Genomic DNA, 143,768 nt, shown 5'->3' on the forward strand with positions numbered 1-143,768 from the left:
TTTTGGGTGAAAACCCTACCCAACAGGGAAATGTCTAGTCAGTTAGTCCACTAATGGAAAAGATGTTTGGAAGGGTTTCATTTAACAAGTTGTATTGTTGTAATATGTTTGTTTAGCATCCAACTTGGAAGCTGGGTGTCATACATAGGGATCAAAGTTGTACACTGTGGCTACCTTTCAGCCAAATCCATTTTTGTATGATTTAAACAAAGACTGAACTGAAAAGGTGTTGATAGTGAGTGTCTTTCCTCTTTACACAGAGCCAGGGTAGCTGTTTCCCAATCTTTCATATTTACTGTACAAATATAAGAGAGCATCAGTGTTTCTATCTAATTCTCTGCCAGTTACATCTCCAATAATCCAAACATGACTAGTTGTGAATGTTGAAAATCTGGCATCATAGACCAACACGGAGTAAGATTTAGCCATGGGAGAATAATGATTGAATCAAATATTTTAGTGCTATGTAAACGTAAAATCTCTCCTCCTACCACCCTTCTTATCTTCACAGTGCACTTCTCTGTGGTAACACACGTATCAAAGGGGTAACCTGAACCCCCCTCTTCACTCCGATCACAGTGTACACCTTGTTTCCCTCCTCTGGCTGCCACAAGAGCAGCTCTGCTGGCCCTCAGGATCTGGAGAGACAAACTGCTGCTGCCAGATGCCTCGGTGCTTCCGAGTTCTCCTCTTTAAAACCTTTCTTTCAGTCTCTAAAAGCCAGTCTGCACAGAACGACTGAGGGGGGAAAGCTGAGGGGAAAGCTGAGGGGAAATTGAACCTCTGACCGCAACTGTCACCTGTCCAGCAGCAAACACTGAACCCAGTCATCGCTCAATCTCACCTTCACCAAGAGATGCCACATGGCACAGCTTCAGCTCTGCAGTGATCCATGTGTGTGCAGCCCACAGTGACCAACAGATTTCCTGGTGCATCTGTGGGTGAGTCTTCTGGTTAAATTGGATTCTGATTATTGTGGGAAGCATCATATACAGCAACCTCACAATATGCCAATGGTAAAGTGCTACTATTTGTTGGTTCAAATGGGAAAGAATGGCATTATTGTTCATGTAATTGCAATAAATGATGACACCCACCATTAGGAATGGCATCCACTTAAAATGAAAGTGAGAATATTAGAAGATTAGACTGTCTGGCAGCAACTGAGCAGTGTTTGTCGTGCCACCAATGTTGAGGACAGCTGCTACTGAGATTACACTGTGACTAAGCCAGCAGGTCAGAGAACAAAGAGGAACTTGCATAGACTTACAGTTAGTGTCACAGTTGTTGTCTGGCAAAAATGCATCCTTGTGTATTTTTACATATGAGGTTTGCGCAGCTAAACATAAAGCAGTGGTATGTATTGTACAGTGTACAAGTCTCAGGTGTTACAGGAAGACATTAAGAGTAGCTTAACTCTCGCCTGTGTGCTTTGGCACGTGTGTGTGTGTGAGGCTTGGCGACCACAGTGCAGCTACAGTAGGCCACTGTATCATTAGGCTTATGATGATTACTCCTTCTCTCTCCTTCTACCTCCTCCTCTCTCCCTCTGTCGAGTAATCCCTGGGATGTAAGGTTAAAAGCTCACAATTTTCCAAATGGAAAATCACAGACACAGATACTATTATGGAGGTGTGTGTTAAAGGCTACGCGCTGTCTGAGGGCAACAAAGCCTCTCTTCACAGAGGACATTCACCAGGTCAAGAGACCAATACAGGATCTGCTTAGAGAAAGTCCACACACTTTCTCTCTCCCTGTCACTAAATGAGAGACACAGAGACTGCTTGTATGAAGGCTCCGCACCGTAAATGGCTTGCCTGTCACTTTTTAAGTCAGTCTGGTATGGATTTTGGTTAAGTATGCTCTACTATGAACTTCCTTGCATATCTGGCACAAAGTGCTTCTGGTGTTTTTCTGTATATGTCTAAAATAGCTACTGGCTAGTAAAAGGTATAGTATCTATAAAAATGTTTTACCTGCTGTATTTTCATAAACAGAACAGGTCATTTAAGGGAGCATCCAGCTCGCCTACAGGTGAAGGTGGCACACATCCAGGACCAAAACCCCATAAACCACTTTTGCCTGTCCATGTTCACACCAACATGTTCACACATCCGTCTCGAAGGGTTTACATTTCATTTCACAGAAGTGAGGGAATGTATTGTCATCACCAGAGGACGACTTTTTATGTTACCCTGCAGGCTTGACGATGCAGCATGTGCATGGTCGATAGGGGATTTGGGGAAAGATATAATATTAAACATGGGAAGTGAGACCTGGGCAGTACTCCACAGATTCATACTACAGCTCTGAGATTTGAGAAATTCTCATAAAGCAAATGTTTCTGAAATCCCACAGTGAAGCCCACAGTTCCATGCAGCGACTTTACCACAGGTACAAAGACTAGACTGTTTTACGTCTCCCTCTTGCACCAAAACAGTCACAAGGCAAGCCCGCAGACGCAGAGATTGATGTTTAAAGTTGAATTACATAGAAACAAGAGCATTGTGCTACAGACATTTAGCTTCATTGCTGAGCTTTATGAAAGTGCACACTGAAAAAGAGCGCTTTATATTCTTGGTCCAATTTGCAACTATTATATCCAGGAGAAAGGATCTGCACTATTGTGTGAAATACCTGTTGGATAATAATAAACACTGTAGTGAAATAATAGATGAATGGTTCACTATGCATTTAAAAGCAAGTGAACGCAGGCTCTGTGTCGAGCAATGTGGACTGATTTTGTGGCTCAGGATCTTTGGCTCTTAACCACATGCAAACATTTATGTGGGCACTGGGTCTAGTTTGCAATGTCTCCTCCAGAGACTGTTTGTTTAAGCAGGTAACTTATGTAAGTAGATCTCATTTAGAGTTCAATGTTAGCCTTTGCTGAAGGATTCTTCATGCCAGTTTTGACATGAGGGAATATTTTGCCAAAATATGGACGCGGAAATGTAAAAATCTGCAAATAAAACCCAGCATCCCATTGGGATATGGACAGATGCAGATGCTTTTCCTTCAGAGATTTCCAAGGATCTTTAATCCATCATCAGCATATTTAGTAAAATGCCGGACCCTTACTGTCCTCAAGGTTTTCTGGGAGTTGAAGAGATTAGTGACCAGCTCTTCTGAGGAGCTACAGCTGCAGACAAACTGACAACCTATCACCCTGCACAGTGTGTCACCTCAGTCCTGATGTGTTGTAACACATGAGTGCCTCTGTCCATGGTGGAAGGGAGCAAACAAGCTTGAAGCTGTCGGTAAGGATTACAATTACATCAAACAACCATTTCAAATTTTCTTAAGAAAGCATGACCCTGTTAACGGCATCGATGTTCTCAGCTGTTCTGACACGCCATCACAGTCCGTGAACTGACCCGTGTGACAGGAGGTTAGTGGGCAGCACCATTATCCTCCCCCCTTAGCAACAACTTGTTATCTTTGAAGATGCCATACTTGCTACACCTGATGACCCATGACACATGCCTGTCTGGGCCTAATTAGGAAATTAATTAGAATAACTTTGCAATTGACCTGCTGACCTGGTTATCAGCTACTGCACATCAGTTCCTAATGTTTAGATGCACTACACCTCGAAGGTGCTTTTATCACGCTACAGGAAAGTCAATTAATTTCTGTTTTACTTTTTAACATTTAGGCTCACTGAGGACTGGAGGAAGGGAGTGAAAAGATGCCTCTTATGCAATTGTGTTATTATTCAAACTCATAATTACAGGCAAAGAAATAGTTCATCAAACTGTTGACAGACACCATGCAGAGATTTCAGAAAGAAGAAAGAAAGCTATTCCATTAAAACGTTCAGTATACCATACCCACATGTTTTACAAATATAAAAGCAAAAGTAAATCAGATCCTACAAACCACGAGGCCTTGTCCTGCATCATGGAAAATCCAATACATTTTGCTTTGTGTATATTGATCTTACAAAGCTCTACTGAGCCCTGTGAAGAAATTAGGTCAGGGCAGTGACAGAAATAGATACCAGAAGAAAACAGAGCAGTGCAAAACACTGTAAGAAATATGACAATAAACAGCTCAGAACAGTATCTAGTTTACAAACCTCAATTTGTGATGTGACATGATATGAAACATGGTCTTTTAAGCTACTTTCTCTAGTTTTTTTACAAATGTGAAGGTTCAACTTTTTGCTGCCTTGTCTAACTTGAAAGGAAGCGTTTTGCCGACCGCCTGAACAGCATACCAGACTGCCCGTATAGTGTCTCACTTTAAGGTTCGATGGCCAGATGTAGCACACCTGGCAAGATCGGGGGCTTCCACTTAAAATACGAGCCACATAGTTTTGTACATTATCAGCATCTGTCTCTGATAGAAAACGTGAGCCAGCAGATCAAACGGAGATTGTTCAGATCTCCCCTGTCTCAGCTGAAATCTGTCTAAACGTTACTCAATTGCCTGCTTTGAAATCCAGTTGAAATGTACCTGTCTCATTAATCATTAAAGTAACATTACAGTCTAGAAATCAGTGATGTCATAAATCTGAATGATGAAAGGCGAGTGGGGAAGGATGCAGTCACTCTCTGATGATATCAGCGCATTGTGCTCTATGAATGTCAGTTATTAATCTGAGCACAGTTTCCCCCTCCGTCAGCATGATGCATGTGAAAGAGTGCAGCAGTGCGTTTTGTTAGCAAACAGTTGCTTATTTATCTGCCCAGCATTCACTGAGTAACATGATCTATTTGGAGCGGCTCCATCAGCCCGGCTGCAGATTCTCTGTGCATGCACCACTACAAGCAGCTCCGTTCACAGTGTCTCATTGTTTCAACATTTCGAATATCTTCATAATCACGGAAAACGCCACATTTGACGCGTGTTCCCTCTTTCGTGCTTTTTAATGCAGTGGTTTTACAAGTGGCTTTCAGGCTTAGGCTGCCGTGCAATATGATGCCAGTTATGAGCAGCAGTACTCGGCACTTTGCAGAGGTTAATTCACACTTTACTTTAATTATACAGTAATTTACACAGGATGCAGGATGCATAGTGCACATTAAACTTTATAACCCATGTTGCTGGGCTACCCTATGATATAATAATCACTGCAGTCATTTACTAGCTTAGCTTTTCTTCCTGTTACATATGAGGTACTTTCTCAAATGGCATTGCTTTAAAAAGTAATTTTCCTGTGACTCAGCCTGATATACTTATCAGTGACATCTTCATGTGCGAGTTCAGTTCTGCTTGCCATATAAAGTGCGTCAAAGGTTGATTTTTAAAGGCGAATCGCAGTTAATGTTGATGTGACCGATTTCCAAAACAGCCTCTTCAGAACGACCCCATCCGTCCTGTTCCTCCTACTTCTTCACTTAAAATCACTGTATATAGAAATATAAATATGATTGAATGAAAAGTGATGGATTGTGACCCTGAGGGAATGTTTTTAATCACTTCAAGTGACCCCACAAATCCACGAAGTGACACAGTGCTCCACAGAGATCTACAAAATATCCCTGAATGTGTGATGTGTGATGTGTGAGCTGTGAGACGCTGTAGGACACAGAGAGATGAAAGAACTCCAGGCCTGTTCCTGGGCGTGTGGCCAAGACAGCCTGCTTCGCTACATCCTGATGAAACTAAAACGCTCCATAGTCTCATCCCACCAGGACGTCTTTGCTGGATTTTGAAGTTTGAATCGTGATAACAGGTAGACATGACTTCTGCCAGTTATCACAACTAAACCGACTTCTATCACGAGGGAACAAGACATGTTTTTTTTTGCTTTGTTGAGGTTTCTTCTAATGCACTGAAGTCATATCACACATCACATTTCACATCTATAAATAAGCTCTCTTTGCATTTTTTATTCAAATCGGAAGGAGGCATGCAGAATGCATGACAATATGTTCAGATATGCAAATGTATGATTCTGAAAACTGCTTCAGTTCTCTTGGGTTTAATGCCAAAGCAGCAGTGTGCGCTCTGCTTGCCTCTCTCAATACCTGCCAATTCAAATCACATTCAGAAGACCTACATTTAATTGCTTTGATCTTCATACACACCTCTTTTAAAGTCTGTTTGGATAAGACCAGCTTTGTGTGTTTTGTGATCCTGTTTTTAAAGACTCCTACAGCTACTAACATGAAGTTTACTTGGACTTACAGTCATTGTATCAACTTACTTGACTTGTTGTGAATGGCAGGCTTTATCTGAGAACTGTTGAGACATGACATTTTCCCCCAGAGGATAAATTGTGCCTTTTCCTTGTCATCATGAAGTTCATACGTTTGGCTTTGAGCAAACTGTCATAAACAAATAATGGATGGATTGCAATGAAATTTAGTTCAAGTAGGAGATCATCTCTCGTTTCATTTAGAGCTGTCAGTTTGTCTAATACAGTGATGAGTAAATGCTTACAATGACAACATTTCCATTGGAAGAGACTGAAAAAGGAAAAGTTTAGAAAGAAAGAAAGAGGAGTCTAGTGATTAGAGTCTAGATTAGACCCCATCGAGTCTGTTTCATTTATACTGTATGGGGGTCAGATTATGAGAACGAGTATGGATGGAGGAGGAATCTGATGAGTGTGATGTTGTTTCTTGAAGATGAAAATGGAGCAGGATGAACGTGGTAAAGAGCTTCAAAATCAGTGGAGTGAGGGAGGGTTGCATTGATCCAGCACTATAATCACAGATTTACAATTTGACTGCTATGAGATGATTGGATCAGAGTCACTGTGGTTTAAACTGAGTAGTTAATAAAAGTGAAATACCCTCAGTCAGCTGAATTTGGAAGTGGTGAGGGAGAGAGAGAGGAAGATTGTACATAGAAGAACATCTTCCTCAGTGAACTGTACATTGTTTAGTGCTGACTGGTGAATATAAGCATGCTAACAAGCTAAACTTATAAAGTGTTATGTTTAATCCTTGACTCTGAGGGCTAGGGTTCACACTGTGAGATGGGAATGGGATGGTTGTCTAACTTATGCACAGTGAACCTGACCGGGGTCAGGGGTGGAGCATAACCACCACTCCTGTCCTCACATGAATGACCCCAGGGAAAGGCAACAAAGAGATAAAAAGAGGAGAACAAGGGGAGTGGGATGAGCGGAATGACAGACAGACGGAACATTATTACTGTGAAAATGATCAGTCCTCTCTGCACTTTCACTACTCATCAAGTGTTTAGGCTGCAGATGAGCTGAAGGAATGCACCGCAGGGCAGCCTGCAACTCACTCTGACAGGGCACCGGCCCTCACAGCATCACCTCCCCACCCCTCCCTGCGTCAAAGCCTGCCTCGACATGTCCGCCTCAGTCCAAATTCAATGTGAGAGCGTCATATGGGGCGGATACATGTCCACTCAGGGGAATAATATTTACTGTTGTCCTACATTCAATACATGCAATCTTCATAACCTTTTACACAAAACCTCATGTTTCATCTAAAGGACCAAATGTATGTGAGAGGGAAAACAGACATTTCTAGAGATGTGTTGAAGAGCTGCAAACAGATATGAAGACTAACACATCTGCAAAGTGTCTAAATGAAGTCAAAGACAGGGATTTGGATCCTGGTCACCTCAGAGAGGGTTACAGAGATTAATGACTTTGCAGGTCATGTGCAGACATGAGTTTTTCCTTCCCTCCGTCCACTTCTGTCTTTTAGAGCTTTGTGGCTGCAGGCTGCAGTTGGGAAAAAAATACATTTGCTTAAACTTGACTCATTTCAAGTCATGCAGGTGTAAGATAAAGCTGATATTTTTAATCATTTATTCAAGATACCCCATGGGCTATGAGTTACACATACACTAAGACATTCGAGATGGTTTTCTGCACCTTGGAAAAAAGGTGCTTCGCTCTGAAATTAGATACTGAGGTTGTAGGACCAGCTATTATTAACCTTGCCACAGACCAAACCTGTCTGCTACATTGAAGGTTTAACAAGCTCGCAGTCAGTCACAGGCCACTGTAAAAGCTTTCCACACATACAAATAGGCAGAAACAAAGTATCTCTAAGTAAACAGCAACTGATGTCAACAAAAATGAGTCTGCCAACCCAGATAAAACCACAAAGTGTTGGTTTTTGAAAATCTTTATGCCAAGATAATACAATGGACCTTCCCATCTGCAGCTTGCCAAGAAAGCTCATGAGCACATTTTCCAAAGCATCCAACTATTCTTTGAAACGTTTAAACTTGGCATGAGCCCAGCTGCTTTCTGCATAAGCCTATCTTACATATATACTGTATGTACAAATGTATATACTAACACCCCATTTTTTACAGGCTGACACACCCACTGATACACACACACCATAAATAAGCAGCGAGCAAGAAAAATAAATGACTCATAAAAGACGGACTTTGCCATTGGATACACGATTAGACCTGGCTTCTAGCTGTTCAAGAGAGAAAGATAAAACTCCCATGGTAAATGATGTTATGTTTTGGGTGTGCTAGGCTGTGGAACAGTAGAAGCCAGTGCTGGGAAGTGGACAGAGTTGAGCCCTGAAGGCTTTTCACTGTGCAAGCTCTGAACCACTAAAGGTGATAAAAGGGCCAAATATGGAAGGAAATCACCTTCCACAATCAGTCTTTTCCGAGAAATACTGTCCATCATGGGGCTGCACAGTCAGTGCATTAGCTTTCTTTTTCATAGCAAATAGCATCTGGTTTATAACTAATATCTCCACGTATTCAAAGATTCATCTCATAAAGTGACACAAGCACGCTCACCATAACAAAAGTCTCCCATTCACGTACTGTTTTCATAACGTGCCTCTTGAAGAAACACCCACTGTTTGCTCAGGTCCTCACTGTGTTGACTATTATTCACTACAGGGTGGGCTATTTCAGTGGCGGTGTCAAATGATCACCTATTCTGTTTTCCCTCGAGTGGACGTCGTGGTCAAAGCATCAATGAGCCACTGTGGAGGTGCAGGCGTCTGACACGCAACCAAAAAGGGAAACTGTCAATCATCTGCAAGGGTTAAACCACCTCAGTAATGCTCTGTCTTCTGTCGTTTAGAAAAGTGTAAACCACATCATGTACATATAATAATTGCTATCACACTGTAATTACAGCATATTTTAGCAGTAATTACTTGTAAGAACGCTGATATGAGGTGATTAGCTAATTTTACCGCCTCTGGGCAATTATTTTGTACTTAGACAAACAAGGTGAAAGGTGGGAAAATAACATGACTCCGCAGTCATCAAGAGCATTTGTTTACTGTGCCGAACGCACTCAGTGAAGGGTAAACAGAGGAAAAGTGATGACTTAACCCGGAGCCCTAACACTCTTCATTCCTGTCTGGCATCATGAAAGAAGCTCTTCAGTCATGACAAGTTGAAAACACACTCCATCCAACATCTCTCCCCTCAGGGAAAAAGAATAGTTCTAGGTGTGGTTGCAGCTCGGAGACTGTGTGTTTTGCATGTTGAACTGCATGTTCATTTCTTCTCATGATAACTTCCAGCAGTCAGTAAGTAAAACTCAGATACCATACTTAAATAATAATAAAAGTTGCATTTGTAGAGTCTGTAAATATTAACCACAGTGGCTGACCACAGGAAAGGCCTTTGGCAGAGAGGTCAGACTGAAGTGAATATTTTAGTGCACAGGATTAAAGATCCATTACTGACCACAAACATTTCAGCCATACCAGCTGTAGTCTGACAGCTGGTGACCCTCTCCGTGCTCAGTCCCCAGCCTTGTTATTAGAGGGTGGCTGGTTATGGGGTCTCATCCACAGAGTGCCATAACGTAACATCACTCATCAAAATCGTGACCTTGTGAGCAGCTACAGGCGTAAATATCATGACACACCTGAGACCGCCAACTTGAATGTCATCTGTCATTCAACCTGACAATTAACATGGCAGAACATGGCCTTTATTTTTGTTAATAGCGACTTACAGCATTCCACACATCTGTGGTTGCAGGCGAAAACATAAAAGATGCGAAGAGGAAAGAAAATGTAATGGAGTAGAGCAAAACAGAACTGTAGCACCATCTACCTACAAGAGTTAAGCTTTGTGAAGGCTTAAGATTCCTCAAGTCAGATGGGAAAACAAATCAGAACTTCCATGGATGTATTTTGGATTTCTTTTTTATTAAAATTTTCTCATTGGAAAATATATGGGAATGTACTTTCTTGACCGTTATAACAGATACATTAAAACCTTCACCTTTTTTAGGGAATAGCAATTAAGCATCTATTAAGTTACACTGAAAAACGTAATCTCTTTGTGTGGAAGTGTATCAACCTAGATTTTTGTTTCTTTTTGGGGATCAAAAAGGAGAAGAAAGAAAAACAAATTCTATTAAGTTTTTTATTGATGCATGAGGAAACTGGGAAGTCGTTACAGTCTTACGCAGTGAAATCCTTTCCAACTACAGGGTATGACTCTTCTGGGGGGAAAAGTGTTGGTCAGCACAATGATTCTTCCTATTTTCATAGACAATATCTGTATCTACAATCTCTAAGTGCAAATGGAAAAAACTCCTATAATACAATAACATAGCATTCAATGTATATCTTTTCTGTTAATCGTTCAAGTGTACAGAGAGCACTTTGTGATCAATACCATCAACATCAGTACATCATGGATCTAATGAATGTGTAAAATCACCTAAATGAGACTATATCAGCATTTAGAGAAACCTGCTGCACTCGTAATTTAGCAGGACATTCTTCAGAATAAATAAAGCAAATTTCAAGTAGCAAGACAGTGTTTTTTTTTTTTTTTGGAGTGTAACAACACAAGAAAGAAACTAATAAGAATCTTATTAGCAAAGTATTTCCATAAAACAGGAAATTTACCCATAATGCATCCAAATGTCATAATATTTATACAATATACCTATAAGGTTTTACCAACAGGTTATGTTCATTAATGTTAATGATGTCTTGTACCTGTGGTGAACAACAGATGAATCAGCTGGTATTTTATTTTCAGTTCAGGTTTTCTTTTTTTTTTTTACAACTGAACATGAAACTCTAAATTCAAAAAGCTGTCGTGTCACCAAAATCTTTGTTCCATTTGGTATATATGTTAAGAGTGGCCGGGCTAACGCTGGGCTTAATGCGCTTCAGGGAATCCTCAAAGTCTTTCATCTTGATGTTCCGCATCTGTGAATGCAACCAATAGTACAACTGTACACATAAATACTTTCATGTGATGGTAAATGGGTATAAAATAAACTTCTGTAGTGCTGCGAGTGCTTTACAAGTATCTCACCTCATTAACAGCCATACTGCGCACTTGGTCTGGCCCCAGCTCTGTAGAGAGAGATTTCATATTAACATCAAGCAGATCAAATCCTATTATTTATTATTTATTTTTTATTATAAAGATACAGTAGCAACACAAAGTATGTGAACCTTTTGAAATTTTGTGGTTTTCTGCATTCATTAAGTCATAAATATGAACTGATCTTCATGTAAGTCAAGAGTATTAACAAATGTAATGTGCCTAAATGTGCTGGCCAGGCCCTGATGCAACAAAGCAGGCCCAAATCATGATGTTTCCTCCACCACACGTTTTAATTATATGATAAGTAGTAACTTTTTAGCACTAGTTCATTCCAAATAGTTTGATATAGTTTCATCAGTCCACAAAACATTTTTGCCAATATTGCTGTGGAGTGTCAATCTGCTCTTTGGCAAATGTCACGTGTGCAGAAATATTCTTTTTACCAAGCAGCAGCTTCCTTCGTGGTGTCCTGCTGGTTCTATGTTGTTAGCCAGATGTTAGCCAGTTTCAATGATGCCTTCAAATCTTTGGCTGTCACTTGAGGTTGTTTCTTTACCTCATTAATGAGTGTTTGTTGTGATCTTGGGGTCATTTTGCCTGGCTGCTCACTTCTTGGTAGAGTATCCATAGTCCCAAAGTGTCTCTATTTGTAGATTGTTTGTCTATCTGTAGACTGGTGAATTTCTAAAGTCTTTGACATCACCTTGTAACCCTTTACAGCTTTATGTAAATCAACAATTCTTGATTAGCTGGATCCACTCACACTGTGAGATTTTTAATACATGAAAGATCAGAATTATTTTGTGTTATTACTTTAGGGACATTATATTTGTTAATATTCTTGACTTAGGTGAGGGTCAGATCACATTTTATGACAAATGAATGCCACTGTATATGATCGATAATATGCTTGAGGAACATACCTCTGATTGGGCCAAGTGCAGCATCTTTGGCTAATGATGTTAGATCGCTTCCTGAGTATCCCTCAGTCATTCTGTCAGGTTAAATGACAAAGAATAAGTACAAGTTAACATGAAAACATTACTGCAGCGCCTGTGCTGTATCTAAATATGAAACTTACTTTGAAAGATAGGTGAGCTCATTTGTGCTCAGTGGGTTCCCATGCTTTCCAAGAAGATTCTTCAGCAGTGTCAATCGCGTCTATAAGAACAGGAGTTACTTAATATAGCAACTAAAACCGAAGAAAATTCATTAGCATTTCACAGCTAACTATAACACTCAGGGAGTGTATGAAGTGTAACAAGTGTTCTACATTAAATACCTCTCTATCTGGCAGTGTCACATAAACCCTCTTTGCAAAACGTCTAAAAGATGAACAGGAGAACACGTTGGCAACTTTGATACATAACCAAAAAAAAGAATAACAACTGTGTTATTATTATTGTGCATGTAAGACTTTATAACATACCTCAGTACTGCTTCATCAAGCTCCTGAGGTCTGTTGGTTGCTCCCATTACAAGTACCCTGTCATCCCCTCCTGACTGTACCTGAAACCAAGAAATGACGAGGAATAATCAAGGTTATAAAGGCAAATTATTATCACGGACGTTCAGTGGCAGTTATCTGTATATCCAATGAGACATAGCAAAAAAACAACAGATAATGTGGTCAACAGTGGTTCAGCCAACAGTTAGTTACGTACGCATTTGTACAGTTTTCATCATTTTGACTCCGTACGCCACCACAGTGGATTTAAAAGGAAATTATCACTGAATTAAACTTAAAACATGATGATTCCCAGGCAAGTTGTGAAGATGTAATTACAACGTTTCACAGGCTCTTACCCCATCAAACTCAACGAGGAATTCTGTTTTTAAACGACGAGAGGCATCATGTTCCCCCTCCCTCCTTTCACAAAGCAAGCTGTCCACTTCATCTGAGTGTTAAATAAAAAAGACAATTATTGGTTTAGTTGAAATGTGGTGAATAAAAGCTGGTGCTCTACGCAAATCTATTTGATAAATACTAAGAGTAGTACAAACCGATAAAGATAACAGAAGGTTGTAATTCTCTGGCAACTGCAAAAAGTGCTCTTACAAGCTTCTCGCCTTCTCCTACCTGTGATGGAGATGACAGGAAAGGTGAAACAAAACTAAATGACAGAGCAGCGTTGATATCTACTCCAGAAAAACTAATGAGCACTTACATATTTAGAGGTCAAACTGGCAGCGCTGATGTTGAAGAAAGTGGCATTTGACTCAGCTGCGACCGCTTTGGCCTTGTAAGAGGAAGTAAAACTGTGATTCAAGTGATAATATCAGGACAATATCACCAGCTTTAGTCTGATGTGAATGAACCAGTCTGTTGTGTCAGAATGGCCACTTAACTTACCAACATGGTTTTCCCATTTCCAGGAGGGCCAAATAAAAGCAAACCACGTGCTGGAGCTCTTAGGCCTGTGAAGAGCTACATGACAAAATGAGAACATGGATTAAGGTACATGTAAATAGGCAAAACTGTAAATATTGTAAGCACAGAAAAAAATATTCGTATATAGCTACCTCTGGTCTTAAGGCAGGAAGAATCACAATCTCTTGGAGTGCTTGCTTTGCCAGATTCTGTCCTGCGACGTCTTCAAACGATACAGAGGCTCCACTGCGAGCAGACAGAGCCACAGAGCAAGCTAATTTTAATGCAGCACACTTTCACGTTTGCATGTAAATGACAGCCGTGTTGCTACAACAGGCACAACAGGATGCCTCCAAGTACCTGTCAACAATTTCATTCAGAATCAAGCTGGCCAGTTTGCTGTCCACGTTCTTAAAGTTTTTCATATCCCGCTTTGGCGGCTGTTTCCCAGCTGAAGGTTTTCCGTTTTGGGCTTTTCCAACCCGAGGGGTCACCTTAGCAGGAACACAAGCATCCACCAAGCATTAGACACCAAATCAGGTGTAATTTAATACATTAGAATGGACAAATACACACAGGTAAAAACAAACCTTTGGATCTGTGGATCTAGGTGTGGGTCTGACAGTAGTGGATGGCCTGATGTTTGTGGCCACACTGCGCCCTGCAGATTGGCTTTTAGGAGCAGGCTTTGACTGTGGTGGATCATGATTTGAGGACTTCTGGGGATCAGTCCTCCTTTTAGATGCCAGTGTTGTCTCTGTGAACAACAGTATTGATCTCTTAGCATCCCATGTTCAACTTTTATACCAATACTACTTTGATAAATGGAGTGCACGGATTCTACGTGTGACGACTCAGATGTCACTCACCTAACAGGGCAAGCCTTTCTCTTGCCATGGTGAGGTTGTTGACCATTTTACCCTGAAGCCTCCTGGCTCGCTCATGTTGATCTCCTGCAAGCAAAACATGGGAGTGTTAGGCTAAAGTATGCCCATGCAGCACCCCGGGGACATGTGGATGTGTGTTTGACATGACCTTTTCCTGTGATCTCTACAGCAATCCCTCTCTCAAGTTCAGCGATGCCTCTCTTGTACCACTGCACAGCCTCCTCCTTTTCTCCTGCCGTCACAGAGGCTGTTTGTTACAAGCTGTCACACAACACAACACAACACATAATATCTCTGTCACACAATAAACAAACCTGTGTCGTCTTCGTCGATCCTTAAAGCCTTCGATATATACTCAAACGCCTGCTTGTGGTAGTTTTTAATAACTTCACCGCTGTCTTTGCTTTTACTTGCGTTTATTTTGGCCGACATTACTCTCACGTTTACGTTACTGTCCTCAGTTGTAACTCAGAGTTGGTCACAGTTCAAAGAGGATACGGCGAAATGTAGCTTTTAAATCGCATTTAGAATCGGCTCCATCCGCAGTGTGAGGTTTATATCATATCTTTTTTTTTTTACATAAGTCACAAAAATATCTGTATCTCATCGATACCCAAACATATTCACAGCTAACGTTAGCTTCCACTCCAGTGTATCCGCTTGCTAGCAGCCCCGAGCAGTCCCCGCCTTCCCGTCATGTGCCTGTGACAAAAACAAAGACGCAACTTCCGGTTAGTTTTTCAGAATAAACGCCAGTGTGACCCATGTAAAATTATGTTTACACTTCAAATGTGCAAAGTATGTTTGACTGTGTATAAAATGTATGACTCTCATCTCTGTTGTCCAGTGAACTACATAGAATTATATAGTATATATTTTGCTTTAAAAGCCACCATTGCAAGTTTACTGGGGGGATAAATGTTAGCGTGGTAATGAAATGCGTGACCCAACGAGTATTTTTATGTGGAACTGAATGCCTTTATTTTGAAGGCACGAAGCTTCCTAACAGGAAGTGTTATTATTAGTTTATTACTTATTATTAGATGAAGTTCTCTAACGAGCCAGTGTAGCTTAACCTGAATTTAAATACAATGCAGGTATATGCAGTATAAAAACGTTTTACTAAAAAACGTAATGCTCAAATAAGATTTTCACGCAAAAAGGTATTACTCTGACCATAACAACTTTGTAATGCTTGGTCTGTGGCACATTGGAATTAATAAAAAACTACATAGGACACAATACGAATTCCTTAATTATTTAAAACAAACATATTTACACTGATCAATAAACAGTTACAAGATGGTTGGACATGGAAGCTGGGTATTTGTGTTAAATGGCTTTTTGACCTGTCATAAATCTGCTGGGTTATACAGGTGACACCCTTCTCTAACCATAACCTACCACACAATTAAAAAATAAATAAATCCTTGAATCATATCCTGACCCAAATTACAACAACAGCATTTTCCTTTTTATGTATCTTGTAGCTCTGTATTGTCCCCAAATGTCTACATAGACCTACTTTTTTACATTTATTTAAATACAAGGCTTTGTATTGTTTTTTATTTAAATACTAGGCTTTGTATTTATATTTATTTAATACAAGCCTTTCGTTTTCTTTCATTGAAATTTGTGAATAAATTAATTAATCTGTACCCGCTCACCTGACGGGGCAGAGCAATTGCACAATCAAACAACACCTTCGTAACGGCTACGCCCCCTAAACTTTTGGACCAATCACGCAATGCTGGCTAATCAAGCAGCCAATCAGAGGGCTTTGACGTCACTGCGATAACATTTCAGAGACCTGGGGTTACCTGGGTTGACAGACAGCCAGTAATCCGCAGTTCCCGACTGTGACAGCTCTTAATTTTGTTATTGCTCTCATTGTAGCTCGATATTGGAAAATATTTTGTATTCCGCGTCTTTCCAAAACTGTGACAAAGGGACTTTAGCTATTCTGTCCGGCTAACTTATTAACCGGTAACAACACAACGGCCAGCTGACGGCGCCCAGAGCTTGCTAGCCCGCTAGCCCAGCTGTCTTTCCAGTCCAGCTACCCTTTGTCTTTACAAGCAAGTTAGCTAACGTTAGCAGGCGTTGTTTCTTCAAAACACCGGCTTCTGCTGTTTTTTTTCGCCTGACAAGAGTTAAGAAAACCAAGATAGGCGGCTTGGGAAGCAAGATGTCGAACCGAGTGGTGTGCAGAGAAGCAAGTCACGCCGGGAGCTGGTACTCTGCTTCGGGTAACTGTCACCAGAGCACCGTCCGCGTTAGCACACTGTGTGCTAGCTCGCTGTTTTTTTTTTTTCCCACTACAGTGTGTTTGATAAGTTTTATTGTGTTTTAATTTGTGCAGCCGACAAAATCTTGAGGTCAAAACTGTTGAATTGATGTACTGACACAGCAGACATAAACAGCTGACGTTAGTTGTAACGGTAATTCATCTGATGAAAACTAACGTTAGCTAATAGTTAGCAGCCAGTGACTGCCTCATCTCCGTTGTCCCGTTTAGTCCATGGTTGGTTTGAGCTTATTCAGCACTTCCCCTCTCTAATGGTCGATTGAATGTTTTTTTCAAAACAAGACATCTGCTGCTTAGCGTTTCTTGACAAGCGATCACAGGTATCAAGTCAGCAGCGGCTAACTCGGCTAATATTGCTGAACTTCCCCGGCCTACCTGCCATCCGACTAGATCAGACATTTGCCGAAACAGCCTGCCAGCAAGTATTTTTACGTAAATAGTTAAGATTGTTGTACTGTAGGTGTCTTGTTGGTCTATCACCCCGTGTCGCATAAACAACGCTCCAAATACCACACCATGAAACAAAGGACTGGGTAGGGCAGGGCAGAAAACTGAAGCTTCATGTTGCACCCCTTCCCCATTTAGCTAGTCACTTGTTTTATCAAATGAAATCCTGCAAGCTTGTCTGTTTATTCTCTTTAAGCTCCATTTATTACACTGATTGTAATAACCGGCTCAGACCACAGGCATAAAACATATGCTGCCTACATGTCTTGCATATAAACATCATGTCTGTCAGATACATCTGAGCTAGCGTTAATCCACACAGGTACGATGTATGTGCTAAATTCAACTCAATTAATAATGAGCTTACCCCTTATTGTTTTTCCTGCAGACCTAATTAAATGAATCACTTGGCTACGTTTGGTTGATATTGACATAACGTTAGCAGTGTTGTACACTGGTAAAGGGGGGAACTAGTAGTTTGGACAGTAATACAAACACTGTCTTCCAGTGTAGTTAAATGCAGTAAACACGTTTAAACCTTTACTGAACACCTATGTTCATGTCTAGATTAAAAGTGAAAATGTCTCAGTTAAAGGATCCAGCAGCCAAATAATTAGAAAGAATTGTTGAAGTGACATCAGAGATGGTTTTTCTCTATTTCTCACATGACATAACATAATACTTGCTTGACCTCTTATTTAATGTTTAGCCTTACAGCAAAAAGCATGCAGCATGGTTTGGTGGGTTCTCTTAAATCCAACAATCTCGTGGTTTATTAATTTTATTCTACCTATTCAGGATCCCAGCTGAATGCACAACTAGAGGGCTGGCTGTCCCAAGCACAGTCCACAATCAGACCTGCTAGAGCCATCATAGCACCGTAAGCACACACTGACAAGTAGAAGAAAGACATCTGAACATGTCAAAAAAAGTAGTATCTGCCATGCCGTCTCATTCTAATTTGACATGTTTTTGTTTGCAGGCATGCTGGATATACCTACTGTGGTGCTTGTGCAGCACATGCCTACAAGCAGGTTGATCCCTCTATTACGTACGTCGTTCAGTTTTCTGTATCTCTTCCTTATATATAATGCTTTATATGAGTGTTTCTTATCTTACATTACCCCCTACAACAGATGATAGTTTAGGTAGTGGTATACACTGCTAGTGGCGCGCTTTTTGTGAACAGCGTGAGTGCGATAATGTCCTGTTGTCCTTCAGTCGTAGGGTGTTCATCCTGGGTCCTTCACACCATGTGCCCCTCTCCCGCTGTGCCCTGTCACCTGCAGACATCTATAGAACACCTCTGTATGACCTGAGAATCGACCAGAAGGGTATTCACCGTTTTCACTCATGACATTGTGATTTCTACTTTTTGTGTGTGTATGTGTGTTTGTGGCTAAAACTCAAATATGAACACAAGCTAACGGGTTAATTATATAGCAACTGCAGTTAAGGTTTGTTGAGTGCAGGAAAGTAAAGAATGCATGCATGCATAAACCCCAGTTGTGCTAAACATGCATGGGAGCTATGTTTGACCCTTTGTGTATTGTGGAGGTTCTGGCCTGAACAGAGATCTAACATGGACATCTCAACCCCTAACGAGAGTGATACACTTTTAATCATCCTGCAGTTACCAGACAGTTCAGTGATTTCTTACCGTAAAAGCTTTCTTGATGATGAGAATTTGCTCCTCAAGGCACTTGATCGAAATACGTAATAAAAATTATGACTAATCAGGACGCACGGTCATGATGGCATGCACAAATTAAAGTGAAATTCCCCTCTGTTTTACAGTTTATGCTGACCTCTGGAAAACTGGGTTGTTTGAGCGAATGACTCTGCAGACAGACGAGGATGAGCACAGCATTGAAATGCACTTGCCTTATACTGCTAAAGCCATGGAGAGGTAATGCACATAGGAGCAGCATTGACTGAACTAAAGAATTAACACTGCATTTTCAATGGGAATGGTCTCACAGGCTGAGAGAACTGTTGATTACTATTCAGAAAACAAGAGCAGTAGCTTTAAGTTTTGGTTCCTTTTTATTCTCTATGTACATAAACCAGAATCACATCAGTGCATACTGTGGTGTTGAGCGACAAGAAAACATTAATAATGTACATGCTGTGTTTATTTTATTAAGGTCCAACCCACTGGTGTCAGCTTATTGCGCATTAGGCTGGAGGATCACTTTCCACTATTTTTATATTATGTATTAATGCAGACTTTAATTTCAAACTGTGCACAGTGGACACAGTTTTGATAGCAAGGTGCAGTTATTGTACCCATGTTGTTAATTGAATACGAATTTAATCTGACGTTGCAGCCACAAAGACGAGTTTAGCATCGTTCCTGTGCTCGTGGGTGCGCTGAGTGAATCTAAGGAACAGGAATATGGGAAGCTGCTCAGCAAGTATCTGGCAGACCCTTCCAACCTCTTCATTATCTCATCTGACTTCTGCCACTGGGGTAGGTGCTGGCAGTTGAACATGATGAAAGTAACACATTCTCTGAGATCATCCTGTCATTAAAAGTAGAACTTTGTGATCTCGGAGGATTTCAGCCCTAAATGTCAGAAATGTGACGTGACTCTGCCTAGTTTTGTACTAATTGACCCATTTTTCCTTTAAAGGTCAGCGTTTCCGCTACACATACTACGATGAATCTCAAGGGGAGATCTACAGGTCTATTGAACATCTTGATAAAATGGTAACTACTAAAATGTACATGTGAAATCACACATGGAATAAAACTTGCAAAGTGAAGTTTGTGATCATCATACATATCATTATTATACATACATACATACATACATTACTTGCTTAACATTTTTATTCTCCTTGTAAAGGGGATGAGCATTATAGAGCAGCTGGATCCCATGTCTTTCACCAACTACTTGAAAAAGTACCGCAACACCATTTGTGGGCGTCACCCTATTGGAGTGCTGCTAAATGTAAGTACCACAGAAGAAACACATCACCAGGTGTATGAGCATCTAACGTTGTAGTAGTAGTATTGTAGAGCTGGACAGTCCTACAAACATACTATTTAATCCATTCCCTCTGCCTGCTGGTTTTGGTTTTGTAAAGGATTAAGACCCCACTCCAAACGTATTATTATATCACTGTTGCTGTAGTTGCTAAGCTATGATTGGACAATCACTTTTTGGGAGAGGGCTTTAAGCAAACAAAAATGAGACGCTTCCGTTATTGCTTGCATGTTTAAAGCTCTTGGTGAGCCACATGTGTCAATCGGTCACTAAGTGGATGTTACTGTTTTGCAGGCTGTGGCTGAGCTGAGGAAGTCTGGTTTAGAAATGAACTTCACCTTTCTGAACTACGCCCAGTCAAGTGAGTGCAGGAACTGGCAGGACAGCTCTGTGAGCTACGCTGCTGGGGCACTCGTCGTTCATTGAGGTCGACCTTCGCAGGGGCCACTGCAGTGCTGCTGTCCTGCCCTTATTATCTATCGCCATAACCTGACCCAGATACCCTCTCTCTCTCTCTCTCTCACCCCACCTCCAGTTCCACCCAATATGTGCAGGAAGGACCTAGACAGTCAAAGCCAATACAGTCTTCTTTCTCTGTCTCTCCCTCAGATCTCTTCCACCTTTGTCCATCCTCCTCTCAGTTTGAAGTGTGTCAGAGCTTTTGGTTGAAACATTTTGCTTGAAGTGTAGTTTTAAGAACACGTAAGAACAAATAGTTTGAAGAGACAGGAAGAGCGTGTGTTAATTTGGCTTGGAGTTACCATCAGGGGGAAAGGAATCTTATTTCGGGTTTTGCAAGGACTGTAGTTGTCCTCTCAGTCTCTTTTTGTTCTACGATGGATTTGAGTTGTGAAAATACAATCTTTACATTTGGAGACTTGACGATCTGTGCTCATGTAATTTGCCTCAGAAAAGGAATGAAAATAAAACTGCAGATCCTCATGAAGACAATTGAAATGTTGCCAGATTAAAATGAAATGAGTGTTTTGACTGACTGCTTTAAGCTATGTACGACTTTAAATTGTAAAAACGGTGTCATAGGGAATTACTACCATTGCTAGCCATCACTTGTATTTGCTAACAAGGGCTGCACCCAACAAAGTTCACTAACCCCCTGTACAAAACCAAAAACAGGATTTCTCTTATACTAGTTTATTAAATACGATCTTTATTGATATTTTTTACTTACTTGTTATCTTTTCCCTTAGTTTTATTAGACACGATTGTATTTACTCATGTAGTGTGTGGATTTAAATAACAGCAGTGTTGTCTGTTAAGTTCTTAAGCCAACAACATGGTTTACCTGTTAAATGGTGTGTGTAACACTGCTCCCAGATTGCAGCATTGTAGATATTTTCTGCCAGGCCAGTTGTGCATGCTACAGAAAAGTAATTGAAGCTGGATGTTGTGTAAATGACTTTAACACCGACACTTCTAGTCTTTGTTTGCAGCACCACCTTGAATATCTGTAGGTATTCAGTTGTCAGTATAGGAGGGTTGAGCAAGAATGATTCTGGTCATTCACTGAGTTTTGTAGCAAAGCTTTTTTTTTTTTTTTTTTTTTTTTTTTTGTTAGGAACTGTGTCTAGACTTGTTCACTAGCCGGTGATTTACAGCTTCATATGTTGCAGTTTGAGAATGCCAAACGATATTGGAAAGATTTAATACTTAAGTTTAAGTATTGAGTTTTGTTTTCCAGTTTTGTTGCTTCTCAGTGTTTGAGAAATCGCTTCCAAATTATTCCTGAGGCAGTAGGAGCATCAATTAGGCAGAGTTTGTTCAAGCAAGTGATAGATTGGGCTGAGCTTCAAGAACAGGACTAAATCATAATGCTTACCCAGTGACAGATGTTCCCTGCTGTGTTTTGGATTTGAACAGATATTGGAATCGTAGTCCTGCTGCCCGAAATACTTCTCCTCGCATAATTTTTTTTACATATTAACAAATTGCAAAATGTGATGATTCATAGCGGCAACGTAGGTTTTCAGTGATATGATACAGGCAGCGCACAGTGTCTGCCGTCCCGTTGTTTGAGGTTCGAACATCACACTGACTGACTTTTGCTGCTAAAGTCAAGAATTCCCATTCAACACAATCCTCTAACATCATCCCCCCCCCCTCCACCCCCCCTCTTAAGCTAAAATATCCTGTTGAACCACCATGTGGGCACAGACTGAAAGACGAATCCCCAGACTCACTTGACCTCTGACTTTAATTTAAGGGAAACTAGTAAAGCATGACACACTGTGCTATTGTGCCTTTTATCACTGTTGCACATATACATATAAAGCGTATTCTCACTTTTAGTCTTATTTTAGAATGTATACCTTAAGGTCCCCCCCCACATGTACTCCCACTTGCCTAATGCCCAACAAGTCTCCAGCTCACCCAGCACTCCAGGGGTGTGTGACCTGTCCCTCTCATGTGTTGGTCTAAAATGGCACCAACTGTTATCTCCTTTCTCCAGCAGGAAGTGGTGTTCTGTTTTCTCCACCTCACCTCATTCCTGTCCAGAGAGACAAAGGCTGAACCTCAACACTGTTCATTTTATGTTTATGGATCTTTGTTTACCTTTTAGAAATGGTTTTTGTATTATTAATATTTTTGTTCTTGCTTAGAGAATGGGAACTTACACGTCACAAACCTAAAATATACTACTTAACTACTCCCTAAATGGAGTTTTTTTGATCTCAGGTTCCACTGACAAAGCATCCCAAAAGGCTCCTCAGATAAAGCCGAGGATTCATGTTACAAAACAAGTAAAATATACTGAAAAGCATGTCTGCTCTGGTGTCTTGTTCTTCAAGTATTTGCAGTCACACCAAATATTGACACTCGTATGGATCAGTGAAAACTTGCACAATGCAACAACTGCAGTGTGGATTGTTTGTTTGGTTGTACGTTTTGAAATTTTCAACACTACTTGCCAACTGGGAAACATATTCACAGTGAAGTGCCACATACTGTATACTATACACAGGGCCGGTGTGTAAATAAGCACATTTACCCAAGTACTACACCGAGTTCGGTTTTGGGTATTAGCATTTTACTTTACAGTCAACTACATTTATGTGACAGCGTTAGTTACTAGTTACTTGCAGATGCCCATGAAAAAAATCAGTATCTGTAATACAGAAACATAAATGATGATGTAATATTAAGGATTATTAGCTCCACCTCTACCAGATTGGGCTATTTTTTGTTAAGGTAAGGGATCTTTTGACTTTTTTTTTTTTTTTTTTACTTGACATATTTTTAAACTTTGAAAGTTAAATATTAGTTTAGAGCACAAATGTTAAATGAGTTCTTCTAAAAAAAACAAAAACAAAAAAGGATAGCATTTCTGTGAATTCTCTGTTTATACCTGTAGACAACCTAGTTCGAGTAAATGATGTGGATTTCCAGTGGTGACATTTAGAAGTGTCACCAGCAGAGGGAGCCAGGTGTTTGGAGGAATGGAGTAAAGTGAACACACAGTTTAACTTCATCTCAGTAACTAACTGTCCAGACACCATTATATATGCAATACTTTTATACTTCGTTGCCAGCAGTAGTTACAGCTAAATGTCTAATGCAACAGTGATGCAATAAATACTGAACAAAGCTTTTTGTTGGAACTGTTTCAGACAGGTGTTAATTTAACAATTTGGTCATTTTAAAAGCTTTTGTTTGTGCCGTTGTTGCAAAAATACCACTACAACTTTATTCCCAGCACTTCCAACCATACATCACTTGGTTTTTTTTTTTTTATTCTGGCCACTGACAACAAATTACAAGCAGGATAATTGACTTAATTATTAAAATATGCGGACCCAAAGTGACACTTGATTAATGACGCTGGGAAAATTCCTGAGGCTATACAGTAATATCACTAATGCGGCTGCCTTCCAAAAGTTTCCAGAGTAGCTGCACCAGTTGGAGGCGAGAGGATTTATAGTGTGAGCTTAAGCTGTGCATTTGATTACTTACGACTTGTTCAGTTTATCATATTGTGGGTAATCAGGTTTGACAACATGCTGAATCTCCCTGTGATAATTATCAGATTACTGTAGATATTTAGTTGCTGAGTGATGTTTTCACTCAGTTACTAGGGGGCGTTACTGTGAGTCTAGGTGCCTTCTACCCCCTTTTTGGTAAAGGGCAGCATTAAGGAAGCTTCATTTAACGTTACTAGGTCACCCTCCACTTTGCCAGTTTACTCATGCCTTCAGTAAACACTGAACACAGCCACATCATTCAGATTGGTGCAGATGTTGCTGTGTGTGACTGTAAACAGGATGGGCAAGCAGATGAAGTTCTCAGCAAGGGATTTCAGTTGACTTCAGACCAAAATATTTGGAGCAGCTGACTTCATGGTGACTTTATTCCATGTAATTCTGTTCACTTTTACTGCAGCTTTGGGAGATCTTGCAATTTAACACCAGCGCTTGCTCATGTCACCTCTGTCGCCATTTGTACCCACACTGAGAAAACCGGAGAGCACTCGAGTTCTAGCAGCCTCTCTTTGCATTGGGAGGAGTCAGGGACACTGCTCACATCATTGTAACTCTAATCAGATGCTTGAGATTGGTAGAGGAACAATCATTGCAACACTTACAACCCTGAAGTGGAGACCTGCAAGATGCACTGCTACGAGGACTTGGTTAACTTTCTCAGCTGTGGGATCATCCTAATGGGATTCTGGCACTTGGTCCACCACAAGAAAACACAAGCCTCCTATGGGCGCCACATGGGAGTCTGTCGTCCGGGCAAGACGATTCCAGCCAAATTGGCCTGGTTCCTCCAGGAGATGCCAGCCTTCTTGATCCCCCTATTTTTAATGCTCACCTCGGACAAACCCTTCAGTATGGGGAAGAACCTGCTACTTGGAACCTTTTGCATACACTATTTTCACAGGTAAAAGCCGAAACAGAACAGATCATTGCTGTGTATCTCACATTTACTTTGCCTGTTTGTCTACAGGTTATTGAATATGCTCCATAAATATAATATATATATTCATGCTTGTTTCATGCTAAATATTTAATACAAAATTCATCAACCTTGAAAGAAAAGAACAGACTGAATACTTATTGTAGGAAAAAATCCTATTTTTCTTGTACAGTAATAGCTGCAGCCTGTCATTTTGTATTTTTTTACAGAAAAAAAGCCAAACACATTTTCAGATGGAGACACCTGCTGTTATAATCTGAACTCGAAAATACTGTTAGGAATGCATTGCTAACCTCCCATGAACACTGGGGCTTAATGGCACCTTTTGATGGCTGCACTTAAATGCTAAATCCTTTTTAAACACCCACCAACCCACCTGTTTGAAAACCGTTTCCCGTGCACGTACTGCACCAGCAGAGATAAACAGCACCATTATCCTTTTCCCACCTGCTGTATCGACTGTTTCTTCACCAACCACAGGACATTTATCTATTCCTTGCTGACCAGAGGAACACCTTTCCCATTGTGTGTGATGATGGCAGGAGGTTTCACCTGCTCTCTAAATGGTTTCCTGCAGGGACACTACCTGCTGCACTGTGCCCACTTTGATGATGAGTGGTCAGCTGACTATCGGTACAGAGCTGGTAGGAACTATATCTGTATTCGTGTGTTTGAATATGAAAGAGCTGACGGCTTTGATATACAAGTTAGACTTTCTTCTAGGTTTACTGCTGTTTTATGTTGGTATGGTCGTCAATATACACAGTGACTACATCCTACGCAACCTGAGGAAACCAGGGGAAGCGATTTACATGATACCTACAGGTAGGAAACAATTGAATCACACTTGAGTAACCTCTTCACTCTGTGCTCATTCACGTGATCCTCTTAATCTCCTGCAGGAGGTCTGTTTAAATATGTATCTGGTGCCAACTACTTAGGAGAGATTGTGGAGTGGTTTGGCTATGCTCTGGCTACCTGGTCCCTTCCAGCGCTGGCCTTCGCCGTGTTCAGTTTGTGTTTCATTGGACCAAGAGCGTACTACCACCACAGGTGTCTGAGACGTTCATGAAAAGCTAAGCAGTCTTGACACACGTGGCACTTGTCACGTGGCATTTCTGAGTGGTAGTTATTATATTCTGCTTTTCTCTTACAGGTTTTACCAGGAGAAATTCAAAGACTATCCAAAGCTGAGAAAGGCTTTGATTCCTTTCATCTTCTAAAAGAAAATGCACTCGTAAAAGCATTAATTGAACGAGCAGCAGAGGACAAGCGCAGGAATCTGCCCTATTGTTGCATTTTTAAGATGACATGTCAGGCACAGTATTGTCAGTAGCCAGTATTGTACAAAATCACTGAAGCAAATTAAATGTTGAGATGAACCTCCGAGGAAGAAACCTACAAAAACACCTGATGGAAGAACTTGGACAATGAGGAAAACAATTTGCAACATCTAGAAAAGTGCATGTTTATACTACCACTACTACTACTAATAGTGAAGATTTGATTCATTCTAACAAACTATAAACTTTTGATTCATTTGATGTGCATTCTCTCTTAGACAATTAAAAGGTCTGTTTAAATTGTGATGTGATGTAAAACGTGTTTAAAGCAGCAGTAGTTCAAGTAGCAGGTGAACTAGAAAATATGTTTTTACCACTGTAAAATCGTAAAGTTATGTTTTTTTTATTTTCACAAACACATTCACTTCCACACTAGAAAAAAAACCCATACATATTCATTGCTAATTTACATCTTGAATTATATATCTCACATCTAATGCAAGATTAGCAGTCTCTACAGCAACTTGCAGTGCATTGAGTTTAACCGGGAAGGAGTCCAGCACACATGGCTGGAGAGTAGTGTCTCTAGACAAGGGTGCAGGTGAGATGTCTGCATGTTGAGTGTTTAGGTGAGTCCACTTCTTGCCTGGGCTACTTTGCACTACTCCACAGCCACAGACGCCCAAGCTGTCCTCTATAGGTTCTTTCATGACATCTGCAGCCAGAGTCCAATGATGTGCATGAGTCAGATCGATTAAAGAACTCTCACCACCGTGCTGCAGCGTTGTGGCCACAGACTCCAGAGAGCGGCAGAATCCCTCCATGCCAAGAAGGAAGTCTGTCTGTGAGCACCCCAGTACCGATGCTGCATGTGTTACTTCATTCATGCTCTAAGATGAAAATATGAAATCAATGAGTTCTCTCTAAAAAGAAAATAAAAAAAGTCATTATCAAACGGGACTGGTTAATGACTAAATATTGATGCTCACCTTATGTCTGATGTAAGCAGCTAAGTGGGTCTCAGTACAGCCACCTCCAAGTAAGGCGGACGGTTCCCTAAGAGTGAGCCTTAACACGTGTTCCGTCTTCTGGCACACCACCTGTAACACATTCACTCATCTGTCACATTTGCCTCCCATGTAAATGTGTATGTGGTTTAAAATACCTGGTAACAGCTGATGGATGTCAATCCTGCTGGCTCTCACCTTCAGCTCATTTAACATCGTCTCATTCCTGTGGCAGAGGACCATCGTGCAGATCGCCGACTCCCCAGCAGGGATTAAATGCAACATCGTCTTAGATCCAAACTGCATAATACTGAGATCACCCACCTTCCCATAGGCCTTTGCTGGGATTGCAGTATGTAATGTGGCCACAGGCTGAGCACCTATTAGTTAGTAAACAGGTGTGAAAGAGTAATATAATTAAAAAGAGATTAATAAAAATGCAAGGTATATTCAGCCTGGACAGTAGACTACATTTAAGATGACCCTAATAAACTTTACAGTATTTAAATATAAGGTTTGTGGGATTCACTGGTTCTTGTCTATACAATATGAATTTGGCCAACAGGCTCACACCTATGGACGTACCTGTCAGCTGAACCATTGGCTCCATCAGAGTGATTCCCAGTCTCTCAATGACAATGACACCATGATTCCTCAGGTACTGGTGCAGGAGTGGGTGTATGACCTTCTGGCATACAAAGAGCTTCACCTCATCTTTCACCACCTGTTTGCCAAGCTCCAGCAGTTCATCCAGAATCTGTGAATCTGTGTCTGCACCTGGGTGCACCTCAATTGTCCCATTTCCTAGGTCAGGAAGGTCCCCAGCAAGAGATGCACTGAACAACACGATGCTCAATGGAGTCGAATGCAGTTTATCTGTCTTGCTGATGCACGAGACATCAGTAGTGTCGACCAGTAAACCTGGAAACACTGCAGAGTGTAGCACAGAATGACCCTCAACAGAGACAATCACTGTTCTGCCAAGAGTGACTATACCTGGGTTGCCACAGGGGATAGCCAGCAAAAAAGCTTGTACAGCCAGCTTGCTGATGTGAAGTGTCTCCGGGTCTGTCAGCACACACGCTGGTTTGCTGGAGATTATGCTTCGAGCTAATATGATCAGGTTCTGGGTGCTGCAGAAGTCGAGGTTCACTTTACAGCCACAGTCTTCTCGTTGCAGATAAGTGATGCACAGACCCAGCAAGCGCTTGTTCACCTTGACAGCAACGCTCGCTCCGAGAGCAGACCGCTTAGTTTGCTCAATGAGAGCCAAACACAGAATCGCAGCAAACAAGCCACCGTCACTGAAACGACAAACGTGGTTGAGGATGGAGGTTTTGATCATATTTATAAAAGGCTGTGAGGAGGAAATGGTTGAAAGGAGGACTGAGGATGTGGACGTGGTTACCACGTGTCCTCCAATGTTGTTATGAATTTGTTTTAATCTACCCGTCGGACCGAAACACGATCCCAGAAGCTCTTTGAGCAAACGAAGCTTGGCGCAGACATCGGGGTTGTCCAGTGGTAGATCCGTGCATACAGATGGAGATTTCCTCACCAGCCGAGACATCACTTAAGTTTAACAATTTCTGGCAAAGCGAGAGGTGTCTGGCTGGAGCAGATTTAGTTTATGACCATTGTTGACAACCTAACATTACTGAAGTCATTTGGCATCACGCTAGACACAACTATGTTACAAACTGAAAAACACTACACACTACCTTTGCTGCTTCCTTGTTAAGCATATTAGCTTCCTTCGACTAGAATATGGAGCCTTTTAGCATTGCCTGACCAATATTAAACTGATGTGTAGATATTTACAAATACACTTTCTAAAACTTTCCCAAAACAAATAAAATTATGTTAGATTTAATGTTATCGTATACATTATGTGATAGAAAATCATATTTAGATAAAGTCTGACAACGTAAAGATTCATGATTAATAGAGGCTTTTTCAATGATCATCCCGTTTCCATAGTAACGGTCAGAGCGGCTGGGTCCTAATGGGGGCCTATTTGACCAAGAGTCGCATTCTCCTGCTAGTCTTCGAAATTGTTGCTGTCAAAACAGTAATAATCCACCTTAAATTTGGAAAAATCGATGTAAAATCAACTTGACAACACAGATGAGCAGTCGTTTTGAAACTTTATTGAGTGCAGATTTTTCTGCCAACATCCAACTACAGAAATTTCCGATTTTCTGTTGTAGGACTACAAACTGTGGAGCATGAAAGTGACGTAATCTCCCGCGGCCCCATCCTCTGGTGAAAACATTCAAACTGTTGGCGGTATGAAATCTGTTGTTAAACATAATTTACTTGTACAATGTTGCATCGAAAACATTATTGTTTCGCGCTTTTGTGGCGTCGTTAACGTGTCATTTGCTAACTTAAGAGCCGACTGTTTCTGAGCGGTAATCAAGCCTCTTTAGAGACGGAACTGTTTGGACAAATTGAATTGACAACGTTAACCTGACGTAACTCGATGCCCCAACAACTAGCTTAGCTAGCTAGTGGTGTTAATGTTAGCGTTAGCTAATGTTAACCTTAATGACTCCTATTACAGTATGAGGCTGTAGCAGAAAGTATTTGAATATTTTTACATTTTAAATATAAATGTTAAGTAAGAGTAATAGTAGTAAGAGGAAAAAGTTGTAGTAAGACAGAGAACACTGTGTACCTATTAACAAACATACAAATAGGACTAATGAACTGCATTTCCCTAAGGGGATCAATAAATGTAATTCTCATTACAATCAAACTGGTAGTTTAACTATATGTTGCAGTATTCTCTCCTCTTATCGCTCTCCTAAATAAATAATACCTTCTATATTAACACTGGAGTCAGGGGAATACTGTCATGTCTCTGTATAGCACATCAGTTTGGCCATAGTCAGAAAGGGAGGATGCAGCTTAAAACTTCTAACCTTTTCTCTGCTCATCGCTCTTCTCCGTTATTTATTAAATCCTGGACGCTTTCTGTCTTCCCTGCAGCCCCCTGCTTTCTTCTTTTCTTTATGGATGTTTAATGTCCCGGACAAAGTTAAATTCAATTTAAACCTCAGTACGATCAGCTGGTACCGGGTGTAAACAAAGGAGCTGGCTCCATGGTGATGGAGCTTCTACATACAGACTGAGCATCTATGATAAATCAGCACATGTTGTATTTATTTTTTTAATAATGTGTGAGACTAAGCCTGCCAGTATTGTACTGTACGTGCCTACAGTAATGTGTGATTGTTGCAAAGTGTAGTATTAACTACTAATGTCTGACTTTATATTTGTTTCAGGTGAAACTGACAGACTGCTGTGTTCACTGCAATGGCTCCTCTCAAATTTGTCATTAAGTTAAGTGAAAACAGAATATATTGTATACACACCTTACTGTGTAGTGTAATAAATGAATATACTTTGTATTAGTATTGTGTTATATCAAGTGGCAGTATGTATATGCAATACTATAGCATCACCTTTTTGATTAACTGAGTTGAATTAGAATGAGAATGAACATACACAGGGGAAAACTGTGTATAAAAGCAAATACATTTACAGAAACATATAACACTGTGTGCTGTTTTTTTAATTAGCCAATTAGATTAATTAAATTTAAATTTTTATTTATTTTAATAACCTAAGATTTGTATTTTGTGTAAATGTTTTTAATTAGTTCTGTTAAGTTCTGTATTACTTAGAATTTGACATTTTTGAATTATCTTTCCAATCTCTTCATCAAAAGCAATCTCAATTTCATGGGGTTCCAATGTTAAATGGGAACCTTGTAAAACATAGTGCAAAATTATAGTTTAAACCAATTTATTGCAATTTTGGCACAAACATTTTTAAGAGTTCTTGCCAAACTGGGGAGAAGTAGTAAAAGATTACTATCTGAACACGTGATGGTGATATTCATCAGTATCTTGTGAACATGTACAAATGTTGTATGTTGGAAAGCATCTTGTTTCTAAGCTAATGAGCTTTGGGGACCACAAAGCCTCATAACTACTAAAACAAAATGTTTACCCACATAAAATCTCACAACTGGCTAACGAATAGCATGAATCTGCATTTAATTAAAGCCTGTCAGCTTTTATTGCCCATTTCCATAATAACTATGTTTGTGTTACTGCCAAACAGTAGAACTGCTACAGACCCTCCTTCCAGCAAGTGTCTATAATATGTTGCAATATGCTCTACACATATGTAAAAGCTGTGGCCCATGTTTATTGTGTTGACTTTCTCAGTAGAAAATTCTTTGGCCACTAGAGGGAAGTGCAGATACATTTTTCAGCTGTCTCACTAAGACCCAGGCTCATGAATTTTGTTGTTATTCAATTCTGGTCACCTTTTGCAAATCTCAACTGACTAAATTCTTGGAAGCCCTTTGTTAATGGACACTGATACAGAGCAGAGGAAACTGAATCTATTAAAAAGCCAAGCTGTTCATCCTCAGACTGATGCTTTGTTAGGTATAATGCACATCAGATGTTTTTGTTAAGTGCAGGAAAAGCTGCTCATCTCTCTTTTGTTGATGTTTCATTTATTGGGAGTTTTGGACGAGGGCTGCTGACATTTGCGCTGATCTCTCACATCCTCCATAATGCCATGTCTGCCTAGTTGAGCAGATATTGCGTTCACTCCCTTTATTTGTTTCATATGCATGCCTACGTACCGGCTACCCCACCACCACCTCCTCAGTTGGTTGTGGGAGAGTAAAACCCTGGAGGTTCACGGAAGGTTCCTCCCCACTGGGCATATAATGATACTGTTGTGTTACTCTGCCTGAGAAAATGCACACAGCCTCTACCCTGCTTAACCAACTAACCACAAACAAGTATGTTAGAACAGATCAGTACAAACAATAGCATTCAAGGCGCTACCCGCTGACTCCTCTTTTGCAAAACAAACACCACTCCCAAGGTTTTTTTAATTAACAAATTAATGTCTCACAATATTCTGCACAGCGACGTTTTTTCCACCTAGCAGACTCTTCTTGCTGGCTTGTATAAGGAGCAAGGATTATTAAAGAAGCTATGAGCTATGTTGTTGGATTCATAGTTTGTAGGCTTTTCGTCAGTGTGTTTTACGATCCTCTCTGCTAAGATGTTTTCAAAGCAGCTTCCTCCCTAGGTCTGTGGAACTGCAGGAGGTGCTGGTATGCTGCTTCTTAAATAGGCTTAGGCTATATAGTGACCTGCCACTTCTCAAACCCCCTAAAATGGGGCTGCAGGCTAAATCACTGACCCACTGAAGCACTTGTTGTCTGCCAGGACATTAATGCTGCAGAATCCAGCAATCTGCCTTCTATTAGCAACATGCACTGCTGCCTTCTCACCATTTACTGTAGTTTGTTGAGAAAGAAACCAAAGCGTTTTTTAAAACGTTTGAGGTATCACAGAGCAGTTTATTGTCAGAGGTGTATGTGCTGCTTAGTGTTGTCAGTTTGTAGATGAGCTCATATCAGACCACACATAATGTCTGTATACAAAATCATTGCAGTTTGATTAGAAACATTTTGACACTTCCCAACTTGGGTAATCTTTCACAGAAGAAGGGGACAAGGATAAAAGAAAGCCCCCTTTCATCTTGTCACCACCCTATGTTGCTGTTCAGAATTCACATTTCCTAATGAGGCCAAACATTTCTCAGCCTGCTATTTCAGTCTATCTACCAATTTCTCAAGGATGTGACTGCCTGAGTTTTGTTTGCTGAGTGTTACCTGGAGATATTCCTGTCTGTTCTTGCTGCTGAAATTCCTCTTGTGGGTTGTGTCTCTTTTTTTTTTTATCATCAAATAAAGAGGACTCAGGTGTGCTAACATTTGTCTGAATGAAGGGAGCTTTGCTCACAAAACACTTCCGAACACTATCTGTAAATAACATTCACCTCAGCAATAATCAAGTCTCAAGCTTCACTGCTCAGTATCTGGCAGTTTGAAAAATTGGAAAAGAGAGTTGTCTTTTTTTTTTTTTTTTTAAAGGGGAAACCCAGGTGACTCACTGCACCGAGAGAGCTGGGAATGAGACAAATAAAGCAAGGTTGTCACACCCACACATCTAAAGAGCTCCCCTGGGTTTTTTTTGCAGACTTGCAAAAAGAAAAAGGAAGAAAGAGAGAGAGAGAGAAAGTCAGAAAAAGAGTGAGACAAAGGGGGAAAGGGAGAAGTTTTATTGAGTGAGACCGCATCTGCTGCCCCTTCTCTCCCAATGTAAACATCTGCGGCTGGTTAATGTTAGCCTCTGAGCTAAGTGCAGTCCGAGAAGGTCTGGTTCTTATACGGTGCGATAGCAGTGGCAAAGGGCAGCGAGGTGGGGAGGCGGGTGCATCTGCTCATAGAGTTTGGGCCCTGTGCCCAACTTGGAGCAGCACAGGCGGGAGGATGGAGAGCTGGGTCTGGGAGAAAGATAAGGGAAGGTAGAGAGTGTTTTGGGAGCTGAGAATGATAAAGACCAGGACTATGAAAGCCAGAAAGGGGTAAGGAGTCACCAGTGAGTTTGAGTCAGAATTAGTTTATTTACAGACAGGCCTTATGAAGTATATATGAAGGAATTTTCTTTTTAAGATGTGTTGTGGATTGTGGGATACTTCTGTCTCAAATGTTCCTGATGTTTTTGTCTCAGTTGACCCCTTTTTTTCCTGCAGGTCATGTTTATTGGGGGAATTAGGATAGAGAAGATGAGCTTAGCCTGCAGGAAGACTCAGACCTATTCATTCACTGTGTGACAGCACACAAAAGATGGCACAATAAAGGATTTGGTATTAAGTAGCGCTCCTTGCCGCCTCTCATTCAGCCTTCAGCCTCTGTTCATATCTCCAAAAAGCCTGTGGAAGACAGAGAACAAAGCGGTGCTGGCCCACTTTAGTATCGATGAAAAGAGTAACTTCCTCTGGAACTTGGCTCTTCAAACCTTTAATTCAAACAACAGCAACAGTTCAGCGCATTGCCTTATATGTGTCAAACCAAAATACACAAAAGAGGATAGCTTGTGAATTTGACAAATGATTATGTCCGCTTAATAAAAGGCTAGTATTTGCTTCAAGTATTCTTATTTTGCGATGTTTGCTGTCGCGCTTTAGGTACGTTCAGGTTGCAGTGTCCAAGAAAGACATGGGTCTTGTGGTATTACTGGTTGTACAACATATTAGGCTGCCAGCAGAGATCTGACTAAAGTGTGCCCATAACTATGCATCACCCTTAAAGCCTTAAGGGTGATGCATAGAGGTCATAGTTCATGGCAGAGTTCAGCTTAGAGATCCACTTATCACTCTTTGTGTTGGGAGTTGACCAATTCAGACCACATGATGTGATTTTAGTCAGAACCTTTATGTAAAATTAGATTCTCTTGGTTTTTTTTGTCTTTGTCTGACACACTCGGCACAAATGTTTTTTAGAAAAGACATTTTAGCTGCACCTTCAGCAAACCGGCAATTTTGTTGGCCAAATTAATAGTTTCTTTTCATTAGTGTGATTGCATTAGTTTGCATTCCTGCCAAAATCCCCCAATTTCTGAGAATCTCAGCTAATCACATGCTGTTATTGTGTAAGAGGGAGACCAGTGTTTATCATTATTGTCCACTTTCCAGTTGAGTCTTGTCTGCTGGCCTAATGTGATAAAAAGGAGTTGGTCTAAGGCTAGTCTAGTTGATCTGGCTTCCAGCCCAAAAAACAGACTCAATCAGGAGCTCATAAACTTCTTTGGGGGATTCACCCTGCTGGGCCTCGCCATAAGGACCCTATAATGTTCCCTTCGTTTGAAGATACTAGTTGCTTTTTAGAGCTAACATTAGCTGTGTAATGTATGGTACCCTAAAAGATTGATCTTGTGAGGATTTACCCTCATGCAGTGAGCACAATTTGACAGTCACTTCTCTTTGTAAAACAGTTAAGTTCCACATCACCATTAACTATGATCTCAAAGATCACCATGGAAGTGAATCAACATTTCTGTGATACACTGTCAAAACAAAAAGATCATAATAAGTTTGGCATTTATGACAGGGCCATTATACCTGATGAACTGGTTACACTTACAGACTGGCAGCGTTCCTATACTAATCTATGAAGCATTCATAGGTCTCAAAAGTCATAACTCGACATCTGGATATCAAAACATATTCAGTGTGTGTCAAATCTTACCCCACATAAAACCACTGTGGGATCCATCCACAAGTCTGTCCCTGTTTTGATTGACAAGGTCTTGACCCTCTGTTGCTAGGCCTTCCCACACACTGGTAATTGTTGGAGGCAGTCAGCTGAGGCCTCCAGTCATCCGTGGACTAACCTGAGACAAAGAGCAGGAGATGGGTAGAATACAGATCTGTAGGGACGACCTGACACTGACAGGCAGCATGCACACATTTTATATACAAGGAGCTGGCACATAAAGGCGGCCCTTTGTTCTACTCCGTGGCATTCCAGTCTTTGTCGTCTTTGTGCAACAAATTTTGCAACAATTTAGTTTATAATACTCAGTCTGTGAAGTGTGATTATGTTTTGTACAGATAATATTTACTGTTTAGCAATTTTCTATTTTTGTGGTTGCCTTGATGTTTGGACTTCTGTACACTGTCTTGTTCTCACATATTTCAAGATATGCTGCGATGAGTCAGAGGATCAGAGATTAATGCACTGTTTTTATAAGACTTATGACTTAAGAATAACATTACTTTCCCATTAGTTTTGGTGACACTGATGCATAGACATGGTTTAGTACAAGTTGGCACACATTAGGATTTTAAGACTTGAAAATACATTACAATACAATGCATTCATCCATTAGTCGTATGGGGGCGCCCTCTCCTCTTGCTGACCTGCAAGAAGCAGTAACAGAGCAGCTTCACTTCAATTGTTTTTTGCAGAGAGGCAGTGAGAAAGGAAAATGCTCTCATGGGGAAAAAATAATGCAAAATATTTGGCAGCTTGATTTGCTCAGATCCAGTATGTTGCCTTTTAATGCCACATGAAAGATCCTCAGCCCAACTTGAGTTTTATAACAGTGAATAAAACTTCCTCAATCTCAAGGAGGAGGCAACTGGAGAGGTTTGGGAAGTTTAGATTTGTGTCCAGAATTAGGACCTAAGTAGCAGGGGGCTTCCCCTACACACCCTGTTAATTCATTCTCTTGCGTCATTCTGAGAACAAGGCCGTAGCAACATCCCTCAAGCCTGGGCCGTAGAATTTAGTCTTTCTGTCTGCAACACTTCAGCCCATGGGATGAGTCTGGCTCAAAAGAAAGCTTTTAGTGTGCATATGTATTCCATGTTACTAAATGAATAACCTCCTCTATTTGTACTCACTCTTTTCCACCCTCTGAGCCTGTCTGGTTTTGTCTTTAAATGACTGTTTTGCTACCCAATTCTGTTCAGTGCTTCGTGCTGCATTATCACTCGGGGTTTAAAGGCAGAACTCGCTGCTCCTCTGTGTCATGTTGTGGGTGGTCTCACTCCATCCATTACTTCCTTGTCCAGCAATAGGCGAAGTTCACACGAGACCCACATTCATTTGCTCTCTGCAGCGGGAAGTTTTTGCACTCATGTGTAAACCATAATCAGGCTAGCCTGAGAAAGATGTAACAGCATCTTAACCTGCCGCGGCATTTCTGGCCTCCCTGTCCCTTGTTGCTTATTGTCATTGGCACTATGACATAGTGCTTTAGGAATCCACTCTGCATCCCCCTACTCAACTTTCTGCAGCACTCTAAAAGTTGTAGTGCAGAAGAGTGCTTTCGGTGGATCTGCAGTGTTTAATTATCACTCTGATACAAAGTAGGATAATCATGTATGTATTACATCTTTTGACTTTTTTTTGTGCAGCCTATTGTGACCTAAGGCAGTGGCTGTGTTGCAAATCTCACAGAACATGAAAAATGTTTCTTTTAGAAAGTTTAAATATGAGGAGACAGGCCCATACTTGGTTGTAAAGAGATTGGTAGTAAGATGGCTAGACGGAGAAACAGGAGGGAGGGAGCTGCTGTGAGAGGCCTCGGGTGATGTTTGAGGACATAGAGGGTCATTGTGGTTTGTCTCGCTGTCAATCACCCACACTCTGATTTCCTTTGTTGTGTGTGAGCTCAATGCCCCTCAGCAACCTGTGGCTGTTCCTCTTTGTATTACAGTGTGGGAACTTTGCTGTGCTGGTGGATCTCCACATTCTGCCTCTGGGCGGCCAAGAGGACACCAGCTGGTTTACTACGGACAACATTGAGGTACAGACACAGGGTGAAGGATGTGTGTGAGTGAAACTAAACTAAAGTATGACTTGGGCTCTGCTGGGGTCTTTTTAAAAGACGGTAACACTGTGGAATCTAAGATGAATTGAGCCCAGTTTATAATTGGGGTTATCACTGTTACACAATACTGTTCCCATCTCTCCACCTAGATACCTGTGGAGTTGCTTTTTCAGATTGTCTTGTTCACCTGTACTCATCACTAATCACTTTTGTTTCTTCAGCAGTTCGGCAACATGTTGCTAGACTGACATATCTGCACACTGTTTGTAGGATGTTACGGCCCTTGTTCGAGATGCTGTGGACCAGAGAGTTAAGCAGTACACAGAGTCTCTCCACAATAGAAAACACCCCAAACAGAAGAAGGAGCTTGCACCTGCCGCAGCCTTTCTTGTGAAAGGTAATGCCATCTTATGATATGGCTTTAAGATTCATTATTCTATACAAGATTGACTCCTTTGTGTTTTTACTTGGAGCATTAATTAAAATTGTTGGTGGTTAAGAGTGCACATTAAAGCATATTGTTATTATTCTTCATTAAATTCACCATTTCTCGTTCCTCTGGAATGCAGTCATCTTTGTCTTGCCTTTCGTCTTAGGTGTGTCTGTCATCAACTCCTAAATAGGTCAAATGGTTTATCTTAGCTATGAACTCAAAATTATTATTTACAGCGGCAAGAAAAAGTATGTTAACTGCATTAATTTGTCATAAAATGTTATCTGACCTTTATTTAATTCAAGAGTATTAACAAATATAATATGCCTCAAATAACACCAAAAAAATTATGCAGAAAACCCCTCAATTTCAGGTTAACATACTTTTTCTTGCCACTGTATTTACTTGGAGATCAACAGAGATATGCTTGTACACAGGGAGGTGGGCCAATGAGCTCTGTGAGCAGCATAGCAATAGAGCAAAACAGTCTTAAAAATATTTCATAGCTATTTTTTTGAGCAGAGTGTGGGTGTAAAGACAACAGAACTAGTTGGGACATGGTGCCTCCTTACATTCAGGGTGTGACCTGTGGAGGAAGGAGTTGACATAGGTTTTTATGTCGTGTTGTACTGTTTAACTTGGCATGTGATGGATATTTTTCTTTACATGCGATATGTTAAGTCTATTAAAATGGCTAATATTTGTTACCCTTGTGTTTAATGTAATTATGGCACGTCAGTGTTTACCTGTAGTTAACCGGATGACACTAAATACAGTTGCCCTGACAAATACACAAACATATTCACAAGAAGGAAAAATCAATTAATTTCGTGCCAATGTGAATAAACCAGTTCAGCTCATCCCTATTTTTTATGTGAGTACATTCCCCCAGCCACCCACACGCATGCCTTTGAAGCACTGGAAGCCAGGCTTCAGAGAAACCCCCCAGCTGTGTGTTGTGAGGCAGATAGGTTTGTCACAGGTAGCAGTTAAGGGCAGTTAAACTGGCCTCACTCAGCAGGGCAGACTTGACTGTGAGAGTGGGATTACAGGGCAGTCAGCCCCATAAAGTTTTTCTTGTGGCTAAGTTCTGCCTCTCACGCTACTCCCCTCCAGTTTAGTCTTCACCTCCTATGTGTACATTTGTTTTCATATGCAGAAACATGCGTATATGTCACCCAACTATTTTGATAAACATATGGTCATTATAAGCAGACATACTGGTTGCTCATACGCATCATTACTAGTGAGAATCAAAAGGAGTGTGGTGGGAGAGATATATCCTCCCTCTGGGCTAGGTGTGAACAGGGTGATAGTGTAAGGTTACTGAAAAGCCTGAAAAATCGGACTCATATTCTCCATGACAAACTGAAGAGAGACAGACATCTCTAATGATGGATATCACAGACTAAGGCTCCATACACACATTTCTGTGCACTCATTCACTCCTTTGTGTGAACAAGGGGACTATCAGTATTTCAGCAGTGAAATATGCATGTAAAAATGATTAAGCTCCTTGCAGCACTGCCAGAATGCATGTAACCAGTGGAACATGACACCATACCATATCAGAGAATTTTTCCCCTCTCAGAACATGAAAAGGCACAGTGCCTCAAACAGGCCTACACACTTCATGTGCTCTAGTCCTATTAAAGGCCCTAAGTGAGTGTAATGGCATTCTTGGTCTTTTGATTGTCCCATGTGAGGGAGGTGGCAGAGCAGTAAAGGTGGAGACTGTGACTGAGAGAAGTGAGCAGGCAGGCAGGAGCCATAAAAAGCTTAGGGAAACCTCGGGGTGGGTATTAAGTATTGGGGTCACCTATTCTGCAAGCAGGTCAAACACTAACCTGCTAATCCTCAAAAGCAGCCCATGGCAGTAGAGCCGAAGGGGGTTTTCTGTGTGTATCTGTTTCATCAGAAGACGTGTTTGCATTTGTGTGTGTTGCAGTGGGCAGCTTCATGTAAAGGCAGGAGTTATCTTGGACATCCTGGAGTGATATACAGTGTTGGAACATGTGCACATGGGTGTTGTTGCATATAGGGAAAGGTGTTGGGTGGGGCAGAACTGATGTCTGGGCCAAGAATAGGCAAATGGGTAAGGGGTCCGATGGTATGGGAGGGGGATTGTGGGTCTTGTATGAGGTGGTGTTGGAGCTGGTGCCAGTGTGAAATCACCAGGGCTTCCGCCAACAGACAACAGTATGAACAGTGTAACAGCCTCAGCTGTTGGCACTTCAAATGAGCCATCAACAGCTTTTAACATTCCAAGACCCTTCACTGGGAGTGTTTGTATCTGAGTTATCTCTGTGGGTTATTGTATTTATGTGCATATGCTGTGTTGGGTGCATGTGTGTGTATAGCACCCACTGAACATGTCAGAGAGGGGCTTATCCCATGTCTTCTGCCAATATAAATCTAAGCCATTTCTTCAAATCTCAGCTGTAGAGGCTGTCAACTGTCACCCTCCCCCCATTCTTTTTACCCAGCCTGCTTAAGACTTCATGATTAGCTCATAGTGATGTGATTTATTTATGTTTTTCAAGAGATGAACAGAGGGAACTTTTCCCACCAAACATTTTGGCTCTGGACAAGCAGAATGGACATGCTAGACGTTAGAAGCCCAGGGAAGGGGAGCTTGGGAGAGGCCTCTTGCATTCTCCCTGGTAGACCGTGTTGAACACACCCACATTTCTCTGTGTAATTACAGATTGAAAATGAGTGGATAATAGGTTCTCTGTGCTGTGAGGAATACATTTTTGTCATTTGATATGATATTTGAGAGTGTCAGTTATCCTCATGAAGATGCCACTGCTCTACAGAAAACCTGTTCATGTCATGTTCATGACTCTTTTGGACAACACATCATGCTGTTCAAGCTATCCAAGACGTAATTTGTCAGATATGATTTATATACTTTTCATTTCCTTATTATATTTTGCTGGGTGTGTGCTATCTTGATTTTCTTGTGTTCTTGGTATTGTTTTAACACAACACAGTATTGACATTGTAGTCCATAATGGTGTGTGTGTTTGTGTGTTTAAGTCTCAGTTTAACCTGAGGAGTCATATTTTACCCAGATTGACTAACTTGCCATTTCATGCGACTAAAGCACAATACCAGATGTTATACATTGACTATTAGTACTGATACAGTCACATTGATCTCCCAATATAGTTCAGTCTGTTGTTTGAGCATCTTCCTACCATTCAGCAGACTGAAAGGAGCCCAGCAAAGTGGTACCTTAAGTCTGTTTCAGCCCATGGCAGAGTTGGTTCCTTCTTCCTTTGCCTTCACAGGTGCCAGGGCTTAGGGGGAGGGAACACCTGCCAGCCTGTTTTTCCATGGCTACGGCAGGCTGGAGAGGCATTTTCCCAGGCTCCCCAGATGAATGGTCACTAATAGCCGTGGGAGAGGGCTTTGCAAGTGCTGCACAGTGTACCACTGACTCTTCTTGGCAGCCCTATGAAGAGGGCTTAAGGCAGCCTGGCCACAGCCATTGTGAGAAAAGTGTTGCTGGATAACTTTACTGTTGGAGAATGTGTTTACGAATGACCGTCTCCTTGCCAGTGAAGAATGTGGAGGATGTGTAGAGACTAAAAGGGAGATGGTTCATTTTGATCTTCGATAGGTTTAGCTTTGGTTGGCTTCTTCGTCTCTTTGAAGGCCTGCAGCCCACAGCTAAAACTGTTTTATCAAATTTGGAAATACCACTCAGTCAAACTGTGAGACTTCCTATATACAAAATGCATGAACATAATTCATTACATGTGTGTTGGGGGTGCAAATGAGGCAGATTCAGTGCACTGCAACGTTTCAGCCTCCCGCTGTGACAGTTCTCTAGAGACAGCAGTATTTTTGTAGTGACACGCTTTGCTAACCAACCTTGTTTCTTCTCAGTGCTACCACAGCTATTACTATTTATATAGTGGCTGTTATGTGGGGACTGGTCTGTAAATAGAGAGACATGCCTGTGGCAGAGTTACCTGCCCTGCTCTATGTTACTGGGCGTGAGGCAGGCTGGGATTAAGGCAGGGGGGAAACGGAGACCTGTGACAGGAACAAAGGAATTCCAAGGCCCTCGCTGGAAATGGATCCTGATCAGAGTAGCTGCTCCAGCCAGCCTGCCCCTCTTCCCGACTCGACCTCCCTCTCCTGGCCCCCGCTGGGCAACCCCCTTGCCCCTGGTGCTTTGTGGTGTTACTGTGGCTCTTTAAATCCTTCTTGTAAGCCCAGGCCTTACTCAGCAGCAACACAGGACAGTCTGACTCCACTCTTAACCCTATACATTTTTCTACATTTAAATCTCCTCTCCTCTCCTCTCCTCTCCTCTCCTCTCCTCTCCTCTCCTCTCCTCTCCTCTCCTCTCCTCTCCTCTCCTCTCCTCTCCTCTCCTCTCCTCTCCTCTCCTCTCCTCTCCTCTCCTCTCCTCTCCTCTGTGCCCTCAATGACTGCTTTTTTCTGCTCTCCTCTCTTTATGTCATCTCTCCATGTTTTCTCACTTTCTCTCTTCCACAGGGTCAGCTGCAGTCTCGTAGGACATAACCGCAATCCCTGCCATAGCTGTCACACCACACTCTTTTCCCATATAATTAGGGACTGAGCCTGAGCACGGATCACATTCATGTGACTGTTCCTCTTTACCACAATCTGGTCTGTGAGACGGCACACACTCTCTTGAACTCAAGTTAAGTGTTTAGCCTGACCAGAATGCCTTCTTTCAGGAATTACTGAAACGTTTCAGAGGATGTTCATGGTTTTATCAGCTCTTTGCTTCACTTTTAAAGAAATGAGCCTCTGTCACATGCTACTCTGAATTCTTGTTGATCTATCCTGTGACAGGTGTCATTGTAGTGCAAGACCTGTAAAAAGGGATGTAGGAGTATAAAATCTTTCATGATTTACTACAGATATTTGCTTGGCATTGTGAACTATTATTATGCTGCTGCCACTTTAGTTATTTTACCTCAGAATCAAAATATTTCCAAACTTCTAGCTGTTCCTCCAGACACTATAACAACTGTGAGAACACAGTGTAACTCAGCTTATGGTGATGTATGATGTAAGATTTTGATTGGACCTAATATAGTAGTGACACTCCAAGCAAGAAGTCACATCCAATTAATACATTTATTTTTTATTTATGTAATATTTGTAATCATTTATCATACGTTTTAAATAAGTAGTTATTCATTTACATTTTATACAGCATCCCAACATAATTGCTTTACTTTTTAAAACAAATCCACCAACTGCTCTGCAAAAATCCTATGGAGCATAATGCAAAGTAAGCAGTTTGCATCCTCCTTTCTCTGAATGCTCCTAAATATTAACAGTGGCAGCACTTTGATAGAATTGTAGCCTCTTAAGTTAATTAAGCTATAATGATGATTGAATATGACATTTTGTATTGTGACTGAATTTCTCTTGTCAGATTATGTTTCTGAGAAATAGTTTTTTTCCCTTGATAATTGTTCTGTCTCCAAAATGCTCCCCACCACTTTAGTCACATGCTGCATTATGGGTTGGCCTGAGCTACCATGCTGCGGCGTATTTTGTAACTGCGATGAAGAGGTCACCCAAATGTTAAATTGAACACTCATGTGCAAATATTGTTTCAGGTGGACATTGTGCAGGATGATAACGCACAGTGCTTTGCTACGGCCCGTAGTTACAGTTACACAGAGAGAGTGATGTCTTTCCAGGAAAGCCCCCACTTACATATGGGTAACTTCCTCATGCTCTCTCGTCCTTCACCACTCCACTTTTCTCTCTCGCTCTATGCCCCAACTCTCCACCCACACTTGAGGACAGAGGAAGGGGGTCCACATCAAAGTGTACATGTCAAAAGAGCAGGATTCTCAGGCACCTCTGTCCAACTGTCCTGCTGATTGAACTCCTGTTCATAAAAGTGGTTGCGTGGGAATTAAAATCCTCCTGACATACAGTCATTACATTTGCACGTGGACAGTAGAAACACAGTAAATCAGGTTACAGCACGAAATTGCAGAATGTCTTCACATGTGCTGCAATAACCAGGCTACTGTATACCCTGCAGCTGGTGGGCATAACTTTAAGATAATATATGAATCATTTTTGGAATATTTAGTAGAAATATGCTCCAAAACTTGTGCGCAGGTGCTGTTCAAGTTTTCAAGTTGAAATAGCTAGATAACATTAGCTAACCAAGTTCCACTAAACCCAAGATTACATGTACAGTGCAATTCTTGGGGAAACGGACATAACTCACTGCTGCTATAAAAAAAAATTATTTTAGGTAGAAACATGTGGACTAACTAAATGACCTGGATTTTAAAAATCTTCTGTCCATATCCTTATTAATTTCACTTTACAACCTTAGGGTCAGGGCTTGAAATCAGGTTATGGCAGAAAGTTTAGCGTAACCAAGTAGGTCTCATGTGCATGTAATGTACTGACTTTGGTCAGACTAATGCATGGCTAGGAACTCCTAGCTTTCATCCATATCAGAGCCTATTTACTTATACATTCCTACATGAACCGCATGCAACAGTACTGGCATCCAGGAATGTGAATGGGGTGAAGAAGAAGGCAGTGTTTGCCATGCTTGTTTTAATGATCTCCTCAGGATATGACTGAAGTTAATGAAGTCTGTTCCATGGGACCTTACCTTTGACCCTGGTCTGAATGCCTCTCACCTCTGTCTGTTTCATTTTACAGTCCTAGTCACTCTGGATGCCCTTTGGCTTGTTGACTTTTCTTTCCTCTCATTGTTTTCCCAGGAAGTGGTGAAAGCTGCAGGGATGTGTGTGTTTGTGTGTGTGTGTGTGTGTGTGTGTGTGTGTCTTCAAAGTACAGTATTCTAGCCTTGGCACCAGCCCTGTGGAGTCTTTTTTTCTGCAGTTGTCCTGCGGTATATTACAAGATGTTAAAGTCTCTCCATACAAGTGGTTACGATACTATCTACCACATTTCTGAAAACATGGCATGCTGACTTGTTTACTGTTTGATTTGACCTGTCATAATATTGTTGTGCATTGGGTTTCAAAACAATTAAGCAAGACCATCTTCTCTTCAAGGAAGTACAAATGAAACCCTTTAAAGTCTCTACTCCACAGATTTGGGTATTGCACCACTGTGGGCCACAGTTGCCACAGAAAGGGGCCACTCATTCCCAGAGGAGGCACCAGCAAGCTGTTTGTGAGAGAGAAACATGAATGTAAGCTTAGCACGAGAGAACCCGGGCAGAGAGCCAAGAGCAACTCTGCGCAGTGCAGGACATTATAAAGTTGGAGCAACAGCTGATGTCTCAGGCCATGGCGTTGCAATGGTTCCCAACTCTGTGTCCAGACATCCCTGTCAAATTTGTCCTGGGAATTGGCAAGCTCAACCCACCAGGGAAAGTAATGAGAATAGTTGTAGAGCTAGACATGAGGCCAAAGAGTGTAACGGACTAAATCAGCGCTTCTAAAAACATAGAAAGCCATGAGTGTGCAATGACAGATGCTTGGTTCCTGGACCTAGAATGGGCAAAGAAAACAAAACAGAGATAGAGATCTGCATTCCTCTCTGGGTAGACATCCAGAATGGGGAAAAAAAGATTACCACCACTTTGCTATTTAAAGGCGAACAAAATATTATTATTATGTAATATTAACATCAAAATAAAAGTGGTACTCCAGCAGCGCATCTATTATATCTACTACCTACTAATCTAGCGTTCTGCTTCCAGTCTGTGTTAGACACATTTTTGCTGTTTTGACTCTATGTTGTTCATTAATAATTCCTGTACACACCTATTGATTTTTATTTTAATTTTCCATATTTTCTTTCCTGAATAAGAAACAACATGTAAGAGTAAAATGTCCTTAATGAAGGACTTAGAATTAGATACCTTCACATGGATGCTAAACTGAGTGTTGAAATTATCAATATTTTGTTTATATTATTATTTTTTGATAAAATGGTAGAAAAGAGAATTAATATTTAAAAAACCTTAATTACTATTACATATTAATAAAATGTTGCTGTATTATGTATGGATTAACCTTGTGTCACCACATCAGGTGGTTAAAGTCAGCCCCACTTATACAGGTTGAATTTTCTTTTCCACAGGTTTGTAGGTAACAACACATTTTAGTCACAATTTTCACCTTTGAGAACTTGTCAAACAGGTCAGACCTAGATTTCTACAGTTACGTTATAAGCAGCTTTTCCACTTTTCCTAGTGGAGTACCTTTACTTTTGTTGTACTAGTTGTACTAGTACTTTTACTTGACTAGAAAAATGAAAGGACACATCTACTTGTAGATTATTTTTCCGGCAAGTACTTGTTATGAATTGTGCTTAGTTAAGTAGTGATCCTGATTGTTAATTTAGCATCAAACACAGAAAGAAAGAAAGCAGAGGTGGTGCCATTAATCACTGACCAGGAGACTTAAGTGTATACCTGTGACAGTTTTGTGACAAACTGTTTCTGTAATGGCATGTCATTATCCAGAGAATCGCAAGACGGCTTCGTTTTGCAGACAATAATTAGATGCTTTGAGCTACTGCTGTGATGAAATAAGTTAAGAGACACACAGAAAATGTTCACACAGTTCTCTTCACTGATCAGTGCTGTTACCATGCTCTATATCCTGTCTCTGTTTATGCTGACTCACTACTTGGAACATACAGTCGACTCAAGTCTGTATGCTTAATGGCAAGGCTGATTTTTTTTTTTTTTATATTCTGTACTGAAGACATTTGAGTTCATAAGATTGATTAGTGAAAAAAGTTCAGATTTTATTTGATAATATTTATATCAATATGTTAAATAACACAGAACATTTTGTATCAGATCACCCAGAGTTTAAGTGAACAAAAGTATTGAAACATGTGACTGACAGGTGTTTCTTGTTCCCGGGGGGGATTCATTGTTCAAACAGTAAATAGCTCTAATCGACATGATTTGGTTTTAGCTATGGGCTTTACCTGTGCAACAATTTGGAAAATCCTGAAAAAAGAGGCAGCCAAAGAAAACAAACTTTACCAAAGTGTTGAGGGGGAAAGGATCTGTTCATGATTCAAACCACACAAAGTCACCTGTGAAGCATGGTGAAGGGAGTGTCATTGGACCTGCGTCGCTGCTTCTGAAAGAGGCTCCCTGATCTTTACTCATGATATAACAGTATACAGAAACATTTTGCAGTCATATAAAAAAGGGATTTGCTACTAAATATTAAATTTACCTTATTCAAAACTATCGGTTTCAATATATTCACTCACTTCAAATTTGTGTTTTGCTGTAAGATTGTGCTTTGTTCTTTGTTGTTATTCCTAGATCTACATCTAGATCTAGGTGCAATTACTTTTCTGTTAAAGCTGACATTCTGAACTTCTGTCTGACCCAAATTATATAACCCAAAACAAGCCTTGCCCTTCAAATATGTATTTGCATGTATGTATTTGTCCTGATTGTATGTCAACTTTTGGAGTTATTCCAGATTTTATTGATGAGTCTCTGTCAGTGCTAATAGGTGAAAGCTGCCCTCTTCGAAAATGTCTGCATCGCTTTTAGCTTGATGACAGTGCAGATTTGACATTATCCAGGGAGTTCTGAAAGTACCTTGAGCGTACGAGGTCAGGAGGTTCTCGAACTATGGAACGCACATAATCCTTTAATTGAAGTTAAAATGCTGAAATCCCCATAGTTAGAAGCTAATGAGGTTTTCACATGGCAACAGCTATATGAGAATGCCAAGAAGGAATAAAGAATTAGTAGATGGTAAAGTTAAGTAAGTGTAGTAAGTTTTGCAGACACTGTATCAACAAAGGCAAAGGGCACCAGCAGCGTATGAAAAGGTGAGCAAGTTCTGTCAGCTTTCCAGCAGTGTTGTCATGTTTACAAAGAACAACTGGATAGCGTGTTAGCTAGACCCTTGCTTTTAGTCAACACATTCCTATCAGATTAGGCAACAGGCCACTGTTTCTGCCCAGCACATCTTACATACCATGGCAAATAGAGCAGAGGCCCGGGCCATGGTTTCTATGCTTGTGCCAAACTGGGAGCTGGTTTTGTAGTCTTCTGGGTCCCAAACTGAAGACAAGATTAAAGTTAGCTGGGAAACATTTAGAGAGGGAGAGTGATCCAGACCTGGCCTGTGGCATGAAAGTACAGTAGTGAGCTACAATGAGTGTAAGTTCTTGAGGAATCGGTGCTTCTGAATTTTTTCTTTTTCTTTCAGCAATAGGTTTGTGTAGGCTGCCTTTACTGCATATGTTGGAGTGCCAGAGTTTTTTTTTTTTTTTTTATATATATATATATATATCAAAAATATTTGCATAATACACCCTTTGTTAAACCTCTTTATCTTGCTGCCTGAATAACATTTATATGACCAAAACTTTATGTGAATGCCAACAGTGGCTGGACTGTGTCACAATGATAAATTGAATAAATGTTATCAGTATTTCAGGGAATTGACTACAGTGGAAGCACACATCATCCAGAACTAAATTACCGGTGTTGGTGTAGCACTTTCCAGACTTGGAAATAGTGCCACATGCTCAATGTTTTGTGTATAAATGTATGCATTTTTTTTTTCTTTTTAGGTAAAAAGTTCAACCTAGCTGCCAATTTTCTGAAACGGCACTCTAACCTCAGATGTATTGCCAAGCATCTTTATGGGGGTATGTACATACACGTTTTCAATTAATCAGTTCCCTGTTAAATGAACCAGAAATAGAAATCTCTATGGCTTATGCTGAGCCAAATTTCCCACAGAAAAAAACAAGTCATCTGTGGTTTGCATGTTGATTTTTCTCCCACTCACTTGTTTTTATGTCCTGTCTCTACCTGGTCGGACTGTTGTTGAGAGCAGGCTGCCATTAAGTGGTTCCCTTAAGAGGCTACTGAGAGTGGGAGAGGGAAAAATCGAAGAGCAGTATATGCAGCACAGTGAGAATCTATCTCCATGGCCCATCTAGTGTCTGTGACCCTTGGCCACCTTTTCATGGGACCAACAAGGCTCTCTTCCTGTCAGTAAAGTTAATATCTGCGCCCTGGGGGCTTGGATGTTAAGGCAGCTCTGACCTGCTGCTGACTAAGATGATGACTGCTCTCAGCAGGTCCATTACACATCAAATTAGACCCAGTCTCCTGAGGTCAAAGGTTGTACAATTAACTGTTGGCTTATTTAGCTGTACATAGTGGAAGGGGCATGTAAAATACCAGTTAGCTATAAATCAGAAGTTACAACAAAGAGTTGCTAATCTGACTGGGTAATTAGACAATGCAAAATGGCAAATTTTAAGTAAAATCCTGTTAAAAAACTTAAAATTTGGATGTTGGATTTTGAAACCAAAAATGGCTAAAACTATAAAGAATGTCCTGAATACAGACTACGTGCCACAGAAAAGTCCATTTGATTTAACTGAAATGTTAGGCAAATTTATTTGTGTCCAGTATATTAACAGATGCAGAAGTGTGCAGAGGAGTAATGTTAAAAAGTAGTAGTATCCATTGCTATTTTAGTTCTTTACATACCAGAGGTCATGTAACATGACCATGGTCATGTAAAAGAGGTCATGTAACATTAACTGGACAACTGATATTAGTTGTCCAGTTAATGTTATATGACGAGCAAAGTTCATATGCTGTGTTAATTACATTACATTATTATAAAGCTGATTAAATCATAGGAGCCATCATAATTAATCAAGAGAGATTTTCCTAATATTTACCAATTTCTTCTTGGTTTGACAGACTGTAACTGCTGGTAGAGGTGTAGTTAATAGAGGAAAACATACTTCTGTCTGACTTTGTCTCACAATTAGCGGTGAGCTCACATTATTAACTAGCATGCTCTGTGTTGTTTCTTTGACTGCCTTCAGATTTGCGTGTGTTTCCTGAACGATATGTTGTGTGCGTGAGCTGTCCAGAGGATGCCTCAGCACACCATGGAAACTCGAGCCTTGGAGTGGTGAGTACTGTTTATACTCCATTTCCTCTTCCAGTCGCCTGGCAAAAAGTCCCGTATGGGTTTGTGTTATTATAGGGATGTGTTGCCAAATTGCACTCTCACTTTATTCACTATATGCTGTTTCTCTACCAACCAGTTTTGTACATTTTAGCTCTTAAGAAAGTTTAGCTACTCTTAGAACTGATTTTCAATGTCTGTTATGGAAACATATGGCACAAATAAAATGATGGCACTGTCAGAGCACAATATTTATTATACATTAAAATCATGGTTTTGTCTCCTCTTCAATCCCCTACATTAGTAAAAATTATACATAAATATGTCATATTGTCAAATATACATCTCAATAGTCACTTTCATATCAAAATATCATATTGTTTTTAAGGAGCATACAGTTAATGTGATTGTCAGCAGTCATGAAATGTGCCGTGACTGATGGGACTCAGATAGAGGTGGGGTTGGTGGGTATTTCCCTGTAAGAGTTCTTGCTGTGTATATTATGTTACACTCTTGCCCATGTCATAAGACCAACAACTGTAGTTTCTTTTTGTCCATTGATATTGCAGACAACTATCCTTTGGCCAGTGCTCATTTGATCCCAAACTCCCTAGAGTATTCTGGGAAATAGTGGTGGAGCCTCTCACCTTGGCACTGACATCAAGGACAGACATCTCTCCCATCGCATCCCATGATCAGTGGCCCAGTGTTTTTCTATGGGGTTTTTGCTATTGTCTCCCTTTGAAATGTCTCTGCACTCTCCACAGTTTGGCTTCCAATGAAAGCAGCGATTGTAATATTTTTAGTGGAGCAACACAGTCGTCAGTGAAAAGTTCAGATTGTGTAACCAATTTTCCAGTTCAAGGAGGCATTGCTGTCGATTGCGTTCCTCTCCTCAGGATGTGGTTCTCTGGGCTCATACAGTACAAGTATTGGGAATTGGAGGGTGGGAGTCTTGTGGTAGAGCTCTCACTAGCCCAACCTCGAGTGTGGTTTGTAAGGGAAAGATACCAGACAGCAAGGCAGAAGTTTTTTCACATGACAAAAACAGTTGTTTACATCCCCATCTCTGCTCTAAGTTGTCAGATTGGAAGTTTTTGCAATTTTGTTGCCAAGAGAGTTGAAAACCTAAATGAAAAAAGTTTATGCAATGAGTCATAGCTGATGTAAGGCATACTAACGTTGCTGTCTAAAAATAATAGGGTCTTTGGAATCCTGTGTCAAAATTGGTCACATGTTGAAGCAGGGGTCTTTCATCCCACAACTCTTGACATGCCATGTTTTCCTGTATTTAGGGAGGTTTTGGTTTTGTTGTTAGGATTCAGTTTGTGTGACTTGTTGAACAGAAATCCTTAACCGCAGTGGAAATGTAGACTCATCAAATTAGCACTTCTCATAAGGTCAGGGGGTTATGTTGTGAGGGAATTGAGGTGACATCATGGTTGGCCTTTTGTCCTGTGAAAGCCAATGTCTCACTCCCACACATAGGCATGCTGTATGTCTTTTGTATACTCTTATGTACTAGTTAGTCATATTTTCAGCTGTAGTGCAGCTGGAGGAGAAGATGGCTAAATTGAGTCATTTCCCAGTAGTGTCGAAGAAACAAGCATACCAATTAGTGTTGATTTTTGGTACTCTGAAGTCAATGCCAAAAGCTACATTTTTGGGTTTAGGCGCCTTGGTCAGTAGGTGCAGGTTTAACACATCCTCTTAGAAACAGCATTTACGACCAACAAGCTAGAAAAAAAAATCTAAATGCTAACACAAACAAATGAAATTTGTTTTGATAGTCAGTGCTTATAATTTAATTCCTGGCTAGGCCTTCAAGTTGATTGAAACTAATTTAAATTACCCAGTTTGTACTACATGCTGTTCCACCACATTGGAAGGCAAAAGTGTTCTGAGATGCTGGGGGGGGTTGTTTCCTTTTTTATCTTTGCACACCTGGCCCATGAGACAATATCTGGCGTAAAAGTCATTTTGTCAGTTTTGGAAAGTTACAGCTGCTTTTCAGCCAACCCAACCAGTGCTTATATTTGAGTTTAGCGATGCCCTCCATGTCTGGAGTTATTATTCCTGACATCAACCATATGGGTGGGGGTGACATTAACTATATATTTGGCCTATTGAAGATAATTTCAGAAAAATGTACTTTGTTACAACCTCAAAAAGCATGACCGACTCTGAAGAGGTAGGGCTGTTTATACTACTACATTTGGATGAGACAGTGGGAAACAAACAAAAAGCATCTCTATACAATGTATGCTTTCTTCTTGACATTTGAAGATTCAAATCCCAAAGCTGCTCCTATTGTGAGTCAGCACCAACAGAGATGAGGGCAGCATGGGAAGGAAGAGCTAGTGTTTAGGATTGTGGCCGTTGTTTTCTAGTCAGGCACAGAGTGGGCAGCTGAGGTGAGTGGCGTGCTGGGCCGCAGAAGTTTGGATCAAAGGCAGAGCAGATGTGTTTCCAGGCCCCCCCCCTCTCTTCTGAGCTCTGGACGAGCTTGTGTGTTTACTCATGACCTCAGCACGCCTCTGTTCTTCACAGCTCGCAACAGCTAGCAGCAGTACTTTCCCAAGCGTCTGCTGATCTCCTCCCTACCTAGGCAAAAAACACAGCTATAATCTCTTCTAGTACACAATTATATCCCCTTATCCTGTCCTGACTCTGATTGCTTTCATTGATTTGCATGAAGTGAAGTCAAAACAGTTAACAGCTTGTCTTAATCCTTTTACAGGGGTGGATCCAGAAACTTTTGTCATTGTTCAGGGATAAAAACTGTCCTCTATTTTAGACAAGTATGTGCACATGCATGTTTGTTGACTTTGTTGCGTGGATGATGTGGTAAGCTTAAACAAACAAGGCATGTTTCCTCTGTGGGAGCAGGGTGTGTGGAGGGGGGTGGGGGTTGTTTCACGAACATCTCTGCAGGAGGTATTTCTGCCCTGACAGTTAAATAGTGCGTGTTGTGTCTTGGTGCCAGTTATAGGACTTTGTGTACTTAGTTGCGTCATTATAAATCTGCTCAAAGCCTTTTCAGTAAAAGGATTAATTCAGTTAGTTCACTGGATTCAGGTGGTACAAATCATTATGTTGTGACCAGTGAGAGAATAACTTGCTGACACAATCTCAGTGGTTTTGTTGCACGCTAGGTGAGATAAAGACATTAGAATAATCCAAGAGCAAACTATCAAACTTTTACTATGGAGGCAGAATTGGATGATGGTTGATTAGGGTTTTCTGTGCTGTACTGTTTTCTGACTTGTCATCTTGCTTTCTGATTAATCTCATGTTTTAACCTCAACTAAAGGTTTGCAGTGCCCCCATCCCCACCCAAAGGGTTGAGAAAGGTCTTTGACCTTTTGGGTTTTGAAAACCCTGTCAAAACCCATTGAACAAGATTAAAAATGTGCAATCTGTAGAAAGCACAGCTTGGGATACTAAATAAGCAATACCTTCAGATTTCAAGACAGGTATTGTTCAGTGCAGCAGAGTATTTTAGAACACTCACAAACTTTTTCCTGGATCGGTGCATTACTTTCAAGTACAGCTGCATTCAAAGATAACCAACATAATCTTTCTGTCTGTGCTCCTAACTTATCTCAGATGGGAGAGGAGAAACTGTTCGTTCCCTGTATTTTACGGAGCCTGTAGTTGGCTGTCTTTGAAGTTGTCATTCAGAGAGTTCAGGCTGTGTGCGTCTATACTGGTATCCTTTTAAGCCAAATCATTCACTCTCACTTCTCTTGTTGCCCTCTTGCCAGGCTTATCTCTGTAATCTAACATCCAGATGTGCTGCTGTGTTACAGCTCCCATGGTGGAGCCATGTTGTTTCCCAGGGCCAGGGAGGGCACCACTGGTCTGCTGTATGTGTTGCATCACAAGCAGTGTTTTGCAGCTTTGTGTGGGGGCGAGCAGACTGACTGGCGGTGGGTTAGGTTAAATCCCTCTTGCTGAAGGAGAGGTGGAAGCAGTGGTGGTTAGACATTTGCCACCATCCCTACCTCCTTTTTCATGGGACTCTCTCCAGCTATTGGAAGTTTGCATTGTTCTCTACAGGATTAGACTAGTTCAGTTCCCACACAATAGTTACTGTTTTTTCCACAGAACTTGTGATAATTATAAGCTCTTGCTCTCTCTCTCTCTCTCTTTGTCCTGCCCTCTTCATCTTTAATCTCTGCTTTCTTCTCTAGTTATTGTGTACAGAATGTCTAACCCCTGGGGCCTGGTGATAAAATTCATGCACCATCTCTCTCTCTCTGTCTGACTTTCTATCTATTTTTCTCCGTCTGCTCGCTATGTATATCCAACCTCTTCCTCTCTTCATGTTTCTTCCTTTCCATCACTCTGTTATTTCACTCTCTCCCTTTTGAAGTTGCTCCGACAGGAACAGAAAAGCACTTAACTTTCCCAGAGAACCTCCCATTGACTTCTTGTTGATTTTTCTTTCAAGTTCATTTTCAAACAACAGTTATTCATATTAAACAGATGAGAATACATATCAAGGCATTACAATGCAAATGACTGCACCCACATCTTTCTCACAATTGTTGTTGTTGGGGTGGGTGTGTGGGTGCGTAGGCAAATGCTCGTTTGTGCTGTATGTGTGTCACTGTACCAAATCCAAACCCAAAGGCTAGCTCTGGGTATAACAGAGTGTAAGGACAGAACCTCTGCCCACTCTCTAGCATGACTCCTTTTCTACACAAAGGGCAGCCTGTGAAGAACTTCCTGTGTGAGGATTCTTTTATTTGTGGGCATGTTGTAGAGACTGTTGAGGTCAGGCGCTGTGACTCTGGATCGGGGGGTTCCTCTTCTTTTGTTGTGCTCCCCTCTAAATGCTCTCTCTTTTTCTTCATTCTGTTGTATCTTGTCCCTTGTTTCTTGTCATCTCCGCCTTCTCCTCTGTTGCCCAACCTCCTTGTTCACTCCCCTCCCTCTGTCTGGCCTTTTTATTGTGTCCACCACAGACTGGAGTTGGTGGGTCTCATCACCCAGTGAAAAGGTGCAATGCCCCAACTTGGCCTCGCAGCTTGGGACAATGACTTTTTCTCCCTTGTGTGTCAGGTCATATTTTGTCACTGGTATCGTGACATTTTCTGTGTTTTCGAAATGACATTGGTAGCCCCCTGATGTTTCATCTTGCACCACCAGAGGGTCAAAATTTTCATATATGATATGTTTTCAAATATCTCAGCAGCTTAATAGGTCAGCACAATTTATTTTGTGACTTTTCCATTCACCAAGAGGTTTGTATTTGTGCCTTCAAGTGAAGCATCTTGCCAGCTGCAGGCCAAGTTGTCATGAAACCTCAGGATCAATTGGAATGACTTCAGTGATGCTTTACTTTTCCAGTGCATTCACCGGGACAACAGTTTATGTCAGGACATCAATTAGCAGATCCACTGTCATTCCCACACAAACTACAGTCTTTAATAAATTGACAGGCTCTCAGCATTTAAATTTTGCACAATTTACCACAAGTGTCTCTTGTTCTCTCATAAATTCAGGGCCTGTTCTCGCTCAGCCAAGAAAAAGACCATCATTAGTGACTTGTTGAGGGCATATGTTAGTGAGATCCAATCTTAAAGTCACTCTGTTCTGCCTCAGAGGGTCTCTTGCTTATCATCTATTTTCCAAAATATGTGGTAATATTGAACTTTTAACCCCTAGTTTTTGTTCAGTAGAATACTAGCAATGTGCTGTTCACACATCCTGAATAGTTTTGTGGGATGTGGAGTAAAGCGTCGTACATAAAAGTGGTCAACCATTAGAGTGCCTTGCTTAATTTCACTGTTTCAGTGTGGTAGTTTCAAGAGTGAGCCTTATCCTACTTACTGTTTTTCAGCATGTCTGCATTAAACCAGACTATGAGGCATCTTCCTCAAGTGCATATTACACATCTTTTAGCATTTTTCCATACCTATGCCTCAGTTGCCTTTTCTTCTGCATTGCCCCATCACCTTATTAATGAGTCTTCTTTAATTGCTGTTTTAACAACATGGTTTCACCGTTTAGTAATTCTGCCTCAGGCTGCTAGCATCACTCCAAGCATGAGACTGCGGTGACTATGAAACACGTGACACACTATCACAAACTATTTTCTAAATGGTTTGGTGGTTAATTTGGATTGAAGTATCATAATTACAATTGTTCAGATAGTGAGGCAACAACAATTCAGGAGGATTGGAGGAGGAAAGAGGATAGATGTATATACAGTAAATCTGTTTCCTCAGATTGGATTATTTTGTCTTTTCATTAGATTTGATTGTAAAGCAGTCTAGTGATTGTTTTTTATGTTGAATAATGCCAGATTATGACAGTCTACTGTGGAGCCAAATGTTTTGAGGGACTGCCAAGAATAATATTTTTGTTTACACCAATTCTGTTTGTCCTCTCTAGACAGAGCTAAGTGAACAAAGCAGATCAGAATATTTTTCCAGAGTCGGAGAAACCCAAGAGCCTTTAAACAGCCCCACAAAAACAAAGAAGACTGTGCTTCAAAAGATGTAAGTATGATCTAATGCAAAACTTTCCAACCCCACCAGTCATAGAGGACACTCAAGTATCTGTTCATATCCTCTTATCCTTTTAACTTTTTCAGAGCCAAAAAAGCCAGTGTCCAGCGAGAGCCGTATGGTTCCAGTATGAGAGAGCAGAACATTGACCAAAGAGTCTGTCCCAATGACATTAAATGTGAATTTAGGGCTGGAGAGTCTGAATCAAGCCCAAACCTCACAGTGTCCAGCTCTCAACAGAAGATTCTCCCAGAAGCAGAGCACAAGTTGCAATGCCCCGGTGCCATAACTGAAGCCGTGGATCAGATTGGGACCACTCAAAAACAGGGCCTGACACAGGCACAGCAGACAGAGAACAGTGCTCCACACAGCATCGGCTCAAATGGGGCCTGCCAACAAGAAATCTGTCAGGAGACCAGCAAGAGCAAAAGGTGCAAGCCAGTTGATGAAGGGGAAGACCCTCACCCACAAAGGGCCAAAAAAATGTGCCTTAGAATACCCTCAGCCACAATGCAAAATCATTCCACTGAGTGTGCCACACAAACAGTGAAGCACGATCTTCTTCCTCTGCTGCCCATTCCTGAAGTCGAATCCCAGGCAGAGTCCAAGGCTTTCCCAGTTACCGAGTGCAAGAAAACCACACTGGAAGTAGAGCTGCTTACTCCAGGGAAACGGGCCCAGAGGCTCCCCCTCGCAAGCAATAACACGGCACAGACAAACCAAAACAGGCTGGCCGCAAGTCTGAGGGGCCTATCTGTCAAGCCTGCATCCTCAGGCTCCTCTATTAGTTCCAGATCCACACTCGTAGAGGAGGGGAGTGAAAATGTGCCCAGAACCTCTAGATTACGACGACTGAAGAGGTCCTGAGGGGGAGAGACAAGCTACAGTAAAGATGCCTGACGCCACAGAGATAGAGATGATATTGTGTCAGGCTACATGTTTACCCCATGCAGTCTCCTCAGATGAGTCACATTGTACTACAATATGGATTCTTTTCCCATTTGGGGCACACACACACACACACACACACACACACACACACACAGATCAAATGCTGAACACATTATGGCAATTGATACATGAGCGTTTAAATTACGCTTTGTCAAATACTTGAAACAGATTTTGCCTCCACCCATAAGTACTGGTGGTCAAGAGAGGCTTGCAAATGAAAGTCAAAAACCTTTAATTGGAGTTAAGATTTGGTTTTGTGTTAAAGATTGGGGATTTCAGACAGGCAGGAGCCATGCAGTACGTCATGGCTTTCAGTCTGAAATACTGGCTCCTATGTGTCTGAAAACTGTCCAGTTTCCCCGCTGAAGCTCCGCTGTGATTGATTGCTGTTTCCAGATTTATTTCATCACCCCCTTCTCAAAATTTTATTTTTGTAGCTAGACTTCATTCATACACAATTTGCTCCATATTTTGTTGCTAAGCACCTGAAATGTATGTTTAAGTTTGAGAGTATTATGCAGCTTTTCTATTAAACTTGAACTAAATTTCAATGAATTTATGAGCAGTATTGATGTATTAATATATTAAGATTTAGCTGTTGTGATCACTGCAACTCTCGACAGGGATGTACAAATCATTCAGTTGGCACAGACCCAGAGAGAACAGCAATCACTCATGTAAAGCCTAAGGTGTTCGACTTGTCAAACACAAATACATTAATTCTGATTTATTTTTATTTTACTGAAAAGATGTTTTGTAATTTAAATAGATTTTTTTCCTAGGGAAAAAAAATCTTGGAATCTTTGTGGAAATATGCAAACAAGATGAGTCAGCCAGCATGAAATAACATGTAGATCTAGTCATTTTGCTCACACGGAGTCCAGAGTGGGTGATGGTCATGGCAATTTGACAGTGAACGTCTGTCTAACAATGATGTTACTAATGAAGCAATGTAACCTGAGATGAGTCACCAGCAGGAGCCAATTTTGTTCTCATCAAGACATAGACAATATGGTGGATTAGTGAAACTGACCCTAATGTTTAAAGTCCTGACATGTTTAAGAGGTGTTGATAATCTCTGGCTTTGCCTTTAATCCTTTTAAACTGATTGTGCAGGTCAGTACATCTTAGAATCTGTTCATTTTACAGTGTAGTCTTGAAGTCTGTTAGTTTGAAAACTTAAGCCTGCTACTCGAACTAGACCAACAAGGTCAACATTGTCTGAGGATCATGAGGAGCAAGGGTATTTTTGTCTCCAGGATTGACTTAATGCAACGTAATAAGCTGTAAACACATTTGGACAGAGACCTTGCTCAAATCTATGATGTCTCTCCAGCAGCAGTTCCCACGCCAGCTGCCATGAGAAACCTTTCATATGCTCCAACATGTTTAGCTTGATGCAACATAGATAAGACTCTTCACTGCCTCTCCAGAACAAAGACAACTTTAATTCTCTTTTCATACAAAATATTTAATAAATATGACTTTCAAAAATATATTGCCAGATCAAAACATAATTCTCAAGTTCATAACAAAAGTCAAAAATAGGACAAAATGTTGCCATGATCTCAAAGGGTTAACAAATGAGATAAAACATGTTTGTCTTTAAGAGCCTCATTTTTAAAACGGAAACAAATGTGCACAGAAACTAAGCGGACTCTTGCAGAGCAAGGCAGTGTATTTTATCTGGTTCTACAGTGTTCCCATTGCCCCCCTGCTGTTCAAGTACTCGTGGTCTAGCTTAGGATATTATGCTGACTAAAGCAGATGGGAATTCTGGCGTGTTGTGTTGATGTGACTTTCTGTGCAAGCTGGTAGATTTTTGCAACCTTTGAATTATGCCAATGGGTTAAACTGAAGCTGCTGCAGGATTTCTGTTCCCTTAAATATTTCTCCATTAGTGGATAGCAATATGTCTGCTTCCATGTCTATCCGTCGCCACAGCTATGATCTTTTGTTGTCCTAATCTCACATGCCTTCAATCAAGGTCCTGGTAACATGAAATGTTTAAGGTATGGAAAAAGCATTTTATTTCTTTCAGGCCCAAAATGTCTACTCTTTGTCTCCTTTAAATTTGGCTTTTTTAGAATGCATTGAGAAAAAAAAAAAGTAATTGAAAGAAATGGTAGGTGTCCATAGCTATCAAAACCTTCAAACTAGACAGAACATATAAATAAAAAGGAATGATATCTTAAGGCTCTTGATTATTAAGTTAATAAATCAAATATACACAACGATTAATAAAAAAGAAAATGTACATATCTACATATTCTAAATCAACACATAAATTCTTCATATTGGCAGCAACTGCTGACATTGAACCCCCTTCCCTCCCCCTCCCTCCCAAAAATAAAAATAAATAATAAAGTTGATCTTATTTTTTTTTCCTCATCTGACAGTTGCTGAAGTCCAAAGCTGAAAAGGCACTTTTCTCCTAGAAAGAATTCAAACACATACTAAAAATAATTAGCTCTAGTGTTGAACACGTCGGGTAATTTTCGTCATTGTACAACTATTACACCAGGAGCCCCTTCCATGTGTCCGCTAAATTAAAAAATAAAAAACAAACACAACAGGGAAATGAAATGCATAAGTTCTATAGTGAAATGTATACCAGTGCCTTGTGTTTCCAGCCAACCAAAGCAACTGTCACTGCCAGTGTAAGCCAGCTTGTCAAAACTTAAATTAACACGGGGAATATCTGAAAATACTGTGGGGTCACGACTGACACGACAGTTTACCAACTAGACATGCCAAAGCTCCCCTGTTCCACCCACCACCGGGGTGTGAAGGCGTAAGGCTTGGTTGCACAGCAACACAGCTGTCTGCTATACAATGTAGTCCATCCTGTTTATGCTGTTTGCTGTCTCCAAGTCTCTGTTGTCCTGTTTATTAGTCCAATTAGGGTGTTTGGATGTGGAGTTGGGATTGGACATGGGCGTCTTCTCATCCCTTTCCACCAGTGTGTATGCTGGCTGTTTGGCAAAGCGGCCCTTCTGTAAGTGCCTCTCCTTGTCATCCTCATCCCCCTCGGGATGATTTGTCCTTATTTTGGCAATGATGGAGTTCTTGTTTTCATAGTCTTTAATGGCCACTGTGAGGCCCACGTGCTTCTCTATAGGGTTCTTGATCTGGTTAAGCTGCTCCCGCACGTTGTTGGTCGTGTTGTCCTCGGAGCCGGCAGCCAGTGTCCCATTGTGGTTGCTCTGTTTCCTCCGGCGGCGCATGCACCACAGCAAAATGGAGACCAGCATGAGGACCCAGATGACTATGAAGATGGAGCTGAGAAGGGGCACTAGATAATCTGTTGGAAGGACAGAAGGCAACCATGGATCAAAGAGATGCCACAAATGTAAAATAATTAATTCCCAGTTAAACAATACACAATAGGTCTGATTATTTGACTATGTCAAGCTGAAATCATTAGCATGCTTTTGCCAGTGCAACCTGACCTCTAAGCCCTGAATGAGGGGGGGCTGCTTCTATTTGGCCATGGCGGCAGTCTGCTGTCACCGTGTTGATGAATGGTGGACACATGCGGGAGTCCTATTATGAGTGCAGCCAGTCACTATATGAGCCAATCTGAAGCCATGTAGCCAAGAAGCTCTGCTCTTTCCATTGAAATCCTGGCTAGATTCTTTTTCAGCTCCATTACAACTGCCATGAGATGGCAGACCAGGGCGGCCCAAGTTGTGTGGGAGGGCTAGGAATTATTTTTCATGCATGCACATTTTTCTTTGGTGCTAAAAATTGCTGTCATATTCATGGCTTGGCTCTTTCTCAACTGATCATTTTAGAAAAAACAGACAAAACAAAAACCCCTCCCACCCATTTCTACACATGCAAGTGTGTGCAAGTTTGGAAAACATTATAGGCAACAATTGGAGTTTGGAGGCAGTTCATACCAGTTTTGCTGGAGCTTGGCACACGCACTTCCACAATGGCGGAGATGATGGTGTTGTTCCCATTGCGTTTGCTAACCAGGTCAATTATCCTGTCTGTGATCTCTTTAATGGGGCTCCGGTCCAAGCGATGGTCCTCAGTAGACTAGAAGTGCCAAGAGGAAAGTGAGGTTTAAGTTTTTTAGGCGTTTAGTTTGTATCTTGTCTGCCACTGACCACATTTTCTTGTTGTTAAATGATGACACAAAACAATCAAACCTAAATCCGCCACGCATACCATTAGAGCATGCCTTGCACATGGCAGACAACTCATCAAGCGTTTTATTTTTTGAGTCCGCATTAATAGAGGCAGAGAAACACATGGCAGACAGAGTGGGAGGAGGTGCTTACAATGCAGACGTGGATCTCGTTGCTGGCTGAGAATGAGGGGTCGCAGGTTATTGACACAGAATGCTCCAAGGAGAAATTCTTTACTATGTACAAGTGCCTCAGCTGCTTACACACTTCCTCCACAGTCAAGCCCTGGACAGAAAGAAGAAATGAAGCAAATGTCAATGCACATTGAAAAATTAGAGGGGGGAAAACAAGAAGAAAAAGGACCAGCTAAGCCTGTATTTTGGCAGCATGTTCAATATGCTATCTGGTTGGGATCCACCTCATTTAGATTAAAGACCACAGGCTCATATGCTTGTCACTATCTGCTGTCATGCTTGTTAGGCAACTGGCGAGTGATGATCCTGTGTGGTGACAGAGTCGCCAGTGGTCCCCATGTAGCTGAAATCCATATAATCCTAAAATTAATCTTGTTGTGTGGTTGGGTTAAGAGAGGATTGGTATGAGTTGCAAAGTCATGAATGCGTGATTCTCAGGAACCCCAAAAATTGGATGCAGACAACCAAACAGGAAAAGAAGGGAGGCATAGTTGAGCTGGTGAGCACTTCTGAAAACCTGATCTTTCTCAGTGAGCTCCCCCCATTTATTAAGAGTGGTGATGGAGGGGAGGCATGAAAAACAACCTCGGACCTCTTTAATTCAATCTCTCCCTCACTGGTGCCTAGGTAACTTACTGGAGGCAGGATCTCCTTGTTGAAGGTGAAGGTGATGTTGGCGCAGCTGTTGTCCTGGTAACTGGAGCTGGGGTGGCATTTGGTCGAAGGCGGGGGAGGGTTGGAGCGCCAGCACTCTCCTGAGTCAGGGCAGGGTTTCACAAAACAGTGGCCCTCCCTGATGGGAATGCAGCTCTGACCTGAAGAACATCCTCCCCGACCTTTAGCTCCCAGTTTGCATGATGTAGGGCCACACCACATCTGGAGATACAAACAGAATAGATGTTGACTTCATGATCATGACTTTTACATTAAATTAAATATTAACAGGACTAGGGTCTGTGCTAATCAGTGATACTAGTTTTTCCCCACTCAAGGGTATTAGTAGCTCAGTAAAGATTAATTTCTTTCCACTGCAAGTCAGGAGATACCTTTCTGCAATTGAATCTAAATACAGATTAGCAAAAAAATGGCAACATCCACATAATTGTGTTCCAATATAACATGGTGGCCAATGGCTTACAGCCCTAGATCACTTCACCTCATCATGCAATTTCTTCCTGGGGGAGTCGTATCAGTGAGGTACCATTGTTCACTGGTGTGTAGGCGAGCATGATAATTACAGCAATACTTCAGGCCTCAACTCTGTATCACCCAATCGTTATGCAGTGTGAATCGGGAGATTGTGAGCTGGCATCTGACACCTATGTCAGACAGTGCCATTGTGTTTCTTTTCAAAACAAATGGCATCATCTCTGCATTGAATTTAACACTCCCAAGCCAAACTCCACCCTATAACACAGATTGTTGTCGTGGCCTGGCACGGCCCTACGTGAGATCTCTGGAGATAGTAGAGTCTGGGACGTAACCACCTACGCAGGTTTCGAGTCAGTGTAGTAACAATGTGTTGCAGTTATTCTGCATTTAGTAAACAATGACTCATGTGCTTCACAACTGAATGGAACAATCAAATACTTTGCATTTGCATAATTTCTTTATTTAAGCTAACAGTTAATTTGTTTAAACATACCGTCGTGCACACAACTTTTCCATTGGAACAGTAGCAAGTATTGCACTCCTCATCCCATTTAGTTCCATCAGGGATGACGTGTCCATTAACAGAGCAAGATCTCCTTGTCACTGCGTTAGATAAAACCCCATTGTTAGAAATAGAGAAGAAACCGTTTATTTGTTTTGTGGATTTTTCTTAAATCTCAAGTCATGTCAGGTCTTATACCTTCTTGACAGTGGGGTCCTGTCCTGTCTGGTGAGCACAAGCATCGATACCCGTTGATCTCATCCACGCAGGTAGAACCAAAGGCACACGGAGAAGACTGGCACTCATTAATATCTGTGGGGGTAAAAATAAGAGGGTAAGAAATGACTCCTTTATGGAATAAAGAGCACAGCTAGGGCACCCAAATATTAGGTTCAGCAGCCAGCATACAAATCTAATTCTTAGGCGAAATTAACAAAGGGTCATGTGTCATTTCCACAGTACATACACGCCAATTAACAGAGGACAAGCAAACATGTTTTAAATCAGCCCTGGACTGTTTTTGCCCCATGCAGCATTATTAAAAGCTGCATCATTAGCAGGTATGCAGGAGCTAAGGGCTGGACTTAACTCAGCAGAACAAAGAGTTTGCAATGGGAAAGAATGTGGCCATCTGAAAGCCTTTAAGAGGGAAAACAATCTGTATAATCAGTGTCAGAGAGCATGGCTGATTAACTGTTGGCCTGCTAAGCTGGTTTTCCCCGAGGACAGTGGCAGGGCCCAGTTGAGTGACACCAAAAATGGCTCAGTCTGGACTGCAGCCCAATGCAAAGATAATTGGCTGGCTAGAACATTAATCTGTATTGAGTGCGACTGTCCCGCAACCCTGGCCAGCTCTAACTGACAGCTCCATCTAAAGTCAGGGCAGAGCTGGATAAAGGGTAAATACTCACTGATCCGACAGTCTGGACCCGCAAAGCCTGGGGCACACTCGCAGCGGTACCAGTTATCCCCGTCGACACAGGTTCCGCTGTTGTAGCTGCAGGGAAAAAAGCGGGGGGGTGAGACATCAGTTTGTAGCTCCAAATACCTCCTGACTTGTTTTCTAAAGTAGACACCCAGTTATCTACACTTCTCTGATACCAAACTGTTTTAGGCTAGGAATTTTCTCACCAGTCAAAAATTTCTCAAAGGCAATTAAGGCAATCAGTTTTTTTTTTTTTATTGGACAAGTGTGCATGGGTTTGGGAGTGAGCTCCAGTGGTGTGTGGTTAAATTAGAATCATGCTTGGTGGTTCACAAAACAGGGTTAGCTGATTGAATCTCAGGAATGACAGGGAAGGGTGTATGCTTGGTTCTCAGTGGAGACACAGTGAGAGAGAGAGAGAGAGAGGGAGAGAAAGCCTGCAGGTGAGAAACTACGATACAGGAGGTGCAGCCTGTTTACATCTGTCTAAATCTTCAGGAAATGTTTGGCTTCCACTTACCAAGGGTGGGGACTGCAGTCGTTGGTATCTGAAAGAGGAAAAAAAACATAAAGGGAGAGTGAGTGAGAGAGAGACAGAAGTTTAGTGCAGAGCAGAGAGCACGTCTGAGCTTGCGTGTGCAGAGGCGTGTTGGGCTGGTTGGGCCTGGACTCCGCACCGCCTGATTCCGTCGCCTTTTTTAACAATAGAGCAATCAACCGAGTCGACGAAAAAAGAAAAAAACAACAACACACAAACAACGAAAAAACCCCACAAACAAAAAAAATAAACACTACTACTGCCAGTGACAACACCTCCACAACCAGATTCCCACCCGTGTTGTTTCTCCCTCCTTTACACAAGTTGGGGAATTTATGTTTTGGCGTACATGCATACAGAGCAGGAATTCCAGGGAAGCCAGGGAAATGGAGGAGGGCTGTAGAACAAGCTGACATGTCACTGTTTGGACAGGAATGCAATGATGAGAGGGGAGGGAGGAGGTGTGTGTTGGACAAAGAGGAGAGGGGGGGAGAAACATCTGTCTCCACTTTCCTGAGCCCCTTTCTCCCTCCTCCTCTTTCTCCTCTCATGGCCGGCAGCAGCCAGGGAGAAAGTAAAAAAAAAAAAAATAAATAAAGAAATAAGGTACAGATCAACAGAAGATGAGGGAGTTCGATTTAATCAGCTGCAGGATTTCACCTCTGCACTAGGTAGCAGGAGATTTATCATGATTTAACAGCTCTCCCACTGCTTAAAGATCACTTACTCTGATTGCACGTGGGGCCCTCCCAGCCTTCCTTGCAGACGCAGGTGAATGACTCCCCTGTCACCACACAGGTACCGCCATTCTCACACGGGTTGGGAAGACAACTGGAGTTTTTGGCTGAAACACAATAATAAAACAGAAAGTTAAGTTCCCCCCCAATCATTACAGGATTATGAGTGCAATCATAAACCTTAAGCAGTCACAGTAGACTGCTGTTGGTTAGGCATTTTTCGGTTTCCGTTTTCTCTGAGGGAATCTGCATTCCACGACTTAGAAGTATATTGTCAGTGCAATCGGGGAGTTTAAGCGGATATCTGTCAGCACTCTCAGGGGAGGGAGAAACTGGCGAGGCGGGAGATGGGAAGAGAGGGGGCGCTGACAGAGTGAAGGGATGAAAACTGTTCTGATCTGACACATCTGATTAATCTCTGAGATGATGCAGCTCCCCCACAAAGCAACCTCTGTCTGTGTGTGTGTGTATGTAAATATGAGACGTTAAACAAGCCCCCGTCGTTGCTTTGACTCACCTATGTTGCACGTTGCGCCCTCCCATCCTGGGGAACACTTGCACTGGAATGTGTTGCCCTCGTCATAGCAGGTGCCTCCGTTGTTGCATGTGGCTTCATCGCACTGACTTTCCCCTGGGGGGAGCATTTAAAATCTTAGGATTGCTTAAGCTCACATGTGTCTGAATAAACACACAGTGTGTTGAAGATTGGGTAATTATATATAGATATAAGAGCATACCACAAGCTTGCACAGACAGACTACATGGGTGTGGAAAAAAAACAAAAAACAAAAAAGAGGGCTCTTACGGGAGTGGCATGTCTTTCCCTTCCAGCCATTCTTGCATTCGCAGAAGAAATCAGTCACCAGGTCTCGACATGTGCCTCCATTATGACAGGGGTTGGTGCTGCAGTCGTCAATATCTGGGCAAGACATCGGGCCGAGTGAGATTACATGTGGTATATCAAACACGGCATCAAACACAGTTTTCATGTTGAAACATATATAGCATTTGTTTTGACATCATGTGACAAGCAGGTCTACTCACTAATCTCACAGTGGACGCCCTCCCAGCCGTCGCCACAGATGCACTGGTACACGCTGACTTTGTCGATGCAGGTGCCTCCGTTGCGGCACGGGTTGCTCTCGCAGTCGTTGATGTCTGAGTTTCAAAGACAAGGTCATTAGAGCAGTCTGATATATTACAACTAGTTGTGTCCTTGTTTGTATCGTGTCACAGATTCTGGTCTTACTCTCATGGCAGTAGGTGCCTCGGAAGCCCTCCTGGCACTCACAGCTGAACTGGCCCCCGGCCTGGCTGCGGCAGCGGCCATGAGGTCCACACACGTTCGACGAAATGTAGCGCTCTCCCCCAGGCGTGCTATTGGACGCCACGGCGACTGTGCAGCTGTCAATCACTGCAGACAGGAGAGGCAGTTAGACAGTTAAACAAATGACGAAACCTGTCTGAACAATGCGGTTTGTGTCTAACAAGTGATAATGAACTATGGGAATTTTGTTTCTCATTGGTATTCAAATGAGAGTTGCGTAATGATCTATAGTCATTAAGCATGACAGCGAGTAAATGTCAGCAAGCGAGTAAGAGATCAAGTTAACACAAGTTACCAAGTGTTTACAGACGCCAGCAACTTGGTTAAACATTTCCATCTGGAACACAGTGACAGTGTGAAAAAAGAAACCGAATGATAGGAGAAACAGCGATAAGCTGTTATGCTTTTATAAGCAATTCAGAGAGATCTTTGTCAATGTGCACTGAAATCCCTTCCTTTCCCCCTGTCTGATCAGGTTAGGAGCTTGGGCTGAATTTCCCCCCCGTAATCACTTAATTCTTGCCAAAAGCAGAGAGAATCTCATCGTCTGGTATCTGACTCCGTGGTTGGTCCACTCACTCAATTACACACACGCAGAAAAACGTGCACATTCATCGGGGGGAAAAAGAAGAGGTAGCCCACCAAGTCATTACCAAGAACACACACAGTGCTATCAGCCCGGTGCCAGATTTTCAGGGAACTCAGAGGAGGGGAGAATCATTGGAAAAGCTTTGCTGAGGAGATGGAGGGGGGCATTAATCAAGTCAAGAAACACTGCTCACCTTGGCCAAGAATCTAGGTATTAGGTATTACCCTCATGGGAAAAATGTGGCCAATGAGTCCAGGCAAATGTTGAGGACCTGGCCTTGTTTAGCATTTTACCACAGTGTGCTACACAAATAGCTTTTATCTAAAAGGTCCTGGCAAAAGACAAAGAAACAAAAAGCTTGTGGTTACTGCAGGGACGAGACGAGATGAGACGTACCTTTACATGTGGTGGTGCGACAGTGGTCTTTAAGGTGAGAGCAGTTTTTGCCCTCATAGTCTTCTGGACAAGCACAGTAGTAGTCAGTGGCCAGGTTAAAGCAGGGTGCTCCGTTGTGACAGGGGTTGGGCGAGCAGTAATCGATATCCAGCTAGAGGAGAAAGATATTGAATAGAGGGAGGTGAAACTGATAGCTGACATAGTTACTGCTACACTAAACAGAGCAAAATCCACAGCATCCTCCCTGCAGGCTGTGCCAGGAAACAACACACACACACACAGCACTTGAGGAAGGGGGAAAAACAAGGCAGAGACATAGGAGCCGTCCTCTGAGTCTGGGCTTCAGTACTGAGGAATGTATCCTGCTGTAGCAAGGAGCAGCTTCAACAAAGCACTCCCTTTCAAAAAGGAGGACTGTGCAACAACAGCCATTTATGAGGGTGGGGCAGGAAAACTTTCCAATGCTTGCTTAAAAAAGGAAGAAGGGGAGAGGGGGGGGCAAGATTTTAAGATACGAAATGATAGCAGGGAAGATGCATTCGTGTGTGTGTGTGCGTGTGGGTGTGAGACGGCAGCAGGAACTGTGTCTCACCTGACAGAGATTTCCTGAGAAGCCAGCCAGGCACAGGCACTGGAAGCCATTTACTTCATCCTGACAGCGCCCGCCGTTCAGACAAGGAGAGCTCGCACACTCGTCAATGTCCCTCTCACAGTGTTCGCCAGCGAAGCCAGGGGGGCACACGCAGCGATAGCCATTCACCAAGTCCTGAGAGCCACGGGGAAAAGTTGTTGGGTTTTTATTTTTTTTTATTTTTTAACTCTAATGCATCCACACATTTGATTAACTGCTTTGACAGGGCGGGGTCCAAACAATAACTGTCAAACCAGGGAGCACAATGAAGGGAGGAGGGGGGGGGCACATGACAAGTTTGGAGGAACATTATCACAGCTCCGCAATTATTTCAACACATTTTCCTGGCACGGGCTCAACACAATAATATTTATGGTAATTCAATCTAGTGTGGTCAAGGAACTTGTGTGTCCCTCCCTTAGAAACCCCTCTGAACCCACTCCCCTCAGATTTGATTTCATGGAGGAATTCTGCAACAATTCCTCTGTCGGTTTGGAAAGAACAGTCTACTACAGATATTTATATAACTGCTGTAAAAGTCTTAGACTTTGACATTAAAAAAACAAAACAAAAAACAAATAAGCAAACAGATAAAGCGAGCTGGTTTGTAACACGTACCTTGCAAGTTCCCCCGTTCTGGCACTGGTCCTTGCAGTCGTTTATATCTGCACAGGAAAACAAATCTGAGGATTAATTCTGAACAGCTTGACTAAGTAGCCTGTCTTTCAAAACAAGTGTGTGCTCCATGTTTCCCATGCTAGAGGCCTTTGAAAACAAAGTCAGAGCTGGAGAGCACTCTGCAAAGAGCTTGATAACGTGGCTGAAGAATCAGTGCGATACAGTATTGAGCAATCCTATCTGCTGCCAACTGAAACTAGTGCTGGGATTGTTTTGAGGCACCTCTACTTGCCACAGCTTTGCCCACAGGGCTGATGCAGCACATTCAATCACACTGCAGGAAAAAAGGCTGCACTTGTCCACCACTAGTGCTATAGCTTTGATTCAGCCTGTTCACAACAAACAGAAATAAATAAAGGAGGCGGGAGCTGGGCAGGTGTCCCGTTACCCAGCTGCAGCTGACAACTTTCAACTCACTGATGTCGCAGTTCTGGCCTGTCCAACCAGGGACGCACTCGCAGAAGTATCCACCAATCAGGTTGCGGCACGAGTTGGCATTGACACAGGGCTTGCTATCACATTCGTTGGCATCTAGAGGTGGAGAGAAGGGGGTTAGTGGCATTTGCATGTGCGGTTGACGGGTGTGAAGTGGTGGAAAGAAGGTAAGACGACAGGTGTCTCACCGATCAAGCATGTCTTTCCTGTCCACTGCGAAGGACAGTGACACTTGTAACCGTTGACCAGGTCCTGGCAGGTACCTCCATGACTGCAGGGGTTTGGAGAGCAGTCGTCAACATCTGTTCAAGAGAAGTCAGTTGTGGTTATCCTACATCGCACTTTCTGTGACGGTGTTTTCATGTAATAGGCTGAGTGAAAACCTTACTGATAGTGCAGGAGGGGCCACTCCAGCCTGGCGCACACTGACATTCATAGCCTTGGCTCGTTTCGGAGCAGCTCCCTCCGTTTGAGCATGGATTGGACAGACAGGCGTGTTCCGCTAGAAAGACAGATTTGCAAACAGGTCACACATACAAACCCTTTGTGTGAGTCATTTTTAAGAAGGAAAAACCTCCCCCCCCATTACAGGTTATGATTAAATCGTTACTGATTTGATTGGTGTTCTTTGCTATTGTAGCTGCCCTGAGTATATTTCTCTGTGACGCCATCTGGCAACTTCTGCTCTATTATTCACTAGATATTAAAATGCATTTCAGCTTCTGAACTCCGCTGAACACACCCAGGGGTTGCCTCCCTTTTCTCACCCATCACCTACAACTGCTCCCTCCCTCCCCTCCCCCACATCCCCGCTCAAAATCCCCCCTTCTCAGTCTCATTACCCGTCCGGCAGAGCGCACCACCAGGAAATCATCCTTCATGCTAAGTTGACCTGACCAACACACCGTGACTTCCCTCAGACTCCCCGCCATTCTTCTTCTGAGAGGCAGCAAAAGAAGAGGGAGTGGCGAGAGGGGGAGCCTCAGCCCTGTGCTTTCTCCTTTATGGATGAGTTAAGTATGAGTGAGTTCCAATTGAATGAAAATTGATGATTCACTTGGGGAATAACTAGGCAGTTGGAGCTGATCAGTGGACGGCTCTTGGTAAACTGGCGGGAGGATGGAAGGGAGAGGATGCAGCTCTGCACCCTGGGGCCCCGTGTGTTACAATAGCCTGACGTATCCTTTAGTGTGTGGACCTCCTGTTACGGAGGGCACGGTTTCCTGACATCTCCGCAGTTAAGCTGTCAGCGCCCTGCGAGGCTCAGATTTAATGAGGAAAAAAAACATCAGCTCCATGGTAAGTGTTCACAGCAGCTGAACCTTGGCACCACACCCATCAGACTTAAGTGCCTCAAGAGCGAGGAGATGACCAAGCCCTTAAGATCAAACAGGTGGATTACCTGACTTAGGGCCTGGAGTGGATTACCTGACTCACTGTGGAGTGAAATTTGCCAAAGGTTGTTATAAATCACATGATTCCACTGCAACCAGAACTCCTTCAGTCACTGGGCTAAAATTTAAGAAGCACTAAAGGGACAATTATGTGATTTAGTCTTGTGTGCCACAGAGCAGGAGGACTTGTATGAATTAAGTAAAGGATTGATAATAAACCTTGAGGGCATCTTTCACTAGACCCTCTACACCTAGTTAATGCAAACAGCTTTCAAACTCCAATAACACTGATGTCAGTATAAAGGTTATTCCCTGAGACATTAGAAATGTCCCCACATGTCCCCCCGTGATGAAACTAAGCACTAAACTGAGCTTCATTTGTCAATGTGGAGGAGTAGAAGTAACATGTATCATACTGAGCATCCCTGACACTCACCTCTCTCACAGTTGGCACCAGAGTAACCCTCAGCACAGGTACACTGGTACTTGTCAGGTCCGGTGTTGATACATGTCCCGCCATTGAGGCAAGGCTGGCGAGTACCACAGTAGTTCAGATCTGAGAAAGGAGCATTTCAAACAGCTTTAGTTTGTTTCGACACAACATGCGCTGCTCCTACAGTGAGTGCAACTGAACAAGCGAAGGTATTGAACCTTTATCGCAGAGGTGGCCGCCCCAGTTGGTCTCGCACAGGCACTGCCAGGGCTCTACACAGGTGCCATGTACGCAGCCAGGGTGGGGGATGCACTTGTCACAGTACTGGCCCTGCCAGCCGTATAGACACCTGTAAGACAAACAGTGGGACATAAACTAAAAATCAGTCCACACACACACACACACACACACACTATTCAAGCAAATTCACAATCACAGCGAGATCACTAATCCCTGTGGCATCTGAAAATTCTAATAACTTAATCTGTTTATTCCAAATTCCTTCACAAGCATTACGGCAATAATCTGAACGTAATGAACTACACATCAGCGTATACAACACGGAGCTGCACAAATGAAACAAACAAAGAGGCAGTCTTCTTGTTCTCACAACTGGGCTATGTCTTAAAAGACCACAAATGAATCCTAAGTAGCAGGGTGTTTATGCAACAGCTTTTAAACAATACTTGGGGACAGGGAAACTGAGGAGTATTTAGCATTTTACCCAACAGAATAAAAAAAAAACACAAAACACTAAATTACAGTTCCAATGGGACCTTTAGCATGGCTAACATTAGCATGCGGCCAGACGCTCCCTTTAACAACACTGTGTCTGTGGCTTGGCAGCAGCGGCCTCTTTGCAGAGGAGTGTTCAGCCCTGAGCTCGGCTGTTATGCTGCTCATCCTGGTTCCCATGAGTCAGGAGTCGGGCTGCTGCCCCAAGGCCGAGGAGGGTGACACGGCCTGCTGACCGCTGAAATGTCCACGTCCATAATTACACCAGGCTCCATAATTAAATCAGCAATCAGTCAGGCTGAATTTGAAAGGTGGTGAAGTGGCGATACAGTTTCTGCTGCGGAGCCTAGTGACAGGAAACCATGTCCCTCTCGGGGGGGTGGGAGGGAGGGTGGGGGGGACTCACTGATTAGCCTCAAGAAACGGACGAACTGTAAAAATAAACGCGGCGGTTAAGTAAACCTCAGTCTGTGATTAAACAGGCTATTCTTGAAAGTGTGCTAATCCTCTCCATGAGAAGCGGCGCAGGATTCCCCAGCAGGATCCCAAATCTGTCCCAGTTATTACGCAGCCGGATGAACGGGGAACGGGACAGTGCATCGCGCCGCAGTGCTTGACGCACATAACCATTAGAAAACCTCAAGATGAAAACAGCCCTCTTCAATCTGGGTGTTGTCGCAGCGCACCTAATGATGATGTACAGGTGTGCTTATTGCACTATTAGTGAGAATGAAAGCTGTGGATATCATTAAAAAACTCTGGGCTAAAAGAAAACCCCCCGGAGAGCCATTAGCTGTCGCCAGGCTGACATTAAGCCGGTGACGAGGAGGCTGCTCCAGCCGGCGGCCAATGTTGCTATGTACTGCTGTTGTTTAACACTCCGCAGCTCATTCACCGACCACGACATTAGTAGAGCTCGCTTGGAGAGTTTGCTAGCAGAGTGCATATAAACAAAGTTCAACTCGGGGCTTTTAAATATAGCCACACCTGTGCAGAGACTAAAGCAATTCAAAGCTCCTGTTCTGCCAACAGCCACACAGGCACTTACAAGAAACCAGATGATGTCAAACGCTTGTGAAGAACAACAAAGCTCCTGCACCAAATGAACAAACCTGATCGCCCCTGTGCTTGATTTATAGCCAAAATCAGACAGCTAAGAAAGCAACCAAGCTGTGGGGAGACTAGTCAGGCAGCGCAGGGGCCTCAACCAGGATGAGGAGGAGATACAACTGTTACTGCACACAATGCCTCGGGTCTGATATCCATCTGTGCCTGGCTTTTCCTTTGGCTGTGTGCACAAACAGCATTACAAAGCCATTAGTTACACAAACAATACACTTGTAGGCTCATCTGAACAGTACATGCAGTTTGACTGATAGCGCTCAGCTCATTACAGGGAGATACATAGGTTCCATGTCCAACATGGAGGCTTGGCAGCTGAGCCTCTCCTCTCTCCAGACTGACAGCCTCGACCAAAGCTCCACGAGAGATTTCCAAGCAGCTCAGCATGCAACCTGCTAAAGCCTGAGTACTGATAGTCTCTTGGCCTGAACTCCAAGGGAAAGATCTATGAAATCACAGAAATGTTCCCTACATATCAAAATGATCCACGCCACAGGTTCTGGCACAAGCCTCCATAATGTGTAAATGCACACGAACAGCCGACGTTTGCTATTTCACACAATTCAAATGCAGCCATGTCACAGATAAAAGCTAAAGCAGAGTCACTTACTTGCATCCACCTGGCTCCTTGCATGATCCATGTTCGGTGCTGCAGCCTTGTCGACATATAGCTAGAAGAGGAAGAACAATCATTTTACTGCCTGGTAACTCGATTCAAACTTAGCTGCATTTTTTGGCACGTTTTAATTATAGCGGCAAATGATATAATTACTGGTTTCTGTGACATTTCAGCATGTGAGAATAAACACTGCTGTCAACAAATAACAAGCTAGCCTTGCCATATAACACAGTAAAATATTTAATAAGAAATTTGCCTTGTCACACAGGCAATGAAAAGCTATATTTGAATAGAAGAGGAAAGAAGAAAAAAAAAAAAAAAGCAGTGGGAGTCTTTCATTCAATGCAAACCATGCTACAGACTGTGCATCAGCATGAATCACAGATTACAGTCTGGCTGCTAGTTTTAAGACTCATTCATGCTCATAATCAGACTGTCTCAAGCTGGTGTTTGCCTTTTAAATCATGTCACCCATCAGTGATCTTAGTGCTGTGATCTCAGCACCTCACCTGTGTTGCAGTCAGGCCCGGACCAGCCTTCCAGACAGGTCTTGTTTCCGTTAAAGTCGCATGTGTAATGCCCAAAGAACTCATCCCTGGGCCGGCAAAACTTGTTGCAGCCAAAGCCGTAGTAGTGCTCGTCACAGCTGACCCGGATCTGGTATTCAAACTGGGCCACATGGCCGTTGTGAGTCAGCTTCTGCCAGTGCAGGCTGGGGTTGATCATGCCGGAGTGAGAGGCTTTCTCTATCAACCTCCCATCTGCACACAAAGAACACACATCAGTTTCGACACAGTTAACGCTGTCTGCAAAATTCTTGTTAGAAATTATATTTTGTCCCCTCGGTTAAGTTGGTGTTCATCACATGTTCGAGGCAGGGAGAGAATACTGGAATGCAGCATCCTAACATTACACATTAGGGAGTTGCAATGTTCTCAGTGATCATACAGTGGGAAGCCAAAAACGCTGACACAAATTGCAGAAGATCTCTTAGATAGTAGATTATATGTAATTAAAGCAAGTATGTGTGCTGGAGAGGAAGAAAAGTACAAGGAGGAAATGCAGAAAAAAGGAAAAGGCTGCCAGTAATGAGCACTCTTAACTGTTTTTTTCTCACGCTCCCTCTCCAGTGCTCCCTGCTTGGTTTCTGATACTCAGGTTTACAGCTTGAGGATATTGCTGGTCTCAGATGCTGCCCTCTGCATCTGCTCAGGCGAGGACAGAACCGCACTTCCCATAAATTACAGCGTGACGACCCTGATGCCGCAGTCAATGCTGGGAGGGATGCCAGTGTGCCATCAGCATTTTTTCCCCCCTCACAGTAAAGTCTCAGTAAAAAGTGGTCATGTATCCATCTAGACGAGGCTTGGCCGATACCACTTCTACACGTGACCGTGAAAAACGTACAAAACTGCAAACTTAGACCCAGAAACAGACTTACTGTCATGTCAAACACGAAGAGGTCATGGCTCTGTCAAATGTGCAAGGACTGACCTGCGAGTCAAGGGCTGTCATGAGGTTTACACACAGAACAAAAAAACGAAGCAAACACGCACACCCCCCCAGACTCCAGACACTACAGTGCAAACATGCATCCAGGCCCTCACTCTCTCACACGTGTAGCACTCGCTGCATGATTTCTAAATCTTTCACCTGGGAGAGAATGAAAAATGTGTCACCGCCATTATTTACTGCGCTCATACAAGCAGAGGTCGCTGACCGCTGGGTGTATTGCTCCTCTGTGTAGTATGATGCAACGCGGCGAGCAGGGGTGGCCTGCTGTCATTTATTTACTGTGCTGTGGTGTGTATAGGGGGATTCAAGGAGGGGGCACACACTGAAATCACAGTGCCCAAGAACATTTCGCAGTAGTCCGGGATCCAGAACTCTGCTGTGTGGCATCTCTCTACCTACCGCTGGCCTGCGGTGTCAGGAGTAGCACATCATCTCTATCTGCTGCCTGGCTCAGAGTTAAACATAAATCAAATAAGCTTTATTAAGCTTAGAGAGGCCAAGCTCAAACTAAGAGAACATCTCAACTTTGAATCTACAAACATTGGGCTACCTTTCTCAAACACTGGACTTAACCTCTAAAAATACTTGCTTAGAAATGTACGTAATTATAAGACGCAGACAAAAGCCTTTTATTTTCACTAGGATTCTGTTGGTAATTAAATATCACTTGAAATATTCACAGCACATGAAGATAGCAGGACTGGAAGCTAGTGTGGTCGAGCTCAGAGGAGCTTAAGCAACATCGAGTGTTAACATTCAGGGGGATTTTCACACAAGTGGCCTAATAGGTCTCTGGGGAGCGGCAAATACATCAGAAAAGGCTGAAACCTTCTTGACCTCGAACATACCTGCGCTACTAAGGGATAAAGCCCTCCCTCAGCTGGAATCACCAGGCTGTCACCGATGTGTCTGCCAACCAGCTGACATCTCGGCATACTTTATGGCACAAACCAAACCTGGCAGCAAACCATCATTGGAAGAATAGCCAGTTTCAACCTGTAGCTACTGCACATGCTCTGAGCTTGGTCCTCAGCCCACCTGCACCAGAGGTAACTTTAACTTACAGAGCTCAGAGGCCCCTGTCCCCTGCATTGTGACAGGAGGATGATCACAGCACTGGGCTCAGTGGCTGAATGAACTCTGTTTTATGCCTCAGTGACAGCAAGACCCCGACCCTGACTGGCAGCACCTGCCATCAGTCACCGGCCAAATGAAAACATTTTTATGGGGGAGGGCTCTGTAGAGCACCCCCATCTACCTCAGTCCACTTCCGTCTCTCTGTCAAGCCTGTCCCCACTTCTTCTTCTTCTTCCGCCTCACTCCCCTGTCCTGCTCTCCCGCCTCACAGGCTCCTGTCAACACGCTTTCTTAACACGGACACACATGCAGACCCAGCGGACCATGTGGAAGAGGGCAGCGGGGGGTTCAGGAAGAATAAACTTCCTTTTCTGACCTTCAACACAACTCCTCCCAGATGTTGCTTTAGCAAAGGGGGAAGACGCAGAAAAGAGAAGAGAAAGCAAAATGGAGATGGCACACAAGGACAAAGACTCACCATTGGTTTCATTGTTGAAGTCCAAGGCTTCCACTATCAAAGTGTAGGACCTCTGAGGAAGACAAGAAAAGACTGTTAGCAAAGAGCAGGATCACCAGAAAAACGCTGTTTCATAACATTACTATACTACGAGTATTAATGTTTGAAATATATACTGACTGATATACCGTTTATTAGTAACCATGCAAACTAACTTGCACTCCTTTTTCCACAAATACCACATAAACATAAATCACCTTTTCAGGCCTATCAATTGTCTGATTTCATGTTAAATGTGCAAAAGCATGAACACAGTACAGAAAATGGTTAAGCTGGTCAACAGAGGATCAGTGGTGACAGACACATAGGCAGTGGTCTGGTCTAGCTGTAAACCACCCCAGAAGGAGGCTTTCTAAGGGGTATAATGTGGAAAGAGTCAAATAAAGCCAGTCTGAATCAAAAAAATAAATAAATGCAGGTGTAAAATGCCAAATGGCAAAATATGTCTTCATCCCAGCAACGGTGACCTACACTAGTTCATGAACTTTTAACGTGGTGAGTCAGAAAAACATGAAGAAACCTAAATAAGAAAAAAAAAAAGAAGTGTGTTGCAAAGATGGTGACGGTGATGGTGAGGCAGAACAGGCAGACAAAAAAAAAAAAAAAAAGGAATCTGCAGGAGACAGAGAGTGTTACACTCTCGAGAGCCTGTCTTGATTTCAGCACTCCCAAAAACGCTTTGTCTGATTCGGGGTCGGTAGCGCTCACACCAATATCAGCTTACGCGTTGGCGCTGCCCTGTGCCACAGTCATGAGGGAACAAACAATGTGTCTATGAGCGCACACAGCGGAGTCAGGGAGAAAGCATGCGACTGTGAGAAAGTGTTATTCACTTACAGTGGTTGAGCCTCCACTAGAAACACCTACTTGTTATATTCACACACGCTTGCCCCTAGCAGCGATGCTCGGAGGCACTTCAGAAATTCTGTAATGCCACCATGACCCTCGTTGCATCGATGACTTCATGGTAAACAAATCTACTCAAAAAGGAAAACCCCTGTTCGCTTCCCACAGGAAGAAAGAAGAGGGTATGACTCACTCCCAGAGCTTTTTTTCTTCGTGGCTGTACCTTCTTTTGTCAGACATTCAACTTTCCATCTTTCCAGGAGGCATCTGTCTCATTCTGTGCCAGTTTTACACTGTAATCAGGGAAGCTATTATTCGAAATCCAGTGCTCATCAGAAACCCAGACTTTACAGTACATTCTGACTCATAACTGGCTGCAATCATAAAAAACTCAAGTTAGTGAGTCAGTGGTAATGTGACACCTAATCATCTATTAATACAACCCAACATATAGCTAGTTACCAGCACTAGAATCATCTGGCTCCCCTTAAAGCATTAAGCACTCCTATGTTTTTGCTTTGCCATTACTTTTCTATAGAGGGGGTGTCATTTTTCCAACCTATACAAGAGAAAATGAATGCATCATTACAATAGGTGCAACAGGAACTACTGCAGTTTATTCAATCCGATGGTGAGCTCATCCAAAAAAAAGGGAACTTGAATGCATCATTACTGAGCGCACATGAAGGGAGGACCTCATGAGTCTCTCGAAATCAGCCATCGTTGCAACATTAAAGAAAGGAGGGGGGAATCTTGTCTTACATTATGATTTGTATTCTACTGAGTCACCCTTCAGTGACCTCTCAGACAATCTTAACAGCACATTATCAGTTAACTGCCAGCTACATTAGGAGCAACAATGGATCCCTGCCAACTCGAAACATCAACAAAGCTGGTTCACCTGCTGCACAACAAACTCTCACGCTGTGTCCAGGGAAAAAATAATCATTAAATCACTTTGTGGTGGACTGATGTCAGGAGGCATAATGTTTGACGGATTATTGGCTGATTCATTTAAAGGCAGATCTATGAAAACATGACAACACACCCATGTCTTGCGTGACTCCGACTTGTCTCAGCATGGAAGTTATTGCAGCACTGTGATCATCATCACCACCAGCTCATCATGTAGTTGTCCTACATTAAAAGGTCCACACCAAACAAGACAGATGTAGAAGTGTAGTAGCCTCATATAACTCATGTGTTTACTAGTCACGACTGGTCTGAAAGGTTTGGCGCCCTCGCAACTCCACATCGAGCAGAAGTCATAATGGTTCAATCTAACGAGCAGCCTCCCGGTTACTGGGCTGTTCAGTTCCAGAGAAAATAACTGCTTCAAGAAAGCGAGATAGCGCCTAACTCCTCATTCACTAACACTCCATAACTCCTCAGCGGTTATCAGCTTGGAACAGTCTGCCACTGCCAGGTTCACTTTTCCCAGGCTACCAGCTGACTCACAACTTCTCTTTGAACTAGAGAGCACTCTCTCACACACACACACACACACACGCGCACACACACACACACACACACACACACACACACACACACACACACACACACACACACACATGTCCAAGTGCAATAAGTGTGGCCATATGTCTTCTTATCTTTCTTGGCCAAACAGACACTGTCCAACAGACAAGCAACATACGAGATAAAGATCATTCCAGTTCAAATCACAGAGACTTGCCAAAGAACACTACTGAATCCTCTCAGTAGGGGAATTTTCCCAATACACACACACACACACACAGACCTCTTATCCTGCCCTCGGCTGAAAATGGATCCATCTGATGTTTCATTACAAGGAAAATCTAACAAAATAATACGAGGTACGTCTCACAGAAAAACAGGCACAAGTCAAAGGTCTAAATACAGGCGAGGCAGAACAGATTAGGGTGGTCTAAGCCTTCAGTCAGCACAGAGGAAATGTAAACAGTCTAGTCAATGGGATATTGACTTTCTGTATCAGTTTTCCTAAGTCAATCACTTCGATATCAAAATGTGATTTGAGCAATGATTGTTCACTAGTAAGCAACACACCCTGTTTGCTGTGAAACCCAGGTTCAGTCATGAAAAGACAACTTTCTTAATCACCTTTAAAGCCTTCACTGATGGACTGGAAGGAAGGAAGGAATTCATTGTTTGCCAAGAGATTTTCATCACAACAAGAGTCGAAGACTGTTGTACAATCAACAGCTTGTTAAGTATACTGTACATCGGCCTGGGATACAACAGAACCTCACCCCGGCAACCTTCGCCAACTAAAACAGAAAGACACGGCAAACAGATTTTGGATCTTTTGCAAGGCAAACAAGATCAAAACATGAACCCGGAGCGAGGAACGAGAGCCATTTAAACACGCAGACAGTCTATCTGCGCTTTGCAAGCGTCGCTGACCAATAAAGGGAAATTAAATCAGGGCACAGGTGATCCTATTTAAACATATTCTCCATGCACGTCACGTTTCCATAGGGCTTGAAACTACTGGGATCACCCATTATGTTAACACGACACTGACAGAATGCTGCACAGAAAATAGTCCCTGTTAACGTAGAGGGCAGGGTGAGGTGGAGAGGAAGAAAAAACATTTATTTTCCCTCTTTCACTTGAGTAATTTGCACTTAACTGCCACATCAGAACAGACTATATTGAACTAGCTTGTCATTACAGCCACAGCTGCCGGGAGTGCTTACCCTCCAGGCTGAGCTCACTATTGTTCTGCGACTCACCTCTTCCCAGTTCTCAGACTGCTCTGACTTGTCAACAAATCAATCATGTCCCAGGTTAGGAAAGGACACACCTGCACTGTATTAACTGAAAGATGACGGAAAATTGTGCTAAGAAAATAGAGGCGTTATTAAATCACGTTGAGATAATTAAGGTGTCACATGAACTAAGGCGAGAGATGAAAGCAAAAGGTACGGCTCAAAAAAAGAAACTGGCGAGGCAAATGAGCGGAGGAGTGCGTCTAAGAATTCAACGTATGTAGGAGTAACATGGGAAAAATATGCTGAGGTGGACATCGAGGCAAGGTCACAGTTTGCATGAGAGCCAACTTCATCACTGCTGAGTCTACTACAACTGCTTCCTGTTGCTTGCCCTGCACTGGAATTACAGCTGCACAGCCTCTATTATGCTCCGTAATCCCCACCGTAGTCACTGAGGGCACACTATTGTCCCTGCTTGATACACTGTGAGGGCCTGCGTAGCTAGAATAAAAGTATGAAACAGACACTGGTTCAGTCCAAACAGGGCCCTAAAACACTGATGTGCTCCTGTTAAAGATGTCCAGCCACCAGGGTTCAGCTGGACGCCTGGCTCTTGCCCTACCTGATCTAAGCATATGTGTAGGCTCATTAAGTGCAGCAGTTACTGTGGGTGGCAAGGTTAAAGCGATGAAATACCTGGGGTCCAACCGAGCGTGACTTAAACAAAGCCCTTGGCCTGGACAAGAGGCCAACTTCATGCAGTTCACAAGAGAGGATGAAGGGAGGGGGGCTTCATGAACTCAGAGTACCCAACAACCCAATTGCACCACACTGCCATCTGTCCACAACAGCCAATCAACTGATGAAAAGGACAAAGAGTGATATCATACCTAACCTGACGATTGTTAATGTGCACTGGAGTAAAGCACTTGAAGTGAAGGATAAGAAAATTGAACACGCTGCTCTGTTCTTTCACAGATCTACGCCTGGGTGCTCCAAACTCATCACTTCACCAGTCGACTTGTATTAAAATGACTCAACTAAACAATGCTGCAGGAGTTGCTGCATTCTCATGCATCTGCCAGAAAGTTGATTCTGGGACACCGTATTCGTGCTGTCGGCGTTGAAAGAAATACGAGTAAAACCAGCACAGTCATCAAACTTGAAATGGCACCAGGTTTCATTTCAATGTCAACAAGTGCTGTTATCAAGTAGAAACGATTTTCAACCAGTAAGATGAAACTAATCTGGCTCCGAGTGCTGATGCCAACTAAGTGTTGCCATAGTGTGAACATAAACAGAAACCTTTGTCTTTAGAAAAATAATAAAAAAAAAATAAAAAATAAAAAAAAGGTGTGAGGTGCCAAGTGGAAAGCAAATTAAATAAATACAGATCATATCAAATTTCATGCCACCCTACTGAGAACAATGTTTAACTACCCATCATCGGTTGGAAACACAAATCCAAATCATTTGTTCTGTAGCACACATAAAAATGTAGCACGTGAAATGATCTTTCACTTATTCTGGATGTTCAGACTTTACCTTTGTGCACAACGTACAACAAGAACTCCTATTAAGACTAAAGTAAAAAAAAACAAAAAAAAAATAAAATATATATATATATATATATATATATACACACACAGACACACACACCAGCAGACTGTGCCTTTCACCCATCAGGCACAGTGGAGGAGTTTGCGGGCCAAGCCGTGGGGCCAGTCAGTCTGTGCACAGTACAGCTTTTTTTTTTTTTTTCACTCCATTGAAATGTGCTCCAGCAGTGCAAATCATATCTCTCACAGAGCTACAACACTGCCACAGGCATGTCAGGCCCATTTATTTACTCTATGAAGAATAGCTGACACTTGAGGAAACCAGAAAGTGGGTTTTTTTTCACTCTGGAGTTTCGTGCGCTGTGATGAGCAGCTGCCAGGGAGGCAGGGCAGGAGAAATGTGGGAAAATGCAGCTCACCCTGCTTTTTTTTTTTTTCAACTCAGGTTTATTTCTTGAGTTGTTAAATCGCACCAGACTGTGTAGGAAGAAAGAAAAGAAAGGGTGCTGCAAGAAAAGTGACAAACAATAAATGCAAAAAAGGGGCCATGCTGGAAGAATAAGTTCACTTTACAAAAGAGGAATACTCTTCATTTTAATTCTTAATCGTGGCTCAAATCACATTTTCTCTATTTCTACCTGTCTGATTAAACCTTTAATGCAATTTTTTCAGGACTAATTATGCATAAAAAAAAAGATTAAGCAGGACTTAAGGAAGGTGAAAGTCTGCTGCAGGAAAATACCAGCACCTGGTTAATTGGCGCAGAAAATGAGGAGAGCTGGGGGGAGTGTGGGGAGTGGGGGAGAGGGGGGGGGGTCCTGCCTGAAAAGGATAATTCACAGAGAGCTAACTTCCATAGAAGAAGCTCATTCTTTTGTTTGTTGTGATTTCTGTGCACTTTTTTTTTTGAGGGGGGGGGGGGGGGGTAGGTGAGACAGTAATTGCACAGAATTGCCCTGCAAACATGCTCTCTCTCTCTCTCTCTCTCTCTCTCTCTCTCTCTCTATGTCTCTCTCTCTGTCTGTGTTTATTCGTTGGGGCTGCACACCAAGTGTTTCTTAAAGCCTTCCACTCACCGGCCAGGCAAAGCTGAAGGGCAAAACTATCCTGGATTTGTCATTCCTGACAGAGCTCTTGAAAGAAAAGGTATTCCCTCCTAGGACAGGCGTAGATCCCATTCCGAAGCTGCAGGGCCCTGCAGCAGAAACCCTCGACTGGTATTCCTTCAGGCAAACTTTAAAAAACGTTTCGCACTCGTCCCGTGTGCATTTCCTATCCGCTGCGTCCCGTGTGCCGTCACAACACATGCCGTTCACTTTGTGCATCGATAAGATTTGCAGCTCGAACTGTCCAGATCCCTCTGACACCTGTTGGAGACAGAAGAGTGAATGCAAAGGAAAAAAAAGAAACATGAAGAAGAAGAAGGAGAAACTCAAACGCTACACTGTCTGCACATGCACAGGTTTTTAGCTGTGGGCACATTTTGCATGTGCCATGTTCACTTAACACAACCCCCCCCCCCCCCCTCGATATAATCCACACACCTTCGCAAGAAAGCAGAGCAACAAGGCAGCAACCACTGAGCCCCGTCTCAAAATCATGCCTCCGGACTGCGGGTACCACTCTTCGGACTAGTCGTCTGGCCGACACACGGCACCGGAGCTCTCCTCTGGTTTGAACATGCACGAGTGGGGGACTCGACACTTTGATCCGCAGAGCACAGGTTCCCGGTTTCAAAGAAGACCTCTTCCTAGTATGTCCCGCAACCTCTCCCGACGCCTGCTCCTCTTCGTTATCCGACAGTTTCCACTAGTTGAGGGAAGTTGACGCAGGAGCCATGCGACAGCCGAGCCCGCTGCTGACCGACTGTCTGACTGACTGACTGAGTGACTGACTGCTGGTCCGAGCTGGAGCGCACTACACAAGTGGAGCAGGCAGAGAGGGAGTGTCTGCAAAAGCCCTGAGCCTCCATATTCATGAGCCCGGAGAGCCCGCCCCTCCCACAATATGAACATAATAATACACTCAAGCTGGGTTCAGATGACTCTCTGGCAGTGATTTGGTAGGAAAATAAAAACTGGAGTGAACTATGACCTGCAGTCATATTGATAACTTGAAGTCATCTCGACCACAAACCTACACATATTTTAACTCCTACAAATGTATGTCACTGTAGAAAGTGGGCTAGACTCTCCTCACATCAGTGGAAAACACACTACACATCATCTGGATTGCAAAATGAGCTTTCATCAAGGCCAGGAGCTGAGTCAAGGGCATTTTGTTAAATGCATGGTATGTTAGACATCATTCCTCGTGTAATAAGAGCCTCGGAGTACGAGCATTAAATTCCACCGTGCAAAACTCAGCATCTGCAGCTTCTCAACATATTTCTCTGCTTTAAAATATGACATCAGGAGACCTGCGTGCACGTACATTATCGTGGCCGCAGAGACATAGACGGATCCTTGAAATATATTATTTCCTCTGTATCCTTTTGGTGCCAAAGGGCAATTACAGCCAGGTGTACCTCTGCAAGAAGGTAATCTGTGAACTGGATCAATGATCAGGAGAACACCCACACAAACACACACTGACGCGGAGGGATGGGAACCCCCTCTGCCCCTGTGGTTAGTGGTTTGTGTGGACCAATTACACAGGTCATTCAATGGGTCACAATAAAAAAAAAAAAAAAAAGCACAGTTGGGAACTGTGGCAGTGCAGAGGGAGGAGCGTATCAATCAGTAACTATCTGATGTTTCACCATCACTCTTTACAGCTGTTTATGAGTGTGTCACATGTCTCACTTGTGCACGTTTGTGCCTGGCTTTTCTTTTTTTTCTTTCTTTTTTCTGCATTTTTTTGTTAGGAACTGCAGAAGTAACCACGGTGTAGTTTATTGTTGTCACTGAAGCAGTAAAGCAAATAGCTTATCTTATCTGGATTTTAGATGCCTCACACAAAGAGGCGCTGCTGCAGGAGTAACCCCCGAATGTCCTAAAGTAGAAAAGCATAAAAAAGTCTTGGAGTAGCTCCTTTTATAGTAGTGGTGCTGTGGTAAAAATGGATTCGTATTTTCTAAGTTTCTATGTGCACTTTCCGCCATCTTAAATCACTGCTGTCAATATTCAGAGGTTACATTTCCTGTGGTTGAACTTCAAGATGAAAGCTGCAGCTTCCTCTCCGTCTGCCTCGGCTGCTGAACTGATAGACATCTCAGGTTGCAAGCCTCATTGAAAATGCTCTCTCTGGGTAATTAGGGTTAATTGGAGTCCTTTTTAACCTAAGGTTTTGCGGGGGTTTTCCTTGACGGCAAAAGCCTAGAGGACTGTGGAAGGGTTTGCTGTGGAGGGGGGGTGTGTGTGTGACAGGATCCCATCTGCTGTTCTCCCATAACCTGCCCAGAACTGATGTTTGTGTTGGGATGATGGATGAAGTGGGGGGAGAGAGGTGGTGGCAGTGAACTTCAGTGAAGAAATGATCATTAGATTTCTGATCCAGCTGAATTATTTTAAATAATTAAAATTAATTAGACATCTTGATTTTCAGAGGCCACATGTCAGATGTATTCAGTGTGTGTTTCCGTTATAAAACACATCTCATAAAGTGTCAGAAATGTGCATACACATGAGAGAAAAGGCGTTTTAAGAGTTCCTCCTGTCTTCTATCAATCTGCTAATAGGTGTCTAAGCAGCATGTTCACCACTCCCTATAAGCACGGTCTGTAGTCGTCATGGAGCACAGACAGGGTTTCTCCTCTGAGGCCACGGTGCTAATCTCCTGCAGCCTTAATGTGATTATGGTAATGATCACACAAATGACCCCTGGGCTTTGGGGGATCCATGGTTCACACATCCTCACAGAGGCTGCACAGGCGCTGTGACTCCACTGGCCCGCATATCAGACCACCAGACTGAGCCAGTCCTGGTGGCCTGCTCCTGTTCTTCTATACTCTCTGGACTTGGAAGAGCGAAGAGTGAATGACCAAATAAATTCCAGCCGGCAACAAAAGAGCTGCACGGCCATGAGAGAGATGGATATCTTTTGTTGTCTGACACTCAGTGCTGTATTCCAATCCAATTACCTCAGCCTTTTGCAACCCCTCCTATCGCAGTGCATGGCATTGAAGCCGGCCTGAATTCAGACTCAGACCCCTAACAAGAATGTAGTGGATTAGGTGCTTAGTGACACACACACACACATACACACACACACACACCCTTTACTCTAACTCTGTAGTGCAATCTCCCCTAAAGATTAAGAACTACCAGTTTTCTCTTTTATATTTCATCCCATTTAGTTCCGTGTCATTATTGTCTGACTCTTAAAGACAGAGCAGAATAATTCCCCCCTACATTCTTGTGTGGCCAGAAGTGACGTAACTGTGTTGCTTCAACAAGGACTTTTATTGTGGATAGTCAACAGTGAAAGACAAGAAATCACGAGAAAGCACAGTGTGACGGAGTAAAGGCAGATTGAGTCGTCTGCATTGGAGCGTGGTGGAAGTGGCATGCACATCAGCTGCCTCATCTTTCTATAAACTACATACACATGTCATTACTATGGAGGCGATTTGACATCACAGAGGATTACTACACTTGTCTGCTTCTGATAGGAACTATTGATAGTGGAGAGAATGTAGAGCAAGTTTAGCAAGTCTGACTCAAATATGTGTTTTGCTTATTGTTGCATCATTAGGGTATTTAACCTTCTCTATGCAGAATGATGTATGTGCAGAATTTGACACTACAAGGTTGTTTCCACTTTCTACTTCTCTGTGTTGACCTTAAATCCAAGTGTAACACATGGACAAATTAGCTTCTGCGAGGACAGAGTTTTCTATCATTGTTATATTTTCTATCAGTTAATTCAGGTTTATCTCTCTAGTGTTGTTGTGGTGCTACCATGACAGCAGGTAAAGTCTATAATGAACTATATATAGAATATCACAGAACCACAGTCAGAAAGAAATGCAGTGAATCAGTTTACACAGTGAAGTCAATTTCACTGAGAGAGTGAAAGATGTGAGGGATGAAGAAGCACATCTGAGGAGGAGATGAGTGCTCAGACCACTAAAGGATCAAGCGCTCTGTAGCTCAGTGTTCGGCCCATTTAAAAGCATCTCAGTGTTTACATGATGTGTTTATGGGAGCCGCTTTTACAGAACATGTTACAGATGGTATCAGCAATCGACGACAAATATTATTTTCCACTGTTAAAGGTGGCCGCTGTGTTATTTTCAACATTTATTTGAGGGCCCACTCTGCAAGGTGATGGTATTTTGATGTTTGAGCGTGTATAAGCAGTCTACCTCAAAATGGTTGTTGCACAGCTGCTATGTGGAAGGTTAAGTGAAAATGAGAGTAGGGTTAGGTAGAAAGCATGGGTTTCGATTTTGACTCATTTGTTTCGTGGTTATTCTAGTTGCCTTTGTGTCTTCTTGTTGTTTTATTTTATTTTGTCCAGATGCTGTTGTGTATGTACGTATGCATGTGTATGTATTCACATCGACAGTGTCATATGAGACGACTGGATCAGCGCTCGGTGCGAGTGCACATGTGTCAGGTTAAGAACCTCTGAATGGATCATCAGCCTGCGTGTGTCGTTGCACATCCCTAATGGTCAGGAAGGTGTGTGATCCTCCGAGGGGAGGGAAGACCAGAGGGCCGCGGTCAGAAACAAATCAGATTATCCCTGCTGAGGTTAGTAACCTACTACTCACCAGCATAGTATTTCCACCTGGCTAACAATATTAGGTCTCCTACTGCTGAGCTGACGCTTGTGATCATGTGATTAAGTGATTTGTGTGAGTGTGTAGTACTGTTTATCACAGCACTGTTGTCTCACTGGGTAGAGTCAAATCAGTGTTTGACTAGATTTGTGCCTGCACAGGGAAAAAGTGCAAGAAAAAGAAAAACTGAAATGCTAAGTTATGCTTATGGCTTAAATCATTGACCACTGTGACAGTGTCTCAGATGGGAGGATGCAAAGTATTCAGGCAGGAAGATTAGATCCTTTACCCATCACACCATCTGAGGTGGTCTCCCAAAGCTAGGAGGGCCTGTGTGTGTGTGTGTGTGCGTGTTGCCCTCAGGATCAGTGAATCAGAACAGTGCTCTCTTCAAACAGGATATTGGCCCTCGCTTTAGGTGAGTGCAGCTAATTACCTGAACTTCCTATCTGAGGGAGGTGACAGAGATAAAACTCTTCCTTTCTTTTGTCTATTGTTGATCGCATTACACTTTGGATCACGTACTGTAGCTGTGTGCCATTTATCTTCTTATTGCAAAACAACCTGCAGACTTGTTGAGCGGAACCTGAACGAATACATAGGCCTAGTCAAAACGACATTCTTTGCCAGCCTTGAAGGAAAATATTGATGCTGGCAAAGTCTTGACGTCCCTTGCGCCATGACGTAGCGGTTTTTCCATGACACATTTGATGATTGCTTCCAAATGGGCCTGTCAGTTTTAATATAGGCAACCCCTGCATTTCACTTTCCTCTAAAGTAAACAAACTCCATCGGCTCTCCCACATACACATACAGAACGTGCGATCACCCACCAGGAATGAGCCTTGAGATAAAACAGGCATTCGCGAGCGAGCTATACGTTTTCATGTCCCGTCCTCTCACTCTTGAGTGAAGTGGTTTGAATTGATGTTGTTTTTGTAAGTTTGCTGATTGAAAGCCACAATGTTATTACAGGAAACTGAATGTGAGTCCATGATATGACATTAAAAACCCATATGTGGTGTTAGGAAGTAAATAGAAATGATCAATATCACATTTACATTCATTTAAATTCAATCGCAAAGGACTGTCACAGTGTTTGCTTAACACTTTTCCTCACAGTAATACATTAAAGCGTATTCTGTTAATTTCATATGACAGTAAACCAATTTCTTGTGATATTAGGTGCTGGGCTTAGACCCAATGCCAACATTTAGTGAGTCAATATACTGACAATTAGATTATACAGTGTCAACTAACATGCGAAGAACAATATTCAGTTTATGGATGTGTGTGTGTGTGTGTGTGTGTAGGAAAAGTGAAGCAGTTGAAAGAACATTGAACTATGTGGGAACAGCTCACTTATAAGCCACATGGTAAAGCTGAATAGTGGACGGGCCCACTTCACTGGAGCATGTCAACCAACTACCCGTTAATGTTAAACTAATGAGCCTGCTTTCCTTACCCATTCCGAATGCCATGACATAGGATGTACTGCAAATCACCTTCTCTGTCATCTAATACATTTAAATAAATAGTTTGTTTTGTTTGTTTTTTCTTTATTCCTTTTCTAGGCACAGGTTATTTGAGAAGATTGATACCACTCTCACGAGTGTTTGCTAAATATGAAGCTGGGGGCAGCAGGCGAGTAGCTTAGCTTCGCATAAAACCCTCGTGGGAGTGATGAAAAAAAAAACAAACCCTATAGTTTTTAAATATCTGCTTGTGTACATGTTAAACAAACGAGATGCAATACGTCATGTGCGCTAATCACCTGCCAGCTCTAGCTTCGTATATTTAGCAAACAGTTTCTTTTTGAGTTTCTTATTCATTTTTATTCCATGTATTTGATAAGAAAAGCAAATCATTGCAAATAAAGGCAGATTTCTGGCCGCTTGAGAACAGCCGAAGCAAGCTGCAAGTATTTGTGGTAATAATGTAGTTTAACAACACTGTTGTTGAGCAAACACTTGCCTATTTAGACATCCAACAAATACTGAGCGCCATTAGCATTCATTTCCAGTTGTGTTTGTGTTCACCTCATATATCTGATCTGGTTTTGGTCTTATGCAACTCCTGATTCGCAAGCCAAAAAAAAAAAAAAAAAAACAGCGAAGAGTGATAAATCTCTGTGGGTTTGTCACTACAAGGGAGCCCTTTCATAGTCGAGTAGTCGTGATCCATTTGTAGTATAAAAATATTGATTATAATTCCTTCAAACTGGATTAACTAATGCTTTGTTGGAGCAGGCAGCTAATCCACCACCTTAGTATGTGTGTTTGTGAAGTCCTTAGACTCTTACTGTTTGGGATACAGTGACCACAGTTTCCCAAGGTACTGAAAACGCTGATCACTCAATCATAATCTGGGGTTTAATGTACTTATTTAAAACTGTGTCCGCAGACAGGAGTGAGCCATTAAACAAACTAGCAACTGAATAATATACTGTTTCAGCCAAACTGTGATATCTGACTGTTATTTTTTTAAACTTGAGTTGACAGACTTTCACATTATATTTCATCGTATCCTGTATCATAGACATTTTGTGAAGATTAAAAAAACGTCATGCTTCTGTTCAGGGGGAGCACAGACACAGGATCGGTGCTGGTTACATTTCACTATGGCTGAACAGGCTGCTCAAGGCTTTTATTGCAAGCTCTCTCTTTTTTTTCCCCCTCAGTCATGACTCTCAATACGTTGCGAGAAAATAGTTGTAAAGCTGTCAGTAGGAGTCATATTTTCCACACAGCATGATGACAAACAGCATGTATGCAATATGGGTGTCATGCAGACAACACCATGTTGTGTGTAATAATTTTTGCAAATCAGTTTGGCCCATTGGGTTGTAGCCTGAAGGCTGCTTGTGTTGTTGGTGTAGCAGAACATGAATATCTATGTGGTTATATTTTCTAACTCTTACATTACTACACTTCTCTTACGGTTACCTTCTTGTTCTTGACAATCTTACTGGTTGAGCTGGGCCTTTTTTAGTTATTTAATAATAGAGCTAATTATAGGTTCATTCTCAAATACAAAAAATCAAACTTCTTTCCTCAATGTTTCTGCAGTTTAAACTTGTTTACCTACAGTACATCACGTGAAAGCAGGGAAACTCTACAGTGCTGCATCCAAGACATCATGAAATGTGAGAAATGGGAATGTTCGGGCTCAGAATTTCCTTCTTCCTACACCTCCGCCTGTTCCAGCGATTGAAGTTGGGAGTAAAACAGAAACTGTGAAAGACTAGCTGCATTTATTTGTCAGTAGAAAAAAAGGTGAGGAGCTGCAAATTTAGCCAGAATTGTGCCCTTTTGAATTAAGCCAAATGTACATGATTGAATGTGTGTCAAAGCCTAAACATGATTTCATTTCTTCATTTATTATACTGTCAAGCTAAAAATCCAATCAGCCCTAAGTGTGAGAGCAAGACTTTCCTTTTGAACTCAGGTCAGAAAGAGGATAACTTTGCATGGTTGGCAAACTCAGAGGCCTTTGAAGAGGTGTCAGCTTGCAACAAACTGGCATCTCTGCCTGGTTCTGTCCTCTTGTGGTTACCCCACACTAAATGGTGCAAAACACCAAAGCAAAGTGTTCCCATTAGCAGCAACAGGTCAGAGAAAAAAAATCATATTAAACTATGGATAATCCAACATAATATCCAACAAAGGCAAAACATGACAAGGCTGCACACGTTAATAGAATGACTCAAAGCTGAAAATGTGCAAATTGAACCTTTAAGTGAAAGTAGAACGCTAAAAGATGAGGGCTGGAGATCAGATAAAGGACAGTGAATGGAGGAGCATCAAAAACATTAAGCAGCAAAAATGTAGGATTGTTAACTGTGCTTGGCTGCTTTGTTGGCTTGCTGTGATGAGACATATTTCTGTTTTAATATATTGCACATGTCGCCATACACAAAAATGTACTGTGCACTTAAGTATGTAAGCAATGTTGAATGTGACAGAGTAACTGCGCCTCTCTGCATTCTCTCTGGGGCTGGCTATAGGCTGGCAGACGCAGACAGTGTTTTGACATGAGACTGCCTGTCTGTCACTGGCAGAGTCGGCTCGTGCTGAAAGAGAGCGAGCCGCTGGCAAGTCTCACAGGATCTGTGAATCAAGGTCGGCACAGCAGAAGAGGCCCAGTGTTCTTAATTCACTGACAGACACAGCTAACTCTGTTTATGATGATGGTTAAACAAAAACAGCCTGGAAACCATAGACTCCAAACCTTGCTTTAATTATTTTTATTTGATAATGTTTTTCACTCTGACCTAATCACAATCATTGAATACATTTTAATGTGGTGTGCAAATGCTTGAAAGTCTCATCTCCCCGAGTGCATAATGCTTTATGTAAATCATAGAGTAAAAAAGAAGAATCTTTTGTGTCAGCAGATCTGACATTCCTTTGTGCTAAGTTAAAGGCTTGTCTTGTGAAATCATGCTTCACTGCTATTGTGGACATGTGGTTGGTGCACGTTCATTATGAGGAGCTTGTGAGTGACATTATGTTTGCGATTAGGGTTGAAAGTGAGAGGTCGCACTCATTAACAAGATCAGAATGAGTCTCAGTCTGGGACCGGGGTACGTCTATTCCCAATACTAGCGCTTCACAATAATGTCTGTTATGCAAAAAATGTATTAATGAAGGACAACGTGAGCGTTCTAGTTGTGGTTACAGGACGCTACGAGCAAGTCTCCTTGCCAACGTCTAAAAAAACGCCAAAAACTTCAAATTAATTCTGGCTCAATTAATACAGAGAGCATTCACGTTAACCAGCAATCATTACGCTCCACTGATCTAAAGGCCATTGTCACACAGGCACTTGAAGAAGTCTTTTGTGTAACAGAAGAATGGCAGAGTGACCCCCGGCGGTGCAGAGCAGGGCCAGGGAGACATTTCTTCAGCCCCACTGCCCACTCCCCTAAGCAGCCCGGAGTAAAATTTCAGGGTCCGAGTGGCCATGAATGTTGCTGAGTGATAAGCATAGAGAGGAGACCCTAAACCCAATAGCTTTGATGACTGAAACAAAACACAGAGTCCCCCCCCCACCCCCGAGACTATAGCTTGCAGGTCTGTGACTAAGGACGCCGTCATGCTTGTATGAAGGTTGCCGCAGTATTTGTGCCCCTTTTATTACTGTATGTGTTTAGTCTAGATGTGTGTACATGAACAACTCCCCCCAAAGCTAGAAACAAAACAGACCCTAATAAAGGATCTACTATCATCAAACACTAAAGGTTAAGGTTACCCATGCTTAAAATGGCTGTTGACAATTTCAATATATAACCAAGACTTAACAAAGTGTCTAAACGTCTTGCAAACTTAGAAAGAGCATAATGATAATAGTTGTTTCCTGAAAATAACATATAGACAAGTGGGAGGCAGTAAGAGACTGTCGTGCTGAGTTAGAAAAACTAGTAGGCCTAATGCTCTTTTGATGCATATTTTTGGCCAGAGAAATATTTGTTTACCCGACACATGAATGTGGACAATATTTTCAATATTTTGAGGTATTAACCATGTCCTTAGGGAGTGTTTCCTATAGGTGTGGTGACCACTAGTCAGATGGGTTGTGGTTATTGAGGCAACACTGGGAAATCACGAGACAATAATAAATACAAAGAAAAAAAAAAAGAGAGAGCAAAGACGTCTTTATGTCAGCTATATGCTAGTTGCTGAGATGAATAAGGATCTCGATCATTGCACAACTCAAAAAGTATTTTTTTATCAGTATTTTTTGTACACTGTATATAATATTAACAACAGTAATACTAACAATAACAATAATAATAATAATAATGTTTGTAGACTGACTTCCCACAGCCTCACAGAATATGCCACTGACCAATGTCTTTCAACAGGCATTTGTATTTCAAATATGATTTATATGATTTTATGAATTGCTTCCAATGCAACTACAACTGAAAGATTTACAGTATTTTTGCAAAAGCATGATAGCTTCAACGAACAAATGTTTTTTTTAAGGTGTCTGATGAAGGCATCATGAATTAGAATTGTAGCTTTTTTAGATTATGGGTCTTTGACACTGTCTGCGAGGGTGGATTGAGCCATAAAAGAAAATAATCCTCGCAGCCTTTCAACTCTCTGCAACGCTCCGCGTTTTCAGGATGCATGAAAAAGAAACACTTCACGGTGAAATGTTCCAGGTTCATGGGATGTGTTTAAATCTGCTGTTGCTCAATCAAAGAGCAGATAGCGGCTCCTTCTCATTTTATTACCCTTTGGAAACATACTCAGAGTATTATGCTATCAAACAGGGAAAAAGGAGGGAGTGCACAGACAGCTGAACAAAGGCAATGCAAACAGCTGTGCCAGTGCAAACAGCAGTCAGATTATTTGCAAGTAAAAAGTTAGGCAAGCCTCACTAACATAATACTGCCATAAAATTATAGCAGCCATAAAATGGTCCTGTGCTGTGCCAGTTTGTAGAGTGGGTTATTTTGTCCGATCGTTTTTCTAGAGTTGTACTCATCTGAGATTCTTCATTAAACCACATTGAAGCTCTTAGTATCAAACTCTGATTAGTTCGTTATCCCAATCCTCTGAATGACAATGCTTTTGCCTCATGTCTGCACAAATGCACTCAGAGGACAGTTCTCAGACTCGATGGTTTCTCACTTGAGGTGGCTGGCTGCAGTAGGAGGACTCGTGTTGATACAGCTGATCTGTGTTATTCCAAGTAAAATATATGGCCCTGTTTGTTTTCAGAGATAGACCCAATGCTTTGCTTCAAGTTCATATTTGTCTGTCAAGGGAAATATGTCAGTGCAGATACAGATCCAGCACTTTTTACACAGTTTCTTCTCAACATTAAGCTACTGAAGACGAATTAACCTGCATATGTCTTTATTTCATACACTCACGTCTCACAAGTGTCCGTTTTCTTAACAGAAAAAGGATTACATAACACAATCTGCTCAAACTGTGACGTTTGACCTCTGTCTTCAATTATCCCCCTGTGAACTACATATGATAAGAGGTGGTGGATTTTATGAGCCATTCTCCTCCAGATATGAACGCTGTTACCCTCTGTGTTCTGGGCCTTTCAGAAATGACACCCCTCAATACCCTGAAGGTGTTGAAAAAGTGCCAGTAACAGTAGATAGCAGTAATTTTAGAGTTGCGTGCAAGAGACAATACCTGGTGAAGCTGCTGCACAGCCATGTGATGGATTTCCCCTTAAGACGACTTGATTTGTATCTATCAGGGGGAAAACATGAAAATGACTAAAAGCATTGTTCGATAGTGTTGGAAGGAGTCAAGGTAATACTCTCAGTCAGACAACTCTCAGCAGACTAATGTTACAACCAGAGAAAACTTTGTTACATAGCACCGTGAGACGCATTTAGCTGACAGTGTGATTGCATTAAAATTTCTTATGACAAACTGATCTTTGTATACACTCTTATACGGTGGGTTGGATACCTAAGACGGCATTTAGGTTCGACTTTGCAGCATTTAGTTGAAGTAATGATATTACCTCAGTGGTACATGAGGCAATACAGTATTTCTCTGCGTCTTTGGAGGGAAGGGGAAGTCCCCACGTCTGTGTGCTGTTTGACTGGCCTGGTTGAGTAATGCAGCCTGGGATTAGGTGGAGCAGCCTCACAGCAGCAAACCCTCCCCTCACACTGATCTGTCTGGACCCACACAAGTGAACAGCTGGATCAGAACCACAGCTGGCCTACATACATTTGTCAAACCATTCATATACTAATCTTAGGGCAAGAACATGTACATGTCTATAAGTGTAAAGTGGTTCTAAATGAACAAATGATCAGGAGTTATGATACGTTATCTATACTCGCCAAATATTTTTATGAAGATAGATACAAGCTGTGCGCTTTATGTTTACTGGCTCTGTTTTTTTTCTGTTGCAGGAGGTGTAACTTACCACTACTACCATGACAATAAAACATGTAATTGCATCATTTTGTTTCCAACTAAATGCCAATGAGCTGGTTATGAATGCACTTAAATATCTGTAACTCTGTGTATGGTTCTAATATTTCTAATAGAGTGAGTGAAGGGCCCATACACAGAAGTTGCACTTAAAAAGTGAAAAAAAGTTTGCTTATAAATGTAAACATGCACAACAAAGACTTGCAGCCTTAAAAGACGTTCACTTTTCTTTTGTTTCACTAGAGCAACAGGAAGTAAGTGAGAGGCTCTTCGGAAACCCTGCTGCAAAGGCCTGTGAATGTTTAACATAAGTTGATGGATTTTTTTGGCCAGTGAAATATTTGTTTACCCAACACATGGATGTGGATAATGTTTTCAATATTTTGAGGCATAAACCATGTCCTGTGGGCGTGTTTCCTATAGGTGTGGTGACCAGCAGCCAGATGGGTTGTGGCTATTGTGGCTAGTGGCCACAATGTTGGGAAATCATAGCACAATAACACATGCACAAAGCAGTGTGAAGGAAAAAAAAACCCAAACAGATTGACACTTCTTCACCTTTGCCTAATTGAAAGTTATCAGGATAAGTCGGTAGTTGCTGGAAAGGCAAAGAACTAGTAAAAATAAGGATAAGGATCTTGCTGTCCAACAGTAAATCTGGGAAATTCTTACATCTTACTAAGCAGTCTGGCTTATCAGAAAGGTTCACACAAACTTGCTGCCAAAGACTTTGCAGCTTACTTTACACATTTGAACAATTTAAAAAGACACATAAAGCAGCCACCCCCATTTGTCAGAGTGTGATCAAATTGAATAAAGGGCCACACTGTATTCATTTTTGCGGACTGACTTTTCCAGGGACAATCCACAATATGTGCCCCAGCCTCACCATATCAAATCTAATGATACTCAGCACTAATTTAGTTAAAATGAATTACAGCGCTTCATTGCATCAAAGCATGAGAATACATCAGTGGCAGAAAAACAACTCACTGTGTAATATGTCAACATTAAATCACTAGACAGATGTTAAGGATGGCAGTTTAAAGGCACAGTAAAAAAAATTATTACGGCTGGGATGTGACAGAATGAAAATTAATGAGCAGTCCAATCATATAAGTGGTTAAACAAACTGCCAAAGACAGAAAACACCCTTCATTTAATGCTGAAAGACAGCAGCAAATATGTAACCACCCCCTCCCTCTTTAGCCATCTTCATCTCTATCTTGCAACATCTCAATGGAAACCTAATTAAAGTGTAATTTACAAATGTACAAATGTGTATACAAAGAACTGTGCATGCCTAATTAAAACAGAAACAATGATTAGTCTGTAAGATAAAGCACTTGGGAGGAAAGAAACTATGCAATTCATCTTGATGAAAAACATCATTATTTGATTGTTTATTCTGCACCACTGGGACTTGTCACATTTTTTTCCTGCAGCCCAGTAGATTGATTCTGAGGGAGGCGTGGATCGGCCCGCTAACTCTGCACCAATGAGCTGTATGTAACGTGGTGGAAATCGGCTGTTTATTATCAAAAGCTTATAGTCTAAGCAGTGAGGTGTGTGCATGTAATTCATGCTGTATCCTGAGCGTGGCCTCGGGTTAGACAGGCAGAGTTTAGCTACATGAATGTGACTTCAATCATTGTGAGGCCCCAGCAGGATAAAGTGGAAAATTCACTGCTGGCAATCTATTGTGAATCATTTTAGTTTCAACTGAAACATAACTCTGAGTGTTGAGAAACTGTGCTTAATAAATGTACGGTTTGTCGGGCTTTGGGTTTGAACGATTCAGAAATCACTTTTTTTTTTATAGAATTCGCTTCTTAGCAAGGGCACCGGTGTGACTAAGGAGACGGACTGTGTGTGTGTGTGTGTGTGTGTGTGTGGGGCACAGCTGGTTTGTGTGTTTTCTTTGAAGCGCCAGTGGGAGCTTCTCAGGGGTGTCTACACTTTAGTGTCCTTGGACAGGCTCAGCTGGACTCCCACATTCAAGACCAGTTTGCATTGGTGCGGAGTGACAGATGGAAACGTTGAAGGAAGTGTTTAACCCCTACCAACCATCCAATTAGCCAACTTGTGTCCCACTTCCTAAAAGATGTTGGGAACACATTTATTGGAGACAGGCTGTACTGGAGCGATTCAGATAGTCTTGTCCCCACAAAGGTTCAGCTCCTAACAAATGATGTGGAGGAAATTCAGTGGTGTTCAGTGATAATGGCTCTTTTCTCTACATGTTTTTAAGCCTCTTAAAGACTCCCTAGCTGCCAATCAGCACCTGATTAACACTTTTCCCTTCTCCGCTTTCATCTCTACAGTGATCTACCCTCAGTCTGTGTGGACTTGTCAAAAAGGAGTCTCTTGCTATTAGCACCTCAACAGGTTTACTGAAGCCAAGAAGGAATAAAACTTGGACATTCTTGGACGTCTACATTTTCTCCCCTTTTCTCTTCAAAGCTTTCAGCGGCAAAGAAATGATCATTATGCTTCATCACAACCCAATTGTGGTTCTTCAGAAAAATATTCCAACCAGCTCTTACATTTAGTTATTTTCTTGGACTTTTCTTCTTACTCGACATGATTGCTTTGAACTTGAATGTCAGAAAAAAAGACGAAATTCAATCCGACCAACTCAAATGCTTTTCTCTGACAACTAGAGAAAATCCTGCCAGGTTAACGACAGGTCAACGTTGAATGGAGGCCTATACATTTACTGAATCCCAAGAGAAGCGCTAGGTGTTGATCCATCTTCTGACTGTGTGTAATTGGACAGAGCCACAGGTGAGTCACAAATGGTAAATGTGTGAGTATCAGTCTAGTTCTTATAGGTCCCAGTGATTCAGGGTTGCATTGAGATATCTCAATGAAACATGCAGCTTATGATATTTAACTTGCTTTTGTTTTATCTTGACCTGAGCCCTACATTATTTAACATAGCACCAGAGGTCTAACCGATTTTTATAACTGGTGCAGAGAGAACAAGTGCAACTCAATTAGATTTAAAATACTAAAACAGAACAAATACAACTCACCATTACAAACTACACTTGGAGTTTACAATCCCAAATTAAAGGGCTAATATGAGTCAGAGTTTCATATCTGATCGCCAAGGTGGAAGATTTTCAAGCCTCACACTTTCTCCCTCTCTGATTTCCTCTCTGCAGTCATCTGTAGAAATGAAGATTTCACTAGAAAAACAGAACCTTTGTCCTACAAATCATAAATCTGCATAATTCTACTTCCAAATTATCAAAGTGAGAAAAACCCGCGGCGCCACAGAAACCAGTCATTATTATGGGGAAGTGCTAAAGCCCTGCACAAGTGGACTTTCACAGCAATATCTAACACTGATCACATTAGTGAGCTAATGGCCATAAGGACATGCTGGGCGAGGGCGTGTTTTATCACATATGAATTCAACTTCACCTCCCTAAAGGTTGGATTATCTTCGTTTTAATGCGAACAAACAATAGGTCAAAGCTACTACGATCAAATTTCAGTTGCCATGCTCCCACACTGGCCTCAAAAGGTACAAACATAGTGCCGTTTAAAGAAACAGCTCATGCTCTTCATGCCTGTAAAACCCAAAGTATGTATAAGAATGTAGTTAAACAGAAACAACACACATATTGAGTTATATTTCTGATGACAAAGCGTTTTCTGTAGGTTTACCACATTTAAGTCTGCTAGGAGCATGTTTATTTGTGTCCACCTCTACAACACATGCATATAGTATTTTATTACTGAAGCATCGCCATAGGACTTTCAGGGGAGATTTGGGGTGTGCTGTCAGGGAAACACAACCACTTATTAAAGTCTAGACGCAACATAAAACCATTAGAAGTCCTTAAGTAAGCACTCACAGGCTCTCGTGGACAGAGCTGTCAGTGTCTGCTCAACCACGTTGGTTTTCTGCTGCCGTCTGTGCAGCGTTAGGAGAGATTTAGTGAAAACATCAATACATGAATTCTAAGGATGGTGGAAAAGCGAAAGCAAGTGACGTCCCAACATGTGTCTCTACAGTAGTATGATGACAGGAGCAGAAACAATAGCTAAATCCTTCTCTTATCTGTCAATTTATTAAATGAGTTGTGGTGATACACATGTTGTAACTTTTAAATAACAATGTTTAAGACACAAAAAAAGCCCAGAAATCCTTCAGCATACAGTCACAGAAGCATAAAACTAATTCTCATGGAGATTATCCAAGTTGACTTTTACTATTTAGATATTATGACTGATAGTTTCCTCCCCAGCAGAAACCAAGACATTCCACAATATCCAAGATCTACACACCTGCAGCACGGTGAAGATACCTGAGCAAGATTTACAAGCTCTGACACAGCATTCTGGTGGCTGAACCTGCATGCAGAGGAAAATAAACCTGCGGGCAGAACCCAAGGGAGTAAGGAAGTTTTTTTTTTTCTAAAGCATTGTCTGTCCCACCATCTTCTTCACAGGGAACTATGTCCTCCTCACAATGCATCCTCTCACCAAGATAAAACCACAAGTTTAATCAGATCATTCTAATATTATTAGGATTTGGACCTTGTTTTGGAATCAGTGGAGGTTGCAGTCGTTCCTTTGTGAGCCAACAAAAACACTTAGGTGTCCTTTTCAGTGATGCTGGCACATACCAACCTCTAGTTCACCTTAGAAAAGAGCAAAGAGATAATGCTACAAGTAAAACCTCTGATGAATCTGCGCTATCTGTCTGTTTGTCTGTCTTTTTCAGCTGACTCACCATGACTTGGTGACCTTTTCCAAAAAACGGAGAAGAAGCTTTAAGGGGCTGTTCGAGTCAGCCTTGCTCAATATCTTGACATTGCAAAGAGAAATCGTGAGCACTTCTGGAACGTAAGCATTTCTCTAATCTTTTAGCAAGACATTGAGATAGAGAACATAGCAAGGTGAAAGGAATGGGGCTGCCTGTGTCTGCGCACAAGAACAGGTCTCAGGAGTCCAGAGGTCTGGCCCACTCTTCAAATAGCACAGTGTTTGTTGGGGAATGTGCAATTATGGAGGCCAGGCCTTTGATCCAGGTTTTCCATCAGGGCTAAATTGTCCTCACATTGAGCGCTGCAGTGTATCCTTGGGCACTCCTTTATATTCTGGTGCTCTTTCATGTGCACCCCTCTGGAACTCAAAGCATCCCCTCTTGAAAAGTGAGCTCTGGCCCGTCCATGCTTCAGTGCGGTAGGGGAAAAAACTGGCCACTCGGGCTGTGTGTGTGTGTGTGTGTGTTTGTGAGCAAAAGACCGTATATATGTGTGACCAGTCACTTTACAAAAAGAGGTAAGAGTTTGTGTAAGGCATGAACTGTGCAGTAAATATGGTTGATGTGCATGGTTATGTTTGGATGGGCTGGATTTTATATTGCATGTGTTGTTTGTGACAGGAAGTTTGTGTATCTGCACTTGTGTGTGTTCGAGTCTGTGATTGTGATTCTTTCCACATGCTCTCTTTTTGTTATCTGTCCTCATAATAATGATCAGATCAACCACAGGAACTTTCTTTGTACTTTTTCTTTGAAATAATGACGTCAATTGCTCCTCTTTTAACACCAAGGTTAAATGCAGGTTGAACAAATATTAATCTACTATGACGTCATGTGAACTACATCCCATGGTCACCTCAGATCATTATATCTGTACCCTAACAAGATGGAGGTTCTGTGTTCTCTGTGTGTCCCTGTGTCTCAGAAGTATCTAACACAACACTACTGCTAAGCCTGAGTAATAATCACATGCAAAGAGATACCAGATGTTTTATAAGACTGCAAAGTAACACTGCAAATAGAGGTTTTTCACTGCAATGTTCTGTATGAAGCCGACTCGGTTTCTTTCCAGAGCACCCAGTGTTTGGGTGTATGATTGGTTTACAATCACAACGAGCTGCCGGCAGTCTAAGTTTAGCCTCTGTGTGTTTCTTTACTCCAAGTCTACATGCATGTGCAGAGGAAGAAACCCATTTCCTGTGCCCATCAAGCCATGAGTAATGCTGAGTTTTATTCAAAGTGTTTTTTCTTTCTTTCTCTTTAAAAAAAAAAAAAAGAAAAAAGGTCAGAAGAATAAATTAGTCTTTGAGGAAACTATGTGGCCAAAAGTAATAGTGCTTTAGCAGTTGAACCTAAAAATGTCCTGTCCACAGACGTGCATAGTTATCAACACATTTATAGCAATCAACCTAAAAACTAAAACATCATCAGATTTCTGACACTGAAATATTGCTATAATTTTTAGGCTGATTTGCTTTAAACTTTGTAGAGACATTCAAGATACCCACAGGATCAATCTCACACCATTTTTATGCATGCACCAGAAACCTGACCTTCTCTACATCACCTGTACGTGAGAACGCAAGTGTCTGAGTCAGTCGGCCCAGACATTAAACAGACATTACCGTACCAGCTCCCTAGTACAAAGTCCAAGTAATGTCTGATCCAGCCCATGTGTGAATACAGCAGGTAATTCACAACGAGCGAGTGGGCGTTCCCTTTGAGTCGATCAACACTAGAAAGTACAGGAAACATCTACAATTCTTTTCAATGTTGTATTGTTCTTCTCTCCTTTATGCAACCAAGGTTATATACATGCAGTACACACACACACACATAACCACAATCATGTGGCTTGTGCTGCTTTGATGTGCTATAAACAAACCTTTTTGTGTCATGTCATGCATCCTGTACGCTCTACTCAGGGACCACCCCTAACGGAAACCAAACGATAACATGCTGATATGCTAAACTAGAATGGAAACATTACCTGCAGCTAGCATGGCTGTACACTCTTAATTTCATGCCTTTATCTTCCTAACTCTTGCACAGAGAATCTTCCCCTATTGTTTCATTGTAGTATATGTGATGTAAACATCACTATATTATTGCAAACAAACAAACAAGCAAACAGAACAACAACAACTTCTTTTAAATTATATTTTTGTGTACGTGTGCACATGGCTGCAAGGTCATTACACATAGATTGAGACGTGAACAGCTTCTTTTGTCATAGACATTAAAGTCACCATACTAATTGCTTACCACTGCAGTTTTGAGGATGAGGACATCATGTGACACAGATCCTCACCCTGTGTCTCGTTTTTTTTTTTTTCTTATTTGATTTTTTGCAGGTCTTTGTAATGACATGACTAATTGTATTTAAACTGTAGAAAGTCAGCCGTTTAAGAACTCAGTAAAATACCTGTGCAGGAACATAAAGCTCAAAAGAAGGTTTTGGAAATTACAAGGTTTCACATTTCCTCTACTTGCTGTGGTGAAGGTAATAGTTTAATCCCAGAGCCCCTCCACACTCTATCAGCCTGCTGAACTCCGACCCCTTCCAGTTCAACTGCTGGAGTTTGGAAGACCTCAGCTGTTGAGCTGTGTCGAGCCGCTGTGTTAAATAGCAGCAGGAATGTGTTTCAAGTGGTCTCTGGGTTTTAGAGGAGGCAAAGCCAGGCTCTGCACTTGAAACCCTCTCTGCTGGCGAGGTGCCAGGCTCTTGCTGTAGGGTGGTGGGTCCCCTCTGAAGGTGATGGTGTGAGAGTTGGTGTGCGTTACGAGCATCGTTTGGCAGGGGTGAGTCTTTGTTAGTGGCTCCAACTGTGGCGAGGAGAGCTCTGACGTGATGTCTCCTGTCTCCAAAGTCCGGGCCTTTTGCGCTGTGTTCCCTGTCACTCAAATCCAAAATAAACATGTATCTTCTACACACACACACACACACAGACCACAGGCAACCTGCACCATGTCTCTGAATATCCAGTTGACCCTTAGATAGATATTTACTGTTATTTATCCACCACCAGCTGCTCATTACATTCTTCGGACAGTTTTCTGCAACAGAAGAGTCAAAATTGAGAACTTGAGTGTTTAATCTCCCAGGGGTGTATGAGCCACTAACTAACACTTAAATGAGTTAAACACCCCTTTTTGTCACACAGACTTTCAGATATCTGTGAGACAGCCTCATCTTGTGTGGATTTACCACACGGACTAAAAGTGGTCCTCGATGCCTTTGCTGTTGCATTGAAACTTTTAGGAAGTGCGAGTGGAAAGCAATATTTCAATCCTATGAGACGCATTCCCTCTTGATAAAAATGTGTTACCACAGACAAAGGGAGGTGCTTGGTAGAATTAGATCAGACTGGGACTGGCGCTGATGAGACATTGGCTGGCTGCTCTAGAAAGCCACACATAAGCATATTTAATTGCCAGACAGACCAGAATAACTCTTCTATGATCTGAATTTATAGAGTCACTTGAGTGGGGACATAACACGCTGACAGTGTGTGTTGGATATCAAGATTGAGTGTCTGGAGCGCGTCATTAGAGACAGAGAAAGAGAGGGACGGATAATGTGGGTATTGTTGGGTTGAGAGGGGCCCATCACTGTGCTAGCGACTGTACCGCCGCGAACAAGCACTCCTTCAGAGTCGTCCTTCCACATCTCCGTCAGACAGCGATAGGGAGACATAAAAACAGCCCTCAGCCCTTGACAGAGTGCACTTGTCTGGGGACAGCTTTTCAATCTGGTTATCATGTGAGATGCAGACAGCCGAGGGCCTCTCTGTGCCCTGCAGAGTCAGTGGTAGGAGTGAGAGTGGCCTTGCTTCCTCTCAAGGGTCTCCTGAGTCGCCACATTCATTAGAGACGTTTTGTCATGAAAAAAAGAAAGACTAGTGTGTGTGTGTGTGTGGGGGGGTATTTCTCTATGCATGTTCGGGCAGGAGTATGTGTGTCTGGTAAGGTGCCAACATCTTCAGAGAATGATGGATACCTCCAGTAAGGTCAACTCACGCTCCCCCAGCGTCCCTGCGTTTTTCCTTGACCCTTCCAGGAGGTCGCCTGGTCCCGATGCATCTGTCCCACTCTGGAGACACTCAAGGAAAGCGAGTGCTTTTTAAAGGAAGGTGCAAGGCTTCACTTCCAGTTGTAGATCTTTCATGCCTGCACGACTCTGTCCTTGAAGAGTCATAAAAGATTACCCTGTGTGGTCCCAGCTTTCCCTCATGACATGTCCGTCAATGCAGCATTTCCCTGAAGTGCATCTAAACAAGATTCTTGTGGCAAATTTTAAAAACAAATTTAAACTGATGGTTGGCTAAAGGAACGTGTTCTTCATTTAGATAAGAGATAGTTTAAATCCCACCTGCTGGCACTTCCGAAAACCCAAAAGACTTCTTTAAGGTCTTGGAAACATTCACATTTCCTTTTTATCTTCAGTTATTTGCATAAAGGCCCGCAGGAGTACATTTATATTTTATAGTCAACAGAATTATTTAAGCATTCCTAGTTATGAATGTATTTTTCCTTTAATAAGCTGACAGGAAAGTAAAATGCCTTGAATATTGCAGAGATTTTGATCCTTATGATTTTGATCTGATCTGTTTTCTTAGATTAGATTTAGGTTTTCAGCTTGAATCTGGGCACAGATTGATTCGTTTATCATTCTACCTGCCATCTAAGTTGCTTCACTGTACAATCGAGAGGGTAATCTTGTCATCTGGAAAGTACATAATATCAGTCCATCTGCTATCTACATCCAACACATGCACAACATCAGATATTATCTTCCGGATGAGGTGGATGTGTTTTTGGTTTGGAGGCAATCTGATGATTTCTTGACTTATTGAATGTATTCTCTCCTTGACCAAGGGGTATGTTTTCATTCATCCTTTTTTTCCATGTGATGAATGGTTCAGCCCCGAGTGGGCAGTAAGTAATTTTCATTGCTGAAGGCAGTATGCAGCACTATACCACAGCAGCTACTCTGCAGTCTGGATCTTCAACAGGACATCCAAGTGTGCATGCGCCTCCTCCTTAATGTATTTTCATGCATTTTTAGTACTAATCTCTCCCTTGAGTATCAGTCCAGATTAGAGGTCACTACCTCAGTAACATAATCCCATTCAGAATCACAACTAATTGATGCTAAGTGACCAGATGTGACTCTGAAGCTCAGCTTTCAGTAAAAATTAATTCCTTTCATAATCATCTATTCGCATTATCTGAAACATAACCTTGCCGGCTCAATAGTAAATTCAATTGCAAGCTTTCTGTCTTCAAACACAAATGGTACAACTGTAAAAATCTCAAATATACTAAAAAATATTATTATTCTATTATTGTGGTTAGCCATGAAATTGCTAACTGTAACACACTTTTCAGTATTGTACATGATAAATGTAGCAGACACATGCAATAGCATGGCTCTTGGAAACTTCCATGCAACACTGAGCAGAAACTTGAGGCCTCAGTTGTGAAGTGATGGGCTGGACGCTGCAGAGCGACCCCCTGCTTGGAAACAATTTAGGCTGAAGAGATGCACTCTAAATCATCCGTCTGTGACTTTGCAATAAAGAAGAAATGGACTTAGCAACGATTATGTTTCAATGTACTGACCCCCTCATGTCTGCAGAAATGTTACTGACTTTCTTTCTTATGCTAATAATAACACAGAAAGAGTTCCATTTTCTGGGTTTGGCCTGTGTACTGTGGATGTGCGTAGTCTATACAAATGGATAGTGCAAGGTCTTCCAAAAACAGAACTCCAATCTTGTACTACTGTGGGACTAATAGCCTCCATTTGATTTGTTGAATTAAAAGAAAGCCAAGACAAGAAACAACAGTACATGAAGGAAGAAATAACACATAAAGGGCTGTGGAATGTTTTAATTACAGTAATTTGGATGAGGAATTACATGTGGCTACTACGCTCTGGGTGAAATGTATTGTATGCACTCCATGGCAAAGCTATCATTAGTGAATGTGTGGGAGGACATTCACAGCACGGAGCTGACCTCACACTGTAATCAAATGGACTCATAGGTTAATAAATATTCACTGCCTAGAAGCAAAACAAAGGCGGTTTGCAAACTTCTAAAGCTACTTCTAAATCTCTGCTTTATCATTATGGAAACTGTTTGGCTTTGGGGCGACTTGTAGCTCAGTTGGTAGAGCCGTTGTCCATGACCCCAGAGACAGCGGTGCAACTCTCGGTTCCTTCTGGCTATATGTCAAGGTGTCCTCGGACTAGACACCGACACCCCACGGTAATGGCGTCATCTACTGCAGCTGTCCAAGCAACAATTTCCCCAAGGGGATCAATAAAGTGTGTTGTTGTTATTATTTGTTTGCTGTAATGGTTTAACCACAGTGTTTTACAGCCCTAATGTGCCGTATGAGACAGTGTCAAAGTTTAAAATCAGTCACAGGATCTCTGGCTGTGAGAAATCTGAATTTGGAACAATATGAAATACATGCAAGCAAATCAGGCTGCTGTGGTGACTGTGGCATGTTATGGATTGAAGGATTGAGAGAAATTGGTGAGAGGAGGCAGAGAGTTCAGCAGTGAGGGAGTTACTATGGAGGGCAGAGGAAGGGATAAAAGCAGGAGGCCCAGACAGGCTAGAACAAGAAAAACATCTAATTGGAATCAAGTGTCCTGACCGAGTGCGTGGGCAACTGAATTATGTAAAGTGTGCTGATTTTCCATTGTGCAATAGTGAAAGAGAGAAAGGAGGGGAAAAACATATTTGAAAAGAAGTCATTTTACTGAAACTAAGTCATTTTATTTCTCGGTGGGTTTGTTTAAAACAAATGATAAAAGGGTGTGGAGGAAGACCACAATAGCATTTCCATGTCAAACTTCTTTTTGCTAACAGGCATTAGACACCACATGCCTGTGTGGTTAGCTGTTGGACAGAGGAAATGCTGCCCGATGACAAACTAAACCCACTAATTAAATTTCCAAATTCTAATGAAGCCTAATTGCTAATGAGTGTAAGTAGTGTGTGCTCCTCTGTGTGTCTAAGTATGTTCCTGTGAGACAGATTGGAAAGGGTCAAAGGTCATTGCTGCCCTTCAAGAGGTCATTTTCTCTGATTCAGTACTCAGTTTGATTCGTATGGTTAGTTCTTAACACAGATACAGAACTTTTGAGTAAAGTCATTACTGTAAGTGGAGGATACTGTTAAAATGATGACAGAAAAGAAGAAGCTGCAAAAAAAAAAATGTTTAAAACTGAAACAATACACCCCTTATGAAACTGTGAGATGTTTTTTATTTCACATCAGTTTTTGCACAGATAAAAGAATTGATATAACTTGCTAATTGACCTTTAGAGGGGCTAAAACTCCAAATGATATTAATCTTCTTATTTAACTCTTGGGATTATTCTAGTGTAAAGAATGTGAACTGTCACGCTCTTCCATTAAATCAAGATGACATAGCATAGTAGATGATCACTGTTCAGCGCATGATCCTTTATGGCACATTCATAACTCTTCACACATTCCCTCATGCTGTTAAAAGAAAATCAAGGCTTGGAGCTGCGATGTGAAAACGATATCTCAGCCAAAGGAACAATCTCTTCTCTGACCTTTGCTGGTCCAAGGTAAAGCTTGCAGTTTGCTTCCAAGTCTTGGTGAGGGACTTGGAACCCCCAGAGACATCTCTGCCTGACCACCAGGCAGAACCACAGGATATAGCTTTACACATGACACATCGCATAGGAAGTCGGCCAGATTTAAGCATGATATGAATGTCAGTGTTTTTCTTTTTTTGAGAAGGTTTGTGTTATAACTCAGGAAAATCAATCCATGGATGTTTTCCCACCACGGTGTACTGTACAGTTGTTCCTGCTGTGTGGGCTTCCCCTTCAGAGTCCTCTGGTGGAGAAATGTGGTTCTCTGGTTTTGGAGTGCAGACACAATGCTCTCTCTCTCTCTCGTTCTCTCTCTCTCTCGGTCTTTTACTCTCTTGTTCTCTTGAACAAAAAGCTCCATAAGAGAGGGAAGTTTGTTCTTCTTTGGTGGCTCGCTGGCCCCAAAAATAACACATGTAATACAGATGAGAGAGACATGTGGGTGGGGCTTTGTAATGTTACCGTATGTACCCCAGGACCCTCGAAAGGCAACATGGGGCCACCCAGGAAAACTCTAACAAAAAGGTGTCAGAAACTGAAAGTGTTTAAGCTCCAGTCCAGTTGAGATTATTGAGGAGCTATTTATTGTATTGTCAACATTTACTTTGCATCGTTTGCAGGAAATATGCTTTCAACATTGTTCTATATTTACAGTATAATGAGTGAACTGCATTATAATGACAGTCAACTGTATTTTTGGTTATGCTATGTGTTAATTAGTCCCTCTTCTGATGAGGGGCTTAGCTGCTTTAATTAGCGGTTACAAGAGCAGAGACATTGTTAACTGGGGTGATGTCGGTGTGGTACGAGTCACATCTGTAACCATAAAACATTCCAAACAAATAGGGCTCAGAGTGAGTTCTCCCCACATATTTCTAAATGGAAAACCACGTTTTGCCTCTTCATATACACCCCACCACCTGTGACGGGGGGGTGGGGGGGGGGGAGCGATCGGGGACCACTTTGAGGGTGTAATTGAAAACCTAAGGCTCCCTTTGCGGAGGCCATGCTATTTGAGACCCACAGGGCACAGAGAGAAACGTAAGTCAAGTTGTTGTTTGCTGTATTACCCAGAATCGAGGGAACACCCTTTCTCACTATAAAGTCAAAAATAGAGGTATGAAGTGAGAGTCCAACGCTGATAAAAATGCATTATGTGCCATATAGAGTAGTTATTTGAAGCCGTTGTGGTTTGTCTGGTACAAAAAACAGAATGGAAATCCAGTGTATTATATGTATTCCAGCAGCTCTGTGGGGCCAGTTGCGCTCCAGCTGCAGACAGGAGGACTTTTTAAATTAGAAGCGGTATTATTGCTGTGTTCTTCTGCAATGTATCTACACTTGACATTCAGCTCTAGCCTAGAGGCAGGGTGTACCACCCTTTCTCTGAAAGAATCTAAACTGAATACTGTCATCTTGTCACACCCTGAAAGCACAAACGTTAACAGATTCCAGGCCGATTGTTAGACAATCCTTCACTGAAAAGGCCGTCCTTTAAAGTTCATTCAACCCATTCGACGAAAGGTCAAAGACATTTGTAGGCCATGCAATTTTAGAAACTGGTGACAGGGAGAGAATAAGATGCATTATTACTCATTTAATCTCTTTTTGGTAAATGTGTCTGCACCAGATTTGGGTATGATACACTGAACAGTGTTGGCATTATTTTTACGCATATACATACAACAGGGAACACATATGTTTAAACAAACAGTATTTGCATTAACATAATAATTTAAGTTAATTAATAAATATTAGTCTACATGAATGAGTTTTACATCCATGGAATCTGTGAGTTTTGTTACTAGTTCTGACTAGTTTAGCATTCAGAGATACTTATATACCCTCACTGTAAATCTCAGGAGCTAGACAATCAGTGAAATGCTTGGATGAAGCACTGTCCTGCATAAATAATACTGTCCAGACGTCTTGTGGAACTGCTTGAAGACAGCGTCTTCTAGAAACTGGCAGCAGTTTTAGGAGTCAATTTTCAATCCTTCTGCCCCACCACAATGTCCAGTCCATTTATCATTGATGATAGCAGCCCACAACAACAAACCCTCCCCAACCTTGTTGAGTCAAACTGATGCCTTATGTCCATGAATGGTCCAGTCCCAGATCCCTGCTCACTCTCATCTCATTGGTCTAAATGTTTCAGGAATCAGCCTTAAGTCAACTTGTTATTTAACAAAAGCTGTGATTTAACTTTACTGACTTTACAGTCATTCTCACTCTCACTTTCTTTTTCAAAACCCAGTTCAACTGTTCAGCACTGAAATGATTCTGCAAAATAACCCTGAGAAACTGCTTAGTTACTTCATAGAGCACTCAATGTATTATTGACGTACACCCTTTTATGCCCAAGTGCCAAATACTATTTGGGCCACGTGCAGTGTTCCCTCCAGGCACACATCTCAGTACACCAAAGTGTAACAAATGTCACCTGTCCTGTGATAAAAGTGCCATTGCCTGTGACTTGCCTGTGTCTACTATGCTTCCAGGGACAATTATTTTGCCAGCATGCTGGGTAATCATCATATGTGTTATTGTTAGACATAGAAACTGGATATACTGTATCCTGTCATACCCCTGTGCCTTACGGCATAAATAGTGACTGTGCCCCTATTCCTTCTCCTGTATTATGACTTTCTCAGTTTTATTTTGTTTGTTATATGTTTTCAGTATCTGGCTAAAATTCCCATTCATATAACATATGTTTTAATATCAGTTAAAAAAAAAAAACAAAGAACAGCTGTCAGATACACTGTTCAGTCTACGTCTTTCTGATGATAAATCTTTCAGTGGCCTAAATAAAGATGCTTTTGGGTCAGTTGCATGAGGATTTAATTTAAATATGTGACTGAGGACACACTTCAGATGCAATGTTGGATTGACTTGTTAAACCAGTGTCTCTACAATGGAGCTACAGCATCAATCCTGCATGAGTAAAACACACTGATAGACATGAGGAATGAACTAATACACTTTGAATACACAATTATTTTTTACACCATATAGTTCTCATCTGATAATTAAACAGACATGTAGCTTTGAAAATGTTCAAATATATTTTTATTAGCAGAGAGAACTGTTCATAGCTCTTTAAACAATCCTCTACATTAAACATAACGCTGTCCAAGCTTATTAAACAGTCACGCACCACCTCTTGAAAACCGTTAACTGAGCTGTACTCATCGTGCCATGACACATAAACAAGCATAATGTTTGTTTTCTGACCTCTGAGGAGAGCTCATGCAGTCTGTTACTGTAACTAATGGCAAAGAACTTGCGCTGCCTTACCCCTAACCCTGTCCAGATGGGATGTCTGAACATCGGTTTGGAAAAGTTAAAAATAGTCCACGAAGTAACACTTCATCTATCATTCTCGGCCCTGTGGCAACCAGCTGAAAGAGAACAAACGTCACTTTTTCTTAACAATGAAGAGCTCTGACATTTACAGAGATGTTATTATATATGTGGATATATTCTCCAAACATTTAATACACACCATCTATCTTTTAAACTGTCACATTCGAGCATGTGGAACATGCAGTGGACAAATTCATGAATCCATGACATAGGAATGGGAGTTTTGTTATTGTGCTATTAATGTTTCCAATTCATAGGTTAAAGCAAAGTTGCCAAGTTAAATGTTGTGGTATTCTAAATGAAAAGTTATTTAGAAGTTACAGAGGCTACGATTTCGGATCAGGTTTTATAGCGAGGTGTGCCTCGGGCTGAGCATGCGTGCATGCCGTGACATATTTTCAGCGTGCGGCTGGTTGGTTCTACATGCAAAATGGCTGTTGCAGGTGCGTGTTCCAGGTGCTAGTGTATCTCAACGTATTATCTTGCCAGGGAGAACCAGGCGAAAGGGGACCGAGAAAGAAGGAAGTGAGAGAGGAAATGCAAGTGTGCGATTCGAGCTGAACGTGGTTCACCACAGATGGTTATTGTTTAGAATTCCAGGGTCATGATCTCATGCTGCGCTCTCCCTCTATCTCACAGACCCTGTAGGCTATGAATTAATCAAATGAACACACTAACCTTGATACTGTAAGTACTCTCCTATCGGATTACAAGCTACAGTCCCTGTCGACAGAAGTCAGATTACTTCAGCAATGGGCAGAGACGCTTGTGATTATAGTTGTAGCCAGCAGCGCTTTGGAGAAGAATGATAGTCTTGCCAAAATGCAGGAACTAATATTTTATACAACCAGGGACATCTGCAAGCATCTCACCTCGAGTCTGTGTGACAGAGGTAGACTTCCTTTCTCTCTCTTTCTTCTGTGTTTACTTTGCTGTTAACCACAGGGGATATTCTGTCTGTGCACACTCTCTTTCATCTTTCTGTAAGATCTTTCTCTTTCTCTTCCTCCTCAGCCAATCACACACACAGGGCACAGTGAGGGAGTCAGCAGGAGAAGGAGAAGCCTCTAGTAGATAATGTTCCAAAAAAAGCCTCTTCGTTTGCACAAGATGACCAGCAGAAAGCCTTTGATGGGATGAAGCGTCCTGCCTCTCACCCACTGCCTCATACCTTCGATTAGCTCCAGCTCCTCTCCTCTGGGTGTGATCCTCGAGCACAATGATGCAGGACTGTAGCATTTAGCTGCTGTCAGGGCCGAGGAAGACAACACAGAGGAGCTGTCCTGGTTGGTTGGAGGCAAATGAGCCACGGAGGCCCCATTACTTTCTCTGCTTGTCAGGAAGGAGTTAAGCCCAAAGGGGGGAGGCAAAACATTAGGCTCAATGGTAACTGAGTGTGTAATTAATGCTGCAATGTGTCCAGTCCCCAGGACCTTCTCAACCTTGGGACCCTTTCTCAGACTCTGCAAGAGAGAGAGAGGTCAGCAGGAGGAGAGGGGGGCATCCGGGCCCCCCTTATGTCACTGCATCTGTCCAGAGAGAGGATATAGTCTCAGTCGGGGCCTCAGGCGAATGACCTTTGTCAACCATGAAGTTCTGGGAGACAACAGATTGGTCTCCGATGACGGATGTGGAAGGAGAAGGCATTTCATAGTCCCATGATTTATGTTGACTTCTTCCTAAAACTATTGATGTTCGGTGGGTAAGAGATTGGACAGCTCAATCTCAGCATAACTGACGCAATTAAATCACTTTGGTGGTTTTGGTGTTTTCTTGTTGTTGATTGTGAAACTAATTTCAGTCCAGCTGATGTATTATTTACGCCAGCGTTTAATGAGCTCGGCTTCAAAAAGCTATTTAGGGAACAAGCTTCATATTGAGAATGTCCGGTTACAGGATGAATAATAGATCCGGATAAATATTTTGGCACAATTTCTGAGGGTAACAAATTACCTTGGCTCTCGTATTAAAATAACAGACAACCCAATCACTGCAACATCAATCAGGACAAATGTTTTTCTTTTTGTTAGAGAATGGTTTCTGATGTACAATCAATTAACACATTGTAGATATTGTTAGTTTTGTATGACTCAGCATGGCTCAGTTTGATGGAATAGATGCGTTTGAACATTTTGGCTTTAACTGGACAGGTCATGTCCAGTTAGTACATCAAAGTAGCAGAAGATAGGGACTCTACTGAGGAGTGTATGGAGATTGGTGGTGGATCTTTCTGGGTTCACAGTAGATGACTTATTGATTAATGTCCTTACAGCTAAGACTGGTCCAATCACAGCTCATATTTACTTTGGAACTGCATTCAGATACCTAAAGTTCTTGCATATCGGGCAAAGATAGCCATGTCTGAGTAAACTTCAACCTAATGGAGGTTGTGAGAGTATTTCAGAGTAGCATAAATAAATGCAGAAAGATGTTCATGGAATTACACTTGATCTGGGAAATGTTGCTGTCGGCCATGTCATTTCTTGTTTGTTTCAGATGCTTGTAACTGGTGATTAAGTGCATTTTTGGCCCAAGCCGAGATCAGCCAGCCAGTAAACAATAGTGTGATTGGTTGCTTTGTCAGAGTTTGGAGTAAACAAATAACACGCTTTAGTAAGATACTTGAGCCAGAAAGGAAACTGGCATTGGCAACCACGGCCTCAAGTCTTGAAGTCAAATGGCCTCCTATGTAGCTTTCCCCACCAAGAATCTTGATGACCAAAAGCCATCTAACTCTCTTGTCAATGGTGGTGAGAGCCGCTCGACCACATGTGAGCATTCCTGGGGCACCACGGCCTCACCACAAGCTCATATTTATCGTGTGTGGTTGAAACTCCACAGCCTGTTGGCTGAGCAGCCCACAGCCAACACATAGCTCAAGGAACACACACACACACACACACACACACACACACACACACACACACACACACACACACACACACACACACACTGTATACAGTCTGGCCTCGATCTACAACGTCTGTCCAGCTCCTCTTCTCAGAATCTGCAGTATTGTCAGTGTCAGCAGTAGAACTCCTGTAAAACCAGTCGGCAAAGACATCTGGCTGCCATGAAGTCATGACATGAGCAGCCTCCCATCATGATCAGTATAGTGCAACTTGTTTAAAGGGTTACCTACTAGGCTGGTGCAGGGTAATTACTGCTAAGCCTTTTGTATTTTAATTAACCCAAAGTTAATGGAGTTTAATCACTAACACCGAAAAAGTTTCCTCCCTTTGCAATGCTTGGGGTGAGTGTTGGAGCTGATATGTTGTCTCTGACACACACAGGCCATTAGCAGCCAGTAAGAAGTGCAGGGAGTCCTTCCTTTGGGCTCTTTGATTGTGGACTGTCTTAGTAGTTTTACTGGTGCTCGACTATTATCATACTGCAAGGTAACATGCAATGGTGCTTTTATGTCTTCCCTGAACTTTGGACCCAGCTGGATGTGTTTAGAACTGTTATAATGTAACAGAGGTTCAAAAGATTTCACTACCCTCCATTTAGCTCTCCTGCTGACACTGTTGGGCCACTTTAATATGCTTCCACACAGGGTCTGGATCTCATCAAGGCCATATGAGGGAAGAGGGAAAGGTGGGTGGGTTGACAGGGGGCTTGCTTTACAGGGAGAATCAATGTGATAAAGTACGGATCCATTAGCTGCAGTGATGGTGAGGCCTGACAGATACAATGTGCTTGTGGGCTGATTAGCACAAGTCGAGAGAGAGCGACATTACATGCGGGACATTATGTGGCGATAATTGCTATCAAATGCTGTGTTTTCTTTTGCTGCATTGTAGCAGTTGTTTCTGCTTGTAAGGTGTGATAACAAACTACAGTAATATTGGGAGCTGTTGGAAAGAAAAGCAATAATGAAAAACCACACTTTCACAGTTTCAAAGATAGCTCACAGTCACTGAGTCTACTGCATCATAGTGTCAGTCCAGGCATGAGTACAGAGTATTTTCCTAGGCTATGGCGTCACTTTCCCCTGGCCTCTCTGGAGAGTGTGGTGGGACGCTGTAAAACTTTACTGAGGGGAGTAGTGCGACATGGGAGTGTCTCACCTCCATTAAAGTCCTTGCCAGGGTGCTGTGGCATTTAAACACTCATAAATAAATAATGGTGAGATCTACATACCCTTAACATGAAGTTCCCCCCTTGGAGGGGGGAACAGCAGGGGGGGACCACAAGGGGTTCAACAGAGAGGGAAGGGTCAGCGGAGGCGTACTGATTTGATACCAAACTAAATGAAAAAAACGTCACAGCTCCACTAATACCTTCTGTAGTCACACAGAGCCTCAGCCAAACCTCTGCTCCCTGGGAGAACAGGGCCACCAATACAGTCATCATAACAGGGTGTTTTTCTTACTCTTGTTTTACAGGCGAGGGGTTAAGTCACCAGCATCTGGAAGCCAATGCCGCAATTGATGGAAGGTCACCGCAGGAGCAGGCTTTTTTCAGTAATGTGAAATAAATTGCTGAACCAAATTGTAATGCTGGTGTGGGTGAGGGCAGCTTACACAATGTAAGATTTCAGTCAGGTGTGACATTAACAGCTATATCCTGCTCTTGGCAGTGTGATTTAGTGCCTGTTGTTGGGAAAGTGATGAGTGTGTAGCAGGGAGCCATGGATTCGTCTGCTGGCAGGACTGACATGCAGAGCGGGAGGGATGATTGAGAGAGAGTGGCAGAAGGCTGTTAGCAGCTGAGCAGGCTGACATCACCAGAGCTGATACAATCAAACGTAAGGTTGTAAACGAGCCCTTCGGTCCTGAGTGAAGGGGCTAGGCTATGTCATCCTCCTGAGGCTGCTTACCTGGATCAGGTTTGTTCAGCCAATCAGAAGCAGGGATAAGTGGAGAGCGGAAGAATAAAGTCGTTTGAACACCCAGTGATCACAGAGAGACAGAAAGCGAACAAGACAAGAGGTGGAGCACGGTGTGTTTACCCAGGTGTGTGTTGTATTTTGCCAGTTGCTGTGGAACAATATTGAGAGCAAACTAAAAGCCTGGCTGTGCGTTCAAACCAGAGGAAGACCACTTGTACAAAAATGGATTGGTTTATTATTCTCTGATGGCAAATCAAGGCAGTGCTCTCCATCACAAACATACTTTCCTTACAACTCCTGCTCTGCATTCCCTCACTCATTTTCCTACGAACGGGGAAACTTCTGCAGGTGAGGTTAATTAAATATGTGGTCGAACTACAAGAAATAGAAAACAGGTTGCTTTCAAACATTCACAGGAGAGACCTAAATGAATTGTAATTTCAATTAAATCAAACAGTTTGGCCCCTTATTTTAGAAATGCTCCAACTGTGTTATTTTTCCACTGAACATATTACATACTAACACTTACAGCTGTGCACTGACTTAAATAAGAGCAGAAACACAGGGGTGGTTTCTGGCGTGCCTACTTAGTGTACAGTATATCGCTAACACTGTGAATACATATTCCCAACCCTACATTTTCACTCTGCATGAGAGAAGTATTGCAACAGCTATTGGCAAAGGAGTTTGACTAAAAGAGCTTTTTTTAACTTTAGTGTATAAAAGTATTAACCAGTCATGCCAGGAAAAGTAAATCCTTTGGAGCTCTGTGCATGCACATACAAGCATGTACGTGCACATTAGCACAGGCAAGCGTGTATACTTATAGATGTGTGTGTGCAAATGGAGACAGAATCAATCTCATCAATTCTCAGTGGGGTATTTCCAGCAGGTCCACTGCTTCTAATTACAATAGAGCCTGCAGTCATTGTCTATTTTCTCTTTCCTTCATTTGTCTGCCATCAGCTTCATATGGTTGTAGTTTGCATTAATTCATATGTGGTCCACATTTGTGTTTGTAGCCTCAGTAGTTTAATCTCAGCCCAATCACAACAGAAAGGTATGTTCCGGCTGCTTCTAAGAGTGATCCCATCCCTGCCCCCTGGTTATAGAAGACTATATTCTCACATGCCTATGTAATAAATAGCATGGCACAGCATAATCATCAGCACCCCAGAACACACACACACATATATATATATATATATATATACGCCCATACACACACACACACACAGAGAAATATGAAATTGCTTCTATTGCACAGTTGAGAACTTGAAATAAGAGCAGTTACAGTGTGCAAAGTGAAAAAAAGTATAATAGTGCACACGATTTTTTGCATTGTGGGAGGTTTTGAAAGCTGCACACATGGAAGGAGATCATGCCATTTAAATTCAAAGGGACCTACAAATTAAAAACAAACTTTAGTGCAGGCAGTTTATTCTGGAAAATATTATCAAAGAATTGTATATATATAGAATAATGTGTGTTGAGCGTGGTGGCCATAGTACATCTACCATATCCCAGCACAAAGTATGTGAGGTCCCATTGTCCTTTTTCTACTATATGTCTGTCAGTACGTTCTGTTAAACTCTGTATATTGTCCATCTGCATTTGCACTAATAGCGCCAAGACAAATTCCTGTACATTTATTTGTCTTGGCAATTAAAGTGCTTTTGCTCCTTTATTCAGAAAGTGGAAGTCATTGCAACACAGGCCAAAAATGAAATTAATCCTCTGGCCAACAATTGAATTTGACAATGAAAAGAAAATGTAATCTCTGTATGATGAGTGGGACTGTAGAGAGTTGGTTGAGTTTATTGCTCTCCTAATGAGGGCCAATCAGGGCAATAATAAATGTTTCTGGAGCTGGTGGGGTGCCACATACTGCAAATGTGACAAATTGGCTCTTGTAGTCGGCGCGGTTTTCCACAGAGTTGATCTGACTTGACATTTCAGAGGGTATTCCTCCTTTGGCAGGGACTGTGGAAGATAATGACAGCCATATTACATCAACATAGTGCCATGCCAACTGCTAAACTGATGACACATCCCATGATGCAAAGCTCTAATGCCTTTCCCGTCAAAAGCTGTCATACGGCTCTCAGTTTGGGTTATTTCTCAAGCTGCGTTGTAATGTGCACAGAGGGACCTCCAAAGGGACAACAGAGACCTGATTACAGTATTTGCTGTATGCCTGTTGGATTTATCTTCCTTGAAGCTTGGATTAATATGAATATGTCAGTCTTGTAAATCTCCTATGACACTGCCGACATATTGAGTTACCTAGTGTGGTCCAAGATGAAATATCAACAATGAGAGACCCAAAAGATCATACATTACCTGTCGGAATATGAGATATACATTCTTTAGGAGAATTTGTGATTCCCACAGCAGGAAGCAGGATATCATATTAAGTACAGTGGTGGATGTATGGATTTTCAAATGGGATATCAGCCCACCCCTCTCTTTCATAGTTCCACTTTATGGTTTATGAAGTGAAGTCACTTCTAATTAAAATGCTCCTGGTGAAGTACATTCTTTATCACCATGTCTGAAACATCTCAAACAAACAAACTCTCACCTTCGTCCTTGCTTTGAAGTAACACTCAAGATGTAATAAAGTGTAATCCTGTGATTCTTCCCTTTGTGTACAGTAATAGCACTGTTGTTACACTGTTTATTCAAAGCCACAACAACTATTCATAAAGCAGATTACTCTGTTTTCTCTCTTTTCTACTACCATAATTATCCTTGAGCTCTTGTTGATTTCTTCTCCTGGAAACTGTCTGTGAGCAAGCATTTTCTTCACTTGTTATCCAGGCCGACACGCTGTATACTGTTACTATTGTTAGAGCAAAAATATCCCTCAAATGCTGCAGCAAGTTGTTAAAGTTACCCTGACTTTTCAAGAGTCTGTAAAAATCAAAAGAGCAAATCCCTGTTCACTTAATGCCTGCCTTTTTTACTGGATATTACTCTGGAGTGTCAGGTGTGGGTGGGCTTGGCTGTTCTTCAGCCTATTAGCGTCAAGTCAAAGACTTGCATCTTGCCAGTTTATAAGTCGCAGCCAGCCAAGACAAGGTGGTGGTCTAGATTTCCAGAAATCAAAGCAGATTGTTGTAAATCGTGATCATCACTTCCTTTCTGCATCCAAGGAAAGCATTTTGGAGGTGGTAGGAGATTATTCTACCAGACGCTGGTGTAATGTAGTATGTTTGGCTTCACCTATCCATCTGGAACACATTACACAACACAGGGTACACACTGTCATGGAAACACAGGCAACGTGGTCCCAGACACACATCCAGATCATCTCAAAGAAAACAACTGATGTCACTCAATCCGCCGAGTGAAGACATCAGGTGCATTAGCGCGAGAGCGGGAGGATCAACATGCGTGGACAGTGTTATCTTCCACCTCATGGGGTGGACGCATGCTAGCAGAACAAGCAGTAGTGCATTTGTTAGTGACTGCTGAGTCTTTTAGCTCAGTCCTGTGGTGAGCAGACTCCCTGCTTTGTGCTGTTGGAAGAGGGGCCACTCTGTGGTTAATTAGCGGGCAGCGATTTGGCCCCAAAAGGGCCAGGTTGGCTCACCAGTGAGCTCACTTCCCCTCATCTTCACACTCAAATGCACGGCCGCTCCCCAGCTATGAGTCAGCCTGTGGAGAGCGAGAGAGCGGGAGAGGGAGAGCGAGAAACAGGAAGTCATTTTACCCGCATCGGGCCCATCTCCAGTCTCATCGCCTGCCAACTCAGAGTAGTGTGATTACAGGCGAAACTGATTAAAACAAAACAACGTAGCCCAGTACCCCTCCTCCTCATCCACACATATACAGTACACATGGACTGTGACCCCCACCCACCCTCACACACACACACACACACACACACACACACACACACACACACACACACACACACACAGAGAGAGAGAGAGAGAGAGAGAGACAGGATGTTAGTGGGATCCTGGACATGATCTTTTTATTCTCTAATGGCATCCTGATGGAACACAGGTGCCTCCTGAGAGTTGCACCCTGGATACACATGAGATGATTCAATGCCCACTTTCCTGGTTTAATCATTTAATGATTATTATGTCTTTGGATAGTTCCTTATGCTCATGCTTTGGTACCACTCAAGGAGCTTCAGTCTGGCTGCTTACAGACAGAGTTAAAAGACTTGATAATCAAGCGATGAGAAAGCAGGCAGCCACATAAACATGCCTCTGACTTTTAAAGGATTTAAAGGAGACGTTGCATGCAGGTGCTCTATTGAGATCAAAGGGACCAAGTAAAACCTACACCAAGAGAGATGATTTATTCAGCTGGTCCCACTATAAAATGCCCTCTAGTTTGCTTGAGACCCACAAGCTAATGATGTTGTGTTGCTTCAAAGCAGTTAAACAAGATGATGCATTTTCTTTCACTGTAAAACAGGAAAACAAATCTCATTGGAGAATCTGCTGGTGAACCTGCATTGGACTGCAACATTATTTTGGGCATTAGCTCTGATATATGATATTTTCTTTCAATAACAAAGTGCATCGTGACACACGTGGCTTTGATTATGGTTTGTGTAAGAGCATGCACCAATAAACTACAGTACCTATCACTGCCATGGGCTCAATACAGGGGAATTCAGCATGTAACAAAGTCAAAAGGACACATTACAGTATATTGTAAGTTACACAGCCACACCAAGGTGCTGAACCAGTGAAGGTGAGGAAACGAACTGGCAAACAAATACGGCTTCCACTGTAGAGCTTCTCCACTACAACGTGAACATGGGTTTTACGAGCAGATCAGACATAATAAAGTATAATAAAGTGTACAGTACGTCGTAAGACCAGAGTGAATCCGAACAGGGATGAGAAAGGGCTAGGAGAGCCAAAAGAGTTGATTGATGATTCATAAGGTGGAAAGAAATCCACTTGCATAGGTGGTGTGAACATCCAACTTGCTATGCAGGTGCATCTGTGTTGAAATTCAGTGTTGTAATAACGCTTCTCGAAAACCGCCGGCAAACACTGCATGAGAATTTAACACTGAAAATATGACACAACACATTTCTTCCTTGTAACTATTTTCCCTAAAGTAAATTAGTCACCTAATATGATGATCACCTGCTGTTCAGTCCCATCCCTGAGGGGATACCGCCACGCCAGCAGTGACTCTGGATTTGGCAAAAAACTGATCTGCAAGCACTTTCGACTGTCAACACGTTTGACTTTGTACTGATCTGTTGATATCTCATTGTGTCATACTGTAGGCACAGCAGGCTCTGACGATGAGAGCATTTAAGCCATAATGGCGTTGTCACTGGTCACTGGCCTTGCTGATTTTATTGTGCCGTTTGCCACTTCTCATATTTCTATTCTACATTCTGTATGTTTGTTTTATTGTAACATCCTTACCGCTGTTTTTTTCCATTACTGCATGTTTTCAACAAACTGCTCATTCACAAACTGCCTGTTTAGAGCAAACATTCAGAGGTCCTTAAGATATTCCAAACCATATTTCTCATTCTCAGCAAAAGAAAAAAAAAAAAACTCACTATAACAGCAAGCAGCCTTTTGAACTAGGATTTATCCTCTTGGTATGTTTACGCCAAGTACTTAGAGTTGGCTTCTGTGTGCACAGTTCCTGTATGAGCATCTGTCAAAGTGGCCATAAATAATATTTATTCAGTGCTGAAACATCTTTTCCTCCTGGAGGCTTCTAGTCGGAGATAAATAAATGTCTTATACAAACTCACAACTACAGTGGCATGTAAAAACACACGTATGAACAAACATGTATGGTATGCATAAACACACTCTTGAACATTCGCCTTCACGTGTGTGATCTCCATGTGCACACACATTTCACTGAGTATGTTCAAAACGCTAGATACACCCTTCTCTCTCCCATCTCTGTCGTAGTGATAATAAAGCTGGACGGATTCCAGACACTCCTTCAACAACCCTCGATATTGTACTGAGCTATAGGGAACAGTCGAGAGCCTCAGGATCACAGACCCGAACACTGCAAACATAAATGAGGCCGGTTCCTATGGATGACATGCACCCAGTCATTATAGTGCTTAAAGATCAGAGCTTCGGCTTTGTTCCCTTGTCATGGTGTTTTAAGGCTGAAAACCTCAGCACTGTGAGTTGTGACTTGTGATGAGACCTCCTCACCTCAAACACCACCCAGTCCCATATCATGTCAACATACCACATCAAATGGTCAAGCCAGGGATGAGTGGATTTTCTGCCTGGTTTGTCCCCAATGCAGCCTCCCATAACTGCTTGTATCCCTGCTGAGTGAATGTTTCACAGACATCATCGCAGGGAGTTGACACAGGACGACACAGAGCTCGTACAACAACACAAACTGTTTTACAAGAAAGGGGCGAACCAGAGGTGAAGCTTTGCTGAGAGCAATAGGGGCAAACAGGGGACACAAAGCGGCAGCTAGCAGTGCAAATACTGTGGTGAGGAGGGGAAGCTTGCAGGATCATTACCTGCGAGGATCCAACTTCTTGTTTTGACACGCACAATATACAGCCCAAGAATGGGATACTGGGGACGTGGGGGCAATGGAGAAGAGTGGAGTGATTGAGCGGCTCCATATTATGTACAGTCACCTGAGTATACATGCAAAGCTTTCCAGAGAGCACTCAGTACACAAGTATTTACTGTCTATTGTGTGTTCTGTGCTATGACATACAGTCATTTGAGACCAGATACAAGTTGTTCTTTAATGTTCACAAACCGTGAAGACGTCTGCTGATAATGATCATGCGATACATCATGTGAAAGCACGGGAGCAACATCTAAATGAACCTTGGGGTGAAAGTGTATTGTAAGTTGCTATCATTAGTCGCTGCTCTTACCTCTTTAAAGTGCTGCTGAAAAACGGTGACCTGCTAAAGGAGATCAAGTGAAATGATCAAATAGTGCAGAACATGTACTAAAGTGGACCTACAGGAGAGATATTTTTCGTCAGCATTAAGTCATGACTCTTGTGGACGAACAGCGTTGAGCGGGACTCTTTTCCATAAACTTAAAACATGAATTAAAGCCAAGTTAAAATGATATCAAGATGTAGGATCGATGTACCACATTATGCTATGTAGAGTTATGCAGTGTGCATTATTAAAAAATAGGCATTGCGTTGCACAAAATGTACAGAATTATCCAGCTACAGCGAATAATTGTCTTTTCTAACAAAGAATATATTTATATGTTAAAAAAAACATAAAAATGACAATGACTTGATTAAAATGATCATATATTTGTGTAATAGTTTTGTGTAATAATCATAAACAAGTCATATAGAAATGAAATCCATCCTATGTACTGTACAGGTACATTGTATTTTGGTGTGCTGTAATGGTGCCCAGCGTGGTGTTGTTTTCAAAAAAGATGATTTGAATACATTTATAAAAAAGTGCAGTACATGACGTCCCAATGAAAACCCATAGAAATGAGTGTTTCGATGTGTTTGATGATGCTAGGATGCTGATTTTCAACTTGCTTGCTGTGGCTCTAGTTTGACTGGTACATATAGATAAATGGTATTAAACTTTCCTCTGCCTTCCCTAAGTTAAAATATAGCTGCATCCAAGCAGAATAAACATAATTTTGCAATTCATATGATGCCCTCTGGACTACAAGTTCTATAGTCTACGTGACTCCTCCAACTCCTCATTAAGTAATCAGAGAGCAACTCAGTCAATTTAGACTTAAAATGCCCCAAACAGAAGGAAACATCATAAAAAAATTATGTTTCTTGTTCCAATAGAGTTCCAGAGACTGGAAGGAAAATGACAGCTGTGTCTGGACGACTGATTTGTTCTCTTTAAATGCTTTCAATGTGCATAAGTACAGTATGTGTCTAACATCAAAGTCACGTTGCTTGTAAATATGTTCTTGGCAAATAAAGGGCATCCTGATTCTGTCTCTAATCAGTTGCACTTATTATATTTTGTAACCAGGTTGCTGTGATCCACTTACACTAACTTCACAACTCTGAGAAAAAGGATAAAGAGGACTTTATGGCCTGGATGAATAGTGGGCTTGAATAGGGATGTAATGACATCTCAGTTGTGAAACACAGACCCAGGACATGCAAAGTCCAGGTCCGATAGCCAAAGAGACTGGGCTTGGCTACAGCCTCTAATTTGTAGTATAGTGGTCATTAGTGAGAGACAGCAGCCAGCTGTGGTGTGGTGCTGCTTATCTGGAGGTAATGAGAGGTAACACGGGTGTAATGTGGTTCCATGTGCACATATTTGTCTCCACATCCAGAATGTCTCTTGACTCCCCCTCTCTCCCCTTTCTCTCTCTGTCAAATAAATCCACTGTGGCTGTTTTGAAAAAGTCCCTCTACCTTTTTTTTCTGCCAAACATTCTTTATTCCTCTCTCTCTCTGCTATTCCTCATTAAACTCACAAAGAAGAAAGCCTGTTTGGTGTGAGCTCAGGGGCCCCCCGGCTCAGTTGTGGGAAGGGAACGGTTAATGGAGGGAGGTCTCACCCATGGAGGGAAGACACCCGCATTCAACAAATACACTCGCACACACACACAGAGATCAGAGAGCAACAATGTTTTTCAGGTGATGTCAAAGGCAGCAGATAAACAGAACATAGAGCAACTGGGCTCCTGATGGGACTCAGGTGATGGAAGGGAGAAGGAGAGAGGAATAGCCCAAGGAGGCTTGGCGCTTGTCTGGCCTGCTTCCCGGCCTCCTGTGTTGGAGCATGAAAAGGAGCAGGTCGTTTACACCCTAGTGAAAAAAGCCACCATAGCCACAGCAGCACCTGGATGTTATTTGGGCTAATGGACTCGGGGCTTACTCAATAGCTATCAACTTGGGGGGCTTGTCGCTTTGTTTCATGCACCACCTTTCTCCAAGCACTCCCTTTTCTTTGTCTTACACAAGTTCTTTTTTTTCCTGCACATTTTCCCTCCTACCTGCTCTCACTGGCTCCCTTCCCGTCCTTATCTCTCCCCTCCCTCTCCTTTCTCTCTCTCTCTCTCTCTCTCTCCTGTGTTTATTTTATTTTGCGGAGAGCTGTGTTATGACAAAGTCTTCACTACCCGGATGTATGCAGTCAGTGCTTGTGTCATGCCCTTATGAGGTATGGGGGCCCTCACAGCTCTGCCAGTCCTACACGACCTGGCCTTCCCAGGCACAGGAGGAGGGGCTGGAAGAGGGTGACCTGTCCTGCGCCTACACACACACACACACACACACACACACACACACACACACACAACATGAACTGATAGAGGATAGCTTGATTCATACTTCAAGGTTAATGTTTTTCCTCCTTTTTCCTTTTGTTCTCATGAACGGCTCAAAACGCTGACATGAGACTTCCGTCTCATGGCACAGTCCATTTTTCTGTCTTGCCGCTCTTACCTTCATACAAGCTTCACAATGGTCGAGGGCTGTTTACCATCCATCACAAAGTCCTCGAGGGCTAAAACTTTTAGATGATGTTGTAAATTCTATAGCTGCGTAAAGGCAGATAGTTGAGAACGTATGGCTCCACTATGGAGTGTTTTCTATTACAGTGTTTCCCCTTTCTGCAGTACGTCTATTTCATTCATGCTCCCTGACAAAAATGGCAAGCACATTTATTATCCAGCAAGATATTCACTTTGTTTGTCATACAGTATCACGCATTAATCTCCCCACGACACAAAGAGCAAAGGAAAAGGGGATGGTACCACATGGAAAATGGAGATGAAATAATGATACAACAAAGCCTCCAAAATTGTGCTGTGAAAATATTTAGTTTCTCATGTCTTCTTCACTTTACTGGTGAGACAACTGGTTGATCTGAAACCCAAAGAGGCCACCCAAGACACACGACTCAACATGGCTTGAATGGAGGGTGGTTGAAGAAGAAAAACTGGAACTGTACATGAAAAATAAGCTCCGTATGATAAAAGTTGTCAAGTGTGTTTCCATTTGTCTCATCTTCTCTCCATTTTCTAACAGCTTGAATGTGAAAGGGCCTTAAGCAAAATGTTACATTTCATCATTTTTCCATTCTTTAATTTTCACCACAAAGCCTGACATGTTTTAAGAGGTGCAACCTAATATTGCTTGAACTCCAGGACCTACCACAAAGATCTCTGGGTAAATGGGAGGGAAGGAAGTGCACAGACAGGAGGACGGGCGTGGATGGAAAAGTGCGCAGTAACTTGGCTGCAGTACACCCTTAAGTAACAACACATGGCAGGGGAGGAATTCCATATTCATGGACACTCTGTAGGAGCAAGGATGGGAAAGGCTGTCCAGGGCGCTTGCACCGAGTAGCTGACCGGTTCCGAAAGGGAAGCTGATAAGGCTCTTCCATACCTAATTCCTTTCCATGTTCTCATCCTGGGTAGGCATCACAATGGGCATGATTCATGGGGGTAATTCCGCCAGCTACTGACTTGGCTCCTGCCTGCATTTGGGAAGAATGTGACCTCACAATACGCCTCTTTCAGGCCCATCCCTGTCTGACTTCGACCAGCCTCTCCTTGAAGCCCTCCTCTGTTAAAGACTGCAGAGTGAGGACAAGGGAATGCAACAGAAAAGCAATGAACAGAGGCTAAGTTGAGGGGAAAAATCTTCCAAACATACTCCTCCTTCTCCATCCTCGTCCTTCCTGCATCACTCTCTCCTGCTCTGTGTAAAACTGCAGCTAAATGATGTGCAGCGAGGAGAAGAATTTAAAACAATGAACTTGAAAGTTAACCACTGTGACGACCACAGAGACGAGCCCTGATTGCAAAGGGGAAGTTGTAGGTGTGATGTCTGTCTTATGTTTCTGTATACAGACGCAGTCACGGGGACTACCACAAGTCTAGCCCAAGTGATGATCGGAACAAGACCCATGTGATGGAAAACAGTGTTTTGTAATATTAGACTACTCTTTATCTAGGGATTAAATAAACTGAAATCATCACAGGTAATTATTTAGCTGTATTAGATCATTTGAAGCTCCGTTAATTCCTGGTTACATTCCACCTGTCACAGACACAAAGGCTTTGTCTTTATCTGCAGCCAGTGCTGAAATGTAAATGGCACTCTGGAGTCACTCAGGCAAAAGTTTAAAATGGATGGAACATAAAAATTTATAATCATAACCGCTGCCAAAAGAAAACATTTAGTATACAAAGGCCTTAAAATAGGCACAGTAGAATTCTTTAATGGCCAAGATCAGGGATTCTCATTTGCTTCCATCATCAGTCTACAACTTGATGTGCATCGACATGGTGTACGTTTGTATTGTTGGTGTCTTAAACCTCACATTGTAAAATGGTTGTGATGCATAAATACTGAATTAAGTCAAATTGAATTAAATTAGACTTTTATTTGTATTTCAGGCCAAACGCAATATGTTTCACCCTCTAATTTCCACGGGCATAACACTAGTCATCCGCAGCTCGTACTTATTATTATTCTCCTAAAAGTTTAGAGAACATAGAATAAAGGGGTAGTGGCCCAGTAAAACTCTTTTTATTCAAGCAATTCACTCCTACCCAGTTTAACTTTCCTTCAGGGAAAAATGACTTTACCGACCTGCACCATCATCAAACACTGAACGCACATGATCGTCAGCATGCACAACTTGGGACAAGTAACTGCATGCACGCCCTGGCTCACACACTGTCAAATCACGCACGTAAAGAGGGCGTAGACATATAAACGTTTGTAAGCCGAGGTGGTTTTGTCATGTCAACCTCTTTAACATCCTGCTGCAGTCTGCTTCACAGTAGGAGAAAATATGGTGTGATGTCACTTCTGGCATGGCCCTGGTGTCTGAAAACTTTTTATGCGCCACCCCAATGACTTGAGAGGCAGACATTACTCAGAATAAGTGTGGAGACTATCTGTTCTCCACAGTTAAAGCTGGTATTTGTTAGTGTGGACTACTGCCAGAGCTGGGCCACTGTCTGTTGACTGCAGAATAATATAATGCAGACTGGATCATTGAGATTCCGCAAAACATCCTCAGTATGTAGCTGTGCCACTTACAAGTCTTCCCTGTCATTCTTACTGGCAGGGTCACGCTGCTCCAGCAGTACAACTGGCACTGTGAAAAAAAAAACCAGCCCGGCGGCATCGTCTGAAAACCACCAAAGTGGGGTTACTCATAATAGAGCTTCATCTGGCCATCAATCTTCATGCTCTCCCCCTGTGAGCAGCACGGACCACGTCTTGTGTTGCAGTTAAAAGCCTTGGCAAAGCTCGACCAGGCCTGTGATAAATTGATTGCTCTGTGAAGCCTGTTGAAAATGTTTGGAGATCTCGATCCATCCTCACTGTTTGTCACCGTGCATTAGCAGCGAATAAGGGGATTCCTGAACCCTGACTCATAAGCTCCCTGTGCAATCACCTTCCAAATAAAATTTAGCAAGGATCAGTGGACTGGAAATATAAATTGTGCACCCATTTAGAGCCTTTGATTTATTTTTTTCTCCAAAGTTAGAGTGAAAAACAAAAGACATTTTGAGCAAACAAGGTGTCAGCAGTTGAAAGACTCTGTTTATGAGACTGAGACTGAGACACCCAAATCTGTTTTCTTCCAGCTATTGTTCCCACGACTATTTTTTTTTTTTTGACAAAAATACACACATCACCACAATAATATTGCAGCAACATTATGATTGCCTTAGTTCTTTGATAATGCGTGCTTTCCATAATGTCACAGGCTTATCTTAAACTGTTACATAAAAAGTTCTATGTTGATTTTTATGTTGATATAAACTCAATATCTCAGTTCACTGTTCTCTGCATGTCTTAAAATCTAGATCAGATACCATTGTTATCTCGGTCGTCCTTATTGCTCTGTCAACATTCCTCTTCCAGCTGACAGATCTATTGAACTGTGAAGTCAAATAGCAGAATGGAAGTCCTCTTTTTTTTCCCACTCATGAGAACATACACTCATCCTGTGGGTAGGATGCAGTTGACACTCAGCAAAATCCATTCAGTGTTTCTATTTTTGTGCAGCGTCTAGACATAAAAACATTTTACTACAGACCAAAAGCCACAGCTAGGTTCTACAAAGCCGGACGAGGCTCGAACACTCTACAGCATGTTCAGATAAATCAAGTATCCGCGACTGATTTTCTGCTAAGCACCTTGCAGGGTGTAAATTTTAATTCCAGATATAAAATTTAGGTGATGAGGTCATGTGTTGACTTCCTATGATGTCTTTGTGCTGGGGAAAAGATTGTCTGCAGCCATAAAATGTTTATATTAGCGTCTTTTATGGGATGTTCCTTGTATACATAATTGTTTGCAGCATTATAAAAAGGAAGGCTGACAAAGTGCAAATTAAGGGTTTTGTGGGGGTACTGACCACCTATTTTCCACACTCCAAGTCACAACATCTGTAAACAAAGTAAATGTGTTCAACCAACACACACCCAAAAGTGCGACCACAGATGATGTAATTCCACGATAATGAACATTTGGAGCTGGGAAATAAAGGCAATGCACTTAATTAAAAAACAAGCCCTCTTATTATTTTTCCTTTTAAAATATTTAGTCCCTTAAAATGTATTATTGCCACAATAACACGTGGTTTCATTCAAATGATACACAAACAAATACCAGTGGCTAAAAAGAAAATGATCACCTGCTCTGGACAAAATCACAATGACGAGTAAAAACCTGATTTACACAAGTAAAAGTAATTTCTTGGTGCTGATGAAATAAATGGACTAGAATGATGAAACAGCTTCTGTGAAACATCAGTCCCATTATGCTGACTGCAACACTTCCTCTTTGGAGCTTCCTCCCCAAACTCCCTGCAACTGCTGAGTGAAACATCAGCGTCAGCATTCCCCCGATCTTCTACTACACTATTCCCCGTGTATTCATTCATTAAGCTGTGACATATAATGGAAGGAGCATGCAAGGGCCTCAATTGCCTTAAGCAAAGTGTGTTAGCACACACACCTTCATGATGTTGGAACTGGCAGCTGCATTTGAACATTTTTGTAATTTTCCAGAAGTGAAAATACAAAAATCAGACGGACGTCACACAGGAATTAGCCACAACTTAACTTCCTCCTGGGGCTGTCAATTTTCATTCTTTAAGCCTTTTTTTCGTGCCAATTATAGAAACATGAATGGTTTTGAGGAACTACCATCCAGAAGTGTGCAATTTTATGCCCATTGTACAATTTTTTGCAATGTGACATGCACCAAGCAAATTGAAACCACAACTGTGGTTAGAAATTCATTTATATTTGAATTTGTCAAAATGACTTACATTTTCCTTTAAAGTTGGTGTAAAGTTAGGGTTTGTCTTTGTCCAATCTCAGGATCTAAAAAATGGTCTGCAGGTCTACTGATTGATTTCCTTCCTGCAACAGAACTAATTCTACTGCTCTAATCTTGAGGAAACATGTTGGTGTGAGTGACCTGATTCAGCACTGAGCGAAAGGCTTTTCTTGATTAAAAGTTGGAATTAAATTAAAATCAAACTGCGATAACATGAGTAGGCACAAAGACAGAAAGAGTCCGCAGGAGGAAAAGGCCTCCATTAGACTTCCACTGTAGCCGCTGTTGATTGATATGATAGCAAGTCCATTCAAACTGCAAATTTCACACATGATTGAGGCTGTATTGGATGTAATGAAATGGCCTTCCTGAATATTGCACTTGAATGACCATGTGACTACCAGCACAATAGCTGCTATTATAGTTTTGGGCCCACAACCCATTTTTCATTGTACCAGGTCCACAGTGTTATTACTGCAGAACTCACAGTGAACCCGCGGCTTCGGTTTCTTGCTGTTACGGATGTGACCGCTCTTTCCACTGGGACCAATTCACAGAGTGTTAATTGACCACCGCAATCACTCAGCAGATTTATGGAAAGTCTGGAGGGTCACAGGAGACTTCCAGGGGAGGCTGTCCAGGGGGGCGCGGCGAGAACCAGGGCTGCGACTGGGGAATTGCTTGGTGACTACGCCACAGTATCATAAACTCCCTGCTTTCCTACAATGACCTCAGTAATATAGAAACACGTTGTTCAAATGAGACATTATGTAGAAAGAAAGGAAATGATCGTGTGGGTATCCTTATGTGGGTTTTTTTTGTGATGATTAATATAAATCACACACTTAGAAATAAGAAATAAGAATAATAAACACTAATCTCACAACGTCTACTCTTTTATCTTGTCTATTATCTTCAAACACAGCCATGACCTAGTTTTTGTCTCTTCGTCAGCCACTCATACAGATGTGTATCATTCGCTGGGGGAGGAGTTGCAGCAAAGACAGACTAGGCGTGGGCACTGGGCGTCCATCTGGCCGACTATAATCAGCTTTAAACAACAGAGCTACAGACAAGGGAACAATACAAGCCGCATGTGTAAAAACAGAGACTCGACTGTTAGCTACAGTAGCTGGTATCTAACTACATTTATTTCCATGTGTTCATACTGAAGCTCCAATGTGCAAATGCTCATACGACACAGTGGGAGGATGGCTATTGGTCCTGAGTGATGAGTTAATGATAATGGTTTCGATCATTGTTTATCCTCCAGCGCAGTGTGTCAGTATGTCGTAGTATTAGTTTGAACGAATGCGCATGTGGCCCTGCATCTGGGCTCCCTTAATTCTGTTTAATCCCTTTCTGTCAGCCAGCCAGGCTTGTCCTCATGCCAAACCTATCTACAGTGTGTCACTTATCTTCAAACAGAGAAAGTGAGCATACAATAATTTCTTCAGTTTAGCTTCATGCTCATGGAACAATGATGATCTAGGGCTTTTTGGTATTAAGGTAAGAGTGAACCTCTTCTTTCATGCTAATGATAGGCTCACCTTGTAATCCAGCTTTCACATTGCACAATTGGTAATGTCTAGGAGGTAAAACAATGCAGCGAATGTTCTAAAGACGGGTCGGAGGCAGTGCACTTCTCCTAACAAGTCACAAAAACTGGCACGATTTTGCATTTAATAGATTATTTCTGTGAAAGGCATGGTTAGGAAATTGCATTTGCACTTTAACATGAGTTAGTTGAGTATAATTGGCTCAGGCAGGCCAATAATTCTACAGTGATTATGTGATAAGCTATATCATTTCTTTTGATGAAATGTGTAACTGCCTTTTGGAGCTAGTTGCCCAGACCAGATGATTTAAGGGGGCTATAAATCCATGTTTTGCTGCACGGAGTCTGAATACCATGCTTGCATACATAGTAATGCCTCGCTAATGGGTTTGTGTTACATTGGGAAATCAACTCGAGCTGTGAAGCGGCTCCCAGCAAACCTTTATGATCCATTAACCACCAGGCACGGTTTTACCAGGGCGCCTGTGCCAGCTGGCAGAAACCGACAGGCCTGTATCATAAGCAGCCTTTGCCAGCGATCACTTTAGTGAGGCTCGCAGAATCTCCCCCTTCGTTCTCTTGAGCTTTTCTCGTTAGTCAAGGCTCCTTGTGGTCTTGTCTTGTGGAAATGGTTGATGGAATAAAGGTAAATGCAGTGTGTACAATATGTTAGACTTGATAGTTGCAGACAGCTTGGGAAGAAAGACAAGTCTGTGGAGTGGTTTGAGTTTGGGTGGAGACAGCAGCATTTACTGTAAAACTGCAGACAAATATGCATGGACCCCACCCTAGGCTAGTGATCAACTCCTCTGTCATCAGTGTCTTTATCATGCAGACAGAGATTGATATCCAAGGATCAGATTCCTCTGGATTGCACTTGCGAAAGAAAGCCCGATTTTTTAAACATTTGGAAACTTGAAAGATTTCTGTTGCACTGTTTGACTGATTCATTGTTATTCACCAAAGCTGGCAGTGCTCTACAATATCTACAAGAAAATAAGCTCCCGAAGTTGCTTTTCGACAGCTGTCAGTGCGCGGCTGATTTCTTCAAACACACAATAAATGTTTGATGACTTTTTTTTTCCATGCACGTGCAATTATGACGCTTTTATCGTTACATGTTGGAATCAGATTTGCAGAGCTTTTTTAAGCATTTTGTAGATGACTATTTGTCTCTGTTTCATAGCACATGTTTAATGGAGTGTAGAGGAGCTGCGCTGAAAACAAAGAAAGTCAAATTTATTCATTTGGATTACCTTTTTTTTTTTTTTTGCATGTAATCATTTGTTCTTGATTTTTTCTCTGAAGTGAATATGATCTACCGACACACCCACAGTTTCCACACTGCATTTGTTTTTATGGTTCTGCAGTCAGATGGATGGAGGGGAATCCCTGGTAGAGTTGGCTGTCAAACTCTCACTGAGTAGACACCGTTATCTAGGTCATAGGTAGATGAGATAGGCAAATGAGAAGCTTTGTCCTCCTTTATAATGAGGCACTTTCACTGGTCGGATGGTGAGTAAAATATCAGGAGCAGAGGGGGAGCGGAGGGCCATGGTGGGCATGAGCAATAGAGGGAAGAGACTAACAACAATAGTTCAAAGCCTCTCGGTTTGTATTTGATCCATTGTCCCGACTGGTCTATAGAGACCACCACCAACAAGGCATCGTCTTACTCAGGTTGACAGGGTTTTGTAAAGCTAAGATGCCCTGAGAGATTAGGCTCAGGTGAAGCCGATGGTTTGAGAAGAGTGGGTGGAACGGTATTTCAGCATTGTTGCTGTGCCGATTCTGTGAGAGCAGGAGGCGCTTTGAGAAGACGGCACTTGTTCAAATGACGGAGTTTTATCTGCAGCAGCAGCAGTTGTAATTTCATGTTACATTTTGTTATATGTAAAAAACAAAGCGTGTAATGAGAGTTAAAAAAAAAAAAAGAAGCCAGATAAGCAAATAGCTCTTTCTCTATCTGATAGGGATTGTAAATCCCCAAAGAGGATTATCACAACGGCCCATTTTATTCTTCACCAGATTTCCCTCCAGCATAATTACCATTTGCGTCTATTGCTCTCTCAGTAGCAAAATTGATGGGTGGAATATCTTAAGAAATATGCAAGTAAAAGCCAAAGAGGGAAACATCTCAGAGGCACACCACAATGAATGAGAATTTGGAGGATGCTAATTAAACAATGTTGTGATTTATTGTCAGTAACAAAACATTTACTGTTTCAATCCCAAAGGCTTGGCTTCCTGGAAATGTATCATTGGGTCACAGCTCTGTTAACTTCTTCCCTTGAGTTCTGTTTGTAACTGAGAGTTTAGAAAGTCGAGACCTCGAATATTACAGCATGTGTGTGTCAGGGGACCTATATGTACAGTATATTTATTTTAACAAAAACTATGAGAGATTATAGCCTCTGGCATGCTTTTGCTCTATCTCCATTAATAACTTTTCTCCTTAAGTCGTGCTTGAATGTCAAAAAAAAAAAAAAAAATCCAGCTAAGAAAATCAGTCAGGCACCATAGAAAGCCAGACCAGTTTAAACAGCCAATGAGTTCATAACAAACTGTCAAGACAGTTTTCTTCTCTTCCACAACTCTAAACGTTTGGTAAACCCTTTGTCTGGTGTCACGTATTTAAATGAAAAGACTTCCTAGAAAGCATGGCTTCATCAACATGTTCAGAGCCCTGGCTTCAGGCTCATAAACTGACGGGACAGAGATGTTATCTGGCCTTAGGGAGGATGTTTGGGGAGTGGGAGTGGAAAGGCTGTGGGGCTTCAGTGTGCTAATGCAGCTAACAGAAGTCAGGAAGGCAGAGTGTTGACTCTGCAGATTTCTGCCAGCTACTGATGGCTATGGGGATAAATACAGACCCCATGGACTAATAAAGAAAATCACCTCAGGCACGAGCCGCAGGGGTCAGAGGTAACGGCATGGCTGGGAAAAACACAGGCCGCGGCTTTCGATCACTACTCTGCCTAATTGAAATGACAGTTAAAGACTGGTGGGGGTAACAGTGTTTATTTACGTCTTTGTTACATTGTGAGCGGGACAAAGATATGCGTGTCCCGGCCAGGGATGACATCGCTCCTGTATGCTGTCTGGCTCCGGGATCTCTGCACTAGTACAAAAAGAACATCCTGTCTGCCACCAGATTCCCCTGCATTCCACCCGGGCCTGGGATGAGGCAAGGGGGCTGCTGGTGATGTGGTTTTGTGAAAGAGCATGAGCCCTGACCAAATTGACTATATGGACCTTTTCCCTCTTTTCACCCCCAGGTTGACCCCCAGTTTGTGCTGCTGTCTGTCAGCGAAGCTCTAGAGAGGTTGGTGTCCTGTGCTTAAACAGATTCAGAGCGTTGACCTCTGACCGGTGCTGGACTGTCAGCACATCCAGCTTTGCTTTTTAATATTAATATGTATTAAGTTGTATTTTATTTACACACAACCATCATAATATACATATTATTCTATTTTATTTTTACAAATAATGAAAAAATGTTGGAAGGACACTTAATAGGTTCAAATGATCCAAAGGTAAATTGATAATACAACAATAGAAGATGGCTGCACCAAGCAAGAGGCTGGACTACATATTGCTTCCAATAACAACTAGATATAATGAACAAAAGAAGCCACAGACAAAAAAGAGAACCGCAACAAATAATAGAAAATGAAACATAATCACTAACAATGTGATTGTAAATTCTTCTGAATGCAGAAACACTTAGTTTCCACTTTACTATACTGATGTAAAAAAAAAAAACCAAGATGTTGCTATTTGAAGAAATAGGGGAAGACAGTATTTAAGGTCTCCAGTTTCAGTGGGGTCAAGGTGAGAGAGCAACCACCAGGAACCTGAGTACTAAAACAGCTTGCTGCTGTCTAGCTTGACTAGACAGTCGGCATTAATGGACTCCTGAGAGAACCGTCAGCACAGGAAGAAAAGAACACAAATAGTCCTCACTCACACCTCAGCAGCACCGAGGACAGAGGAGATTATATTATCTTGTGTATGGGTTGCAACAAGAATGGTGTTTAAAGAGCGTTTCAGCTCCATTCTCAATTAATGCTTTAAATTATAGAGCACAGACACCAAAGTGATCCATGTGTCCAAAGCTGAGCTGGACGTGGCGTCCATGGAACAACAGATGGTGTCATACACATTATCATAATAGCAAGAGGATGAAGAAGCTTGGGGTTATTTCAAAGTCTATTCAGTGCAGGAAATGAGCAATTATTATGTTGCCTAAATCTAATTTAGCTGCTGAGAAGGTTCAGGTTTCTGTCAGCACATCATTTGATGAAATTGAAGGATCGCTGACCTGTTTTCTCAAATGTTGGCAAGACGCGTGAACACTGATAGTCGTCACAGGTGATTAACAGGTATACGGTGCAATTGATCCCAGTGCGTTTCCAGTTCGTTGTTAAAGCCATTTTAGGTGCTGATTAGTTGTGATATTATGCTCTCAAAGGTGGCCTTTGTGCCATTCAGCTTTAGCACATTCATTAATATCATTCAGTTCGAGATGGAGGGTGGAGAGGGAAATGAAGCATGTGTGTGTTTGTGTGTGTGTGTGTGTGCTCCCCTTTTGTTTGTTTTTCGGTCCTGAATAGACTTCCCATTATCCTAACATATCTTTGGGGCCTTTTGAGTAAATCAACACTAGTATTGTGCCAAAGGGAAGAAAACAGAAGAACAAACTAGACACCACACAGTAGTCGTTAGTAGACAGCACCAATCAGACTGTACAGTGGAGTGGATAGACCTCTTCTATGGTGCGGTCCATTTATTTTTAGAACTGGTCTGATTTCCCTCATGCATGAATGAACTGCAAAGAGTAATTGGGAAAAATCACGCTCAGTCACTTTTGACTTTTACGAGAACTATTCTCTGCTCCTCTCTCCTCTCACACTGTTTCTCATTTTCAGGGGCACAGATCGTCTTTTTCACAAATCATCTTTCTTCCACATCCCAGACGTCTGCGAACCCTTCACCACTAATATGTACATATTGTTGAGTGTAAATACATCACTGAATTCTGACAGTCGTGAGTGATGAGCCACAATGCACATTATGCTGACTAAGACTGCTGCACAGGCTGATGTTTACAGTATATTTTAGCCACTGTTTATTACTCAAAGTTTTGGCAAGCCGTGCCAAAGACAGAGGGAGCTATACTGTTACAGTAGGGCTAAACACAGTCAAATAACTGTTTTATAAATAGCTGTAATTCACTTTAGAGTCTTTTAGATAACTTGTCTGTTAGAGGTCTCCAATCTTTCTTTAGTTTGTAGTCAATAAAACTGTTTCAACATTTCTCCCCGGTCCTATTTGTTTAATCATGGCTATTTCCAAAAAGTAAACACATTCCCTTGTCATTCAGCCATGGCATGAATCTAATTAGCAGCTTAGCATGTGCTCTCTCAAAAGGGTCCCTGCATTCCCAAAAGATCAGATTTATGCTCCCTTAAATGGAGGTGATTTATTTGTTTTAAAAAACTTGGTCGTCTCTCAAATATGGTTCTCACTCTGCTCCCATAGTGGTAGCCAGAAACAAAACTCAGACTGGCCTCCAAGACTTTATCTTCATAAGTTTCTCTCATGAACTGTATAAACGACAAATTAGTCGTCTCATGAACCAATAAAAAACAATCACAGACCCTTGTAACTGCTTAGGGCGGTATTTACATTCTTTTAGATTATGATAGCATGAAGAATTTTTCCTGACTGACCTACATGCTGACCTGTATGAATGGTGGTTGACCACGTCAATACTTGCTTCAACATCAAATAAAATGAATTACAGGAAGTTAAAAGACAATTTCCTGCACACACACATAAAATCATTTTCACCCCCAAAAATCAAACTGACAAAATGCAAGCAGACAAAGCAAAACTTTTATGCAAGGGGTTTGGTGTCAGAAGGAGTTTACATAAAATATTCTGAGGCCTCGGGCCTCTATCATGTCTCTAATGCCATTGACCTGTTGGCAAGCTTCACCTCCTAGTGCTAACACTTCAATGAAAACCTCATGAGGCCACGGTAAATTTATCCCAAAGAAAAGATGTCCATGAACGGTGCTGATCATGGTGAAGCGCGTGACTATTGTTGCCATCTGCTCACTATTTCCTCTTGCAAAGAAGGTAATTGAATCTGAAATCACCTTTCTCTCTGGGTTTAAGAGTGAGGGTCGTGTAAATCACTGAACTCTCTACTACAATGGTTCAGGCCCTTGTTTGTATTCGTTATAGAGCTGCTTGTGTTCTGCAACATCTGCCCCTAACCTTCCAAATCAATATAGACCATCTAATCATCTGCCACACTTAATTAAAACCCTATCACTGCCTTTCTGAAAAGCATCAAAGCACACCGTGCCCAAAGGAGATCATGCAGATCAGACTTCAGTGGTGTGCTTTGCAGGGTGGTTGCACAAAAGATGATGCTTAAAAAAATCTTTAAGCTGGTTTGGCAAAAATAGGTCAGTGTTGGCAGCTGTGGGTGATGTGTCCCAGGCCTGGCCTGTGGTCCAGCGTGCTGCTCGCCATATTTAACACCCTTTGTGCCATCCTCTCGGCACTAATCTGTCTTTTCACTGAGTGTTAAAATTAATTTGCAGTGATTTCTATAAGGGCACGGGCATCGTTAGGAAACCTCAAAAGGGCTTTCAAATGGACAAGTTGCCAATAGTGGGCTTTTGTCCTTGGTCTGCCCCTTTCTAAATTCCCATGACAGCAGCTTTGAAATGGCTGCCTGATGAGGCTCAGAGGCTCTGGCTTTGGACATCACAGTGACCATACTTGTGTGGCTGTGAAAAACATCTCATGACAAAGACAAACCCGGCAGAGCAAACAATACAGAGGATCGAATTCCAAAACTGCCTGAGTCATAGTCCGGCACGAATTGCTCAGTGATGTATCATAATAATTCTAGTTGGCTTTGAAATGACAGATAAAACCTAATTAGATTTTACTTTATTTCCTTAAAGTAATCTCAACAGCGCAGCTCCCAAAGGAGGACATCAGTGAAAACAGATAACCATATCGCTCAGAGTGCTTGGCATCTCCACAAACTAGTGTTCCCATGGGAAAATTGTAGACACAACTGTTTAGCTGAGGCTTTCCAGTGGTGCTCATAATGCCATTAATTGTGTGCAGGGAGAGTTGGAGAAAGGGCTAGCTATGGAGAGCCCTGGAGGAAGCCACATCTTGTAAAGCAGGTTTGTGCGAGTCTGCTGCAGTCTGCCGTTAGTCTGCTGTGCTGTATGGAGTCAGAGCTGTTGTACCCCTACTATTCTTCCTCCTGCTTTTATCTTGCTTCATTTCATTGTTCCCTCTGTGCTTATCTCTCAGTCTCTTCCCCTCAAACATAAACTGCCTTTCCCCCCCGAGCCATAAAACAACAGGAGAGCGCAAATGACACAAACATGCCTGACATCTACAGGGCTGGAGTGCGGGGGCCCCTTTTCTGTGTCAGCCTCACTCTCACTTTGTAAAAATAAAAGATAAACCTAAAGGACAGACACCGTAGAGTCAGAGAAGAAGAGAAGAGAGAGCGCCAGTGGCGGGCGGGTGTGGTGGGAGAGTTCCTCGCATCGAATGAAACCTCCATCACCGTCAAAGACATACTCAGATTCCAGCAAGCCAATCAGCCAATCTAAGACAAATGATTTTGTTGAGCTTTCCTGCCACACTGGGCGTGGGAACAAGCACAGATTCTCATAAAAAAAAAAGAGCCTGTAAATTATTTCCCTCCTGCTTCAAAGACTCGAAAAAAAAAAAAAAAAAGGTTTGTGTTTATGTGTGGTGTTTCTGTGTTGTCTTAGAGCCTGACAGCCTCGGCTGGTTTCTACTGTGCATGTGTGAGCGTAAACATAATGTGGGATCTACAGCTGTCCGCTCGTGTGCGACAGTCTGAGAGACACAATACAAAAGGATGTTGTTTTTCATTCTCATAGATAAATAAAACTGTTCAGGGGTCATTTAAACCAGGGGGGTCCTGTTGTGTTTCGCTTTTCTCTAGGCAGCTTTCTGATCAAAGCTGTTTGCAGGACCTCTTCCCTCTCCTTTCCCCCATGCGCCACCCTCCCAGCCTCCCACATCTCACACTTTAACCCCCCCCAACCCACCCCTCAAACCACGTCTTTCTTGCTGTTGCTAATCATTGGTGGTCTCCTGACTGCCAACAGTAATTGATTAGAGAGCGGAGGACTGTCGGATAGGGGGGGGGGGTGGGTGAAGGCGAAAGTTCAACGCAGAAGTCCTCAAGGTCACTTCCCACTCCTCCCCCCACCCCACCAAACTCCTTTTCTCATGCTATTAGGTATCAGCCACAGGGGAAGCAGCAAACATTTGGCACACTTGGTCCAGCTTTCAAGAGGTTCGGTGGTGGCGAGCACAAACAGGAAGATGCGTGTAAGCAAAGCGAACGCGTCTGTTTTAGAGAACCTGTGGCGAAAATACTCGATCGGTGATGTGTTGATTTATCCGTAACTCAACATCCTCGGTTGAGAGTGCTTATTTTAGCAGACCCCCCCGGCTGCTCTAAGAGTCCACTGCCTTGTTTGGCCCTCAAAATCCACAATAAAATAAAGAGGGTTGTCGATGTTATCCTGAAGTAATAACTCCCTCCTTTCCTCCTGGTTTCACAGGAAGCCACGACATTCCTTGCATCTGCAAACTGACTCATGCTGATGCCTTGTTTAGTAAATGCGATTACAGATTGGTCGAAGCGTTCCCCTCTTCTGTCAATTAGAGCATAGAAAAAGCCTCTGTTTCTTTCTTTTTGTGTGTGTGTGTGTGTGTGTGAGTTCCATACTGGGTCATGTTCACCACAGAACCCACTGCTGACTATGGACCCTGATCCTTAATGCCTATGGAAACATGTCTGTCACAGGAAATGTTCAATATGTTTTGCAGTGGTGCAACTAAGTAAGAGGTGTTGGTGTTAGAGAGGAGCGCTCCAAGAGCCGAGGGCTGGTGTTGATGTTGGCTGCACGGCTGTGTGGGGGCAGTCCACAACCTACCACTCTCCTGTTGCGAGACCAGTAAAAGCACACAGTCAGAGCATGCTCGAGATACTCGCAGACCTATGTCTGGACATGCACGCTAACTCACCGAGTGCAATGAAGACTGCGATGTAACTGCATGGGTGCACAGAGAAAGTTAAAAGAAAAAAACAAAAATAAAAAGTGGCAAAGTTAGAGACAAACAAGAGTTTAAAATTTACATTGTCACTCACGGAGTGGATACTAGTGGGTTTCCATGTCTGCCTCAGTCATCTCTCCCACAAATGGCCCCAGGCCACTGCAGCTGTGAAACATTCATCTTTGTCTGCTCCGTCACTTACACTGTCGCTCAACGTTTATCATAAGGAAATCATTTTTCATAAATCTACCAGTAAGGTTACAGATTTTCAATATCAAACATACCGCATATAAAGGAGATGGAACATTAGTCCGACATATATCTTTTCTTTCCCCCCTATAGCTTGTGTATATTCAAACAACATGTAAAAAGGATCATGACAAAATTTGATATTCTTGCAAATAGCAGATCAAGATATCATAAAAGCTGGCCTCACTAGGCTGTGAATGAAAAGCACTTGTGTGGTTTAACTTTGTCCAGACTTGTGAATACCAAAGGAGGTTCTTCTAAGAAGTGGTAGGTTCTGTTTTATGTCCTGTCAGTGTTGTGCAGCTGCTCCATACTGCCCCCCTTTGTTGGGCATGTAGTATTGATCAGGATTATGTCACATGTCACCCTTGCACAGTGCTTCACAATGTTTTAACAATGCACAATAATTATCAACAGACCCTCACACTTGTCCTCAACAATGCAGAACCGTCCAATTTACATACGTTATAATTTTCTTCTCTTGAATTCTCAATTCCAAAAAATGGTTTGCAGCTGTTTTTAAGTGGGACTTTCCTTTTCTAATGCCTGTCCTCCTCACCTTTCCAAACGTACTGAAACGTGCATCCTGGCCTCTTAGCTCTACTGTGTCATGCCCAAATCAGAGGTAAATTGAGCCCATCTCATCATGTTCTTCACTTCATCTCACCTTCTCTCCCTGTGGGAACCACGATGTGGGTCCCTGAGTGACATGGTTATAAAAGCACTTTTCACTCCACTACAAAGAGTCTTCAGCCCTGCACTAAGTCTGTCAATAGTCAGCCGGCCTCCCACTGAAATTGCCTCAAGGTGCTGTAATTTGTGCTTAGCAACAAAGTCTCTCAGGAACTTTACTACCTGAAAAGCTCAGGGTATCAGAGAACTCCATTTTTGCTTATATCTGCTGCCAGTGGGTACGGCAGGCCAACAGGGTTGTGCAATACACAAGCACTAAAGAAATATTTGTAGAATAAGTTTAACACCATAGGGAGTTTAAATTCTTAATGGCTGATTGTGATACAAATGGAAACAAACTGAGAAAACTAAAGACAGAGTCTAAGAAGCAAACAGTAGCAGCTTCCTTCCACCCTGAAGAGACAACACAAGGTGAGGAGTAATTATTCCCATCATTCTGCTGTCACTTTATGGGCGTGAGAAAAAAACTTTGGATATCATCTTTTCACCCAAGCCCTCAATGTGGGTGGTGTGGCAATATGGTTTAAGCCGATGCTGGGTGACTTATCATGTAGCAGAGAACAGGACTGGGCCTGCGGAATGAAGGAAATGTCATCCGATGCCATAGGGGTTGTACTAACCAAGCATCCGCCAGCCCATATTCTCACCTCTTTCCAAACATGCTGTACTCCGATAGGTGACCCACAGAGAAACTGAACACTGACTTGTAATAATGTAGTCACATGGCCTGACACACACACGTGTGGAGGTATAGCAGTCGTCTACCAATCGTGGGATTGGAGGGTCGATTCCCGGCTCCTCCCTTCACATGCCGAATTGTCTTTGGGCAAGATACTAAACTCCAAGTTGAGGGTGGGTGAATGAGACGCAGCATTTTACTGTTCTTGTTATTATGTACATTACATATAACCTATGCCAAGAGTGTTGCTGTCATATCAGAGCCCCATGAAACCAGAGATGCATCTACAATGATGCCGTTTAACATATCAAAGCATACTGATCAGGCCCAGCGTTCAATTCAAGTGTTCACCTGACCCCAAGAGCATGAATTCATTCATTTTTTTCCCTCGTCTCCTAAGCAACACGAGTGTTTCTGTTCTGTGTAGATACTGTGGCCTCTCATACATGACAGTATTTTACCACAGATGAGTGGATGCTCTTTATCTCCTCTGCAGTCTGTTAAACAGCTATGTGTAGCAATATAGCCAGTGTCTAGTCAGGGAGCTACTGCCATG

The 143,768-nt window shown here is 42.2% G+C and overlaps 7 protein-coding genes across 10 annotated transcripts in view; 4 read left to right on the plus strand and 3 right to left on the minus strand.

Annotated features, from left to right (window-relative positions):
- Positions 1 to 10,297: 10,297 nt before the first annotated feature.
- On the minus strand, positions 10,298 to 15,180 carry spast (spastin). Its single transcript, XM_026356858.1, has 16 exons — positions 14,808 to 15,180; positions 14,642 to 14,725; positions 14,476 to 14,559; positions 14,197 to 14,363; positions 13,967 to 14,100; positions 13,759 to 13,852; positions 13,589 to 13,663; positions 13,404 to 13,475; positions 13,240 to 13,315; positions 13,042 to 13,133; positions 12,665 to 12,744; positions 12,518 to 12,560; positions 12,317 to 12,396; positions 12,159 to 12,229; positions 11,221 to 11,261; positions 10,298 to 11,111 (listed from the first exon to the last, which is right to left on the minus strand). The coding sequence occupies exons 1-16, from the start codon at positions 14,923 to 14,925 to the stop codon at positions 10,986 to 10,988; spliced, it is 1,437 nt and encodes a 478-aa protein (XP_026212643.1). The 5' UTR covers positions 14,926 to 15,180; the 3' UTR covers positions 10,298 to 10,985.
- Positions 15,181 to 16,311: 1,131 nt separating this feature from the next.
- memo1 (mediator of cell motility 1) lies at positions 16,312 to 23,020 on the plus strand. 2 transcript variants are annotated; one of them, XM_026356444.1, is made up of 10 exons: positions 16,312 to 16,742; positions 18,047 to 18,128; positions 18,231 to 18,299; positions 18,470 to 18,582; positions 19,046 to 19,157; positions 19,579 to 19,721; positions 19,885 to 19,961; positions 20,101 to 20,205; positions 20,536 to 20,602; positions 22,709 to 23,020. In XM_026356444.1, exons 1-10 carry the CDS (start codon positions 16,682 to 16,684, stop codon positions 22,768 to 22,770), a joined length of 891 nt encoding a protein of 296 aa, XP_026212229.1. In that variant the 5' UTR covers positions 16,312 to 16,681; the 3' UTR covers positions 22,771 to 23,020. The 2 variants fall into 2 exon arrangements, with proteins under 2 accessions (XP_026212229.1, XP_026212228.1); XM_026356443.1 differs by having other exon boundaries at positions 20,536 to 23,020.
- A 1,571-nt stretch (positions 23,021 to 24,591) lies between these two features.
- srd5a2b (steroid-5-alpha-reductase, alpha polypeptide 2b) lies at positions 24,592 to 26,632 on the plus strand. Its single transcript, XM_026355975.1, has 5 exons — positions 24,592 to 25,137; positions 25,654 to 25,817; positions 25,897 to 25,998; positions 26,076 to 26,226; positions 26,330 to 26,632. Exons 1-5 carry the CDS (start codon positions 24,863 to 24,865, stop codon positions 26,394 to 26,396), a joined length of 759 nt encoding a protein of 252 aa, XP_026211760.1. The 5' UTR covers positions 24,592 to 24,862; the 3' UTR covers positions 26,397 to 26,632.
- A 250-nt stretch (positions 26,633 to 26,882) lies between these two features.
- Positions 26,883 to 29,202, minus strand: mkks (McKusick-Kaufman syndrome). 2 transcript variants are annotated; one of them, XM_026353957.1, is made up of 5 exons: positions 28,913 to 29,202; positions 28,049 to 28,767; positions 27,662 to 27,843; positions 27,446 to 27,556; positions 26,883 to 27,346 (listed from the first exon to the last, which is right to left on the minus strand). In XM_026353957.1, exons 1-5 carry the CDS (start codon positions 28,999 to 29,001, stop codon positions 26,918 to 26,920), a joined length of 1,530 nt encoding a protein of 509 aa, XP_026209742.1. In that variant the 5' UTR covers positions 29,002 to 29,202; the 3' UTR covers positions 26,883 to 26,917. The 2 variants fall into 2 exon arrangements, with proteins under 2 accessions (XP_026209742.1, XP_026209741.1); XM_026353956.1 differs by having other exon boundaries at positions 28,049 to 29,202.
- Positions 29,203 to 29,518: 316 nt separating this feature from the next.
- Positions 29,519 to 58,338, plus strand: slx4ip (SLX4 interacting protein). Of its 2 annotated transcripts, XM_026354326.1 has the most exons (8): positions 29,519 to 29,752; positions 30,754 to 30,811; positions 37,576 to 37,665; positions 37,960 to 38,086; positions 48,695 to 48,772; positions 49,976 to 50,064; positions 56,467 to 56,573; positions 56,669 to 58,337. In XM_026354326.1, the coding sequence occupies exons 2-8, from the start codon at positions 30,785 to 30,787 to the stop codon at positions 57,447 to 57,449; spliced, it is 1,299 nt and encodes a 432-aa protein (XP_026210111.1). In that variant the 5' UTR covers positions 29,519 to 29,752; positions 30,754 to 30,784; the 3' UTR covers positions 57,450 to 58,337. The 2 variants fall into 2 exon arrangements, with proteins under 2 accessions (XP_026210111.1, XP_026210112.1); XM_026354327.1 differs by lacking the exon at positions 48,695 to 48,772 and having other exon boundaries at positions 56,669 to 58,338.
- A 674-nt stretch (positions 58,339 to 59,012) lies between these two features.
- On the minus strand, positions 59,013 to 84,225 carry jag1b (jagged canonical Notch ligand 1b). Its single transcript, XM_026354324.1, has 26 exons — positions 83,852 to 84,225; positions 83,384 to 83,674; positions 77,150 to 77,201; positions 74,589 to 74,840; positions 74,071 to 74,131; positions 71,822 to 71,952; positions 71,607 to 71,726; positions 70,165 to 70,278; positions 69,965 to 70,078; positions 69,759 to 69,872; positions 69,282 to 69,328; positions 68,625 to 68,798; positions 68,033 to 68,183; positions 66,970 to 67,134; positions 66,765 to 66,878; positions 66,526 to 66,639; positions 66,238 to 66,351; positions 65,711 to 65,827; positions 64,966 to 64,993; positions 64,432 to 64,517; positions 63,719 to 63,832; positions 63,512 to 63,621; positions 62,503 to 62,742; positions 61,826 to 61,957; positions 61,439 to 61,580; positions 59,013 to 60,837 (listed from the first exon to the last, which is right to left on the minus strand). Exons 1-26 carry the CDS (start codon positions 83,906 to 83,908, stop codon positions 60,362 to 60,364), a joined length of 3,630 nt encoding a protein of 1,209 aa, XP_026210109.1. The 5' UTR covers positions 83,909 to 84,225; the 3' UTR covers positions 59,013 to 60,361.
- Positions 84,226 to 143,765: 59,540 nt separating this feature from the next.
- The window catches only part of LOC113158386, an 11,481-nt gene continuing 11,478 nt past the window's right edge, over positions 143,766 to 143,768 (plus strand). Inside the window, exon 1 of the mRNA XM_026354281.1 lies at positions 143,766 to 143,768. This exon is cut by the window's right edge and continues 847 nt beyond it. Within this exon, the coding sequence (XP_026210066.1) occupies positions 143,766 to 143,768 (3 nt within the window).

This window comes from Anabas testudineus, chromosome 15 (assembly GCF_900324465.2).
Source record: "Anabas testudineus chromosome 15, fAnaTes1.2, whole genome shotgun sequence".
Lineage (NCBI taxonomy): Eukaryota > Metazoa > Chordata > Actinopteri > Anabantiformes > Anabantidae > Anabas > Anabas testudineus.

Excerpts from the sequence above, each read along its gene's own strand:
- memo1 (XM_026356443.1), top strand. The coding sequence starts at position 16,682 with ATGTCGAACCGAGTGGTGTGCAGAGAAGCAAGTCACGCCGGGAGCTGG. Across the intron at positions 16,743-18,046 it reads GAGCTGGTACTCTGCTTCGG|GATCCCAGCTGAATGCACAA; the intron begins GTAACTGTCACC and ends CTACCTATTCAG. Across the intron at positions 18,583-19,045 it reads CCTGAGAATCGACCAGAAGG|TTTATGCTGACCTCTGGAAA; the intron begins GTATTCACCGTT and ends TCTGTTTTACAG.
- mkks (XM_026353956.1), bottom strand. The coding sequence starts at position 29,033 with ATGTCTCGGCTGGTGAGGAAATCTCCATCTGTATGCACGGATCTACCA. Across the intron at positions 27,557-27,661 it reads CGATGTTAAATGAGCTGAAG|GTGGTGTGCCAGAAGACGGA; the intron begins GTGAGAGCCAGC and ends AATGTGTTACAG. Across the intron at positions 27,347-27,445 it reads CTGCTTACATCAGACATAAG|AGCATGAATGAAGTAACACA; the intron begins GTGAGCATCAAT and ends TTTTCATCTTAG.
- spast (XM_026356858.1), bottom strand. The coding sequence starts at position 14,925 with ATGTCGGCCAAAATAAACGCAAGTAAAAGCAAAGACAGCGGTGAAGTT. Across the intron at positions 14,364-14,475 it reads AGAAAGGCTTGCCCTGTTAG|AGACAACACTGGCATCTAAA; the intron begins GTGAGTGACATC and ends TGTTGTTCACAG. Across the intron at positions 11,112-11,220 it reads GCAGTATGGCTGTTAATGAG|ATGCGGAACATCAAGATGAA; the intron begins GTGAGATACTTG and ends TTGCATTCACAG.
- jag1b (XM_026354324.1), bottom strand. The coding sequence starts at position 83,908 with ATGATTTTGAGACGGGGCTCAGTGGTTGCTGCCTTGTTGCTCTGCTTT. Across the intron at positions 69,873-69,964 it reads AGGAAAGACATGCTTGATCG|ATGCCAACGAATGTGATAGC; the intron begins GTGAGACACCTG and ends CTCCACCTCTAG. Across the intron at positions 66,640-66,764 it reads GGGCGTCCACTGTGAGATTA|ATATTGACGACTGCAGCACC; the intron begins GTGAGTAGACCT and ends TGTCTTGCCCAG.
- srd5a2b (XM_026355975.1), top strand. The coding sequence starts at position 24,863 with ATGCACTGCTACGAGGACTTGGTTAACTTTCTCAGCTGTGGGATCATC. Across the intron at positions 25,138-25,653 it reads TGCATACACTATTTTCACAG|GACATTTATCTATTCCTTGC; the intron begins GTAAAAGCCGAA and ends CACCAACCACAG. Across the intron at positions 25,999-26,075 it reads GATTTACATGATACCTACAG|GAGGTCTGTTTAAATATGTA; the intron begins GTAGGAAACAAT and ends AATCTCCTGCAG.
- slx4ip (XM_026354326.1), top strand. The coding sequence starts at position 30,785 with ATGGCTCCTCTCAAATTTGTCATTAAG. Across the intron at positions 37,666-37,959 it reads TTACTACGGACAACATTGAG|GATGTTACGGCCCTTGTTCG; the intron begins GTACAGACACAG and ends CACTGTTTGTAG. Across the intron at positions 48,773-49,975 it reads TGCCAAGCATCTTTATGGGG|ATTTGCGTGTGTTTCCTGAA; the intron begins GTATGTACATAC and ends GACTGCCTTCAG.